This window comes from Jaculus jaculus, unplaced genomic scaffold (genome assembly GCF_020740685.1).
Source record: "Jaculus jaculus isolate mJacJac1 unplaced genomic scaffold, mJacJac1.mat.Y.cur mat_scaffold_46_1_974171_arrow_ctg1, whole genome shotgun sequence".
Classification (NCBI taxonomy): domain Eukaryota; kingdom Metazoa; phylum Chordata; class Mammalia; order Rodentia; family Dipodidae; genus Jaculus; species Jaculus jaculus.
The window spans coordinates 58,226-202,404 of record NW_025423499.1 but is presented as its reverse complement, the minus strand read 5'-3'; the positions used below and the strand labels follow the sequence as shown (position 1 = coordinate 202,404).

Sequence of the window (144,179 nt, the reverse complement as noted above, 5' to 3'; positions counted from 1 at the left end):
TTGGCCTGGCTGTTCACATGCAAGGCTTGCAGTGTCCATTGTTGAATATCTCCACTGGTGATTTCTGAACTCCATGCAATGTAGCTTTTTCAAGCTTTCTGTCAGCAGTTCTACATGGAGGAGGCTTCCAGCTCAGCTCCAGCAGGGTTTCTCCATGACCTTGCAGCCCAATCATGTGGTGTTCAGCAATTGGGTCTTACCATCTATTCCTGGTAGGAAACAAAGAATCTTGGCAATAGCCTGTAACATTTTGGGAGTATTGGTGACCTTCCGTGGCCAACAACTCACTGGAAAGTATCCCATACATGGCACTGAATATTTTCTAGTAACAATCTATGGCTTCTGAGTGTTCCATTGTCCAAAAAATGTAGGTTTCCATATGACTTACATGTATCTTCTTAAATTTTAATTAATCTTCCCTGCAACTTTTTTTTACTCAATCTCTTCCCCTGACCTCACCTAGGCCTTTCACCCGCAATAATATGTTATTATAGTTACATATATTTAGGACCCCTCCCTTCCTTTCTATTCCCTTTCTAGCTTACTGGTCTCTATAATGAGGTCTATTCCTACTCACATAGAAGTCCACTCACTTAGAGCTAAGATCCACATATGTCTGGAGTTCGTTTGCAGTGGCTAGGGGCCCTGGCGTATCCATTCTTTCTTTCTCTCTATCTGCCTGTTTTTCTTTCATAAATAAATAAAAAAAGAAGCAGGCATGGTGTCATATTTCTTTAAATCCAGCACATTGGAGGCAGAGGTAGGAGAATCATGGCTGTGAGTTCAAGGCCACCCTGAACTACCATGCTATTTCCTGGTCAGCCTGGGCTTTAGTGAAAACCTACCTCAAAAACACACACACACACAATGAAGAGCATAGTGTTAATTAAAATTCATTTTCCTTGCTACTCATTCTTTTCTACTCAGTCAATGCAGTTCCAACTTATTGCTTTCAACACCTCGCATGGCTAGGGACATGAGTGTAGGTAGAAATGAGTCTTAAGTAGCTAAATCAAGGGAGGAAAACATGGAGGAGGAGGGTTGGTGCCTCTGGGAAAAAATTATTTGATGTCAAGTCCCCAGATTGTACAAGTACCATCATACCTTGAAATTGGTGCATGCTACACCATTCCCACTTGTCCTCCACTCCCAGCTTCCCTCCATCCTCAACTGTCCTCCATGGCTAACTCTCTTGTGACTCACCTCCATGTCTAACTCTCTTGTGACTCTCCTCTATGTCTAACTCTGTCACTCTCCTCCATGTTTAAGTCTCTCGTCACTCTTCTCCATGTCTTATTCTTTTGTAATCCTCCCCTACCCCTAATCTTCTACATCCCAAGCCCTCCTCCATCCTTAACCCTAATGCATCCCTAACCCTGATCCATCCTTAACTCTTCCTCATCCTTAATCATTCCCCAACCCTAACTCTCCTCCATGCCCACTCCTCTCCTGCCTGTACTTGGTAAGAAATCCTGCAGTTGCAGATAATCCAACATCATCCACCCACTTCAAAATTATTGACATATCCACATGTGCAAAGCCTTTTGGATAGGCAAAGTAATGAAAAAATTCCAAGTTCTGAAGATCCATGCATAGAACAGGGCATTGCAATTTGTCTGCCTTTGAATGCAAGGGTCTTGTGTTTCTGTGTGTTCTAGAAGTGCTTCTCTGAGGACTTAGACCTAACTGGATACTGTCACAAGGATCCTGCTTTCTTTATTTTCCTGCCATTCCCTTCCTCCATCCTTCCATTTAAATATATCATTTATTTGAGAGAGAGAGAGAGAGAATGGGTTCACCATGGCCTCCAGCCACTGCAGGGAAACTCCAGATGCATAAGCCACCTTGTGCAACTTCACATGGGTACTGGGGAATCAAACCTGGTTCCTTTAAATTTTCAGGCAAGTGCCTTAACCACTAAGCCATTTCTCCAGCCCCTCTATTCTTTTAAACAAAAGATGCTTGTGTCACAACTGCCTTTCTTGCTCCCTTGATGCCTGTCTGTCAGTCCTCAGTGAAGCTCATCTGTCCCTGAGCAATTTCAGGAGACTGAGCCAAGATTGTTGTGGCATGTGTGAACCAGGAATGATGTCTTCAATACTGTATCCCTTAAAACTCATATGTGGCCAATTTCCACACACATACTCCAGACAGCATCTTCACCATTTTCAGAACTTCCCATGGCTTTTGGCCAACTTTTCTTCCTGCCCTTGCATTTTTTCTCTCTTTTTTAAAAAAGTATTTATTTAACAGGGAGAAGAGAAAGGGTGCAGCAGGGCCTCCAGCCACTGCAAACAAAATGTGGGTACATATGCCACTTTGTATATCTGGCTTTACATGGGTTCGGGGGAATTGAAGCTGGACTTGTAGTCAAGTGCCTTCATGGCTAAGTCATCTGTCCAGCCTATGCCCTTGCATTCTTGATGAGCAGATACTGAATAAAAATTCAATGCTTTAGTAGTCTTTCATGATTTGATTCTTGCTTGCTGCTTTTTAAAAAAGCTATTTACTTTTTTGGGAGCAGAGAGAGATTGAAGAGGGACACAGAGACAGTGTGTGTGCACCTAGCCTCTAGCTGCTGCAGATAAACTCCATATCCATGCACCACCTTGTGCATCCATGCTTACTTGGGTCCTGGGCAATCAAACTTGGGTTGTTAGGCTTTGTCTTAACCACTGAGCTTCTCTCCACCCCTCTCTAACTCTAATTATCTAAAAGCATGTGTTCATCAGGCTGGTAGCTATCTATCTTCTTAGTACTTTCACACACTACCACAGACAGATGTGATGGATATAAAAAAGGTTTAACTAATCTTCCTTGGAAGTGGATGGTTGAGGATAATGTATGGTGACTGTGTTTTCACTGACAAGAGTTCCAAGTTGACTTAGAAACAGGAAAAGCAAAGAAAGTATATTGACAAAAAAATATATTGATTATGCTTCCTGTTGTAAAGAATGTCTGTGTGTAGGTCTGTCTGTCCCTCCTATAAGTCCACGATAGAGATTTCCAACCTGACAAATTAATCTAAATTAATTAAATTAATCTAAAGGTCCCACCCCATAGATACCCCATAGACAATAACTGCCTTTATTTTATTTTTTTTTAATTTTCTTTTTGTGTTTTTTTTTTTTTTTTGAGGGAATATCTTGCTCTAGCCCAAGCTGACTTGTAATTTACTATGTAGTGTCAGGCTGACCTCAAAACACACCACAATCCTCCTATGTCGGCCACCCAAATTCCAGGATTAAAGGTGTACACCACTGCTCCTGTCCTTTCTTTCCTACTTTTGTTTACAGATATAATATATTTATTTTTTGTGTGAAAGTGAGACAGACAGACTGACAGAATAGGTGTACAATGGCCTCCAGCCACTGCAAATGAACTCAAGACGCATGTGCCACCTTATGCATCTCCCTGTATGTGGGTCATGGGGAATCAAACCTGAGTCCGTAAGCTTTATAACAATCACCTTTAACGACTGAGCAATCTCTCCATTCCTCATGTCAGAGTTGTTGTGTGCAAAGAGATAAATACTTTCCCCTGTGATTTTTTTCAGCAGATTAAACTTTCTGAAGGTCTTGTGTAGTGCATCACTTGTCTACATTGGAGCACAAAGCTGATCTTTTGTTTCTTTAAAGAATTTCCTAAAAATTCAGGCATGGTGGCACATGCCTTTAGTCCTAGAACTTGGGAAGCAGAGCTAGGTTGATCACTGTGAGCTCAAGGCCACCCTGTGATTACGTAGTGAATTCCAGGTCAGCCTGGGGTACAGTGAGACCCTACCTTAACCCCCCCCAAGGAAAGAATTTCATGATAATTAGAACATTATCCTTGGCTTGTGATATTGATGGCTAAGTGTATGCTGACAATAATGTTAATGGTGAATAATTGTATATCATGCATTTGTAAGCATATAACAAAAATTTAAAATCCATTATATGGATAAAAATAATATAATAATTTGGGGGGCTCTGTTATTGAATTGGGATTGAAGATTGAGATAATGTTGTGATTTGATGCTATGGTGGTTTGAATGGATGTCCTCCAATAGATGCAGGAGTTTTATTCACGCTTGTAATTTTGATCTCCAGCCAGAATGCTAGAGGAGCTGTCACTGTGTATGGATTCTGGGGTAGAAGATTTGGGGTAGTTTGGGGCCAGATTTATTTCCAGCTAAAACTATGCAAAGTGGTTGATTTCTGTCACTAGGGAATTCCTGAAGTGTGCTTCTTTGTGATGTTGGTGGCAGTTGCCGTTTTCCCCTCTCTGTGTGGATCTGTGAAGGTGGGCCCAGCTTCTGCCACTATGATGGCACTTCCACTGAGTCTGAAAGCTTCAATGAATTCCCTTCCTCCCATACACTATGCCTGGTCTGGGGACTCATGCCAGCAAATGAAGCTGACCAGGACAGATGCTCACAGATAATTTTTAATTGTTTTCTTGTAATTTGAGGCAACATCTCACTCTAGCCCAGGCTGACCTGGAATTCACTATGTGGTCTTAGACTGGCCTCGTGCTCAGAGTGATCCTCCTACGTCTGCCTCCCGAGTGCTGAGATTAAAGGCATGCACCACCATACCCAGATACTAATTTTTTTTTTATTTTTTGTTTTGAGGCAAGCCCAACAGAATGACCTTTTTATGTGTGAGAGATAGAGATAGATAGATAGATAGATAGAGAGAGAGAGAGAGAGAGAGAGAGAGAGAGATTGAATGGTTGTTTCAGGACCTCTAGCCCTTGTAATTAATCTTCATACATGTGAACATGTACAAGATTCTGTGGCACCTTGTATGTCCGGCTTGCATGGGATTTGAAGAGTTGAACATGGGTCTTTGGGCTTCTCAGACAAGTGCCTTAACCATAAGCCATGGTTAAGGTGCTTACTTGCAAAGCCAAAGGACCCAGGATTCATTCCTCAATACCAACTTAAAGCCAAATGCACAAGGTGATACATGTGCCTAGAGTTTGTTTGTAGTGGCTGGAGGCCCTGGTACCCCATTCTCTTTCTCTCTCTCTCATATTACCAACATACACTACAAACCGGTGCATGTGTTTGATAGGTTTGCTTAATTCACTTTTTTCTTCCATTATTGAAAATATTTATGCATGTATGTAATATTTATCAAAAGTCTTAATATATAGCCCAGGTTGGCCTCTAAGATGTAAAGAATCTCCTGCCTCAGTCTCCTAAATACTGAGACCGTAGCTGTGCACCACCACATCGAACCTGAATAGTAACCTTTAAATTACATTAAATTTATTTTTTTGAGAGAGAAAAAAAGTTTTCATTTGTATTTTTTTTAATTTTATTTATTTATTTATTAGAGCGTGACAGACACAGAGAGAAAGACAGATAGAGGGAGAGAGAGAGAATGGGCGCGCCATGGCTTCCAGCCTCTGCAAACGAACTCCAGACGCGCGTGCCCCCTTGTGCATCTGGCTAATGTGGGACCTGGGGAACTGAGCCTCAAACCGGGGTCCTTAGGCTTCACAGGCAAGCGCTTAACCGCTAAGCCATCTCTCCAGCCCTTCATTTGTATTTTTAAATTTGGTTTTATTATTTGTTTATTTTCTTATTTATTTGGAAGCAGGAAAAGATAGAACAGCATGGGCATATCAGGGCTTCCAGCCACTGGTAACAAACTGTAAACACATGCACCATGTTCTCTACCTGACTTGATGTAGATCCTGGGTAATGGTACATGCACTGTTAGGTTTTGCGGCCAAGCACCTGAGTTGTTGAGCCATCTCTCAAACCTGTTATTTATTTATTTATTTATTTATTTATTTATTTATTTATTTATTTATTTATTTTATTATGTCAGATGTGACTGTGGGTTTGTACAGTTATATCTAATAAGGTGAACTGTTATTTGTGGTTCTTTAAGTAGCAATTGTTAGGTCTAGGATTTCATGCTAGCCCTTCTTTGCAGAATAATTTTTTTCTTTCAAAAATAGATAATGAGAGCATGCTTCCATGGGTTCTATGTGAATATTCTGTTTAAAGCAACCTTTGAAACTTATTGACCTTGTGGATCACTGTGAGAAAGGCCCATGTTTGATTTTTTTCTGAGTAGATCAGTTCATTAATCATTATTCTGACATTTAAAATGATATTGCATTGTGATATTTCTATTCCCCTCCCTCCTTCCCTTTATTCAATCCTTCATTCCTCTCTTCCTTATCACTTTCCTTTCTCCCTTCTTCCCATCTGGCCCTAGCATGATCATTGTCTCTATCTGACTCTCTCTCAAATAAATAAATAAGTAAAAATATTTTTTAAAGGATAAAAGCAAACATGGGATTTAAAGGGACCACATTTAGGTTAAAAGCCAGAAGAAAATGCAAGTGAATGGCTTTTCTTAAATGTAAATGTTAGTCCTGTCCTTTAAAAAAAAAAAAATCAAGTTTAATGCAGAGCATACTGATCAGAAAAATTCTCTAAGTCATTTTTTTCAAAAGTATTAAACATAATACTTATTTGCAGTATACTTTCTTCTAGTATGTGATTGGAATTGGCTTTAGAGGGGGAGGTTGGTTTTCATTTGCATTGGGCTTTACATGGGTACTTTACATGGGCATTGTAACCATGGTGCTGGAAGTCTACCTTCTTGTGACTTTCCTGTGGTCAGGTTCCTCAGGATCACTTGACTTCCATGAGTCACATGGTGGGAAACAATAAAAGACGTGTGTTATCATGCCTCTTCATGCTAACAAATCTACCAGGATTCCTACTTGATGACATATTATCTCCTACAGATCCTATTGTAAAATCTGCCCCCCCCCCCACCGCAGGGCTGAAACAGTTAAAGCACACACCTGCAAAGCCTAAGGACCCAAATTTAATTCCCAAGATCCAGGCAAGCCATATGCATAATTTTGTGCATCCATCTGAAGTTTATTTACAATGGATTAAGCCCCTGCATGCTCATTCTCTCTCTCTCTCCAATATATAAATGGATAAAATATCTTTTATTTTAAAGATGGCCCCTCTTAAACCATCTTTGTTTTGAGATACACAATGTTGATTAATGGTTTAACCAGAGACACCTCAGGGGAGACACAAATCTGGACAATCATTGGATGTTTTCCTACCATTAGGAAAACTACAGTAACATTTGCAACTTTGAAATTCTTGTTATATGTTCCCTTCACATGTGGGATAAAGGGGACAATGTGGGTATGGGTTCAGATGCTGGAGGGTTACCAATGGCTTGCATAAACTTTTGGAAAGTAAATTCCAGTCACATGTGGTAGTGAGTTAATTCACTTTTACACCTGAGCTGGGGGTGAGAGCCCAGCACACATTTAATCCCAGCACTCATGAGATAGAGTTAGGAGGATCATGGCCATGAATTTGTTGCCAACCTGAGACTACATAGTGAAATCCAGGTCATGTGCAATCTTGTACTTGCCTCCCCTTTGTGTGTTTACCTTAGTGGGATCTGGAGAGATGAACATGGGAACTTAGGTTTCATAGGCAAACATGTCAACCACTAGGCCATCTCTCTAGCTTTCTAGATATTTTTTAAAAGAGGTTTTTTTGTTGTTGTTGTTTTTAAATTTATTTTTATTATTTTTCTATTTGGTAAATACAGGCAGTTTGGTACCATTATTAAGCTCATCCATGACCTACCCCTCCCCAATGACCCCTCCTTTTTGATGTATATGGGTCATGCATTGTGGAGTTAGCCCACAGATATTGGTACGATAAATGTCTCTGCATATCATGTTGGTCTCCTAACCCCTTGTGCTGGTATCCGGTTCAGCAGGAAAACAGCAACCTTGCTTGTTTTGGCAATTTTCCTTAGTTTTAGTCGGGGCCCTTTGAGGTATGATGTCGTGGCTCTCTCCTTAGGATCTGCATCTATCTGAAAAAGAGAAGCAGAGTCTCCAATAGAGAGTAACTTAGCACCAGGACAAAGGGGTAACCCTTACTTTTTTTATAGAGAGTTTAATAGATGCCGGCCCTCTTGTACTGCATGATTGATCACAGCTTGATATTGGAGAGTGGGCTTATATTTGGATATGGTTATCACTTATTTCCCAGCTCCAGCTATGGGTCCCGTACCACTGAGGGGATCAGTTAGCCAAATCAAGAGCAGTTGGATCCTCACCATCAAATAGAAGCTATGAGTAATGCAACCCCGAACAACCTATTGCTAGAACTTGCAGGAAAGCAACAAAGGACAAATAATCATGTGGATGCTACCATCACTAAGCTAGAATAATTTGATAAGAGATTGGAAGGAGTTCAAAGAGAGTTAATAGTTTTGAGGGACATTGAAAAAAAAAAGAGGACCTTAAAAATCAGCTGGCCACACTAAATGAAGATATAGAGAAATGCAAGGATGAATTCCAAGAATCATCAAAAAAATCAGAAAATGATGTGAAAAAGGAGCTTGACAGAGTGATGGAAATGATACAAGGGAAGAGTAGTAGAAAATGAAAACTTAAATGAACAAGTCCAAAACTCACTAGAGGCTCTCAAGAATAGAGTCAGCAAAGTGGAGGATAGAAACTCTGATCTGGAAGACAAGAAGGAAGAAACAGATTGAGAGTTCAAAAATCTCAGTAAGTTCAAAAATTCCTGTGAACAGAACATGAGGGAATTGTGGGATACACTTAAATGTCCTAATATCAGAATCATTGGAATACAGGAAAGAGAAGAATTTCAGACCAAAGGCATGGGGAACTTATTTAACAAAATAATTGAAGAAAACTTCCCCCATCTCTTGAAAGAAAGGCCCACCAAGATACAAGAAGTGAACAGAACTCCAAACAGATTGGACCAATGGAGAAACTCTCCAAGACATATTATCATTAAGACTCTAAACATTGACATCAAAGAGAAAATCCTAAAAGCAGCTAGGGAAAAACAGCACACCACTTTCAAAGGAAACCCCATCAGAATTAATTCAGACTTCTCAATGGAAACCCTGAAAGCTAGAAGGGCCTGGAATGAAACCCTCCAAATTCTAAGAACCTATTGCTTCTAACCCAAACTACTCTACCTGGCAAAAGTATCCGTCATAATAGATGGTGAAAGAAAAACTTCCCATGTCAAAACTCAGCTTGACAATTATATGAACACAAAACCAAACCTACAGAGAATATTTCAGAAAATTCTCTACAGAGAAGAAACAAATAATCAAACTCAAATGCCTACAAGAAGCAGATCACAACAACCAAACCCCGAGTAGGCACAGAAAACTTCAAAGCCCATGAAAACACCAACACACATCTACCACCACAACATGGCAGGGGTCAAATCAAATCTCACACTCATTACCATAAATATTAATGGCCTTAATTCACTCATCAAGAGACATAAGGTAACAGGATGGATCAAAATATTAGACCTCTCAATCTGCTGCCTTCAAGAAACCCACCTTACATCTAAAGACAGACACCTCAGGGCGAAAGGGTGGAAAGCAATATCCCAAGCAAATGGGAATAAGAAACAAGCAGGTTAGCTATATTAATATCGGACAAAATAGACTTCAATCCAAAAATAATCAAAAAAGACAAAGAATGCTACTTCCTACTTATCAAGGGAATGACCCATCAAGAGGATATTACAATCATAAATCTGTATGCACCAAACACAGGGGCACCACAGTTCATAAAACAAAAGCTATTTGACAATAAAACAGAAATAACCACCAACATCGTCATAGCTGGGGACTTCAACACACCATTATCAGTAATAGGCAGGTAATCCAAAGAGAAACTCAACAGGGAAGAGAGCTCGATAAAACCATAGATCACTTAGACCTAACGGACAACTACAGAACTTTTCATCCCAAATCGACAAACTACACATTCTTCTCAGCAGTCCATGGAACATTCTCTAAAATAGACCATATACTGGGTCACAAAGACTGCCTCCACATATTTAGGAAAATTGACATAATTCCCTGCATGATATCAGATCACAATGCTATATTGCTAGAGGTTTTGTTTTTATTTCTATGTAAGCAGAAAGGAAAGAGAAAGAGAGACCACACCAGTGCCTCTACCTGCTGCAAACCACGTCCCAATGCATGCTCACCTTGTGCATCGTGCTTTACGTGGGTACTGGGGAATTAAACCCCAGTCATTCAGCTTTGCAGGTAATCACCCTAACCACTGAACAATTTCTCCGGTTCCTCAGATAATTTTATACAAGGCACTTCTTTTGCAGTTTCCTACGTGGAAATAACCTTTATTAATTTCAAAAAGTGCCAAGAGTTCAACTACCTCGGTTAGATGATGTCACACATCTAAGTTCTTAAGAGTCAATGGCTTATTTATTTATTTTTAATTTAGTTTAGACAGACAGAGTAAAATGAGAGAGAGGGAGAGAGAGAGAGAGAGAGAGAGAGAGAGAGAGAGAGAGAGAGAGAGAGAAAGCGAGTATGGGCATGCCAGGGCCTCTATTGCTGAAAACAAACTCCAGAAGCATGTTCCACCTTGTGTATTTGGTATTCTGTGGGTTTTGGGGAATTGAACCTGGTTCCTTTGGCTTTATAGACAAGCACCTTAACTTCTGAGCCATCTATCCACCCCTTTTCTTTTTCCTTATATGTGAGGGTTTATTTTATGGGAACACAAACTCAGATGTCTTTGGATCTGAAATATTTCCTAAGGGTGGTCAAGTCTGCTCACCTGAATCTGAATTTCTAAGAGAAATCACATATACTTTCAAAGATATTTGTGGCATTGACAGGCTTCACAGTCTTGAAGGTGATGTCCAAATGGCAGGACACCCTGTATTTCCAAGAGTAGTTTGTGTTTACTGCTGTGATGATCTATTTCTTCCCACCAGGTCACTTAGAGAGGCACCTGGAAAGATCTCCCTCACCAGAGAAGGTTGGCCAAGAAAAAAGCACCCCAAGTGGAAGTCAGTTTATGGGTTAGACAAAGTCCTATACATGATATAGTATTAAAAGTCACTGGCCAATGGGATGTGGTGTTTCTCATGCCTTGAATCCCAGCATTGGGGAGGCAGAGGTAGAAGGTCATGGCTGTGAGCTCGAGGCCATTTTGAACCTAAAGAATTAATTCTAGGTCAGCCTGGGATAGAGAGAGTCACTACTTCAAAACACACACAAAAACAGTAACTGACATTGGGGCTGCAGATATGGTTTAATGGGGAAATCACTTGCCATGCAAGCAAGAGATGTGAGTTCAAAGCCCCAGTACCCATGTAAATAGCCAGGCAGAGTGTTGCCACCTTGTCATCCCAGTGCAGGGGAAGTGAAGACAGGAGGATCCCTGGTGGTCACTGGCTAGATCATCTAGCTTAATTCATGACCTCCAGGTTCACTGAGAGACACTGTTTCAAAGAATAGGTCAAACATACGTTGAGGCAGAGACCTAACCTTGACCTCTGGTCCCTGATACATGAAGAGATAAGCAGGTGTATGACACATGTATGTGTCCACACACCTGCACATGCATGCACAAGTACACACACACACACAGAGAGAAACAGTGCATGAAATTAAGATACGTGAGCACATATAACCCCAGAACACATCCTGAACTCTTTTCAATTAATATCAAAGTTCACAGTGGCTGAGAACAATTGTAAATGAATGTCTGATTTTCTCACCATTCAATTCTTTTTGATCTTTTTTTTTTTTTTTTTTTTTTTTTTTGGTTTTTCGAGGTAGGGTCTCACTCTGGCTCAGGCTGACCTGGAATTCGCCATGGAGTCTCAGGGTGGCTTCGAACTCTTGGTGATCCTCCTACCTCTGCCTCCTGAGTGCTGGGATTAAAGGCGTGCACCACCATGCCCGGCAGAACTTTTTATTTATTTGAGAGAGAGAGAGAGAGAGAATGGAGAGAGAATGGGAACACCAGAGCTTCTAGCCACTGCAAATGAACTTCAGATGCAAACACCACCTTATGCATCTGGCTATACCTGGGTAATGGAGAATTGAACTCAGGTCCTTGGGCTTTGCAAGCAAGTGTCTTGATCACTATGTCATCCCACCAACCCTACCACACATTTCATATGAAGGAAATATACTAAGGAGGAAAGGAGCTGAAATTTCACCTTGACACTTCCGCCATGGCAGTCTTGCTTCCTAAGGTTCTGCAACTTTTGCTCTGCTATTCAGTTTCCTGACCTTGGCCCCAAGTTCTAGTCATTGACACCTTTTTTTGTTTACAGTTTTTTATTTATTTTTTATTAAATAGTTTTGTATTCAGTAAAAACAGTCAATTTCATACCACCATTAGGCTCATCAGGGAACTACCCCTTCCCCTTGGCCCCTCCTTGTTGAGGTATATGGGTCATGCATTGTGGAGTTAGGCCACAGTTATGGGTAAGATAAATGTCTCTGCATATCATGACCCAACATGTGGCTCTGGCATTCTTTTTGCCCCATCTTCTGCAAAATTTCCCTGAGCCATGTTGGGTTCATTTTTGGTCTGCTTCAGTGATAAGGTGTTGGAGGCCTCTGGGGCTCTGGCTCTCTGATTTGGTAGGAGTTGATTTTTCTCTGTGTTGGTCTCCTTCCCCCTTGTGTTGGTATCTAGTTCATCAGGAAAGCAGCACCCTTGCTTGTTTCACCAATTTTTCTTAGTTTCAGCTGGGGCACTTTTGAGGTGTGATAGGTGGCTCTCTCCTTAGGATCTACATTTATCTGAACAAGAGAAGCAGATTCTCCAACGGGGAGTAGGTTATCACCAGGACAAATGAGATAACCCTTCCTTTTTTTTTTTTTTTTTTACAGAGAATTTAATAGGTTAGGCCCTCTTGTAGCCCTTGATTGATAGTAGCTTGATCCTAGAGAGTGGGCTTATGTTTGGATATGGTTCTGTCTTTTTTCCCAACTCCTGCTATGGGTCCCATACCACTGAGGGAATCAGTTAGCCAAATCAAGAGCACCTTGTTCCCCACCATGGCTGTGTGCCACTACTGCATTTGTGTGGGCATCACAACAGGTTATTTGCTGCTAAGTAGGTTAGACCATGAGTTGCTTGGATGGATATTGGTCATTTTCCCCCAGTTGCCCATGTAGCACCTTCTGGCACTAGACGTGCTGACTGTCTGTGGACTGACTCTCTTCCAAATTCCATCCATGCCATTCCATTTTACATGTCAATCACATAAGGTGTCTTCAGCTACCACTAACCTTTGGTGGGTCATCAAGTACTCTGACAGCCATCTGCCTGTCTTTTAGGAAATGTTGTAGGTTTTTCTGATCAAAACCTCATTGTGGATGATAGCCCCATGCTGGTAGTGGGAGTTACAGGTCAGTGCCCACTAAGAGAAGGAGGGAAAAAATAACTAATATACAAGAGTTAGAGAGAAAAGAGAGAAAGAGGGAGGGAAGGAGAGGGAGAGGGAGGGAGGGAAGATGTAGAAGTTCAAGGTGAGATTTCATCATACACTCTATGGTGTCTTGTGGTTCAGGTGTTCTCTGTAGGGGCCTGGTGAAGGTTGAGACATTTGGTTTCCCTTTTAGGAAGTAGAATTTTATTGTACCATTTCCATTTTGGTCTAGATTTGTGTTTCCTACGTCTTCGATGACCTTCCCTCCCTCCCCATCCATCCTAGTGTCTAGTCCACGAGATGCTTGCTGGGTATGTAAGGTATCTTGGGTAGATTCAGGTTAGGTGCTGTAGATGAGTGAGACTATGTGGCGATATTTTTTGTGGGGGAATTGGCTCAGTTCGCTGAGAATGAACTGTTCCAGGGACACCTTTTGTAATTAATTAGTTTATTTACTTAATGAGAGAGAGAGAGAGAGAGAGAATGGGCCTGCCAGGTCCTACAGTCACTGCAAATGAACTCCAGGCACATGCACCATTGTGTGCACTTGACTACATATGGGTACTCGGGAATTAAATTTGGATCCTTAGTCTTTGCAGGCAAGTGCCTTAACTACTAAGCAATCTCATCCTAGGCTAGAGGAAGACTGCCTCAAAAGAAAGATGAAAAAATAAGTTGAAGAGTACAGCACTGTGTTTGTGTTTATTTGGTGTTGGGGGAAATGAACATGTCACAGTGTGTACATAGCACTCAGTGGACAATCTTGGGATGTCAGGCCTCATCATTCACCATGTTTGAGAGAGAGCAAGTGACATGATTTTTGTGGTACCGACCCTCTAACCATCCATGCATGCTTTGGGTTTCCCCAAACTCTGTCACCCATTGGTATAGGTACTTTTGGATGACAGATGCAGGCCTTATGCCATCGAGTCTTATGTGGGTCCTGGGGGTTCCAAACATCAATGCTCAGGGTCTTACCCTATTTGTAAACTTGAAAACTGTCCCAGTATTTTTGGCTACTAAGGACATAAGACTGTCTCTATCTCTGTCTCTCTCTGTCTCTGTCTGTCTCTCTCTCTCTGTCTCTCTGCCTCTCTCTTTCTCTCTCTCTCTCTCTCTCTCTCTCTCTCTCTCTCTCTATATATATATATATATATATATATATATATATATGTGTGTGTGTGTGTGTGTGTGTGTATATATATATATATATACATATATATATATATATATACATATATATATATACACATATAATCTATCTATCTATATATTCACATACATATGTGTAGGAAAATATGTACATGTGTATATATATATATATATATATATATATATATATATCCACATATACATATATATTCATATAATGATCCAAAAATGTTCCATGTAAAACACTAGAAGTAGATAACTAAAATTGAAGCTAATACCATGTCCTTATATGAACTGTAATATTTCCTCTTTATACATGTGTCAATGTTTAATTAATTTCTTTATTTTATGTATGTATATAACTTATATATATATATTTATTTATTTATTTATTTATTTATTTATTTATTTATTTATTTATTTATTAGTTTTGTACTCAGTGAATACAGTAAAGTTGGTAGATTGTTAGGCTCATCCATGTCCCACTGCCTTCTTTTGGTCCCTCCATGTTGAGGTATATGGGTCATGCATTCTGGAGTTAGCCCACAGTTATAGGTAGGATAAATGTCTCTGCATATCATGACCCAACATGTGCCTCTAACATTCTTTCTGCCCACTCTTCCACAAAATTTTCCTGAGCTGTGTTGGGTTCATTTTTGGTCTGCTTCAGTGATGAGGTGTTGGGGGCCTCTAGGTCTCTGGATCTCTGATTTGGTAGGAGTTGATTTTTCTCTGTGTTGATCTCCTTCCCCCTTGTGCTGATACCTGGTTCACCAAGAGAACAGCACCCTTGCTTGTTTCGCCATTTGTTCTTAGTTTCAGCCAGGGCCCTTTTGAGGTATGATGGGGTGGCTCTCTCCTTAGGATCTACATTTATCTGAAAAAGAGAAGCAGATTCTCCAACAGAGAGTAAGTTACCACCAGACAAATGAGATAACCCTTACTTTTTAATAGAGAATTTAATAGGTGTAGACCCTCTTGTAGCCCATGGTTGGTGGTATCTTGATAATGGAGAGCGGGCTTATGATTGTATATGTTTCTGGCTCGTTTCCCAGGTCCAGCTATGGGTCCTGCACCACTGAGGGGATCAGTTAGCCAAATCAGGAGCAGTTGGTTTCCCACCTTGGCTGTGTGCCACTACAGCACTTGTGTGAGCATCATGACAGGTTATTTGCTGCTAAGTAGGTTAGACCATGAGTTGCTTGGACAGATATTTGTAATTTTCTCCCAGTTGCCCATGTAGCACCTCTGGTACTAGACATGCTGACTGCCTGGGGACTGACTCTCTCCCAGCTACCAGCCATGCCATTCCATTTTACGTGTCACCCACATAAGGTGTCTTCAGCAGTAGGGTCTTACCACTAACCTTTGGTGGGTCATCAAGTATTCTGACAGCAATCTGCCTGCCTTTTAGGAAACCTTGTAGGTCTCTCTGATCAAAAGCTCATTGTGAATGATAGCCACATGCTGGTACTGGGAGGTACAGGTTAGTTCCCACTAAGAAAAGGAAGAAAAACATAAATAATATAAAAGAGTTAGAGATAAGAAAGAAAGAGAAGCTGTAGAAGATTAAGGTCAATCTTCATCTGTATTTTATTTTTTGTTTTATTTTTTGACATACAGTCTCGCTGTAGCCCAGACTTACCTGGTATTCATTACTATGTAGTCACTGACTAACCTCAAACTCATGGCCATCCTCCTACCTCTGCCTCCCCAGTGCTGGGATAAAAGGTGTGCACCACCACACCTGGCCAGTTTTTGACGATAATTCTTTTATTTGCATTTTGGCACTTTCATATGTGGAGATCATGCTTTTGATTTTATTGCCTTCAATGATTCTGTTTGTTTTTTGTTGTTTATTTTTTGTTTGTTTGTTTGTTTTTGAGGTAAGATGTGGCTCTACTCCAGGCTGACCTGGAATTCACTGTGATGTCTCAGGCTGGCTTTGACCTGTCAGCAATCCTCCTATCTCTGCCTCCTGAGTGAGTTCACGTACTGCAGCACCCATAAGTCTGCTCCCCTATCCTCACATATAACATCTTTCTTTTGTCCCTTTAGTACTCATGTGACTTCCATGTTTTACTCATTCATAAAATTTATGGAAGAGGATAGTCTGGTTTATCTCTTTTATAACCACTGGTTAATTTCCCATTCACTTTAAATAGTCTTCCATCCCTAATTTAACTCAAAGCATATGCCCTATTTATCTATATTTCACAACATTTTGTTTATTTGTTTAATAAATTAATAAATTTAATTGAGAGGGAGAGAGAGAGAATGGGGCCACCAGGGCCTCCAGCCACTGCAAACAAACTCCAGTTGCATGCACCACCTTGTGCATCTTGCTTATATGGGTCCTGAGGAATCAAATCTGGGTCCTTTGGCTTCACCAACAAGTGTCTTAATCACAGTGCCTTCTGTCCAGTCCCCATATACCCTATTTTTCTATTTTGATGTCAAACTGTTTTGCATAATGAATGCACACATCTTAAACAGTCTTATGTGGTACTGGAGATTGGAGCCTGGCTGTCACTGAGCCCAGGAATTTAACCCTTATCAAGCATCACTTATGATATCTGCTGGCTCTGTGTCTTGCCTTGCCTTTGTTTGGAATTTTGCTTCATCCCAAACTGCAATTTCATGTGGTTTTTTTTCCCCCAGTAGTTAGTAACAGTGATCCTTGAATTGCATGCTGAGGAGTTCTGTGTACATGAGGAATCAACTCAGTATGGCATCTTGCAGGGAGAGGTTGGCCTGGAAAGGTTTTAATGTTATTGATTTGAGGGAGAGTCACAGATAGAGAGAGAGAGAGAGTGGATTTCTAGCCACTACAAATGAAGTGCAGATGCATGCTTCACCTTGTGCATCTGGTTTACATGCAAACTAGGGAATTGAACCTGGGTCCATTGGCTTTTGGGGCAAGTGCCTTGATTGCAGAACCATCTCTCCATTTGTTCTGGGGAATAGAACCTGGGTCCTTTGGCTCACAAGCAAGCATGTTACCCACCAAACAATCTTTCTAGCCCTAAAAAATATTTTTATTTCTTTATTTGCAAGAAGAGAGAGACAGGGAGAAGAAAGATAGAAGGAATGGGCATGCCAGGACACCAGCCACTATAAATGAATTCAAGACACATGTGCCAACTTGTGCTTCTGGCTTCCATGGGTCCTGTGGAATCAAAGCAGGACCTCTGACTTTGCAGGCAAGAGCCTTAGTGGCTAAGACATCTCTCCACCACCCAAGTCTGTTTTTAAAGACCCAAACATATACCTTGATTGAATATTTTCTGTGCTGTTTCTCCTTTAAGTATGAGTTCTCCCAAAATAGGTAGGATAAGGCGAATGCATTCCCTCTCACCCACAGGACCCACGTGTATGTCAATTAGGTAACCAAGTGGTGGTAAACCTGGAGATGTACTCCTGTAATCCCAGCAATCAGTAGGTTGAGGCAAGAGGACTGCAGATTTAGGCTAGTCTGAGCTGCACAGGGAATCCCGTGTCTCCAATCCACCAGCCACAACAATGTAAAGAACAGTCATCTCTTCCCAGGAGGATGGTTCCAGAAATAGGAGTGAACAGCAGTTGGTTTGAAAGCAGATTTGTGGGGTATGTTTTCAGGAAAACCCAACCTCCACTCTCATCCTGTCACTTCCTCACACTCACCCATGTCTGAGTGATGCACAAATGGAGTCACTCTCTGTGGCCGACAGCCACATGCTGTCTCTGGAAGAATTCAAAAAGACAGAAGCAAAGACATAAATCAGCAATTCGCTGCAATGATGTTTTGTTTTTTCTTCAATTGCAAAGTTACAGTGCAGAGTTTTGGTGCATTTTCATGAGACTTTGATAAAGTATATCCAGGAGGGTCATCCTCCATTTATTTACCCTCAATGTTATGAGTGTCACCTGGTCTATATAGTGATGAGATGTTATTTTTATTTTTCTATGTGTATGTATGTGTATGTTGTGTGTATATATGTGTGTGGTGTGCTATGTGTATATGTGGTATGGTGTGAGTGTAAGTGTAAGCGGTTTGTGTGCATGTGGTATGCTGTGTGATATGAGTGGGGGTGTATGTGACTGTGTGTGTGTGGTGTGTTTGTATGTATATATGTGTGGGAATTGTGTGTGTGTGTGTGATGTGTGGTATGTGTGTGTTGTGTGGTGTACAGTATGAGTGTATGTACATTTCTATGTGTAGGTGTGTTTAATGTGTGTGATATATGTGCATATGTGTGTGTGGTGTTTTTGTATGTGTCTGTTTAGTGGGTGATGTGGGGGGTGTATGTGTCTATGTAGTGACAGGTGTATGGGTTTTGGTTTGTAAGTGTGTAATGTATATGTTATATGTGTGTGGTAAGAGTCTCTCCTCTGTATATGTGTGTGTGGTGTGTGTGTAAGTTTTTGTGTATGTGATGTGTCATGGTGTATAGGGGTGTGGGGGGGGGAGGGTGGTTTGTGTGGAGTTTATGGTTGTGTGTGGGATGTGTGCATATGTATAGGGTGTATGTTTAGTGTGGGGGGGTGTATGTGTGTATGGTGGTTGTGTCTGTGTGTATGTCGTGACATTTGTATGGGCTTTGGTTTGTATTTGTGTGTGTGGGATGTGTGTGTGTATATATGGTGCATGTGTAGTGTGTGGGGTGTGTATGTGTGTGTAGTGGGGTGTGTGTGGTATGTGTGTGAAGGTAGTGTGTGTATGTAGTGTGGTTTGTGTGTTTGTGTATGGTGGGTGTGTATGTGTGGTATGTGTCTTTAGTCCAGAGATTGACATCTGCTGGTTGTTTTTAAGGCTTTACATTGTATGATGTGAGACAGGGGTTCATTCAGCCTAGAGCTACCCAGTTCAGCTAGACCACTTGGCCAGTACATTTCAGGGATGCTCCTGCCTCCGCCTTCCCAGCCCTGGGATAACAAGTGAACGCCATGGTGGGTGTTCTTTAAGTCTACTTTAGTGTGGAGCTCTCAGTAGGTTCTGGATTTATGCTTTGGTGTGTTGTGAGTCTCCTCAGTGCCTGTCTCCATCACCCTGGTGCAGGTTGTCAGGCTCACTGTGGAAGCAGCTCTCTCACTCCTCTTGCCACTTCCTCTGTTTGGTTTCACCTGTGCCTGTTGTTTCTTTCTTTTCGTAGTTGGAATGAGGTTCTCATGACCCCACAATGGGTTCAGATTGTATTTGTTGAGTATCTACTCCATGGTGGAGGGAAGGTTTACTTCCTGTAGTGATTTCTTTCTGACACAATGAAGATGTTCCATTGAGTATTTATTTGGTGTGAATTTACAGTGGTGGAGAGGCTATGTCTGAATCTTTGGTAGAGAAAATGGAGTCAGTGCAGAATAGCACAATTCCCATAGCAACTTCCTAACGTAGTATTGATCCCAGAGTCTAAGTCAGTGTAAAACCATGGCAATGAGGACTATGTTGATTCTTCCTTAAAGGAATGGATATATAAGCTCCTACATTTGAGTACATTGAGATGCTACAACATTTCAAATAAAAGGGATACTTTATTTTTGAATTTTTTTTATCTCTATTGTACTCAGTGAATACAGTTAAGTTGGAGCCATTGTTAGCCACCTGCTGTCTTTCCCCCTCCACCTGGCCCCTCCTTGTTGGGGCATATGGGTCATGCACTGTGGGGTTAGCCATCAGTTATGGGTAGGAGGAAATGTCTTTGTATATCATCACCCAATGTGTGGCTCTGAAATTCTTCCTGTACCCTCTTCCACACATTTCCCTGAGCCATGTTAGGTTCATGGTAGGTCTGCTTCAGGCACGAGGTCTTGGGAGCCTTTGTGTCTATGAATATATGATTTGGTAGGAGTTGATTGTACTCTGTGTCAATCTCCTTCACACTATTGGTTGTACCAGGTTCATCAAGAAAACAATACACTTGCTTGTTTTGCCAGTTATTCCTAGTATCAGCTGAAACCATTTTGAGGAATGATGGAGGGGTTTTCTCTCTAGGACCTCCAACTATCTGAAAAAGGAGAAGCAGATTCACTGATGGGAAGCAAAGTTAGCACAAGATAAAAGGGATAATCATTATTTTTTAGAGGGAATTTAATAGGTGTAGGCCCTCTAGTACCCCACAATTGGTGGTAGCTTAATAGCGGAGAACAAGCTCATTTTGGGATGTGGTTCTGACTTGTTTCCAAGCTCCAGCTATGGGTTCTGTCACTGAGCTGATCAGTTAGCCAAATCAAGAATAGCTAATTACACACCATGGCTGTGTGCCACTATTGCACTTGTGTGAGATTCATGACAGGTTATTTGCTGCTACATAGGTTAGACTATGAGTTGGTTGGGCAGATATTGGTCATTTTCCCCCAGTCTCCCATACCTTATAGAACTGGACACAGTAACTATCTGGTTACTGACTCTCTTCCAGCTTCCAGCCATGTCACTCCATGTTACATGTCAACCGCATATGGTGTCTTCAGCAGTAGGGTCTTACCACTAATTTTTGGTGGGTCATCAAGTACTCTGACAGAAAACTTTCATTCTTTTAGGAAACCTTGTAGGTCTCTCTGATCAAAACGTCATTGTGGATTATATCCACATGTTGATACTGGGAGTTACAGGATAGTGCCCACGATGAGAAGGAAGAAAAAGATAAGTAATATAAAAGAGTTAGAGAGAAGAGGAAGAGAGAGCAAGAGAGAGACAGAGAGAGGGAGAGAGAGAGAGAGAGAGAGAGATGCAGTAGAAGATTAAGGTCGGTCTTTATCATGCACTCTCCAGGGCCTTGTGACTCAGGTATTCCCTCTAAGGGCCTGGTGAAAGTTCAACCATTTGGTCTGTCTTTTGGGATGCAGAATTTTATGGTACCATTGCCATTTGGGTCCAGATTTGTGTTTCCCCTCCCTTACCTCCCCACCTACCCTATTGTCTGGTCCTTGAGATTCGTGATAGGTATGTTGTTATCTTGGATAGATTCAAGTTAGGTGCTATAGATGAGTGAGACTATGTGGCGATTACCTTTCTGTGATTGGATGAGTACACTGGGCATGATCTGTTCCAGGTTCAACCAATTTTCTTCAAATTTCATTGTGTCATTTTTCCTTACTGCTGTGTAGTATTCCATTGTGTAGATATAACACATCTTAGTTATCCATTTGTCTATTGATGGACATCTGATTTGATCCCCACTCCAGCTATTATGAATTGAGCAGCTATTAACATGGTTGAACAAATTTCCCTGGACTGAAGATTGGAGGTTTTATGGTATATGGCCAGTAAGGGAATAACTGGGTCTGTTGGTAACTATGTACTCAGCTTCTATGGGAATCTCCATATTGCTTTCCTAAGGGGTTGTACCATCTTACATTCCCAACAACAGTGGATGAGCATTTCTACCTCTCCACATCCTCATGACCATTTATTTTCATTGGATTTTTAAATATTTACTATCCTTACAGGGGCAAGGTGGAAGTTCATAGTTGTTTTAATTTTCCTTTCCCTCCTGATTATGGATGATGAACATTTTCTTAAGTGACTGTTTGCCAATTGTATTTCTTCCTCTGTTAACTGCCTGAACAGTTCTTTGTCCCTTTTGGTCAGGGGGTTGTTTGACTGTTTATGGCTTAAGTTTTTGAGTTCTTTGTAGATTCTAGAGATTAGGCCTCCTTCAGTTGGATATTTAGTAAACATTTTCTTCCATTCTGAGGGTAATCTTTTGGCTTTGCTTATTGTATATTTGTCTGTGAAGAAACTCTTCAGCTTCATGTGATCCCACTGGGTGAGTGATTCTTTAACATCCTGTGCTACTGTGCTTGTGTTGAGAAAGTCTTTTTCCATTCATATATCATGGAAATTTCCTCTTATGTTTTCTTCTACTAGTAGCTGAGTTTCTGGTCTTATATTATGGTCTTTGATCCATTTGGACTTGAATGCTGTGCATGGAGAGATGTGTGGATCAAGTTTTAAATTCCTGCATATTGTTATCCAGTTTGTACAGCACCATTTGATGAAGATGCTGTCTTTTCTGTAGCCTATATTGTTAGGGCCTTTGTCAAATATCAAGCAGGTCAGTTGCTTGACTCAAAGTCCGGGTCCTCAATTCTATACCATTTATCTATACTCCTGCTTTATGTCAGTACCATGCTGTTATGTTAACCGAAGTATAGTAGTTCCAACAGAGAAATGGGGCAATAGGTAGTAAGTAATTTTTTAGACATTAATTTATGTGTAAAAGAGAGAGACAGCGAGAGCATGTGAGAGAGGAAGAGAGAGAGAAAGAGAGAGAGAGGGAGAGAGAATGGGTGCACTAGGGTCTCTTGTCTCTTCAAACAAATTCCAAACTCATATACCACTTTGTACATCTTGCTGGGGAATTACAGCCTGGCTTGCAGCCTTTGCAAGCAATCACCTTTAACATTAAAGTTTTATAATAACATTAATATCTAAAATAGTTTTGTAATTCATAATTTTGTATTTTTAGTCACAGTACTAAATGAAATATGAAAAATTCACTTGAAGGCCAGTACTCATTTGTATAGCTTAAGTGAATTTACATTTTCATTATGCTATTTGATCTATAACTCACAACAATCTGATAAGGAGTAAGTATTACTTGTTCTGTTTTGAAATTATTGAAACTGATGGCCACATAACAAAGTATATTGGCCTATTTCATTCCTTTACTTCTTTTTTTTTGGGGGGGGGAAGTGTTTATTTTGGCTTCCAGACTCAAGGAGAAGCTCCATGTGGACAGAGAAAAATGATGCCATGAGCAGAAAGTGGACACCACCTCATTGACAACATGAGGTGGACAACAGCAGCATGAGAGTGTGCCAAACACAGGCAGGGGGAAGCTGTCTATTATACCCATATGTCTGCCTGTAAAAATGTACCACCTCCTGGAGGCTGCAATTCCCAAATTGCCATCAGCTGAACACATCAGTTTATGGGAACACCTGAATCAAACCACCACAATTGTCAAATTTATAAATCACTTCAGAAGAATTGGCATAATTTTTTTCATGAAGAAGTCCACAACAAAATTCCTTTCATGTCTTCAATGGGTAATGGGGACTAACCAAAGGTTTTCAGATTTTCAAACCTTAATAATTAATGCTAGCATCATGTCACATGACCTGACTCTCTTCTTTACCCTCCATTTGGATATTCTGAAGCAGGACAAAGGATGTTTTGAAGGTGACTTTGCAAATTCAGATGCCAATATAATGAAAATTAATTCTTCCACAAGGAAGGGCATTGAATTCTACTTTTGAACACAATCTACCAGTCTTAGCCTAATTAATGATTCAGCGAAGACTCAAAATCTTTATCACTGCTTCCCGATCATGAGCTTATGGTCATCTGTATTGTAGCAGACAAAGAAAAGTTTTACAGAGTATGCCAAAACAAACAGGGAATTTCATTAGGACAGTGTCTCTAGTACACATTATTAAAGGTTGAAACTTGATCTACTAGACCAACTTTCTGGGAAGCAAATTGATCTCAAGAATCAAGTAAATTCACACAACATATATAAATTGGGTTTTTGTTTGATTAGTTTTTGTAGTGCTAAGGATCAAATCCATGGCTTCTTGAGAGGTAGGCAAGCATTCTACTACTGGGCTAGATTCCCAGCTCCAAAATAGGTGTTTCTAAAGGCTAAACTTAATGATGCCAACCATGGGATGAGTATGAACTTTGCATTTAATTTTATTTTCTTTTTAATTTAATTTATTAGTTTTCTTTTCAGCAAATACAGGCAGTTTGGTACCATTGTTTAGGCTCATCTATGATCTACCCCCTCCTTTTGGACCCTCCTTGTTGATGTAAATGGGTCATGCATCGTGGAGTTATCCCACAGTTATTGGTATAAAAAATGTCTCTGCAAACCATGACCCAACATGTGACTCTGACATTCTTTCCGGCCCTCTTCTGCAAAATTTCCCTCAGCCATGTTGGGTTCATTTTTGGTCTGCTTCAGTGCGGAGGTGTTGGGGGCTTCTGAGGTTGTGGCTCTCTGATTTGGTAGGAGTTGATTTTTCTCTGCGTTGGTCTCCTTCCCCTTTGTGCTGGTATCCAGTTCACAGGAAAACATCACCCTTGCTTGTTTCGCCAATTGTCCTTAGTTTCAGTTGGGCCCCTTTTGAGGTATGTTGGGTCAGCTCTCTCCTTAGGATCTGCATCTATCTGAAAAAGAGAAGCAGATTCTCCAACGGAGAGTAAGTTAGCACCCAGAAAATTGAGATAACAATTACTTTTTTGATAGACAGTTTGATAGGTGTAGGTCCTCTTGTATCCCATGATTGATGGTAGCTTGATATTGGAGAGTGGGCTTATGTTTGGGTATGGTTCTGACTTGTTTCCCAGCTCCAGCTATGGGTCTAGTACCACTGAGTGGATCAGTTAGCCAAATCAAGAGCAGTTGGTTCCTCACCATGGCTGTGTGCCACTAATGCACGTGTGTGGTCATCACATCAGGTTATTTGTTGTTAATTAGGTTAGACAATGAGTTGCTTGGACAGATATTGGTCATTTCCCCCAGTCACCCATGTAGCACCTTCTGGCACTGGACACGCTCACTGTCTGGGACTGACCTTCTTCTGGCTTCCAGCCATGCCATTCCATTTTACGTGTCAGCTGCATATGGGGTCTTCAGCAATAGGGTCTTACCACTGGCCTTTGGTGGGTCATCAAGTACTCTAACAGAAGTCTGTCATTGTTTTGGGAAACCTTGTAGGTTTCTCAGATCAAAAGCTCATTGTGGATGGTAGCCCCAAGCTGGAAGTGGGTGTTACAGGTCAGTGTCCACTAAGAAATTGAGGAAAAACATAAGTAATATACAAGAGTTAGAGAAGAGAGAGAGAGAGGGGAGAGGGGGAGAGGGAGGGAGGGAAGATGTAGAAGATTTAGGTTAGTCTTGATCCTACCCTCTCCAGAGTATTGTGGTTCAGGTGTTTCCTGTAAGGGTCTAGTGAAGGTTCAGCCATTTGGTCTGTCTTATAGGAAGGAGAATTTTATGGTACCATTGCCGTTTGGGTCCAGATTACTGTTTTCCACCCTTCGATACCCTCCCCACCCTCCCCATCCATCCTATTGTCTAGTTCATGAGGTGCTTGCTGGGTATGTAAGGTATCTTGGGTAGATTCAGGTTAGGTGTTGTAGATGAGTGAGACTATGTGTCGATTTTTTTTTCTGTGATTGGGTAAGTTCACTGAGAATGATCTGTTCCAGGTTCACCCATTTTTCCTCAAATTTATTGTGTCGTTTTTTCTTACTGCTGTATAGAATTCCATTGTGTAGATATACCCCATCTTTGTTATCCATTCTTCTAATGATGGACATCTGGGTTGATTGTAGCTTTTAGCTATTACGAATTGAGCTGCTACAAACATGGTTGAGCAAATCTCTCTGGCCTGAGGTTTGAAGGTTTTAGGGTAGATGCCCAGAAAGGGTATAACTGGGTCTGTTGGTATTTCTGTAGTCAGCATTTCAGGAGTGCTTGGCTAAAAAGCTCAACATTTATTGGGACGGGGAGAGCCAGAGAGATACCTTAGTGGGTAAGATGCTTGAATTTGAAGCCTAAGAACCCTAGTTCGATTCCCCAGTACCCATGTAAGTCAAATGCACAAGGTGGTGCATGCACCCACAGTTCATTTGCAGTGGCTAGAGACACTGGAACGTCTATTCTCTCTGTCTCTGTCTGTCTCTTCCTTTACCTGCCTTTCTCCCTCTCTGTTTCTCTCAAGATAAATAAATAAATTTAACAAAAACTCAAAATGTATATATTTTATTATTGTGGTTTACTTTGGCCTGGAGCACTAAGGAGCCTTTTTTTTTTAGCCATTTTGGATTTTCTGTGGGTATGCCATAGCAAACACACAATGAGAAACTCCTCAGCACTAAAGGCACAAGTTATGTATGTCAAGGGTTTAATTGATTATTTATCTAAGGTGTTTTGTCCTCTATCCATCTTTTATCATGACTAGTATCAGAGATAGTATCATGAGCTATGATATATGGAGAGGAAATTTAGGAAGTTTTGTAGCATGCATAATGTATATTAAAAATAAGAAATAAAAAATAAAATATTCTTTTGGTTAAGTGTATTTGGGTAGTAAATTACATTTGTCAATTTTGTTATTTTGAACAAACCCTGCTGCCCTGAGAATAAACCTACTTGGTCAAAGTGCATGATAATCTTGATGGGTACTTCAAAAGGGCAGAAAGATTGTTACAGCCACAAGTTGGGACATTTTGCACAAAGATATTGCCTCTCCCCCACAAGTGCATGCTGCCCATATAAGGCATGAACCACAATACCTGTGGGATTGACCTGCATCCCCAATGAGGAAGTCCTCCTCAGAAAAGGGGCAGGGAGGATGAAATATGGTACCAATGTGTGATGTTTACATAAAAAATATGTCCATATCTAACAAGTAAAAAAAGAAAGAGAGCATGAGTGTGAGAAAGGAAGACCGAAAAAGACAAAGAATTGGGGAGGAATGGTCTCTAGCCACTGCAGTCGAATTCCACACACATGTTCCACCTTGTGCACATGTGTGAATTACTCATGTGTCTCCTTAGGCATCTGACTTATGAGGGATGTAGTAAGTCAAGCATGGATCTTTCAGCTTTGCAGGTAAGCATCTTAATTGATAAGCCATCTCTTCTGCAGTAGAAATCACAGGAATTACCTCATGTAAGCAATGTTATTATATAAATCTATTACACTACAAAAATATTTTATTCTTTTAAGAAACAAAGGATCAGGCAAATATATAAGGTAAGTTAAGTGAATAAAATACAGCTTTGTTAGGCTGAGGAGATTGCTCAGCAGTTAAGGCACAGGCATGCAAAACCTAACCAACTCAGTTAAATGACACAGGAATGACAGATGGACAAAGTGATACATGTATCTTGTGTTTGCTTTCAGTAGCTAGAGGTTCAGGTGAACTTTTTCTCTGTGTCTCTTATGAATAAATAAATAATCTTTTTAAGAAACTTTGTCTATCTCACCATAATATGATGGTCTTTATTAGTTGCCATCACAACTATAGAGAGAACTAACTTAATTGTCAATAGGAAAATGGAATACAAGTATGGCTCATCTCTGAGACACTTTTTATGCAGCGTGTCATGACAAAGAAGGGAATGCTACCACTAACCTGATACTTTGCATCGTTTTCAAGATATGGATTAATATGTGAAATGCCCGATCAATCAGTATGCCAGCATAGAGAAAAATCACTGTCTCTAAAAATCTATGAAGTTTCTGACTTATGAAGATGCCTTGGGGATGGCTCTACTTGTATAGCCCTGTGCTTCTCTACACTTACTGCTCTTGTACTTGGGACTTTTGTGAAGCACCAAGACACACCAATTGTGAAGGCCAATAATCAAACAAACAACTACATGCTGCTCATCTTCCTCAAGGTCTGCTTTTTTGGTCCATTAGTCTTCATTGGACATCGCAACACGGCCAAGTGCATCCTGAAGCAGATCACATTTGCAGTCCTATTCACTGTGTCTGTGTCCACTCTTTTCAATGAAATCATTACTGTGGTTCTGGCCATCTGGATAAATTTTCCAGGAAAAGATGATGGGGCTGCTGGTATCAAGAGCATCTAACTTCATCATTCCCATCTGTAACTTGACCCAACTTGTACGTTGTGGAATCTGGCTGGGAACATACTCTCCCTTTGTAAAAGTAAACAATGCAGCACATGCTTCTGTACAATAGGTATGCAATATTATATTTATTCTTCTACTATTAGCTAATTACAGACCATAAGTTTTGTCATATTGTCAAGGATTCAATGCATATTTCAGAGCCCTTACTTATATTCATCACTGTCTAGAAATGTTTCATTTTTCACAATTTGGGCTCTTCTAACTAACAGCAATTAAACTGCCTGACCTTTCCTCACAAAACAGGAATATGATTATTTCAAGCCAACAAATCAAGACCGTAATATTATAGTGCAAATCTTTGTGTGTGTGTGACTTTAACATTTTAGACTGTGGTTTGTATTTGATTATGTAACTATGAAAATGATGTACTTTATTGCTGGCAGCAACTGGCAACTTTTAGTGTAAATATTGTAATGGGCCAAAACACTGATCATTTCAGCATTGTGGTCACATGGTCTCTGTGGCTGCTGTGAGACTCCACTGCTAGAGTGTGAAAACAGACCAAGGTGATACAGACAAGAAGGATGTGAAATGTTTGGAACAAATCTTGAGATAGCAGAGTATAACTAAGAATTAAATGGAATTCACATGTTATGTATTTGAATTTGAGAACTTTTTTCACATATGAATATTCATAATCCTATATTAATTATTGAAAGATGGAGTTCAAAACCTGTTATTCATTTTATGAATAACTATAATTAGAACATATAGCCTTCCAAAATACCAAAAATATGAAAAAATTAACTATTCTAAAACATAAATTTATACAAATTTTGAAATATAATACTTCAAAATATGGATTGTAACTGTGAATCTTACGTTTTTTAAAATTATACATATGAAAATTGTGAATTTGTTTGTCAGTTTTTCACTTAAATATGAATAAACTAATCTTACTCATTTGCATTAGTATGTATAAAAATTCACAATTAATAAAACAATCCATAAAAACCAATGCCAGTTTATGAGCTATGCAAAGAAAGGATCCACCATTTCAATTCTACATTTAATGAAATGAAGAAAATTGTATTTGTGTAAAATGAAAGTATTCTCCAGTAAATAGGGTTTTGCCTCATTGATATATTAGTCAGTCTACACAAAGGGTTACAGAAATCAGCCTGTTTCTTAAAACAGAGTTTAGTGACTAATGTAACTATTCAGTAATTCTTATAGGCTGAAAGTTTTGTCTCCAGGACAAGATCCTATTGGAGATTGTCCATTTAAGTGAGGTGATCTGCTGTCATTAGTAAATGATATTTAACTATGTTCTTGCATGGGATACTGTCACACAAACTGCTCCTCTCCCTCTGTACTATGTGACGGCACATTCTGCCTTTCATTCCACTAAGGATGTGCTGCTGTCTCGTCACAGCATAAAAGCACTGGCAACAAACACGTGAACATAGAATAAATGTGCTTAAACTGTGAAACAAACTCACTGCTTTCTCTACATAATTAGGTACTTTCCCACATGCTGCTGAAAAACAATGGGTATTGTATCACATTTGGATGGGATATTCTGTAGAGGTGTAGATCTTACAGATTTTTAAAGCTTTGGAGAGTTATACTTAAGAAATAAAAATGAAGATTTACAACTTGTTTTAGGTATGCAACTGCCATAGCATATATTGTTTTGGTGGCCTATGTGACCTCACTGGGCCACAACTTACTGGCAGGTATCTCATCACTGGCATAGAATGTTTCTAAAGAATTTTATTTTTAAACTTGTAATCAGGGACAGACAGTAAGGAGAAAAACAGCAAGCTAGAGTAAGAAAATGGCTATACCATGCCATCTTGCCACTTCCCACAACGTTAGATACTTGTGCCCATGTGTGTACCTGGCTTTATATGGGTACAGTAAAATCAATGTCATTAGACTCTGAGTGGTTACCCTGTTGTCATACCATTATTTGGTGAAAAGGTTTTTTTTATCATATGGCATATGATTAAATGTTTTAAATTTAGCTTTTCAAAAGAAGCAAACAGATAAATTTTAAAAAATAATAACAGGATATTATAATGGAAATTTATATAGAGAAAAAAACAATGAAAAATAAAACTGAAATGTTTCTGGAAAGAAGAATTCAAATTAAAAACTGTGGAAATCCTCTCCAATTGCATCCTATGAAACACAGAACAACAGCAAGTAAGACAAGAAAACTGAATTAATGTTTCAGTCAAAATTAATAAGGTCGGGTTGGAGAGATGGCTTAGCAGTTAAGCACTTATGGGTGAAGTGTAAGGACCTTGGTTCGAGGCTCAATTCACCAGGACTGATGTAAGCCAGATGCACAAGGGGGCGCACAATCTGGAGTTCATTTGCAGTGGCTGAAGGCCCTGGAGCACCCATTCTCTCCCTCTCTCTCTCCCTACCTCTTTCTCTTTCTGCCTGTAACTCTCAAATAAATAAATAAATAAATAAACCGAAAAAAATTAATATGGTCAAAATATATAAATGAAATAAGGGATATTTGCAACCGTACAGAAGGACCAAGTTTACGAATTGTAGGCTTAGAAAGAAAAGAATGCTTGTCTAAAGGCATGGAATGTTTTAAAAATGTAGAAGTTGTTTTCTATTTCATTGGGGAATACTTTCATCTCAATTATAGATATCAATCTATAACTTTCTATTTTGGGGGTCTCTGGTTTAGGTATGAGACTAATGGTGACTTCATAGAAGGACTTTGGATTATTCTCTCTTTTTCATTTGTGTGAAATCATTTTATAAGAAATAATTTTGTTCTTGAAAAGTTTAGTTCAATTCAGTAGTGGATCTGACTTGATTTTTGTTGTTGTCCTTTTCGTAAGATTCTTAATGACTTTTCCATTTCCTTGGAAGTAATATATTTGTTTAGGATGCCTTCCTTTTCTAAATTTACTTCTGGACTGTGACATGAATCAAGGAATTCATCTTTTTCTTCCAGGTCTTTCACTTTTGTAGAATACAGTTTTTGAAATATGCCCATGATTCTCCAAATTTCATTGGTATCAGTGTGACATCTGCACTTTCACTTTTAAGCATGTTACTTTGAGAATTCTTTTTATTTTTATTTTAATTTAATTTATTAGTTTTCTTTTCAGTAAATACAGGCAGTTTGGTACCATTATTTAGGCTCATCTGTGATCTACCCCTTCCCATTAGACCCTCCTTGTTAATGAAAATGGGTCGTGCATTGTGGAGTTAGCCCCCAGATATTGGTATGATAAATGTCTCTGCAAATCATGACCCAACATGTGACTCTGACATTCTTTCCGCCCCCTCTTCCGGAAAATTTCCCTGAGCCATGTTGGGTTCATTTTTGGTCTGCTTCAGTGCTGAGGTGTTGGGGGCCTCTGAGGCTCTGGCTCTCTGCTTTCGTAGGAGTTGATTTTTCTCTGCGTTGATCTCCTTCCCCTTTGTGCTGGTATCCAGTTCACAGGAAAACATCACCCTTGCTTATTTCGCCAGTTGTCCTTAGTTTCAGTTGGGCCCCTTTTGAGGTATGTTGGGTCAGCTCTCTCCTTAGGATCTGCATCTATCTGGAAAAGAGAAGCACATTATCCAACGGAGAGTAAGTTAGCACCCAAAAAATTGAGATAAGACTTACTTTTTTGATAGACAGTATGGTAGATTTAGGCCCTCTTATACCCTGTGATTGATGGTAGCTTGATATTGAAGAGTGGGCTTGTGTTTGGGTAGGGTTCTGACTAGTTTCCCAGCTCCAGCTATGGGTCTAGTACCACTGAGTGGATCAGTTAGCCAATTCTCGAGCAATTGATTCCTCACCATGGCTGTGTACCACTATTGCACTTGTGTGGGCCTTTGTTTTCCTTGTTGTCTATAGTGCAGCTAGGAGGTCGCCATCTTGACCAGAAGTCCGAGAATTCTTTTTGTTTGGTTGATTGGTTCATTTGACCACAGAAATATCAATCTTGTTCAATTTCTCAAAGAATCAGCTCTTTGTTTCATAAACTTTTTAATTCTTACTTTTATTTCCAATTCATTGTTTCTACTGTGACCTTAATAATTTATTTCTATCTCATTCTTGGACTGTTATTGTATTTTCAGCATCTTTAAATTGTATTTAAATTATTTATTTGAAATCTCTGTTTTTGTAATATGGGCATTTAATTGTATAACTGGAAAGTAATGTTTTACCTGATTAAGACAGAATGATTTAAATTACTTTCAAACTTACAAAGAAATTAAACATTGGACCTAATAAACAAGTTGCAGACATATACAATGTGTTAGTTTATATGTAATCTCCCAAATTCAGACTGAGTCCCCTAGCATGTTATGGGTCAATTGAACTATGTGCTTGCTCCAGTTTGATAAGAGAAGTTTTACAGATCTGATGGGCTCACTTTTAATGATACTGAATGTTTCTAGAATGAGTTCTCAATATACTTCTTACTTCTGTATATTAACAATTCTCCCTATGACATACCCTGAATATTTTCTCTTTTGGCTCATGTGCATTTGCTATTTACTATACCTTTTGTACCTAGATAGTATCTTCTCTCCTTCAAAGAGGAAAATCCCTTCTATATTTTTTTCAATGCATTCAATATCTTTAGTCAAGGGTTCCTTTCTTTCTAAGCCTATATTTTGTACACTTGTTCCTTCTGTTGTGTTGCACATACCCTTGATTTCCTTTATACGTTTTGACCATATTAATTTTGACAGAAGCATTAATTCTTTGTCTTTGTCTTCATCTGCTGATATTCTGTCCTTCATAGGATGCAATCTATTGGAGAGGATTTCCAGTTTTTAATTTGACTTATGTTTTTTCTTTCCAGAAACATTGCAGTTTGATTTTTCATTGGTATATTTCTATTTATAAACTTCCATTAAAATATCCTATTATGATTATTTTAATTCTCTTGGTTGTTTCTTTTGAAAGGGTAAATTTAAATTTTCAAATATTTAATTAGATGTCAGAACCACAGTGAGGAAGAAAATCTTTTTCACTATTAACGGTATGACAACTGTGTAACCATTTACAGCCTAATAACATTAAATCGATTTTACTCTACCCATATAAAGCCAAGTGCACAAATTGGAACATACTACGAAAATTTGTTTGAAGTGGCAGGAGGTACTGGGGCACCCATTTTTTCTCTCTCTGTCTCTCTCTCTCTCTCTCTCTCTCTCTCTCTCTCTCTCTTTCCTGCTGTTTGTCTCCACTTACAAATATATAAATAAAATTCTTTAGAAACATTCTATGCAAGAGATGAGATACCTGCCAGTAAGTTGTGGCTCAGTGAGGCAACATAGGCCGCCAACACAATATATACTATGGCAGTTGTCTTGGTTGCATACCTAAAATAAGTTGTACATCTTCATTTTTATTTCTTCCATATAAATCTCCAAAGCTTTAAAAAATCTGTAAAATCTACACCTCTACAGAATATCCCATCCAAATGTGTCACAATACCCATTTTATCAGCATCATATGGAACGTCCCTAATCATGTAGAGAAGGCACTGAATTTGTTTCACAGTTTAAGCACATTTATTCTATGCTCACATCTTTGTTGCCAGTGATTCTATGCTGTGACGACAGCAGCACATCCTTAGTGGAATGAAAGGCAAAATTTGCTGACACATAGTACAGAGGGAGAGGAGCAGTTTGTGTGACAGTATGCCATGCAAGAACACAGTTAAATATCATTTACTAATGACAGCAGATCACCTCACTTAAATGTACAATCTCCAATAGGATCATGTCCTGGAGACAAAACTTTTAGCCTATAAGAATTACTGAGTAGTTAGTTACTAAACTCTGTTTTAAGAAACAGGCTGATTTCTGTAACCATTTGTGTAGACTGACTAATACATCAATGAGGCAAAACCCTATTTACTGGAGAATATTTTCATATTACACAAATATGTTTTCCTTCATTTCATTAAACATAGTATTGAAAATTCTGGATCTTGTCTTTGCATAGCTCATAAACTAACATTGGTTTGTATGGGTTTTTAAAAATTAATTGTTTATTTTACATACTTATGCAAATGTGAGTAATTAGTTTATTCATGTCTAAATGAAAACAATTCTTGAAATCATCATATCTATAAATTTTTTAAAAAATGAAAGATTAACAGTTACATATAACCCATATTTTGCAGTATTATATTTGTATAAATTTATATTTTAGAATAGTCAATATTTTCACAATGGATAAATGTTTGAATCATTTGTGTAATTTTTTTTACAAGAATGGGATAGAAAACACACAAAAAGCAAACAAAAATAAAGCTGCTGAGGAGGTATTCCCTTGGTCACTATGATTTAAACTTCTCTACATATTACATTCAGAATTCCATGGTCCAGATAGACATTCAGGCCTGATATAATTTCAGGTTTCATGGACACAAAGGCTGATATATTCATTCCGGAAAGACAAGGAATATTCAGCAAAAAGATGATAGGGCAATCATCTTAGTTGTTCCAGGAAGCACATATTGGATTATTCCTATGCCTGACTATCTTTCATATTGATCATGAACAACATTTTCACTGTCACCAACATTTTGCTGACATTCTTTTGTATATTCCCTACCACAGAACATCAAATGGCTAGTGATTTAAACCATAACTATTTTGTTTCAATTTTCCAGGGGATGAACTATCTGCTACTATGCATGGATAAACCTTAATGTATATTGAAAACATCTTTAGGTAAGGCCTCTGCTACTTTCAAAGGGAACTATTCTTTTACTCCTAATCAAACCCTCACTGTATCTCTGAATATTCTTTGAACACTCAAATACAACCTTTTAAGACATTCTCAAAGACATTTGCTCTGTCCAGCTAACTATAGTAGGTTTTTTGAAACAATCTGAAGAAGGTATCAGATACATTTCAGGTTATCCAGAGTAATGGGAGCAAAATACACAGTACATTAGCAATGCTTTGTTCTAAGTGTCTTTATTTACTAATTGGAGAGAGATGTGAGAAAATGATTATTCTTGTTACTGCAAACCATCTCTAGAGGCATATGACAGTTTGTGAAATTGGCTTTTCGTAGGAGCTGGTAAATGGAACCTGGCCTGACAGCTGTGCATGGAAGCTGATAAACAGTGTTAGAATGTAAGAGCCAAAGGGAGGGTAGGACTCCTTACAACGTGCTCCTTCCAAACATAAAATGGCCTGGGTATCCATGACCTCATAGTGCCTGACACTACCTACACAAGACCATCATAAGAGGAGGAAAAGATCATGACATCAAAATAACAGGGATACTGATTGAGATGAAGAGGGGATATGATGGAGAATGGAATTTCAAAGAGAAAAGTTGGGAAGAGAGCATAGAGGGTATTACCATGGGATATTTTTTATAGTCATGGAAAATGTTAATAAAAATTGAGAAAAAAACAATGTTAGAGTCCAAATAAGACTTGTACACATTAACAAATATCTTACCTCTTTTTAATATTTAGTGCTTACAATAGAGCAAGGGTTTCTATAGGATATAATTTAAATTAAGACATATGAGGTAAAATTTAAAAATCAATTGGTTATACAATATGTTTTTTCTTCACCCTCTTTAGACTATTTTTCCTGGGTCTTATCAAAATGATGTAACACTTGGGGAAAAAGATGCAACTTATCAATCCTATACTGGAGGCCAAGATAGAGAAGACTTCCACTATCACCATGGATATCCCCTTGGAGCTGTGATAGACAGGAAGGAAAGTGACCCAGACACTGCAGAACACCAGCATGCTGAAGGTCAGGAATTTGGCTTCATTGAATGCATCAGGCAGGTTTCTGGCCAGGAAAGCCACAGTAAAGCTCCCTATAGCCAGAGATCCCAGGTAGCCCAGGACACAGTAGAAGGCAGTATCTGAGCCTTTGTTGCACACAATGATGATGTGCCCATGTTCTGAGTGTTCATCAGTGTCAACAAAGGGAGGTGATGTTCCCATCCAGATGCCACAGAGAACAAGTTGGATCAAGGTACAGATGGGAATGATGAAGTTAGGTGCTCCTGATACCAGCAGTCCCCTCAACTTTTGTCCTGGAGCAGTGGCCCTGAAGGCCAGAACCACAGTAATTGTTTTGGCCAAAACAGTTGACACAGCCACAGTGAAGAGAAGTGCAAATGTGATCTGCTGCAGGATACACTTGGCTGTGTTGGGGTGTCCAATGAAGAGTAATGGGCAGAGGAAACAGAACTTGAGGGAAATGAGCAGGATGTAGCTGTTTGTTCGATTATTGGCCTTCACAATTGGTGTGTTTTGATGCTTCACAAAAACTCCAAGTATAACAGCAGTGAGTGTAGAGAAGCAAAGCGCTATACAAGCCAGAGCTATCCCCAAGGCATCTTCATAAGCCAGAAACTTCATAGTTTTTTGTAGACAGTGATTTTTCTCTAGGCTAGCATATTGGTTGATTGGGCACTTCACACATTGATCCATATCTGGCAGACAATGTAAAATATCATCAGACTAGTGGCAGTATTTACTCTTTGTTACAACATTCTTGTATTCTAGTTCCTATTTACAATATAACGTAGTTCTCTTTATAGCCATGATGGCAATTAATAAAGACCTTCATATTAGGTGAGATAAACAAAGCTTTTTTTAAAAAAAAAATACTTTATTTGCTCATAGGCAGAGGAAGACAGAGAAATCCAGAGAGAATGGATGCGCATGAACCTCTAGCCACTGAAAACAAGCACCATATACATGTATCACTTTGTACATCTGCCTTTCTCTGTGTAATGGGGAATTGAACTGAGGTGGTTAGGCTTTGCATGTCCTTGCTTTAACTGGTGAGCCATATCCTCAGCCTAACAAAGCTGTATTTTATTCACCTAACTTACCTTATATATTCTCTTGACCCTTTGTTTTTCTTAAAAGAATAAAATAATTTTGCTGCAGTGTACTAGGATTATATAGTGACATTTCTTACATGAGGTATTTCTTATGATTTCTACTACAGGAGAGATGGCTTATCAATTGAGATGCTTGCCTGCAATGCCTAAGGGCCCATGCTTGATTCACCACATCTCTCATAAGTTAGTCACACTTGGTGATACATGAGTAAGTCGCACATTTCCATAAGGTGGCACACGGTTGGAATTCAAGTACAGTGGCTAGGGACCATTGCACCCCAATTATCTCTCTTTCTCTCCTCCCTCACACTTATGCTCTCTTTCATTAAAAGAGCTAGTCTTGTCTCAAAAAGAAAAAAAAAAACACTAGCTCAGAGTTCTGTACACAGTGCAGTATGAGATCAGAGATGTACATGATTCTATGTTCATTTTAACACCTTTGTTAGACAACATCCATAAATTTAGATTAAAAAATGTGATTTTTCCCTACTACAGTTCTCTGTTTTGAAGCCTATCTGTCTGTATCAGCTGATGTTTTATGGCTTTGTACCCAAATGTCAGTAGGTACATATAATTGTTCCAACACATATTTTAGGGAATATGAATGAAATTGAATACACCTAGATATAATTAACTCTAATATGATTATTGCTGAAATCTATCTACTTGGAATATACAAATTTTGAGATGACATACGATTTATCTGTTTCTCCAAATTTACCTCAATAATCCTTGGTCTATGTTTTAGCATAATTTGGTCAAGAGGTTAATTCAAGAAAGGATTATGAACAAGATAATTTGCCAACATTAAAAAAAGAATGAACATGACACACAATAAGGAACGGGGGAGAAATTCTTGCCACCTATATTTTGTATTTTCTATCATGGTGCTTTACAGTTTTGATTGTAATTGTATTGAATCATAAAAGAGGACTTATAAGAAATATATGGTATCTCATATTGAATATTTACATAAAGGAATATTTTCCCAATAATTCTAATATTACTTCTCTTAATCATGTATTGTAAATTTATGCACATATATTTTATGAATCATATATTATAAGGCCATACATCCCACCTAATTTGGTAAATATAACATGGCCAACATGTACAAATTAAGAAAAAAACACATCAATGCTAATACTGAACTTATCCAACACCACTAAAGTTTGTATTTAATTAATTAGTTTGGATTGCTTGTTGAAGTATTACTTGAATGAACACTGTTTTAATATACTTCTAATTATATTATTTTATTCATTTTGTGACATTATCCAATCATACTGAAAATTCATGTCAATCTCATTCTTTTTTTTACATCATGTATAAATTTTCCTCTGTATGCACTTAGACTTCTGGTACACTAAAAAGGTGGTCTGGATGTTAGTGTGTGCTCCAGATTCTAATAGATAAAAAGGTGAGAAATTAATATTTATACCATATTTAAATCCCATTGATAATATTGACCACAGCCTTTAGGTTCTACTTTAACATGCCACTCCCATTGTATTGTGTTCTCACCTGTAAAATAGAGGGCAACTTAAAATAGTACCTATTTTTCCATTCTGTGCTCAGCCCAGTAGGTTTGACATATGAGATATATATTTTATTCTTATTTTTAACTTCAGAATATTTCCCATTATCTCCTTAAATGCTTCAAATTACATCTAAAACAATGCACATGATATTTTAATTGGAATGTTTATGTTTCCTGATAAAGGATTTAAATATCTGTGATATGCTATTACCTAAAGTCTTAAAATCAACTGCTTTCTGAATTATTATTTCATAGACGCTAAGAAGATATTATGCTTATATTGAAAGTGTTTGCAAAATTACATATCGCTAAAGCCAGAAAAGGGTGGAGTAGTGGCATACTGTCTAAAGTACTTTCTTGCAAAGACTAAGGACCCAGGTTTGACTCTCCACATCCCATGTAAACGAGTTCTACATGGTGGCACATGCATCTGATCTTCGTTTGCAGTGAGTAGAGGCTCTGGCATTCACATTCTCACTTTATCTCCCCTTCCCTCTATAACCAATCAATAAATAAATGAATAGAATGAAGATTCCTTCTTATTAACTTCATTTTATATAGATTCACAGAGGATTATATGAATATGTGACATTCTTTGATAGAAATAATATATTCATTAACTATTTGACCTCAAAGAGTATTTTTATTGTGGGAGAACCAGTATGTACAATGGATCTAGGTACTAAAAATGTGGTTCATGGAGTAAAGTGAGTATTATGTTTATGGTCATGAGTATTTCTCATTTCAACCAAGTGATTACATTAAGCACTGAAGAAATATTATCTGTTTGTTCAGATAGGTGGATAAAAGAGACAAACTGGAGAAAGACTCTCTAAACCATCAACTTACCCGTTTTGTTAGAAATCTCGTTTTCTGGGCAGGGGAAACAATCAAAACAGCAGGCTGCGTTTCCCTCGTGTCGGAACTTCCTGAAACCAAGCTTGCAAGACTCACTGCACACAGAGGAGGGAATCTGAGGTAAACCAGAAGTGTAGTTGTAAAAGTTAGTAATGTTATATACTCCATTCATAACGATATGTGAAAATAATCACCCTTACTAAACTCTTTATCCACATCTACAATAAAATTGAGGTGCCACACTCCATTTATTACAATGTATGTTGTCATATCTGTCAAGATTATTTTTGTTTTTGAGGTAGAGTCTCACTCTAGCCTAGGCTGACCTGAAATTTACTATGTGATCTCAGGCTGGCCTTGAACTCACAGCAATCCTCCTGACTCTGCCTCCTGAGTGGTGGAATTAAAGTCATGCACCACAACACCCAGCCTGTCTGTCAAGATTTTGATGAAATATTTTGTCATTTCCAAACATTTTTCAAAAGATATAAAGAAAATCTAGGACACTGGTAAAAGAAACATAAACAACATGTTGCACTTGGCCAAATCGTGAGGGCACACATGGGCCCACATGATTTTATCTATTTATGTTGAGAGTAAAACATCACAGTTAGGTAAACATACCTGCCTACTCCCTGTGGCCCACTCTATGGCCTCATCAGACAGATACAATTGTTGACCAATGGAACCATATGAAGAAAACTGTCCTATTTTCACCTTGATTCCAAGACCTTGTGGAAAATTTGAAATGTGGGAAATATCATAGTCTGCATCACATTTTCTTTTCTCATTAATAGTCACTAGGTCTCCAATGGGGTTAATAAATTGCATATTCTTCATAGTGTGGTAAAACTAAAAGAAATATATCATTTCCAATTAAGTAAATACAATATGTACATAATATGTGATATGAGTAATACCTTTGTTTTTTACAATCCTACCCAGAAAATGAAACTCTATTGCATGGACACAATAATGTGAAATAAATGAATTTCCACAGATAAATTAAACATTACTATATTTTTATAAGATTATTTGTGAAGAAACTGCTAACACTGATCACAAAATATTAGGTAAGGCTATTGAGATAAGCCTTAAAACTCTCTATATTTTTAGTAATCAAAAAAGATTAACAAAAGCATTAAGGTCTTCAGTTATAGCAGTGAAACAGAATTACAATAGCAATTTATGTGACTTCTCAACCACATTGATCAGGATACTTTAGCATGGAAAAAGTAAGCTCACATCTAGATTTCAAGCACTTCATGATTTAAAAAACAAAACAAACAAACAAACAAAAAAACTGGAAGCCAGGCATGGTGGCACATACCTTTAATCCCAGCACTCAGGAGGCAGAGGTAGGAGGATCGCTGTGAGTTTTAAGCCACCCTGAGACTCCATAGTGAATTCCAGGTCAGCCTGGCCTAAAGTGAGACCACACCTTGGAAAACCAAAGTAAATAAATAAACTGGGATCACCTATCAAATACTAAAACCAGCTGGGCATGGTATCAAACTCAGAAAATATGTCACATAATATAAGGATCACTCAAAACTGATGTCATCAATTTCAGTATCTTTTTCATGTATGCACACAGTGATGATTTGTCATGGTTGCCTGCTTGACTGGAGTTAGAATTACCATAGACACAAATCTGTGGACATTTCACTAAAAAAATTTAGTTTGGTAACTAAATGTGGAAAGCTCACACTGAATGCAGGTGGCACTATTTCACGGGAAAAGGGTTTATAATCAGGGACAGCTAGATGACCTATAAATTCATCACCCTTGCTTACAGACTGTAGATGCCATGGACAGTTTGTGTCATGCCCCTGCTTCCATGGTGTCACCATCTTGAAGGACTATAGTCTTGAACTTTGAAGTAGAATGAAGCCAATCTGAACTAAGTGGTTTTGGTCAAGTATTTACGCTGAAAAATGTAACTAATAAACTGTATATATTTACTTCCTAGGAACTGAAACAATTGAGAAACACCCAAAATCAAGAGTACTCCCAGAAACAGGTTTTAAAAATGTATGGAGCTAATTAGAAGGTATTACTGATGACACTACATACCTTTGAGCAGTCATGTATGCATAGACTTGTTATTGGGTGAACATCTACATGTTCATGATGCATTGCATGGTAAGCATATGCCCAGGCATACACAGCGTTGTATAGATTATAATTCTCGTCATTCATGGCTATGTGAAATCCTTGATTTACAAACCATTTTAATGAATTATTGAGTGCACATTTATTCTGTGTTCTACATTTAGATTCAATGTCTGAACAATTAAAGTACATCCATTCTGATCTCATAACAGAAAAGTTTATTGGATATTGAGAAGTGTTTATTGACTGAATAAATTTGTTAATATTGGGAATTTCATGATAGTGATTAGAAAATGTGAAAGACCCATAAAATGAATCAAGAGTGAAGTGTCTTGCTGTATTTGTGATGACATCCCACTGTGAGGTGGTGACCCAGATCCTACGGATGCCTAAATTTGCCCATCTTCTAAAGCTCACTTCCAGTGTGGAATTTAATTCACCATAAATGACCACAACACTTGCCAGAGATGTCACAATTTGTTTATAATATTTCTTGGCCTTTGTATTGTATAAGTCCATGTTTAATGGAATTACATTCACAAAGGCTAAACAGAGATCATTTCCATGCATCTTTTCTCTGAACTCTGAGAGAAATTGAATACCTTGGTCATCATCAGAGATGACCAGCCCCATCCAGGTCCAGTTGAAATGAAGCATTAAGGAGACTATGGCAAAGGGCAGCCTTGTTTCCTTGGGTGCAATCTGATACAGATAAGGATACTGAATATGGTCACTCAGAACAGGATTAAATGGGCCATAATGAACCTAAAGGACACAAAACATAGAAATGAATGTGAGAAAGAACAATGGAAGAAAACTCAAACTAAGATCTGAATTGTGTTAAGCACCATTTTGGAAGAATGTTTGGAAGGGTGATGGCTCACACCATTATTAGTTGTATTTCACTATCCATAAGACTCTGGAAAAGTACAGAACAGTTTAAGGGTTGTGGCAAATCCATTTTTATGTCTCCATAGTTCCTCCTATCAATTTTTAAAAGTTAAGTGCAGAAACTCCACCAAGTAAAGGTTGATGATCTCTATTAACTGTATGTGACAATACATGCATAAACCAAGTATCTACTGGAAATATCCCTAAGCACATGGGATTTGTAATTCTACTCTGTACATCACAAAGTCTCACCTGTCCTGTATTAACGATTAGTGAGAGTAATGCCCCAATTTTGCTACTTCTTTCCCATGATGGTCCTGTAAAAAATAAGCTACATTCCTTTATTTCACAATGATAATTAGGAAGAACAATCCGTTTAGTTTCTGTGGAACGTAGGTGAGAGACCACAATCAATGAATCATCACACTTGGAAGGATGGAAGAAAAAATTAATAGACATGTTGGGTATAAGTTTGGGATTTCTGTTGATCTCTTCAGTGACAAAAATCATTGTCAGAATATATTGATACTTTTTGACTGGCACACTGAAATGAAACACAGTAATCATTATGGATGAGGCTTCAAACAGGATAATCTTCAAAACAATTTGAGTGGACATGTAATACATGTGATAAGTGATGCTTTCTCCTGAAATTCTCATGTAAACATGAACCTTTATGTGAGGATATGATCCAACATAGCATAGGAATCAACTGGGTATTTTTAAATTACTAAATGAAAGACAATTCATAAAGGTCTTTATGTTTTGAATATATCATCTTTGGCTAATGAGAAACTGGTGAAAAGACTATAATATTCTATAGGTCGTACATGGACTTGGAAGTAGACTTACACCAGACAGAATATCTTGATGCTAGAATTCTCAATTTTAAGAAATGAAAAATAAATGCAGCAATGATTGAGTTTATGGTACTTTGGTGTGCATTTGTGTGTAATAGTAACCTTCATGTTTGGAAGATCACATTTTGTGCATATATGTGCATGTGTGTGGGCACGTGTGTGTAAGAGAGCCTATGCTTATTTCACTGTGTAACACTATAAAACAGTGTAGGTTGTTCTTATACATTATATGTAATTATTTGTCTTTGGTTTTTATTGTGACACAGGTTCTGACTCTTGCCCCTTCTGACCTGGAATTCAATATGTAGTCTTAGGGAAGCCTGGAACTCATGGTGATATTCCTACCTTTGCCTCCTAAATGCTGAGATTAAAGGTATGTATCACCATGCCTGATTTACATGCAATTATTCTAATGACTTGGTGAACACCAGTTTGGCTACAGAAACAACCAATCTCTGGGGATTCAGTTTTTCCAAACTCAGAACATGGGATGGTATGTGCACCAAGTCAAAATTTTAGGTGAGGGCCATGGATTTGAACAAAGGACATCATGCTTATGCAGAAATTCCTTTACAAATTCCTATGTTATGGTACTTTTGTTAAATACCATCTGGCTATGAGTCAAGCAATGCCCTGATTAATGTGGAATATACAGTCAGTCCTATCTATTAACAGCAAAACGTGGCTTTTATAATGTCTTTGAAGGTATTGGTATCTCTCCTGGTTGTAATGCGAACTCTATTTCACCAGGAATTGGAAGTGTCCATTCATTTTTGGAGTTCATTTGCTTCTTGTGTTAAGAAATTCCCCTTTGCTGGGACAACATAGCTGACAAAAATCAGGTGAAAGGAAGGCATATTTGTTGCAGATTATCCTTGCAGGTCCTACTAAAGAATATTCAAAATTGATAAGGAAATTATTGGCAGGGAATGCATGGTATCTGAGAGTGGTCTCTTTCAGTCCAGCAAGGAGGCCCACAGAGCTATATTAATATTGCACATTGGCAGTCATGCCTCTTCCTTTTTATAGAGTAGAGGATCTCTATCCTCCTATGGCGCTGCCCACAGTAAATTTGGATATTCCACTTTAATAACCTAGTTAATATTATCTAACAGGAATTCTCTCTGGGTATAACCTAATCCATATAATTCCTATCAGGTGACTGTAAGTTTTCTCAAGTTGAATATAAAAATAAAATATGACAGTTAGAAAATATTTTCCATCTGTTACCTAAAAAAATTATCTCTCTAATAGTAATGTGAATTATTTTAAGATAAAGAAATAGTCCCTTTTCTGATAGAATCTTCTATTGTAAGTCTTTTGATCAGAGAATTAAGACCACAAATATACAGACTTACTGTTGTTGTTTAAGTTTATTCTTACTGAGTTTCAAAGATTGATTTGTTTCATTATTGTGTTTGAAACAAACTTTCATTCCCTTCCTCCTCTTTTCTTTTCTCACACCCCTTTAAGCTCCACCCTGATACTTAGCTTTTCTGCCTTCATCCTACATGTTTCCTTTGGTTTGATGCTATAACACTGCAGTTGTGCCGCTTGTCAATAGTTGTAGGTCATGTTACCAAGCCCTTCTTGTATTTAGAGTTTGTTGAAAAATCACCTATTTTGAAAGCCTTGCTTTTATATGTTAGTGAGTGTTTCTGTCATGAGCTCTCTGTGCCCTTTCTTATTCTTTTATTTATATATTTCACCTTAACATGACCTGGGTAGTTTTTTGGGGATTCCTGCCTGTCTGGTGGTTTCTATGCCTATTGTAACTGGATAGCATCATTTCTCCTACTTCTAGGAAATTTTCTTTGACAATTACTTTCAATAAATTTGATACCTTTGGTCTAGGGTTTATTTTATTCTAAGCACTTAATTTCTAAATATGACCCTCCCATAGTATTGAAAATATCACTTGTTTCCTTCATACATCTGGATCCTATTAATTTTGACTCATCCTTTCATTCTTTTACCTGGTCTGTAAGTCCTAATCTTCTGTCATTCATGTGATGCAGTCTATATGAGAGGAATTCCACAGTGCTTTTAATTTTACTTATTAGCTTTTCATTTCTTTAATCATTTCAGTTAAAATTTTCATTGATGTGCTATCCATTTTTTGAATTCTATTATAATATCCTCTTTAGAAATAGCTCAATTATAATGTTTGTTTCTTTTGTCTTGGAATGCACTCTATACATATGTATGTCCTCTGCTTTGTGTTGTCTTTGATTTCCTTTGGACATTTACTCCTGTGTTCTTGAATTCATTGTTTGTATATATTTCTTATTTGGTGCCAAAACAATATATTTAGGAATGATTTAGGAGGCATCCTTGCATGTGTGGCTTCCCAGCAGGAGGTGGCATAGGCAGTACAAAGGGCAAAGAGATTGCCTCTACACTCGGACTCACATTTGGAATCCTAGAAGTATGTATCTAGGAAGAGGTTCATGGATTTCGGAAGTTGCTCCTATATTCTCATTGGAACCCAGCAATAGGCATTGTGGGTAGAAATAAGGGCATGGATAATGGTTAAGTGTGCCCAAACTGGCATGGGTGCTTCTGTAGACCCGCAAATATGATCCTTGCCACAGGTGATATAGAAGGGAGAAAGTGGTATAGTGACTGGGAAGCTATGCTGAGAGTCATGTGTGACATTCAAGTTCATGTAACAGTGGCAGGAGGATAACATTTGAGATCTGAGGATTTGGATACACTGGAGAGAGGATGAGTTGTGAAAACAGAAATCATTTTTGTCAATGGAAAACAATGATGCTTTTGGTAATCATGGATATAATTCTTCTGACATTGTGCTTTAACTTTACATTCCATTTTTCTGTTTCTATGGATCATTACTGGACTTCTAGTTGACCAAGTAAGCAGAACAAACTCAGGATATGATGATATTTCAGATGTTGATAATTTCATGTTCCCTTAAACTTTGGATCTCTCTGTAAAAGAACCCTTTTAATTTCCTATATAATTCTCTCATTATGCCGGGCGTGGTGGTGCACTCCTTTAATCCCAGCACTCGGGAGGCAGAGGTAGGAGGATTGCCATGAGTTCAAGGCCACCCTGAGACTACAGAGTTAATTCCAGGTCAGCCTGGACCAGAGTGAGACCCTACCTCGAGGAACCAAAAATAATAATAATAATAATAATAATAATAATAATAATTCTCTCATTATTATGTCTTCTTTCTTTATATTTACTGGTATTTAATTACTTAATGTACTTAATGATTTCTAGCTCCTTAGAGGTGTTCTGTAGATGCATTTTGACTTCATATTTAAAATAGTTCTTCATAATCATTTAATCTATGTAGTCTTTTTATGAACATTTAATATTTAATTAGTTCAATTGACCACCGCAATGTAAACTAGAAGAAACATACCATTCTCAACAAATATTGCTAGACATATTAAATAACTACATATAGAAAAAATTAAAATATAGCCATTTCTCTTCCCATGCAAAAACAAAAACAAACAACCAAAAAAAAAAAAAAACCCTCCAAATGGAGGAAATGCTTCAAAATAAAATCCAGAATTCTAAAGCTGCAGGAGGAAACAAAAAGGGAACTTTCTACAAAATAGGACTAGGGCCATACTTCCTGAAAAATACTGCAGTAATCCAGGAACTTAAATAAATCCTTCAACCCATGGCATCTAACCAAGATAAAATGTTTGTCTACAAACGACATACCCTAAACAGAGCCCACAAACTACCTACAGATGGGGAGAAAATCTTTGCCAGTTATACCACTGACAGAGCCCTAACTTCCAGAATCTAAAGGAACTCAAAAAACTAAACAGTAGAAAAAAGAAACAATATACTCGAGTAATGGGGCAGAGAATTCAACAGAATAATTGTCAAAGAAAGAATTAAATGGCTAAACTCATCTCTGAAGATGTTCAACATTCTTAGCCATCAGAAACATTGAGAATAAAACTTCTATGAGATTCCACAACACTCCCAAAAGGATGAGAATCTTTAAAAAAAAATGACAGTATATTTTGAGAACACTCAGGGAATGAGGGCCCCTAATTAACTACTGGTGGGAATACAAACTTATACAATAAATATAGAAATCAATAAGTAGACTCCAGAAAAGGATGAAAATACTGCTACCAACTAACCCTTCCATTCCTGTACTGAGCATCTACCCTAAATGCTGTAACAACTAAATTCACAATGCCTAAGAACTGGAATCAACCCAGATGCCTATCACTTGACAAATGAATAATGAAGACGTGGTACATACACACAATGGAATTCTACTCAGTCCCAAGGAAAAAAAAAATGATATAATGAAATTGGTAGGAAACTTGTAGGATTTGAACAGATCATACTAGTGAACTCACTCTATAGAAATACAAATGCTGCATGCTTTTCCTCACCCATAGTTACTAAACTGGAAAAGCTTGAATTTCTGTCATACCCAACAAGAACCTGAGGGTCAGATGAGAGGGATGGAATTGTTTGGGGAAGGAGAATGGGAAGACACAGGGGAATGGAAATATAAACAAAATGAAATCCAAAAATATATTGGTATTATAAAATACTTTCTCATCAGCAGGATACTAGGAGCATGGAGGGGTTGTCTGGTAAATATTAGGCCTCAAGAGAATGGGAGGAAGACTTTATCTAAAATATTTGCCACTGCCTGGCAAATTCAAGTACCAGAAATTGATTACAACCCACATTGAGCTGTTCACTGAAGAGAATTATGAATATTCCCAAACAAGACAAGTTTCTGTCAAATTATTGATTACCCACCTAGAAATAAAAGTGAGAACCTATTGCTGATGAAACCACATGCAACCAATGCAGAATATCACAGAACATTAAGAAGCAGGGTGAATCTGAAAGGAAGTCTGCACCCAGATGGTTAATACAGACAGTGCAGAAAACAAGGAATAAAATGCTGTTTGAAAGCAGCCAGCAATACAGTGAGAAATCAGGGGACTATGACAAATCCAAGCCACGATCCTAACCAGATGTACACACCTGAGCAAGTGTCAGTCACCCTAGGTAAGTAAACAATGTCTATCTAATTAGCTAATTGATGCACTCACTGGAAAAGAAACCATAGCTAGAACTAAAAGTCAATTCAGAATCCTATGGATACCAAGATAATAGACTCCGATGAGAACCATCCATTAGTCTTCGGCCAAAAGGCTACAGCTATCAAAATCTCTTAAAATTCATAATTCTTGTACACTCTAACATAGTCTGATCTCACTCTACACTGGGGAATCTAGTTTTATTTTTCAGAAAGCAAAGAGAACAAAGGACAACCAAAATATATCAACAGAACAAGAATAACCTACTGTATGTCAGCAGGTGAACACCCCTAGCACAGAAGCTAGGGTCCAGATGAAAACACAGAAGAATTGGTGAGATGAGCAAGAATGCTGCCTCCATGAGGAACTTCTCAGCATGAGCCGAGGTAAGGGATAGAGACACTGATAATACTCCAAATGCAGTAAAGCAAAAATCCAGAATGATGAGACTCACATACTAAGGTAGACATAAAGTACAGTGAAGAAGACTCAGAATTTTGAGGAAGAATGTCTGGAATATACTAGCCACAGGGTGGGCAGAAATATCTAGGAGTCTGGCAATCCCCTACAATGTCAGACTTTTCCACTCACATCTCATTAACCATAATTACATGCTGAATACCAGTAATCACATTTGGAGGGCCTTTAGTGAAATGGGGGCAGGGGTGAGGGGAATGATGGTGACAACAGTTGATATATCCATACCAAATGTCAATTTAATAAAAAGAATATACAAGTAGAAGGGCAAAAAGGAAATTTTGGTTTGTAACATGTCAGTCTTCCTATTAAACTGTAACTGTTACCACTTGTAACACTGTCCTGTTTAGGATCTGAGAAGGGATGTAAGTAACCATAACTTTGAGTGACATCTCTTCTTCTACCAGGAGTAGAAATATTCTCTTGGCCTTTCTTTATTGTGTGTTTCACCATTGTATTAACTAGAATATAGACAAAACACCTGACAGACTATATTTCAAATTCTTGCTATTTTTATGTCCAACTAAACACAGTAACATAGTAAAATAATATATACTTGGCACCTTTCTTTTCCACATACTGTATTACTAAAGGAAGGGAATATCATGGAATGTCATATGCCTATTATCTGAGAGATTACCATCTATGAGAAAAGTCTGTCCATGGTTAAAGAGACAAAGAAAATAGTTCCCATTTCAGAGACTTTACAAGTTATGTGCTTATGGGTGAAAGATGAGCAGATACTTAAAGGGATACTTTGTCTCAGCCACTTAAAGATGAACAAATAGCAGTGGGGTTTATTTTCAGGAAAGGAGGATCTAATATGAAGCAAGGTATAAAGCACTGTGTTCTCCAAATTCTACCTTTCTACAGAAATTGAATACTGAAGAAAACCAGGCTGAAAGTCTAGCTCTGGTTAAAACAGTCAGTCAAATAAACAACTCCAGAAAACCTCACCAGCAGAATGGAAGGAGGGGAGAACAGAATATCTAAACTAGAAAACCAGGAGGCAGAACTAATACAGTCCAACCAAGAGAAAGGCAAACTAATAGGAAGATAAGAATGAGAATTTCAAGATATCTGGGGTACTAAGAAAAGATCAAATGTACGAATTCAGTATATCGTAGAACGAGAAGAAGTTTGATGCAGAGGCTTTTCAACAAAATCGTAGGAGTAAAATTTTCCCAAATTTGGAAAGAAACTCCAATGTAGATACAAGAAGCTTTTAGAACACCAAACAGACAAAATCTGCAAAGAACCTCTCCTCACAGTGTTACAATTAAACTACTAAACACACAAACCAAAGAAAATCTACTGAAAGTAGTTACAGAAAAAGGGCCACCTACAAAGGCAAGCCCATCAGAATAATAGCAAATTATTCAACACAAACTCTAAATGCCAGTAGGACTTGGAATGATATATTCCAAGTTCTACAAGATAACAACTGTCAACCAAAATTACTTATCCTGCAAAGCTATCTATTCAAATGGATGGAGAAACAAGGATATTACACAACAAAAGTAGAATAAATGACAACTAGACAACTAGAAAATACTCAAAGGAATACTTCACAATGGAGAGAATGCAAAGCACACACAGGAGGAAATATTAAAATATTAAATATTAAATATAAAAATATTAAAATACTAAAATCAATCAATACTAAAATAAAAGTTAAAACAAGCAAGGATAGGGGAAACCAGAAGCACTACAAAACACAAAGAATGGAGAAAATCAAACATACATATCCATAGCAACTGTTAATATGAATGGCCACAATTCACCAACCAAAAGACACAGGCTTGCAGACTGGCAGGATCCTGCCATTTGCTGCCTTCACCAGACTCATCTCTCAATAAAAGGCAGACACTGTCGTAGGGTGAAAGGTTGGAAAATGATATTTCAAACAAATGGGCCTAGGAAACAAACAGGAGTTTCTATCCTAATATCTTGTAGGATAGACTTAAAACCAACATTAGTGAGGAAAGATAAAAAGGTCACTTTTTACTGATTAAAAGAACAATCCAACAGGAGTGTCCTAAACATGTATGCACCTAACATGCAGACACCCAATTTTATCAAACAAACACTATGAGAAGTAAGGTCACAGATAACAACAAACACAATTGCAATGGGTGATTTTAATACCCCAATCTCATCATTTGACAGATCATCCCCACCAAAAATAAACAGAGAGACATCTGGATTAAATGATGTCATGGAACAAATGCACCTAACAGATATATACATAAAATTCCATCCAAACACTGCGAAATATATATTTTCCTCAGAGTACATGGAACATTCTCTAAAACAGACCATATATTAGGACACAAAGCAAATTTTTACAACTACAGGAAAACTGAAATAACCCATACTACTCTTCTGACAACAATGGGATTGAACAGCAAATCAGCAATAAGAAAATCTATACAAATCAGATGTATTTAACTATGGCAACTTTCTGATCAGAAAATGTAAAATAAATTTTGATTCATCCCTAAGAGATATGCTTGGGAGGAAAAGCGCAAGGGATCCAAAAACTCTTAGTGTACCCACATAGAAGCTTCTTACACATTATTCATGACTTTCCAACAGAAAGTTAAGTAACAAAACTGACAGTTACCGATAAAGCTGGCTCATTGAATCATAGTCTATCATATGCTTCTTTGATGTATAAATATAAAACATACAATCCTTGCACATATCTCCTTCACTTTCTGTGTTTTGTTTTATTCTCCAAAAGCAGTCTGTTTCTGTAAAACTGCAGAAGAGAAGAGAAAGCATTGGAAGAAATAAGGCAAAAATGAAAATGATCAGCTTCCCCATGTCTCAAAACTCACAGTCTGAGCTCTGATGTAATAGGCAGCATCAGGTAGGTACACACATCACATATGCCTGCTTATGTGTGTGTATCCTTCCTTACTACTATTGCTGACTAGAGGAGATATTTATATCCCTAATTTCTTTCTTTGTTGTCTTTGTTATCCTCCCTTGAGGAGTACAGAACACAGCCCTTGGGCTCTGCATCTGAGGTTTACATCAAGGTCATAAAAAGCAGTTGAAAAACATGTTGTGAGCATCATCTCTTGCCTCAGGTGCTCTAAGTTCATGTATATCCAGGCATGAATGTCACTGGGATAATCTCCTGAGCATACTTGTTTTCAAACTAATTTCAGAACGCCATTTGGATGAACAGCACCTGAAATCATGTAAGTGGACTTCATTGGAGTTTCCAAGTCAAGATGTGATGGGAAAATGTCAGAGAGGTTTCCTGCTGGTCATAGCTCATGAAGACATGGGCAGCATTGTTTCTTCCATTGTCCAAGCAGTGGAGAGATCCTCACATACCTCACTTCCATCAGCATCATAGCATTTAGTGTGTGGCCCATGCACTTCTCATAGAAAATTCAGGCTTGTAATGTCCCACAATGCCATGTTTCCCATTGTCTGAGTACACAACACAAAAAATAATCATGGGAAGTCCAGAATTGCCAATCTCTCTCCCAATAACAATGCAGACATTAAGCTGATCTGCAGCCTTGATCCTCAGTTCCCACAGAGTAATAAGCTGTGATGACTCAGTTTCTCATCTTTAACATTGTTTTTACCTCATTACAGGATTCCACACAGAATTTATGTTTTATGTTTATACAATTCACTTCCACCACCTAAGTAAGGCATTAGTTTTTGTTGTTGCTTTCACATGATGTGTTCCAATTGGACAGTAAATAAAAAAGTGTGAGGGGCTGGACACATGGCTTAGTGGTTAAGGTGCTTGTCTGCACAAAGAACCTCAGTTTGATTCCCCAGGACTCATGTAAGGCAAATGCACAAGGTGGCACATGTAGTTGGAGTTCATTTTCAGTGGCTGGACCCACAGGCCTGCCCATTCTTTCTCTTTCTCTCCCTCTCTTCCTCTGTCTCATTCTCTCTCTCAAATAAACAAAAAACTAAAATAAAATAAGTGTATGATTGTATCATGAGGAGCCTATTTTTTATTAATGTGGACTGTATAGAAAGTTAAACAAATTTAGGTAATTCCTTTCTTGTGAGTTGACATACATCTTGGGACTTAAAAATAAGGCTCACCTGTCCTGATTTATTTCCTTATTTCAACTATAATTAACATTTTAAAATCATTAGCTGGGCTTGGTGACACATGCATTTCTTCCCAGCGCTTGGGACTCAAAGTTAGGAGGATTGTCATGAGTTCAAGTCCATTCTGAAAGTTCATAGTGAATTCCAGTTCTGCTTGGGCTAGAGAAAGACCCTAACTTGAAAATAACAAACAAATAATCATTACTCACTGATTATATATCAGCAAGGAATGAACCTGGAGAATTATGAGAGGCAGGTGCACAAAAAGTAGAGGGAGTCGGCCATGAAGGGGGCAAGGACTCATCCTTGAGGACAGAAAATAAATTTTTGGTGAAGAGTGTTGAGCATATTGTAATTAGTATTTACTGTCATTATTTCATTTTTTTAAAATTTTTTTTATTTATTTATTTGAGAGTGACAGACACAGAGAGAAAGACAGATAGAGGGAGAGAGAGAGAATGGGAGCGCCAGGGCTTCCAGCCTCTGCAAACGAACTCCAGACGCGTGCGCCCCTTTGTGCATCTGGCTAACGTGGGACCTGGGGAACCGAGCCTTGAACCGGGGTCCTTAGGCTTCACAGGCAAGCATTTAACCGCTAAGCCATCTCTCCAGCCCATTATTTCATTTTTATTGTTTTAAATATAAATCTTCTTTATTAACAACATATTTTACATGTATACACCATATATTTGTTCCTTCTTATCTCTCATTCTTGCCCCAATTTCTCTGGAGGCCTTCTTACATGGGGTTGTAGGTATTCCCCATGGGGTTGTGGGATATGCATTGTGGGAGCAGCAGTCAGGGATTTCTGTGGGGTGGGAGTGCCTCTCATGATGTTCTAACATGTGGATCTTACAATCTTTGTGCCCCGCCTTCCACAAAATTCCCTGAGTCATTTTGGCTGGGTGTTAAATCTACTTCAGTGAAAAGTTCTTAGGAGCCTCTAGATCTCTGCTTTGGTAGGTGTTGAGTATCCTCAGGTTCTGTCTCCTTCACCCTGATGCTGGTTATCAGGTTCACTATGGAAGTAGCATTCTTGCTCATCTCAGTTCCTCTGGGTTTTCATCTGTGGCTTGGCTGACACCCAAGGGGTAGCTAATCTCCTCATGTCTCCCTACATTCTGAAAAAGAAGAGATTCTCCAATTGAGAATGAGTCAGTGTAGTTTAATGTGATAAGCATTATTAATTTAAGGAGAATTTCATGTATGTAACCACTCTTTTTTTTAATATTTTTTTGTTCATTTTTATTTATTTATTTGAGAGCGACAGACACAGAGAGAAAGACAGATAGAGGGAGAGAGAGAGAATGGGCCTGCTAGGGCTTCCAGCCTCTGCAAATGAACTCCAGACGCGTGTGCCCCCTTGTGCATCTGGCTAACGTGGGACCTGGGGAACCGAGCCTCGAACCAGGGTCCTTAGGCTTCACAGGCAAGCGCTTAATCACTAAGCCATCTCTCCAGCCCTGTAACCGCTCTTTTAACCAAAGAATCATGAGATCTTGACACTGGAAAGCATAATCTTTCTCTCCATAGGAGTAAGGTCTGGTTCTCAATTCCGGATATGGAAATTGAGTTAAGTATTATTAAGTATTATTTGGGCCTTAAGCTTTGTAAATTGCCTTTATTATGTTAAGATATGAACCAGCCATGCCAATTCTCTCCAATGTTTTGATCATGAAGTGATTTTGTATCTTGTCAAAGGCGTTTTCTGCATCTATCAATCAATAAATAAATAATTTAAAAAAATTCATTTCATACTCAACATTTCATCACATTTGAGTGCAGTTTTCTTTTGAAAATCTCTTAGACATAAAAATATTCTACAGTTAAAAAAGGATAATAAAGAACATCTTAACCAGGTATGGTGCAATACACCTTTAGTACTAGCACTCAGGAGACTGAGGTAGGAGAACAGTGGGGAGTTTAATGCCATGCTGTGCTTCACCTGTGTGTTCAGGTCATCCTGGACTTGAATGAAACCCTTCCTTAAAAGGGAACAAAAATCCCACTGGGTGTAGTACAGCTTGCCTTTAATCTCAGTGCTCAGAATACTGAGGTAGGAGGATCTTAATGAGTTCAAGGCCAGTCTGAGACTACATAGTGAATTTCAGGTCTGCCTGGGCTAGGACATATCCCAAAAGAATTGATTCATGAGATTGCATGAAATTAGAAAATATCTACACCACACCCCCCGACACACACACACACACACACACACATATAATCACCAGAGTGACAGGCAGCACAATGAATGAGAAGATATGTTGAAGCCATACTTCAGATTATGGTTTGATTGCAAAATAACCCCATAGCTTATGCTTAACACTTGGTGTTCAGGCGGTGTGGCTGTTTGGGAAGGTTTTGGTACCTCTAAGAGGTAAAACTTTACTGAAATAGATCATTGGAGGTGAGCTTTCAGGGTTGATAGTCCCAGCCCACTTTCTATTGTTCATCTCTATTTCTGAATGTGGATGTAATATGGACATTTCTCCACCCACTCCTGTCATATCTTCTCTGTCTAGTTGGACTGTATGCTCTGGAATTGTTAGCCAAAATAAATATTTCCTTCTTTAAGATACTTCAAATATTCAGTCCCCGAAATGAGTGTACTAATGAGTGACTAATGAATGTCAGTAAGTGATTAATATCTAGTATACACAAAATTTATCTAAATGAGTGATGTCTAGAATCAGAAACTTAAACACCAGGGTTGGGGATATGGCTCAGCAGTGAAGAACACTTCCTGTTTAAATATGAGGGTATCAGGTGGTCTGAGACCATTCTAGTACAATTTTCATACAACACCTGGAAGTGGCCAATGCACGTCTATTACACATGTATATGGGTATCAGGGGAGATCTGTGAATTTCTAGGGCACATTGCCTGCAAAATGGCAGCCCCAGTTGGAGTGAGAGACCACGTGTGAAGGAAGAAAGAAAGAGAGGGGGCACCCAAGGCCCTCCTCTGGTCTCTACATAAACACACACATCAGTACATACATGTGCATTCACCCCACATAAACACACACTACACACCACCTCATAGGTACTGTACACAGAGAATGCAAAAATTAAATAAGTAAACAAGAATAACCAAAACTTTCAATCAATAAATGGATCCATAAACTGGACTGTTCTCAAAAGAAAAAAATACAAATGCCCCATAAATATTTTAAAGCTTTCAACATCCTCAGGCATCAGAAATGCAAATTAAAATGCCTTGAGATTCCACCTTAAACCAGTCAGGCTAGCTATCATCAAGACAATATGTTAACAACAACTACTGTGAGGATGTGGCGTAAGAAGTGCTCTTGATCACTGCTGGTGAAAGTATAAAGTGTTGCAGCCACTATGCAAATCTGAGGGTGTTTTCAGAAAACTAAAAACTAGAACTTCATGTAAAACTATTCAGCTATATCACTCCAGGGAAAATAAACAAAGGACTCTCTATCCTACTACAAGGATGTACCTTCATGTTCAGTGCTGCTCTGTTCACAATAGCTAGGAATGCAACCATCCTAGACAGCTATCAACAGATGGTTGAATAATAAAAATTTAAATGGTTGAATAATGAAAATGTAGTGCATATAGACCATTGAATGCTATTCAACTATTTTAAAAGGTGGGATTATAAGCCAGGTGTGGTAATGCAAGACTTTAAATTAACCACTATGGAGGCAGAGATAGGAAGGTTACTGTGGATTTGAGGCCAACCTGAGTCTTTAGGATAAGCCTGGACTAGAGTGAAACCCTATCTTGAAAATAAATAAACACTAAAATTATAATTTTCAGGAAGACAAATGAAACTAGCCAGTACTATATTAATTTTAAGTAAATACACAAAGACAAATAGCACATGTTCTCTCTCATATGCAGATCCTAGCTTCTAATTTTTATATACATGTGTTATCAGAATGCATACATGTAGAGGCCATGGACCTAGAAAGTAGCCTATGAGAGGGAAAAGAGGTTTTAAGGTAGGGACACGGGTAGAGTAATAGAACATATAAAGTGTGAATTTGTGAGGAGGAAGAGTGGATGTCGAAATGGATAAGTGCTGACGAGGAACAGAGAGATGCAGGGAGGTTCAGAGAGAGAGAAATAGTAACCAAAATTAAATATGCCTGAAAATGCCTTATAAAAGCGTTACTATGTAAGGTAATTTATAAATAAAAAAGTGTAGCATAAGCATGAAACTAATAAGACTTGTATATTTAAGTGCTATAGATAGAAATAAAACACTCAAGGAGCTAAGTACAGTTTGCAAGTAGGGAGACTACAAGATGATAGTAGGAAACTGAAACCTCAGTCACAGGAAGTCAGACCCAAGAGATGAGAAAGTTTTCCTGGGTCTGGAAGTAGACACATCTTCACCAGTCAAGCTTTAGATGAGAGTTCAGTTCCCATCAGCACCTTAGATGCAGCCCAGCGATACAAGAGGAACAGAGAATTCTGGTAAGTCATGCCTAGATTCTAGCCACATAGAAACTGAGGGAATAAGTTTGTGTGGTTTTAGGTTACTAGCTTGGGGATAACTTGTAATACATCCATGACACAGGTACATATTAACATGGCCTCAATAAAAAGAACACACAACTAATAAATTGTAAGCACAGATACACAAACAGTCGCTCACTAGTAAAACAGTTCAAAGATGGAACTTATCCACTGGGAAAGGAAACTGACAAATAAAAAATTAGTTGAGTAGAACTGAGCCTTTTCTGAGAAAAATCTGTACATACGTAGATTTTTCTTAGTCTTAGAAGGTTACAAATGTTATTATGTAATGTACTTTGCTCACCCATCTCATAACTTGAAGAAATGTGTGTGGATAGAATATGACTTCCATGTCAAGTAAGCTGAGGTAAAACTCCACAGCATAGAGTCTTCACCATTGATCTGATTTTTCATCACAACTTACAGAACAACTAAAATACCACTTAATGTCCTCTCATTTCCACAGTGACTTTTCTACAAACTTTTAGCAATTTCCACTAACAATCTCAGAAGGTCATTGACAATACCCGGATGCATTACATCTCCTCCCACTAAAAACACAAAGTTCATTATCTGGATAAACCATGTGTGGTCAGGAGCATATGTGTGTCCACATTGTTAAGAACACATACTCTTTTAATGCTGCTTATTCAAATAAAGCTTTCTGCAGCATCCTTTTAGAAAATAGATCCAATCCTTCTTAGCATGACACTTTTACTTTACTATGAAATGATCTCTAACTTCCACCATAAAATGATCCATAGCTTAGTTTTATGCAAAACAGGTCCTAAATAAATACTTCTTCAATTACCCAAGTTTACATCACTTTAGCACCAGGCTTATGTATTATAGGTACTAGATGGTAGATAGATAAATAGATAGATAGATAGATAGATAGATAGATAGATAGATAGATAGATAGATAGATAGATAGATGATAGATGGATAGAGAGATAGGAACCATCTATCTAATGGTGGGAAATTTATATGTAATCCAGGGAGGCTAATATCATGGTGTATCTATTTAGGCAATATTTTGAAGGTAGGGTCTCATTCTAGCTAAGGGTGATATGGAATTTAATGTGGTCGTTTCAGAGTATTTTCAAACTCAAGGCGATCCTCCTACTTCTGCTTTCGGAGTGTTGGAATTAAACACATGCACCACCACACCTGGCTACCTAGGCAAATTTTAAACATCACTTTAGGCACTATTAAGCTATAGTATTGTTTAGGACAAACGGAAAATAAAAATCATTCATTCTTTCTTATAATTAAACATATATTTTTAATTTTTAAAATAAGAAAAATGAAGAAAATTAAACTCTAAGTGGACTTCTCAATTATTTACTTGTGAAACTTTCCAATAAAAGTCCTATCATAAGAAGTGCACCTTTGGATCCTGAAATTCTTTTGTATCCATCCTTTCGTGTACAAAGCACAATCTGTTACTTGGGAAAGAAACACAGCAGGAATGTTCTTATGTTAAAGTTCCCTATATATGTTTTAAGTAGAAATGTTGTATTATCAGCTTTAAAACAGGAACATAGAAACTGACTATATGATCCAGGTGCTGATAAGTAGAGTTATGTTTAGCTTGCATAAATTCCTAGGTTTAATATGCAGCACCAAAAACAAAAGAGAAGAAAAAAGCAATCTGATAGACATTCCTGCAATTACTTTGCAAAAATACCAAATGAATAAAAGATATGAGAAAAAAACTAGCTGTTCCTGAAGAAATCTACAAAAAAACCCTATTTTCCAAAAGCTTAAAAATCAAGAATGCATGGTATTTCTGTGTCCCTGAACTTAATTCACAAGTGACCATGTCTTTACCAAATATTCTAAAGTTAGCACAGAAAGATAATTTGTGACCCAAGTTGAAGCAAATGATATTTCTCTGCAACTCTGCTATTTTGCCAACTAGATTGACAGTGATGAACTCTTCTGTGCTATGTTGTAAATATTCAAGCATTTTATGGACAATAACTGTTATGTTCTGTGCATGTAATTCTGTAAGGAAATTCTGGAGTCTACTTGATAAAGAGAAATAAAAACAGTATGATAAAAATCTGCTTGACATCAATGAATTTCTTTATTATAATTTCATATTACTTTTTTGTAAATCTTTTTACATGATCTAATCCACATCATGTAAAAGTGATCAAGAAATGCAAATATTGCTGGAGATGTAGTTCAGTGGTAGAGACATGTGTGGGATATATCCGTAACAGCACACACACACACATACACACACACACACACACAAACACACACACACACACATTTCAAAAATAGTTTATTTTGTTTTTCATGTTTTTAATTTATTTATTAGGGTGTGTATGTGATTGTGTGCTCACACATGCATATATGTGTATGTGTGAACATACTTATACTTCTGGGCATTACTCGGCATCTTGTCACTCATGTCAGATATGTGTTCCACTTTTTGCAAACTGGCTTAAGCTTGTGCTTTGGAATGGTGCCTTCGGTTTGCAAGAAAGTATTTTTAATGCTGGCTTATTTCCCAGCCCCTTAAAAATAGATTTTTAAAGCCGGGCATTTTGGCACTTGCCTTTAATTACAGTATAGAGACCTCTTCCACCAGTTCTGAATTTATGGAGCTGTTTCAGACATGTTGTTCGTAAACTCAAAGATACATGTTATACAACCTTATGAGATAATCTATACCAAATTTAGTTATCACTCAAATACCTTGAATTTTCCATTTTTAGAACTGTCATTTGTGCTGAAAATTATATGGCCAGGGGACCTTTTTGTTTAGCTTTCACTTCTCCTTGCCTTCGCTCTCACTGCATGTAGTAAGAATGCCTTATAAAAAAGACACCCACCTCAAGCAATACGACAAAATTCTTGCTATGCCATTACACTGAGGTATCAAGGTGGCTTAGAGAGATGGCTTAGCCTAAGATACAGGTCTGATTCCCCAGTAGCTACATAAGCTAGTTACAGGGGGGCAGGGACATGTGTCTGGAGTTTGTTTGCAGGGGTTAGAGGCCCTGGAATGCCCATTCCCTTTTTATTTGTTTCTTTCTTTCTTTTCTTCTTTCTTCCTTTCTTCCTATCTATCTATGTATCTATCTATGTATCTATCTATGTATCTATCTATCTATCTTTCATTCTTTCTTTCTTTCTTCCACCATTCCTTCCTCTCTCTCTCTCTTTCTTTTTCTTCCTTCATTCATTCTTTCCTTTCTCACTCTTTCTTCTTTCCTTTCTTTCTTCCTTTCTTTCCTTTGTTCCTTCCTTCCTTCCAACTTTCTTTCTTTCTATCTGCCATTTTGTTCTCTTTTGCTCTCTGTCTCTCTCAAATAATTAAATCCATATTTTAAAGAAGCAGTGGCCTTGAGGATACCATACTGAAGTATCTTCTGTGGGGATTATTGAAACTTGTCACCACTCCCAAAACTTCAAGTACTTTTCTCAATGCACAACCAGATGAGTCTTGCAAAATTTTGAAGACAATGATTCTCAGACTCTCATTTACAAATTAGAGACTAATAAGTTCAAATAGTTACAGGAAAAATATCTAAGTCAACTTTGTACAACTAACTCTGTTAATAGTTAAACACACAAACACATAACTTATATCTGATAAAGAAGCAGGGCAGTGTAATTATTTGTTACTGTCTCTTGGACCTTCTCATTTTTCTATGATGTCTACATAGACAAAGTTTTGTACATGCAAACTCATGGAGGATAAAAAATTTTCAACTCATTAAAATATGAATAAATGAATATGCCTAAATATATATGAAGTTAAACTTAAATATATATATTTAGGTAGGGCTTCACTCAAGCCCAGGCTGACCTGGAATTCACTATGTAGTCTCAGAATGGTCTCAAACTCAAGATAATCTTCTTACTTCTGACTCCTCAGTGCTGGGATTAAAGGAATGTGTCATCATGCCTGACTCAATATTTGTATTTGAAATGTATTTATATTAAAAAATTTATAATCTTTTAAAAACTACAATTCTTTCTGTTTAATACCTCTAATTTGTCTTAACACCAATGAGGGAAAAAATCATGATAGATAGACTTGGTGGTGCATACCTTCAATATCAGCATACAATCATAAGATGCAGGAGGATAGCTGTGAGGTGATGGCTACTGGATCAGCACGAGATACTGGCATCCCTAATGGACATCTGGAGGCCTGGGCAATAGGGAGAGTAGGGCCTGGGTGGAGGGTAAGTGGGGAGAGACACAAAACTGAACACAAGTGGAACTGGAACCATAGAATCCTATAATTTAGAAGATATACTAAAAGGTTGAGCCCTCAACAGGTCCATAAAGGCAGCAACAGAATCAAAGGACCCTGAAGACTGTGAGAGGAAGCTTAGTTTTTTTGTTGTTTGTTTATTTTTTAAAAGATTCAATTTAAAATAATGCATTACAAGCTGGAGATATGGCTTAGTGGTTAAGGCATTATCCTGAAAGCCTAGGGACCCAGGTGTGATTCCCCCAGAACACCCACATAACCCAGATGAAGAATGTGGTTTTTAAGGTCAGTGTCTGACATAGAGTCATCATTAACCTGATGAAATGTGGAACCATGTATGATCACAATTGAGCTAAATATTAATAATGTAAGAAATACAACACTATAAAATGTAAGAAAATGTTCAAGCAGCAAAAGATATAAAAGAATTTTCTAAACATTTTTCAGTTAATTCTTTAGAATCCAGATAACAGATAGTATTTTACTTGGTTTCATTAAGCTGATCTTAATGTGTGAATTAAAATATATGTTAACATAAATTACACTAAAGTTGGGACCCCAAAGGAGAAACCATTCTAATTGCTTACAGTATTACAAAAGAAATTTTATTAAATTCATTTAGAGAAGCCTAATTACTATTCAACTGAGTTAATGTATGAATTTATATACACACACATCACAATTTCATCCATGAAGAAAGATAATGGCTTAATGGATTTATTACATAAATCACTTCCTGACAACATATGAAGATATTAAAGGGTATTTTATACCAATAATACATTAACAGTAAGTAGAGGTTTTCAAACAGAACTCTAGTACTCTCTATCTAAAGCTCCATATGAGAACAGAGTGAAGAAGGATAAAGTAAAATATATCAAGGAGAAACATTAAGAATGTGTGTTTGCTCTATCACTCCATGTTGGCACTGCAGGTTTCCATCAGAGATGAGATTCATGAGTACAGAATATGTAATGGTAAACAGAGATCTAGCAGAGGTAGCACTGATGAGGAACTGACAGGGGGAGGGATGCTGACAGCCAGCTGAGGAGGCACTGCTAGGACCAATAGCCTGAAGGATAGGCCTCTACAGAGCCAGGCTAGCGAATTGAATAAAATGCACCCACTGCATGCCACCAATGAACATGAACTAGCTCATATTTTCCTAGGTTAGAAAGGTTCTTGCACTCTCAGAAACTGAAATGTAGTTGGAATTGCTCTCAAACAGTTCAATAAAATAGTATGTAAGCAAGGCTTGGTGGCACACATATGCAAGCCCAACATTCAGGAGGTAGAGATGGGAAGATTAGAAGTTGAAGAACATCCTTGCATATATAATAAGTTCCACACCAGTGTACCTTTACAGGAGGAGAGAGGAGAGAAGGGACAGAAAAGGGAGACAGGGGAGAAAGGGGAAAGGGAAGAGGAAAAGAGAGAAGAGAGGTGAGAGGCAGGATAGAAAAGAGAAGAGAAAGGGCAGAAAAGGGATATTATGAAGAGGGAGATAGAAAGGAAGGGAGAGAGAGAGGGATATAGGGAAGGATGGAGAGAGATGAAGGAAGGAGAAAGGAAAAGAAAAACTATGTATATAAACATAGAAAGCATTAGAGTGATAAACAAGTATGAATAATTGGTCATGTAGCAAGGTGATTCCCACACTATTTTGGGAAAATTTAGGTTTATGCATTTTAAAGTGTGACAAAATTTATAGTTACCAAATCTGCAGATGATATGTAATATATGGTAGACAGATACATTGATAGGTAAATAGAAGATTGATTGATACTGCACATCTCCAATTGGAGCAAGAGTTGAAAATTATAGCCACAAGCCTAACGTGGCTAGACATGTGTTTCTTTATGTCTGTAGGCTATGAACTTTTTCAACATGCTTGGGTAAAAGAATACTATTTCATGAATGTGGATATTAGATAAAATTCAGATTTTGATGTTTAAAGAAGCTTCTTTGGAAAACAGCCAGAGTATTCGTTTACACACTCACTATGTATGGTTGCTTTCAATCCACAACAGCAGAGGTCATAGCAGCAACAGACAACACTTGGCCCACACAGCCTGAAGGGTGGATCTGAGCCTACCCAGACTCTATTGTAATGATTAATAAAACTTCATTGAGGAGTCTGCACTTCAGATACCTTTCATATGGAAAGTATTTGGACTAGCTGAGTCAATATGGGCCCATCAGCCACAAAGCATGTATGACCCTTAAATAGATTCATTTCTCACTGTTGAGTCAATTTAGCATTGGCAGAATAAGCGTTTTCATGAATCCTCTATGTAACTACATACTAAAGCTATTTTATATTACAGAGGTATTAAGTCATTTACTTAGCATAGTTTACATTTGACCATGTTTTTATAGAAGTCCAAGTATTTTCAGGAGCTGAACTTGTAACCATGGTGCTGGAAATCTGTGATAGTTGAATTCTACAGGGAGATTTCCTCAACTACTGGCTTCCAAGTTATTACAAAACTCCCAGCCAAGTGGCAGAATTTATATCCAGATGAATTCCCCCACATTAACAAAGAAACGTTATGCTAACAAGGAAGACTTTTGTTTTTGGCTTTTGTTCTTCAGCATAGAGTCTCATATAGCCCTTGAACTCATATAACTCCTGTATACCTTCACCTCCCAAGCACTGTAAACACAGGCATACACCACCACACTGGGATAATAATACTTTATCAAGACTGGAGAGATGCTCTTCTGATAAGAGCACTTCCCAGACAGGCATGAAGATCTGAATGTGACTGAAACCATCTGAGCACAATTCCCTAGAGCCCACATAAACATCTGGGCATTGCCACACATGCCTGTGACTCATCCTAGTCCTGTTGTGCCAAGACCCCTGACCAGGAGCCAAGAACCCCAGTCACCCAGGAGTCACCCAGAGAACAGACACAGAAGCCGAGACACTCAAATGTAAAAGCAGCATGTTTCTTTAATGCAAGCCTATGCCTGGGCTCTGTCCACACAGTCTGCCACAGTGGTAGTGAGTGAGAGAGCCCTGACCCTCAGGGGGAAGGGGTCTATATAGAAAAAAAGATCACCATGTTTATATCATATTGCGACTTTTTAAATGATTGGTTCTAATTGGGCACACACAGGAATTTCAGAGAGGGCATGCGTGGGAACTCCAGCCTACTTATCTTAGGTCAGTAACTTGTTTGCAGAACCTGTTTTCCAAGAGCTGTTTGCAGAAGTTTTCTTTTGCAAGAGGCCGCTAGGTATCTCTGGAATGTTGTTGGGTGGAGGATCTCCAGGAATCGGGGTGTGGGGGCTATAGCTAAGCAAGCACTGATATAGAAGCAAAAATAGCACATTAGTCAGATAGTTCCTCGTCTGAGCCGGGCCTTGGCTCTTTATTTACTCAAAATGGCTGTCTGATTGAAATTGGCAGCACCACGGTCCAGCCACTAAGTGAGGTCACAGAAGCCAGTAGCAGCAAATGACTTCTTGCTCTCTGAGTTCTATGGGGAATAGGAACTTGAGAATTTGGGGTTCATAAAAATGGTATGGTAGTGTAGCAGACAGCTTCAGGTTCACTGAGATAAACTCCCAGATGAGGCACAGTTATGGGGGAAGGGAAATTTTTTGAAGCTTACATATCCAGGAGGAAGTTCCATAAATGGCTGACAAGCTGCCCTGCTTTCACAGGTCCAATGAAAGGGTGAGGGGGGGCAAGCCTAAAAGCCAAAAACACAGTGCACTTCAGGAACTCCAGCTAGGCACAGTTGGCATATCTTTAGATTGAAATCTGAAACCCACAATCACACCTTAAGATCCACCCAGTGACACTGCTAGGTGGCTGCAGATGCAAACTACAAACAAATAAAAAACACAATATATTGGGGGACATCTATTGAAACCACCACATTCTGCCCCTGGCCCCCAATAGGGTTATAAGCATCATACATTATAAATTGTACTCAGTTCACCTACAAGGGTCCCCACAGTCTTGACCAATTTAAGATACTAAGACCTGTAAAATCAAACAAGTTAAACACTTCTAACACCTTAACTCACATAGTAAACATTTTCAACTAGTATAATGCATAGCATGGAGACACTAAAACAATGCAAATTCAACCACCATGAAACAAATATCAAACTTCTGCAGTTTAAGTTCAATATAACAAGAAACTGACAGTCTCCAGATATTCAAATTTGCCCCTATAGCTGGGTAGAGTAGCCAGGGAACACTTCCATCCTAAACCAGTGGTGCCCTCCAAGGTAGCCCTTGCACAGTCCTGGTATATCCACTATATTTTCAGGTCTCCATGCAAACCATGGTCCATCTTTCAAAGGCTCTTTTTTGCCTATCAGTGTATCAGGCCCTACCTCATGCCACATCTCAGCAGCAGCTCCTGGAACTACGTGCAATTCACAACCACTCCTCACAACTTTCATGCTGCTGAAATCAATACCAGTTGTACAGGATACAGCCATATTCTTAATTCAGGGACAAAACAAATCATAGCCTTGAAAAGCAGGTTCCTTCTGCAGTCAACTCTTTCCAAGACTTTGCATTTCTATGACAGTCTCTTCTCAGGCATCCTTTCCATTGTTTTAATGTAAAGCAATTGGATCACCTTAAGATTGATAAGTGTTAACGAGAAGCTTGAGTAACCTAAAGTCAGTCTCTGTACCAGAAAATTTAACTTGCTTGAAGGTTTCCAGCTTAAAAGTCTTAAATCTCTCAGTCCAATATCTCTAGCCCTCAAACGTCCCAACATTTATATCATGGGAATACCAGAAGGGGAAGAAATTCAGATCAAAGGAATGGAGAACTTATTCAACAGAATAATTGAAGAACACATTCCAACTTGTTCAAAAGAAAAACCCATAAAGATTCATGAAGCTAAAGAAACTCCAAACACATTGGACCAAAGGAGAAATTCTCCAAGACTCCAAGACATATTGTCATTAAGACTTTAAACATGGACATGAAAGAGGAAGTCCTAAAAGCTGCTAGGGAAAAACAACACATCACATTTAAAGGTAACCCCATCAGAATCAGATATCTCAGTGTAAACCCTGAATGCCAGAAGGGCCTGGAATGCAGCACTGCAAACTCTAAGAACCTATTGCTTCCAAGCCAAACTACTCTACCAAGCAAAAATATCCCTCATAATAGATGGTTAAAGAAAAACCTTCCATGACAAAACTCAACTTTACAAATATGAACACAAAACCAAACCTACAGAGTACTTCAGGAAATTTTCCACAGAGAAGAATCAAATAATCACACTCAAATGCCCATAAGAAGGAGATGACAATAACCAAACTGAGAGAAGGTTCAAAAAACATCAACGTCCATGTAAACACCCAACCACATATACCAACACAATATGGCATGGATCAAATCTATCTCAAAGTCATTACCCTAGATATTAATGGCCTTAATTCACCCATCAAAAGACACAAGCTAACAAGATGGATCAGAAAATTAGTCCCCTCTATCTGTTGTCTTACAGAAACCCATCTCACCATTAAAGACAGAACCACCTCAGGGTGAAAGGGTGGAAAACAATATTCCAAGCAAACAAGAAGAAACAAGCAGGCACAGCTATATTAATATCAGATAAAATAGACTTCAAACCAAAAATAATCAAAACAGACAAACAAGGCCATATCCTATTTATCAAGGGAATGCTCTATGAAGAAGATATCACAACCATTAATCTTTATGTACCAAACACTGGGCCACCACAATTAATAAAACAAACCCTACTTGAGAATAAAACAGAAATAACCACCAGAGTCATCATAGTTGGGAATTTCAATACAAGCAATAGACAGATCATCCAAACAGAAACTGAACAGGGAAGTAGGAGAGCTGAAAAAAACCACAGATTACTAAGACCTAACAGACATATATAGAACATTCCATCCAAAATCTACAAACTAAACATTCTTCTCAGCATCCGATAGAACATACGCTAAAACAGATCATATACTAGTTCACAAAGCCTTCCTCCATATATTTAGGAAGATTGACATAATTCCTTGCATGATATCAGATTACAATACTATATTGCCAGAAATTAACAACAAAAGGTCCACCAAGCATCCCACTGGCTCCTGGAAACTGAACAGCACAATTTTTAAAAATAAATGGATAGAGGAAAAAATAAAAAAAAAGAAATGTGAAATTTCTAGAAATGAATGACAATGAGAATACAATATGGAAATTCTGATAGGATACAATGAAGGCAGTCCTCAAGAGAAAATCCATAGTACTAAATGCCTTCATAACAAAGACAGACAGATCCCAACTCAATAACCTAACCATACACATAAAGTCACTGGAAAAGCAAGAAGATTCCAACCCAAAAAGCTCCAGAAGGAAACAAATAATTAAGAACCGATAAGAAATTAATGAATTGGATACTAAGAAAACAATTAAGAAAATTGACAAAACATAGAGCTGTATCTTTGAGAAAATGAACAAGATTGACAAACACCTGGCCAGTATTATTAAGCAAAACAAGACAAGCTTCAACATAACAAAATTCAAAATAAAAAAGGGGGGATCACAACAGACATAACTGAATTTGGGAGAATCATCAGGACTTATTTCAAAAACCTCTCCTCCACAAAACTGGATAATATGGAGGAAATGGATAAATTCCTGGACACATACCATCTATTAAAGCTAAACTCGGACCAAATTCATCTCCGAAACAAACCTATCACACTCATCGAGATTGAAAAAGTTATCATAATTAAAAAAAAACCTCCCCCAAAAGAAGAGTTCAGGACCAGATGGCTTCTCATCTGAATCCTATCATTCCATCATGGAATAACTCAAACCAATCATTCTCAAAGTGTACTACACAATTGGAGAACAGGGAAAGCTCCCCAACACCTTCGATAACTCTAGTATCACTCTAAATGCAAAACTAGGCAGAGATGCCACAGGAAAACTACGGGCCTATTTCCCTGATGAACGTTCACTTAAAGATCCTGAACAAGACCATCATAAGTGGAGGGAAAGGTCATGACATCAAAATAAAAGAGAGACTTATTGAGATTGAGAGTGGATATGATGAAGAATGGAATTTCAAAGGGGAAAAGGTGGAGAGGGAGGGTATTACCATGTGATATTTTTCATAATCATGGAAGATATTTTACAAATTGAGAAAAAATTAAATAAGATTAAAAAAAATAAAAAACCCTGTACAATATCCTTGCAAACTGAATCCTGCAACACATCAAAGGCATTATCCACCTTGATCAAGTAGGATTCATCCCAGGAACACATGGGTGGTTCAACATACAGAAATCTGTCAATCTAATACACCACATAAACAAGGTTAAACACAAAAACCACATTTCTGAATGCTAGGTCACCAGCTAATGGCAACTTGGAAACTAAAGCCGTTTGTAGGCAGTGCTGTTATGGGCTGGCTCATGGTTGTTATAACCAGTTTACTCTTGCCAGTGTTTGATACATTCTCTTGTTGCTTTCGTCCACCTGAAGTTGGAGAGGAGGAGATGTCCACCTTCTGCCCATGCCATTGTTTTCCACTGCATTCATGGATTTTCCTCTCAAATATATAAGATAAAATAAATATTTTTTTCCCCACTAGCTGCTTTTGTCAGGTATATTTTGTGAGTAATGCAAACCTGACTGCAACTGTAAAATTGGGACCAGAACTGGGGCTATTGCTGCCAGAAACCTGATTCTGTGGCTTTGCCTTTTGGAACTGCTTTACAGGAAGAATGTAGACAAATTTGAAATCTTGGCCCAAAAGACACCTTGTTAGTGCTGTAAGTGCAACTTGATGGACTATTCTGATGAGCGTTGAAACCCTGCATGCAATAAGAACTATACACTATGAGGTTTGGGCTATAAGGGTGAGAAAGAAATTTGTAGGTACTGGGCTGCAGTCAGTTTGTGTGAGAGGGCTGCTGTTATGCCTGTGTCCTGAGAAATCATGGAGGTTTGTATTTCATAGATATGGACTGGTGGGAGCAGAGGGATATAGCTCAGAAATGAATGAAATACTTGTCCTAAAACTTCTTCCTGTTCATCTGCAATTCTTTGAGAGATTAAAATAATTGAGAATGGGCAACTTTACCTGCATTGGGACAACAGAAAGAATATAGACTCTCTTGAAGGGGCTTGAATGCCAACAGAGTGTCTTGTTCTTCAACATCTGCTTTATCACCCCCTCCCCAAGATTAACAAACTGGCAGTCCACCTGTTATTGTTGAGTATAAAAATACAAGAAAGAAAGGGTCAATGAATTTGCAACATTTTTAATGGTCATAGGCAGTGTGAACCAGGCTTGTTGGATTACCTGTGTGGCAACCCAGTGGAGCCATGAGGATGAACTGTGGGTTACAGTGGAGACCCAATGGAGATGCTGGGAATTTGGGATGGCTACCAAAGAGAACTGCCAGCACCAGATGAAGTTTTCCCAAATTGTTAGTAGCCTAGCTGGAGGGGCAGAATTGGAGCTCCAGAGAATCATTATTGGTTAGAAATGACTAGGAGATTCATCTCTGTCTAGAGTTGTTGGACTTGGAGCAACAGAGTATAATGTTTGCTCTGTTTAAATGTAAATCTTTTATTTGATATCCCCAATGTCATCTTTTGCAGTGTGAATGTTTGTTCTGTACCGGTAGGGGCTTGGGGGCTTTTTTTGGTATTGCAACTCAGTTAAAAGACCTTGGACTATGGGGATCTTTGAACAGCATTAGGATTCATAAACTCTATGAGGACCTTTAAAATTGGATGAACACATTGCATTTTACATCATGTATGGCTATCAGTTCATGTGGGCCAGGGGAAGAATGTGGTGGTTTGATTCAGAAGACACCATAAACATAGATGTTCTGAATGCGAGGCCCCATTAAGTTAAGTTAAAGACTCATGGATACAGGGTATACTTGGGGGCGGTCTTATGGGTACTATAGCCAGTTATCCCTTTCCAGTGTTTGGCACACTATTGTCCATCTAATGTTGGGCAAGAGGTGATGGCCACACTCTATTAATGTTCTTTTCCCCTGCCATCATGGAGCTTCCTCACCTCCATTCTGTAAGCCAAAATAATCCTTCCCCCCCCCACACACACACAAGCTGCTCTTGGTTGGGTGATTTATGCCAGCAATGTGAACCTGACTGCAACAGCTTCCTTTTGCTTCTTTAAAAAATGCTCTAGGAGGCCTGTTTGGATGGCTTAGCAGTTAAAGTGTTTGCCTGAAAAGCCAGAGGACCTCCATTCTATTCCCCAGGACGCATGTTAGCCAGATGCACGGGGGGTGGGGGGGTGCATGCATCTAGAATTCCTTTGCAGTGGCTGGAGGACATGGCATGCCCATTTTCTCACTCTCTCTCCCTCTTTCTCTGTCAAATAAAAAAATAAAAATAAAATATTTAAAAATTACTACTGTAGGAAAGATCTCTTAGTGATTAATGTGCTTGCTTTCAAAGCCAAAGGACCCAGATTTGATTTCTCAGGAAATGCATAAGCCAGATATACAAGGTGGTGCACACAGGTCTATAGTTAGTTTTCTGTGGCTGGATGCCTTGGAACACTATTCCCTCTCTCTCTCTCTCATTCTCAACCCACCTGTTTTCCTTTCAGATAAATAATTAAAAATAAAATAAAAAGCCTTAAATTGATTACCCTTTGCCTATTTTTTACTTCCAACCAAATTTTTTAGCTGAGTCTCCTTCTGCAGCCCATCATACCTTTATAGAAGAAGCTCTTCTGTATTCCCTGTTTCTGGAATGTATCCTTTTATCGTTCCTGGGATGCTTGTCATATCCTGTGCTCACTTGTTGAAAGCAAGTATGTTTAAAACTTACATCAGATGTCTTTCCCTGTACTGATAATTGCTCAGCCCCAGTTGATGTTGCCCTGTGGCCAGACATTTGCTCCCTCTCACACTGGATAGAAAAGTGAGGGATATATTGTGTCCTGGAAATCTCTTGATTTCATATTCCCATGTTTTTTTTTAAATTTTTATTCTAGTGTGTGTCTGTAGTTTCTTGTGATCCAAATTTCTCTGACATCTGAGTTCCGCTTTAGATTTGTGTTTCCAGTTGTACAGACTCTATTCATGGCCTGTGCTGCTCTTGATGCCTGGAGTCCTTCCTGAACCTCCCTGGTGGGATCCAATCCCTTGCCTGATATAGCAGAAATTCCACCAAGTTGTGTTTCCATTTTCTATAGATATTTCTCATATTTTTCTTTTGGGTTTTTTTTTTTGGTCTTCGATTTCTTCTCCTTAAACTGTTTCAAGGTTTCACTGGTACTTACTATGTATTTATGTATGTATGTTTTCAAGATAGGATCATACTTTAGCCCAGGTTGGCCTCAAAATCACAGCAATCCTCGTACCTCTGCCTCCAATGGTCTGGGATTCAAGATATGCACCAACACACTCCCAACTCTGGGGCTAGTTTTGATCTATCATCTTCACAGAATCCCTCAGGAGTATGGGAACCTGAAAGCAGCAGCATCACTTCAGTGTCTTATCCCACAGTGTATAATGACCAATTGGAATGGAGGTCACATTATAGCATTCTCAATTGCTTCCTTTGATTCAAATCACTTGAAATGTATTACATTTTAATTTTGGTTTGCTAAATACTAGAAATTTTATGTTATTACATATAACTAATAAATAATTATGTTAAAATATTAAATATATAATGATTATAAAGCATACAAGTTTAGAGTCATCTCTTTCCAAGTATTAATCCTGCATAACTCAGATCAGAAAAGATAAGGTATGTTCAGGGTAGTATGGTTACAGATTGTATCCTATCATTTGGTTAAATTCATAGATCAGGAGTATATCTTTAATATTCCTTGAGAGATGATAAAATTTATGCATTTATTAATGTCATGTATGAGGCCTATATCTTTACATTGTATCTGAATTTTGCTTTTTTCTATCTTTATTTTTTTAAATTTATTTGACAGAGTGAAACAGGGGTGTTAGGGAGAATGGGCATGCTGGGGCTTCTAACTACTACAAACAAATTCTAGACACATAGGCTATCTTGTGTATCTGGTTTACAGGGCTACTGGGGAATTAAACCTAGGTCCTTAGGGTTCATAGGCTATCATCTTTCCTGCTAATCCATCTCTCCAGTACTATGCTTTTGATATCAAGTTAATACAGATTTCCTAAAATGAGTTGTAAGCTAGATAGTAAAGTGCTTGTCTACTCTGCTTGAAGCCTAGGGTTTTATCCCCAGTACTACAAGAGATAAGAAATGTTGGGATTGTTTTCTTTCATATTTACTGGAAGAAATTGAACAAAACTTCTCCTAATTCCACCTTAATAATTTGCAAGAGTTATGTAGTGAAACCATGTAGACCTGGAGATTTCCTTCTTGGGACTTTTTGTATTATGAATGACATGGTAGGTTTTTATTTTGTTTTGTGTTTTTGTTTATTTGTTTTTTTAGTCAATAGCCTCATTTGCTATTGATGTGACTGTATTCACCAGGGTCCTGAGGAAGGCATCATGTCCGGCTCCACATGCAGCTTGTCTCTGGGTGAGTGAGCAGTGTCAGTGGCAAATTGCCCCATCATTGGGCTGGTGACAAACTGCGGAGCATGTGTACAAACACATGGACATGTAGGGGAAATTTTATTTGCTGAGCAAAGACCAGATAGTAGGCAGAGTGTGCAGCCCTCAGTGGCCCCGAGTTCATCCTGCTTTGATGTAACTGCTCTGCCATCCCGTGGTGATTTCTATTTGAGACCCCACTCCAATTTATATCCATGTATGAGACTAAGAGTCATGACCTGTGTCATATAACATGAGCCAAAGCAAGAATGAGTTTCCATTTCTAGCCTTAAACATAAATAATTGAATGTGGGAATATTTGTTTGGACAGGAATGAGATGTGATGACTGCAGGCCTGTGAAGGTGAAGCAGGGTGTTTCAGGAGAACTCGGGCATACTGGGAGCAGTTTACCATCACAGTGATCTTGGAACCAAGGCCTGGGGAAGGTCTAGGAGGAGAAATGTGGGCGGAGGACTGGGAAGAGGAGTCTCAGACTACAGTGAAACTAGCATAATAAGGACTGTGGTAGGTGTCAGCCCATTCCAACAATGAAAGATCAGTGTGTCTACCATGCAAATACTGTAGGCAATAATGGGAAAATATGAGAGTTAGTAGTCTTATTTTCTCAGGGATTGGTCTGCTAGTGAGTGTCTTGCTGGAGATTACTGAAAGATTAAAGTAAATCCTTCTAGAAGTTTTCAGTCCAAATTGAAGGTGCTTGCAAGCCTGGTCTTCCCAAAGTTTCCAGGGAAGAGTTTTTTCTGCCTCTTCTAGGCTTCTCTAGCTCCTGGCTCCTCTGGGGTCTGGGATTATAGATTATCATTCCAGTTTTTGTTCCCTCTTTCCTGTCAGTGGGTCTTTATTTATAGAAAAGATCTCTTTGTGCATTCCAGGCTGGTTTCAAACTTGAATTCTCTTTCTGCCATGTATCAAATGGGATTACAAGTGTGAATAATCAGGGCTGGAGAGATTGCTCAGTGGTGAAGGTGCTTGACTGCAAAACCTAAGGGCTCATGTTCAACTATCCAGGTCTCAAGTAAACCAGACACACAGTAACTCAAGTGTCAGTGATGCATATGTGAACAAGGGGATATGCGTATCTGGAGTTTGTGTGCAGTGGCTGAAGTCCCTTGTGTGTCAATTCTGTCTCTTCATTCCTCTCTCCTCCCAGTTACATAAAAATATAAAATAAAATATATGTATGATCAGAACCATCTTCAGGTGTCTTTTGTTGTTGTTTGTTGGTAGGTTACTGCTCTAGCACAGCCTGACCTGTAATTCACTTTGTGGTCTCAGGGTGGCTTTGAACTCAAGGAGATCTTCCTATGTCTGCCTCCCAAGTGATAGGATTAAAAATATATGTAACCATACCTGCCTTCTGATATCTTTATGTCATAATTTCCTCTTATAATGATACCAATCATATGGGATTTGGACCCATTTTAATTCTTCCCGTTAATTCAGCCATCATTCTGAAGAATCTCACTGCAGTAGTCAGTTCCATATGCTGAGTTTTAATAATGAATTTGGAAATCAGAAACACAGTTTGGCCCAAAACAAAAGTTCTGGCTATGAGACAGAGAGGTGTGAGGGAGAGAGAGGAGGGATATATCTGTCCTTCACATTCTCTCTTACCACCTGTAGTTGTGTACAGGCAGGTGACAGCCATACATGCCTCCTGAGAGGCACATTGATCTACTTGTCTTCACTTAGTGTCCTGTGATGACCTGGATGTCGTCTTTCTGCTGAGGTTATATCCGTTATGAGCTCCACATTAGGATCTGAAAAGTGTCCATGTTACATACAGCTGTGAACTCAGAGTCCTCTTGAGGAACTGGTCTTGGGCAGTAGGTTAGCTCACTGATATGAACCCCCTTTTACTACCCTAGATGTCCTCTCTCCTCTCTCTTCTACATGGCCTTCATATTCCACCTTTTCTCAATGTTCTGAAAGATTCTGGGTACTTCATATTTTCAGTCTCCATTAGTACCCTTCTCCTTGCACAATTTGTCCAAAGCCCAAGAAACCCAGCAGCTCAGACATCTCTGAGAAGGTGGGGTGGGTAATGAGTGACCTGCAGGCAAGCATTCTACTGGGCAAGTGATGGCATAAGATTGAGACAGTGACATTATGGTACATATATTCCTGGCATCCTGCCAGTGCCATTCAGAGGCTTCAGAATGGCCTAGAATTTCCCATGCACCACCATTTGCAGGACTAATTTTGCACATCTTGTACTGTCAACGCTTTTTGATGTGGGCACATTCTTGGACAATTCAGTTGGTCAGCCCGCTGGAGACAAAGCAGCTTCTGGTTTGAAAAGAGTTGCTGCATTTTAATGGAATTCCATGGCAGATGAGGGAGAAAAGAAAATAGATGAGGTGGGATATAGTTTCCTGGTAAGTTAGAATTCAAGGGAGAGCCTCGTTCTGGTAGCAGTGAGTTCCCCAATATTATGGCAGAAGGTAAGGGGATAACTTAGTTAGATGAGGGATTGGAGGGGAAAGGAGAAAAACACTTGGGCACTGGGGTTGAAGTTTAACATTGTGGTAGGTTTGCTGAGAGGGGAGAAGACAAAGTGCATGAATCCTTAGTCACCAAAGCTATGGAAGCCACAGGGACCAGAAGAAGTATGGACATCTTCAGAGGCATGAGAGCATAGAACCTGACCTTTGCACTTTCACTATTACAGATACAATAGAAAGTATATGAGCATAGCACTTGCTAGAAGTGCTGTCACATTGTGTTCATTGACACATCTCTTCCTGTAACTATACCTCACTTGTCAAGAACAGGCGGCCCTGGGTCTATGGGATGCACAGTGTGTGAAAAGTGGGCTTGGATAAAAGAGGTAGAAGAATTGCCTTTGAATAGTAGAGCAGGCTTTACAGGCAGGGACCTACCTTTAAAAGTTTCCTTCCTTCATCAGCTATGTCCTGTCCCTGTAAAAAGAAAGGATAAAATAAATAGGTGGAGTTACTCATATTGTCTCAAGGATGTGTAGATTTTTATTTATCTGGAATGCAGCATGCATTAAATTAACAATATCTGTTCCTTCATTTTATTAAATTTCAGAGGTGATTGAAGAAATTCTGATTGCTCTATTGTAACTATAGAGAATCTTCTTTCTTAAGTCCACACTTAGTGTTTTTAAACAGATGTCTTGTGCTGCGCCTTGGTCAGTAGTCATGGCACTGCTCCCTCTGAGGACCCTGGGTCCTGGGGACAAAGCTCAGGCTCCAGGCTCTGATGGGGGCCTTAGTGATCAGCACTGCTCTGCTATCAGCAGGAAGGTACAAATGTGCATGTTCTCAGGTGTCAAGAATTGCTGTTCCCCCTCAGAAGACCTACCTTCTTTAACAAAGGCAATAAAACTAGGAATCAGTGTTGTTGGCTACATTATCCTGGCCTTTTCATTGACACCAGTAGAAGTAGATTGTAGGTCCAGATGAAAAGCTTAGGTCACCAGTTGCTTCTCACACACATGCATACTTCTAGGCCTCGTGGCCCAGGTATATTTACTCCCTCTTCTCAGTGACCCTTCTTCAAGGACAGAAAAATGCATACAGTAACACAAGAACAGAAATGAGAAGCATAAACATAAATAAATAAACCAGTCAGAGGATCATCATACTTCCTTACCTTTCTGATGTCCTTACTTTTCCAGGGTGGTGGTAAGAATGGTGTGGCTCTCAGGTACTACAGGTAATCAAGAAGCAACCCACTATTTTAGGAAAGGTTCAGTTGGGGATCTGTTTCCCAGAAAGTTGAGACAAAGCTCAACCATGGTTCAGTATGGCTATTCAGAAGAGAGAGAAACTTCTCTATATTCTGAATCTCAAGGCTTCCCGAGACAACTGAATTCTGAGGTTGCCTGGGTAGCAGCAGGTCTGCATCATAGTGCAGGGAAGAGTCACAGAGGGTTTCTCAGAGTGGGAAGGGGAGACATCAGCCCCTCCTCCACCCCCATAAGCCCTGCCAAGCCTTCTCCCCAAGGCTCTTGCTCCATTATGTATGTATGTATGTTTGTATGTATGTATGTATGTATGTATGTATGTATGTATGTATGTGTGTATGTATATGTATATGTATATGTACATGTATATGCAAAACTAAAATAAATACAGAATTGATGTAACTAATTAAAACTTCAAGCATGCTTGTGTGTCAAGTTATATATTTTTTCTTGGTTCAGCCAAACTTAAGGCATTGTTCAACACACACACACACACACACACACACACACACACACACGTCCTTTGACAGGCTAGTAGAGTATTTTCATACCTAATAATTCCTCCTGTACTTACATTGCTTCACTTTTTTGACCACAACACTACCTAAACTAAAGAGTTCTGGAACAGTTCACCTCAGCAATTTCTTAGGAGGTAGATCATTCTTTTAAGGTGCTATTAACTGACAATAAGCTAAGGATTACGTTCCACAGTTCTTGGTGTCAGAGTTGGGCACAGAAGGGTCACAGACCAAGGGGAGACCCATGGGATTGAGAAACATTCCTGGATAAACCATGTGGACCATGTAACTGATCTTTTCAGAAATGTGTGTCACCATGAGAAAATGTTTAAGAAGATTATGTCTGCATAATCAGCCTGTTGATGTCTGAATGTGAATATCCTACCAATGACAATTCTTTAAGCAGAACACCTCTGACCTACAAAAACTCCAAACCCTATACCCAACACTATCAGGCAGGGGCTTGGGAAGGTGTGTTGTGTGCACTTTGCACATTATAGTGAGGAGAAAAGGATGCTACATTGTTTCAAATTCAAATTCAGTTTTTCAGCTATCCAAATTCCTATTTCCATTCAAATTCATCTGGATAGCTCTAGCCTTAGCCTCCTACAGAAATGTTATGGGACACAAGAGGGTGGGCCCCAGAAGGCAAATCACTGAAACCAATCTCTCTATAGAAAAGAGAAGAGGAGGGCAGGTTCCTCCTAGCCTCCTAAAACTAATTTGTTTTTTCCATTCTATTCCCCTTCAGGGAATTGGTTATTTGACGATTATTATGTAGAAGTTAGAACCTACACTGCAATAAAAGTTCTTTGTTTGGTTACAAGGTGGGATTGGAATGGGTTGCATTCTACAATAACATCTTGTCTTGTAAAATGCAAAAATGTTTGATCCCACCCCAAGCCCTCCAAGCACATGGTTTATGACCCTTGCTACATGAGTGCATGTAAATGGATAAGTAAATGGCCTAAGGAACTAACTACTCAGTCTGTCCATAATGTCCATGAGCTCATTAATGAACTGTGATGGAAAATGCTTGCTCAAGTCTGATTCACTGGATGAATTCCAGAACTGTTTTGTGAAGAAGGCACTGAAGTGAAATGTATGCCCCAACATTCTTCCCACTTTTTCATCTCCAGCCATAAATTCCTATTTCAAATTTATTTATTTATTTATTTTAAATGTTTTAATTTGATTTTTTCATTTGAGAGTGAGGGAAAAAGTGGGGAGAGAGAGAGAGAGAGAGAGAGCAAGAGTAAGTGAGCATGGGTGCCTCAGAGATTCCAGCCCCTGCAGACAAACTCTAGGCACATGTGCCACCTTGTGCATATGGTTTACATGGGTCTTGGGGAATCAAACCTTGGTCTTTTGACTTTTCAGAACAATGCCTTCACTGGAAAGACATCTTTCCATACCCCCATTTCAAATTAACAAGAACTGAATAATATGAGCCCTTGGACTTAAGGGTATGATATGTTCTTTGCACAAAAACAATAGCTCGCCATGCAATTATCTTTGACATGTTTTTGATCTCTACAATCTTCAAAATAAAATGTATGACTTCTCCCTCTCTTCATATGAAGATATTTTTTCCTAGGTCTCCCATGTAGTAAGTTTATGTTAGATTTAAGCCCATATTAACCCAGCATTCCTCCATTTGAGCTGAACCACTACTCAACTGCTAAATACAGGAATTACCTGAACTTAGCAGTGAATCATACATACCAACACACAGCTGAATGGATGGTAGCAATTTTCAAGGGTGTGTCCTCACCAGTAGCTCCAGGGTCGCCCAGCAACAGAGGCCACAGGTCTCTCTGTGAGGAAATAAGAATAGCAGCTAAATCTTGGGAAGAAACTTCTTGGATGTGACTAGAAGAACACTCTAAAAGTTAGCATATTCACTTTCCCCTTTGAAATTCCATTCTCCATCATATCCCCTCCCCATCTCAATCAGTCCCTCTTTTATTTTGATGTCATGATCTTTTCCTCCTCTTATGATGGTCTTATGTAGGTAATGTCAGGCACTGTGAGCTTATGGATATCCAGGCCATTTTGTGTTTGGAGGAGCATGTTGTAAGGAATCCTACCCTTCCTTTGGCTCTTACATTCTTTCTGCCACCTCTTTCACATTAGACCCTGAGCCTTGGAAGGTGTTAACAAGATGTTACTCATTACTCCAGTCACTTCTTTCCAGCACTATTACCATGGGATATTTTTTATATTATGGAAAATGTTAATAAAACCTGAGAAAGAAAAAAAAAAGAGAATGGAATTTCAAAGGGGAAAGTGGGGGGAGTATTACCATGGGATATTTTTGTAATCATGGGAAATGTTAATAAAAATTGTGAAAAAAAAGTGAATAGGAGGGGAAAAAAAAAAAAGGCTGGCCCAGGCAAATTTGCCTGAAATCTTGTCCTACTAATTCAAACACATCACTCACACGTGCTGCCTGTCATAGAGGCTTCCTGTGAGCACCAGAAGTATGACTTTACAAAAAAGACAATTGTTTTAATCGTGCTAAATTGCTACAAATGGTCCCGCAATATATCGAAGCACATGAGGAGTTTTTCTTGAAGCAGCTTATAGCAGATGTAGAATTTACTTTATTTGCAATTTTCTGAGGGAAAAGCAGATGACACCATTTGTAAAGAAAACAAGGTGTTTAAGAGAAAAAGAAAATGTTTTCTATTATTCATTCTCAGATACAACCATTTTGTTTCCAGGTGGTTGTTATTTGAACATAGTGTCCCCCATAGTCACAGGTATTTGTGACCAAGCCTAACACGTCTCCAGCCACACTATTACTCAACAGGGGGAAAAGGATGTAGAAACCTTTTCCATAAGGCAAGTCAGGCAGTCCTGGTGAGCAAGCTGACCCTTGTGCACTCAGGAAAAGCCCAAAGTTTCCACAAGCCTCAAGTCTGATTGTGGGTTATGTTAACGCTGTGTCCCTCAAGTGAGGGGAGAAGTTGCATGTTGTCATTATATAGGACTCAAAAGGCAGTGGTCAGGCTATATTGAGAGGCGACTTATGAGTTAAAGTTGAGCTACCCTAGAGATCTGAGAATAGGACATTCTAAAGTCACAAAGCCTAAATTTAACCTGCCACAGATCCAGCAAAAGACAGCTCTGGAGAGTGGAAAAACTGGATGCTGGCAAGAAGAAAAGTTCAGGCTGCAAGAGGCTCAGCTGGGGAGACACAGGTAGGAGAATCACTTTGAGTTTGAGGGTAGCCTGGGATGATAGTATGTGTTCCAGGTCAGCCCAGGATTGAGAGAGACCATAGTTCATAAAATCTGTACCCTCAAAATAAAGTAAATAAATTAATAGTAGAAAATAAATCCAGATGTGCTGTATGATGTCTGTTATCCTTCACTTGAGAGGCATAGACAGAAGAATCAGAGTTCAAGGCCAGCCTTGCCTACATAACAAGTTCAAGGCCTTCCATGGCTACATGACACACTGTCTCAAAACAAAATGAGAGGAGGAAGGGCTGGAAATTTGATAGTTATATCTATTCCTGCACAAACATAAGGGCCTGAGGGACCCTGAGAATGCTGAAGTTCAAATTTCTAGATTCCATGTACAACAGCTGAGAGTGGCCATATATGTTTGTCACTCCAGTCCAGCAGAGGAACAGAGACCCAAGAATCAGCAGGGACCTGAAAGCTCAAGAACCAGTGAATAGGCAACTCTAACTCCAAACACAAGACCTTGCAGAAGAATGATGGAGCAGGATATTTGGTGTTCCACTGAGCACTGCAAATGAGCAACCTCTGCTCCAGGTGAAAAAAGGGCACATACATGCACATATACACATCACAACACATTGCAAACACGTACCCAGAAATAAATGGAAAAATAATTACTACAAATGGCTGGGGATGTAACTCAGAGTGTCGAGTGCTTGACTCAATTATACAAACCCTTTGGTTCAATCCTCAGCACTGCACAAACCAGACATAGTGGTTCAGGTCTGTCATCCAATACTGAGGAGATGGAGGCAGTAGTTCAAGGTTATCCTCAGCTACATACCAAATGCTTGGAGCCAGAGTTACATGAAACACTATCTCAAAAATAAAATAAAATGAAAGTAAGGGACTGGGGTCAGGGTGGAGCAGTTAAAGGCACTTGCTTGTAAAGCCTGCTGATCTAGGTTTAATTCCCCATTACCCATGTAAACCCCCATGCACAAAGTAGTGGTTATGCCTGCAGTTTGTTTATGGAGGCAAGAGGCTCTATCCTCCCTATATTCTTTGTTTTTTCTCTCTCCTAAATAAATCAACAAAGTTTAAAAAGAATAGAAAGGGAGACACAGAGTCTGACCTGATGGGATGAAAACAGAAAACATGTTTATTCATCTTTCTTTTATCTTCTCTTTTCCTAGGCTTATATCTCATTCAACAGCAGCCCAAGTCACATCTCTTTCCTTTAGTTTACTGATTTTTTCTTTGTTTCTCTTTGAAACAGGTGTAACACTAAAGCTCAGTCTGGGTTCTGACTCACAATACTCCTCCATCCACAGCCTCCCTAGTGCTGGGCTTCAGCCTCCCTCATATGGAATTATAGGAGCAAGACACCCCTCCCAGCTATTACATATCTTTAGTTTTTTTAATGTTTACTTATGTATTTATTTTCCAAGGGAGAGACAGAAAAGAGAAAAAAAGCGAACATTCCAGGCCTCTTGATACTGTAAACAAACTGCTCATGCTTGTGCCACTTTTACTTTAGGTGAATAATTGGGAGTTGAACCCAGGAGATCAAGCACCTTTAACCACAGAGCCATCTTTCTAGCCCTTGTGTATTCATTCCACACGCTGTAACTAATAATTAGGGTGCATAAATCATAGCCATGCTGCTATGACATGACTTGACAACACAGACCTCAGCTGGGCCTTGACTCAGTCTGAGCAAGGTGCCAGGTGAAATACGAGCTGATTAGTCAGGAGATCCAGATGTTCCATCACACTCATCTCTACATGTAAGGAAGTTCTGACTAGGGGATTAAAGTGCTTCCTTGCAAAGCCTGGTGTCCCAGGTTCAATTCCACAGTATCTGCATAAAGTCAGAGGCCCAAAGTAGCACATGCATGTGGTGTTCGTGTGCAGTGTTAAAGCAGGCCTGACTTGTGTTCTCTCTCTCCCCCCTCAATCTCTCACCCTCCTCACTAATTAACAAATAAATAATAAATATACCATAAGTATAATGAAGTTGTCTAACATTGTTGGCTAAAATTAGAGCAGGTCACTCAGTTTATAAGCATTGCAATAAGTCATGTTGTGTACACCTATATTTCTGTGTATATGTATTATGTGACCTACGTAGATCAAGATATATAATCTTTCTATTACTATTCAGAAAAATCCCTCATGCCCTTTTCAGTCCACACCTCCACCAAAACCTCAGTGTTGTTCTGATTGATGATTGTCTATATTGATGATCAACTTTATCGGACCAAGAATCACCTGTAGGGATGAGCTGGACTTGGGTGAGGTGGGAATGCTCACCTTAACTGTGGGCAGCACCTCACTATGGCCAGACATCCTGGACTGTATGAAAAGGAGAGACAGGGCTGCGCAGCAGCATTCATTGTTCTCTGCTTCCTCCCTGTGGTCATTTGAACTTATGTCCCCCAATAGACTCAAATGTTTTATTAAAACTTGTACCTTGGATTTCCAGCCACCTAGCTTAAAGAGGTGTCACTGTGCACACATCCTCGAGTCCAGCTCTGAGGTAGTACTGGGCCAGATCAGTTTCCAGTTTAACCTATGCAGAGTGCTTGAGTGCTGCCTGGGTTCCCAGAGTGTGCTTGCCTGTGGTGCTACTGGTCTTTTTTCTCTCTGGGTACATTTGGTAAAAGGGGCCAGCTTCTTCTGCCAATACGGAACTTCCCCTGGGCCTGCAAGTCTGAAACAAACCCCGTCCTACCGTATGTGTGCCTGAATAGACTCATTTAGGTAAACCTTTATGAATACAGTATAATAGGGCAATAATGCAAAAATCTATTTATTGGAGGATTCATTCATTTTATACAAATATTATTTTCTGAGTTTGGAATTTTATTAAATGCAGAACATAAAATTGTGGACCATTTTCTTTACATAGCTAAAATTGGTTTTAAGGTTTTTATTAATTGTGAATTTTTATTTTACATTTTCATGCAAAACATCATGTTTAATTTATTCAAGTCTATATAAAAAAACATATTCATGAAATTATCACATATATCTTTTGAAAAAAGTTAAAGATTAACAGTTAAAAATTATCCATATTTTGCAGTATGATATCTCAAAATTTGTGTACATGTAATATTTCAGATTTCAATATTTTAATGTTTTTTAAATATGTTGGAAGGCTATGTGTTCTAATTTCAGTTATATATAAAATAAATAACATGTTACTTAACTCCATCCTCCAATTAGTATTGAAGGATTATAAAAATTCATGTGTCGGGCTGGAGAGATGGCTTAGTGGTTAAGCGCTTGCCTATGAAGCCTAAGGACCCCGGTTCGAGACTCAGTTCCCCAGGTTCCACGTTAGCCAGATGCACAAGGGGGCGCACGCGTCTGGAGTTCGTTTGCAGAGGCTGGAAGCCCTGGCGCGCCCATTCTCTCTCTCTCCCTCTATCTGTCTTTCTCTCTGTGTCTGTTGCTCTCAAATAAATAAATTAAAATTAAAAAAAATTATAAAAAATTCATCTGTGAAAAATATCTGAAATTCAAATAATTCATTATATGAATACTATTTAAAGCCAAACAATAGTGTTTCCACTAGCTATTTGCTCAAAATGAGTCACATCTACCCATTACACATCAACTATGTCTGTTTTAACACTATAGCAGTGGAGTGTCACAGCAGCCACAGAGACCATGTGACCATAAAGCTGAAATGATCCACCCTCTGGCCCATTACAAATAAGTATACTATAGCTAATTTACAGTAAAAGTTGCAAGTTCTTGCTTGCAATAAAGTAAGCCATTTTCACAGATACCTAATCAAATAAGAACCAAAGTTCAAAAATTGTAATAACAAAAAAAATTGATGCTCTAATATTATTCTATTATTTTGTTGGCCTAGAATAATCACATGTGTTTTTGGTGGAAGGATCCGGCAGTTTAATTGCTTTGACTCAGCAGAGACTAATTTGTGAAAGATAAACATGAATGGAGTTAAGGCCTCTGAAATGTGCCCCCACTCACTGAAAGTTGAGAATTGTATTGTGTGTAGTTTAACTAGTTTTAGAAGAATAAATATATTATTGCATACCTATTATAGAGATGCATGTGGTACATTGTTTACTTTTACATATAGTCTATCAATTTCTTCTTCCTACAATTTTATCGTAGTTTGGTTGATATAGATCCTTATCTTACTCATAAAGGAGAAGCATCCTACCAAAAATATATTCACAGTTTTATAAACCAGCAGTGGATAAACTATTTAATCTTTTTTACTATTTTTGCAAGAATGGGATATAACTATGGGAGTCACACAAGCTAAAAATTGCAAAAATAAAATGATACTGGTTTATTCCTTTGGCCACTATTATTTACACCTCTCTAAATATCACATTCAAGATTGTATTGCCTGAAAAATATTCAGGCTTGCTCTGAGTTTGTGTTTCCTAGGACCAAAATCTTCTATATTCCTTCAGGAAAGACAATGCAGAATATTCAGGAGAAAATCAAGAGGATATAGTAAATCATTATCTTAGTTTTATCAGGAAGCTAACATTAATGGCAAGGTTTATCTTATCCTCTTGGATTATTCCTCATGCCTGGCTCTCATACACATGGACCAAGGACAACTCTGTCACTGTCACATAAGTTTTGCAGGCACTCTGTATATTTTCTCCTCAACAGCACAATGCAGGAAAGGTGATTTAAACAATTTACATTCTGATTCAAGGTGCAAGGCATTGAACTCTTTTCTCCTGTGCATGTATAAATCTCTAACCCTCACATCTGAGTTTTAGTTTATGTAACTTTGGATATTAAGCTAAGAGTTTTAGATGAAAGTATCCAAATGTAAATTCAAAGGTTTTTGTATGGTGCCTTGTTTTTGATGTCTCTTGTTGAATGCCATAAAAAATGCAGATAGCATGTGTAAGGGCAGAAAATAAGGATAAAAGTAATCTATCTTCAAGAAAGTACAAGCAATGAAGTTAAACTAGAACCAAATTCTTAATCACAGTTCTTCAAAACTACAACATTGAGATGTAAGTTCCCAGTAGTTGAATCCTTGAGAGACAACTGGCATCTGTATAACAAATAATACTCGGGAGAAGTTACATTAGTTACAGTGATGCACCAATAACTTTAGTAATTACTATTTTACAAATTTTTAAACAGGAACCACAAAGAGTTTATTTAAGAGATATTTTGTAAATATCCAACTTTCAATGATCTGCAATCCACTAAACTACAAATGTATTTACAAATATCATTGTGACAACAAATTTATTTACAACTTTGTCAGATTCTCAATGATATCCTTTTCTTCTTAAATAATAGACTAGGGCCTTTCATGGTCCTCACAACCTTACCTCTAGTTATCACTCTTTAAGTTATCCAGTAGATTCCACACACTTTGATAACATTAATGCATATTGAAAACATGTTAATGTAAAGCCTTTGCTTCTTAAGTGTAATATTCTTATATCACTTAATCATACCCTCAGTGTATCTCTGAATGTTCTTTGAGCACTCAACTAAAAATTCTTAGACTCTCAAAGATATTTGCTCTATTCAGCAATTTATGGTAGGTTTCTATTAAACAATTTGAAGAATGGAACAGATATATTTCATTTTATTAAGACTTTAGGAGCAAAATGCATGGTGCATTAGCAGTGATTTTTCTAAATGTTTTATTTACTAATTTTAGAGAGATTGAGAAAATAATTATTCTTGATTCTACAAATGAAGCCCAGAGGCATTTGCCACTTTGTGAAACTGGATTTTGGTGGGTGAGGTACAATGGAACCTGGCCTGAAAGCTTTTTAAGGAAGCTGCTAAACATTTTTATAGGACAAATATACACTAAAGGTATATTAAAGTAATACATACGGGAACTTCCGGCCAAGGTGGTGACTGCCTAGCTGCATTGCAAACACCGGGGAAATTAAGGCAGGAAATTCAGGATTATCAGGGCCTTCTTGCCAGTGGGAGGGTACAGAGTGGGGAAAAACAGGGAATTGCAGACCCTTCTCAGGTTGGTAGCCTATCCCCCCCATACAGCGGCCATGCCCTGTTCCCCAAGCAGTTGTGCTCCAAATGCATGCCTGCTGGCCTGCTGTGCTGTGCTAGAGCAATATGGTAAGACATTGGAAGAAATTCAAAGACAGTTAAGAGAGTTGAGGGAGAGTGAATAAAAAACAAGATCTTAAAAATCAGCTGGCCACACTAAATGAAAACTTAAAGAAATGCAAGAATGAATTACAAGAATCATCAAGAAACTCAGAATATGAGGTGAAAGGGGAGCTGGACAGAGCAATGGAAGTGATAAATAGTAATGTAGTAGAAAATGCAAACTCAATTGAACAAGTACAAAACTCTCTAGAGGCTCTCAAGAATAGAGTCAGTGAAGTGGAGGATAGAAACTTTGATCTGGAAGACAGGATGGAAGAAATAGTTCGAGAGTTCAAAAATTTCAGTAAGTTCAAAAGTTCCTATGAAAAGAACACAAGGGAATTGTGGGATACACTTAAATGTCCTAATATCAGAATCATTGGAATACCAGAAGGAGAAGAATTTCAGACCAAAGGCATGGAGAACATATTTAACAAAATAATTGAAGAAATCTTCCCCAGTCTCTTAAAAGAAAGACCCATCAAGATACAAGATGTGAACAGAACTCCAAACAGACTGGACCAAAGGAGAAACTCCCCAAGACATATTATCATTAAGACTCTAAACATTGACACCAAAGAAAAAATCCTAAAAGCAGCTAGGGAAAAACAGCACACCACTTTCACAGGAAACCCCATCAGAATACTTCAGACTTCTCAATGGAAACCCTGAAAGTTAGAAGTGCCTGGAATGAAACTCTCCAAACACTAAGAAACTATGGCTTCCAAACCAAACTACTCTACCCAGTAAAAGTCTCCCTCATAATAAATTGTGAAAGAAAAATTTTCCATGACAATACTCAGCTTTACAATTATATGAGCACAAAACCAAACCTACAGAAAGTATATGAGGAAATTCTCCACAGAGAAGAAACAAATAACCAAACACAAATGCCTACAAGAAGCAGGTCACAACAACCAAACCCAATGTAGACACAAAAAATTTCAAATTCCATGAAATCACCAACACAAACCAACCACCACAACATGGCAGGATCAAATCAAATCTCAGTCATTACCCTAAATATTAATGGCCTTAATACACCCATCAAGAGACACAAGAAAACAGGGTGGATCAAAAAATTAGACCCCTCAATCTGCTGCCTTCAAGAAACCCACCGTACCACTAAAGACAGAAACCTCTTCAGGGTGAAAGGGTGGAAAACAATATTCCCAGCAACTGGGAATAAGAAACAAGCAGGTGTAGCTATATTAATATTGGGTAAAATAAACTTCAAACCAAAAAGTAATCAAAAAAGACAAAGAAGGCTACTTCCTACTTATCAAGGGAACACTCCACCAAGAGGATATTACAAACCTAAATCTGTATGCACCAAACACAGCGGCACCACAGTTCATAAAACAAAACCTACTTGACAATAAAACAGAAATAACCACCAACACCATCATAGCTGGGGATTTCAACACACCTTTATCAGTAACAGACAGATCATCCAAACAAAAACTCAACAGAGAAATAAGAGAGCTCAAAAACACCATAGAACACTTAGACCTACCAGACATCTACAGAACTTTCCATCCCAAATCCACAGACTACACATTCTTCTCAGCAGCCCATAGAACATTCTCTAAAATAGACCATATACTGGGTCAGAAAGACTGCCTCCACATATTTAGGAAAATCGACATAATTCCCTGCCTGATATCAGATCACAATGCTATATTGCTAGAAATCAACAACAAAAGACTCACCAAGAATTCCAACAGCACCTGGAAACTCAACAGCACACTCTTAAACAATAAATGGATAGTGGGTGAAATAAAAAATTAAATTTCAAAATTCCTGGAATTGAATGACAGTGAGAACACATCATGCCAAAACTTATGGGACACAATGAAGGCAGTCCTCAAGAGAAAATTCATAGCACTCAATGCCTTCATAAAAAAGACAGAAAGATTCCAAATAAATAACCTAAACATTCACCTAAAGGTACTGGACAAACAAGAAAAATCCAACCCAAAGTCCTCCAGAAGTAAAGAAATAATTAAAATCAGAGCAGAAATTAATGAATTGGAAACCAAGGAAACAATAAAGGCAATTGACAAAATAAAGAGCTGGTTCTTTGAAAAAATAAACAAGATTGCCAAACCTCTGCCCAATTTGATCAAGCAAAAAAGGAGAGGCTCCAAATTAACAAACTTCAAATCAAAAAGGAGAAATCACAACAGACATAAGTGAAATTGGGAGAATCATCAGGACTTATTACCAAAACCTCTACTCCACAAAATTGGAAAATGTGGAGGAGATGGATAAATTCCTGGACGCATACCTTCAACCAAAGCTAAACTCAGAGCAGATTACTCACCTCAATAAACCCACCACACTCATGGAGATTGAAAAAGCAATAAAAAACCTCCCCAAAAAGAAGAGTCCAGGACCAGATGGGTTCTCAGCCAAATTTTATCAAACCATCATGGAAGAACTCAAACCAATCTTCCTAAAACTGTGCCACACAATTGAAGAACAAGAAAAGCTCCCCAACTCCTTCTATGAAGCTGGTATCACCCTAATCCCAAAATGAGGCAGAGATGCCACAAGGAAAGAAAACTACCTGCCTATTTCCCTAATGAACATAGATGCAATGATCCTGAACAAAACACTTGAAAACTGAATCCAAAACACATCCAAAGCATTCTCCACCTTGACCAAGTGGGATTTATCCCAGGAACACAAGGGTGGTTCAACGTATGTAAATCTGTCAATGTAATACATCACATAAATAAGCTTAAACATAAAAACCACATGATCCTTTCGATAGATGCAGAAAAGGCCTTTGACAAGATACAACATCACTTCATGATCAAAACATTGAAGAGAATCGGCATGGCCAGTTCACATCTTACCATAATAAAGGCAATATACAAAACTCCAAGGCTCAAATAATACTTAATGGAGAGAGACTGGAGGAATTCCCATTAAGATCATGAACAAGACAGGGATGTCCTCTCTTACCTCTGCTTTTCAATATAGTTCTGGAAGTCCTAGCTCAAGCAATAAGACAGGAGAAGGAATAAAAGGGATACAATTTGGAAAGGAAGAAGTTAAGTTAGCTCTATTGGCTGATGACATGATTGTATACGTAAGAGACCCAAGAGACTCTGTCCCAAAACTCCTGAAGGTGATTAACTCCTATAGCAAAGTAGTAGGATACAAAATCAATGCACAAAAATTGGAAGCATTTCTGTATGCAAATGGCAAGGATACAGAAAAAGAAATAAGGGATATAGTCACATTTTTAATAGCAACAAAAAAACAAAATACCTTGGAATAACATTAACCAAGGAAGTAAAAGATCTATACAACAAAAATATAAAAACACTCAAGAAAGAAATTGAGGAGGACTTGAGAAGATGGAAAGACCTCTCATGCTCCTGGATAGGCAGAATTAATATTGTGAAGATGACAATCCTAACAAAAGTAATATATATTTATCTAATGCAATTTCAATTAAAATCCCTACTGTGTTCTTCACAGAGATAGAAAAAATGATCTCAAGGAATGCCTTTCATATCCAAAAATATCCTCAGTAAAATAAATACCTCTGGTGGTATCACCATACCTGATTTATAGCTATACTACAAAGCCTTGGTAATAAAAACACCATGGTACTGGCATAAAAACAGGAGTATAGACCAATGTAATAGAAATGAGGACCCGGATTTTGGGTCAAGCAACTATAGCTACTTGATATTCGACAAAGGCCCAAACAATATAGGCTGGTAAAAAGATAGCATCTTCAACAAATGGTACTGAACAAACTGGATAACCACATGCAGGAAACTGAAACATGATGCACACCTTTCACCATGCACAACACTCAAATCCAAATGGAACAAAGACCTCAACATAAGAGCGGAAACTCAAATACGACTGGAAGAAAATTTAGGAAGTACTTTCTATGATATAGCAATGGAAAAAAAAAAAACTTTCTGAACAAAACTGCAGTGGCTCACAATCATAAACAGGCACTCAACCAATGGGATCATATGAAGCTGAAGGGTTTCTTTCTGACAGACATATAATAAGCAAAGCCAATAGATTACCCACAGAATGGGAGAAAATATTCCCAGGTTTATCCAACTGATAGAGGCTTAATATCTAGAATTTACAAAGAACTCAAAAATCTAAACAATAAGAAGACAAACACCCCACTCACAAAATGGGGCAAAGAGATGAACAGGCAGTTCGCAGAGGAAGAAATACAAATGGCAAACACACTCTTAAGAAAATGTTCACCATCCCTAATCATCAGAGAAATACAAATTAAAACAACTATGAGATTCTACCTTACCCCAGTATGGATAAAATACATCAAAAAATCAAATGAAAATAAGTACTGGTGAGAATGTGGTGAAGCAGGAAAACTCATTCATGATTGGTGGGAATGGATGATGGTACAACCACTTTGGAAAGCAATATGGAGACTCCTGATAAAGCTGACTATAGAGATACCAACAGACCCAGTTATGCACTTAATGGTCATCAACCCTAAAACCTGCAAACCACAGGTCAGAGAGATTTGCTCAACCATGTTTTTAGCAGCTCATTTCATAATAGCTAAAAGCTAGGATCAACCCAGATGACCATCACCAGAAGAATGGATAACTAAGATGTGGTATATCTACACAATGCAATTCTATACAGCAGTAAGAAAGAGTAACACAAAGAAATTTGAGGAAAAATGGTTGAACCTGGAACAGATAATTCTCAGTGAACTTACCCAATCACAGAAAAAATATCGCCACATGCTCTCACTCATCTGCTAAACCTAATCAGAATCTACCCAAGATACCTTACATCACCAGGAAGCATTTTATGGACTAGACACTAGGAGGGATGGGGAGGAAGACGAGGGCATTGAAGGGATGGGAACACTAATCTAGATCCAAGCCATAAAATTCTACTTACTAAAAGGTAGACCAAATGGCTGAAGATTCACCAGGCCCTTACAGAAAACACCTGAACCACAAGATACTGGAGAGTGTAGGACCAAGTCTAACCTAAATCCTCTACATCTTCCCTCCCTCCCTCTCCCTCACCCTCTCTCGCCTCTCTAACTCCTATATATTAGTTACCTTTTACCCTCATTTTCTTAGGTGGCACCGACTTGTAACTCCCAGTACCAGCATGGGGCTATCACCCACAATTAGCTTTTTTTTTTTTTAATTTATTTTTATTTTTATTTTTTTTTAATTTTTATTAACATTTTCCATGATTTTAAATATATCCCATGGTAATTCCCTCCATCCCCACCCCCACACTTTCCCATTTGAAATTCCATTCTCAATCATATTACCTCCCCATTACAATCATTGTAATTACATATATACAATATCAACCTATGAAGTATCCTCCTGCCTTCCTTTCTCTACCCTTTATGTCTCCTTTTTAACTTACAGGCCTCTGTTACTAAGTATTTTCATTCTCACGCAGAAGCCCAGTCATCTGTAACTAGGATCCACATATGAGAGAGAACATGTGGTGCTTGGCTTTCTGGGTCTGGGTTACCTCACTTAGTATAATACTTTCCAGGTCCATCCATTTACTGCAAATTTCATAACTTCATTTTTCTTTACCACTGAGTAGAACTCCATTGTATAAATGTGCCACATCTTCATTATCCACTCATCTGTTGAGGGACATCTAGGCTGGTTCCATTTCCCAGCTATTATAAATTGAGCAGCAATAAACATGATTGAGCATGTACTTCTAAGGAAATGAGATGAGTCCTTTGGATATATGCCTAGGAGTGCTATAGCGGGGTCATATGGTAGATAAATCTCTAGTTATTTTAGGAACCTCCACACTGTTTTCCACAATGGCTGGGCCAGATTGCATTCCCACCAGCAGTGCAGAAGGGTTCCTTTTTTTCCACATCCCCGCCAACAATTATGATCATTTGTTTTCATGATGGTGGCCAATCTGACAGGAGTGAGATGGAATCTCAATGTAGTTTTAATCTGCATTTCCCTGATGACCAGTGACGTAGAACATTTTTTTAGGCGCTTATATGCCATTCATATTTCTTCCTTTGAGAATACTCTATTTAGCTCCATAGCCCATTTTTTGATTGGCTTGTTTGATTCCTTATTAGTTAACTTTTTGAGTTCTTTGCATATCCTAGATATTAATCCTTTATCAGATATATAGCTAGCGAAGATTTGTTCCCATTCTGTAGGTTGCCGCTTTGCTTTTTTCACAGTGTCCTTTGCGGTGCAAAATCTTTGTAATTTCATTAGGTCCCAGTGGTTAATCTGTGGTTTTATTGCCTGAGCAATTGGGGTTGTATTCAGAAAGTCTTTGCCAAGACCAATATGTTGAAGGGTTTCCCCTACTTTTTCCTCTAGCAGTTTCAGATTTTCTGGTCTGATGTTAAGGTCTTTAATCCATTTGGACTTAATTCTTGTGCATGGCGAGAGAGAAGAATCTATTTTCATCCTTCTGCAGATATTTATCCAGTTTTCAAAACACCATTTGCTGAAGAGGCTGTCTCTTCTCCAATGAGTACTTTTGGCATTTTTATCGAATATCAGGTGGCTATAGCTACTTGGGCTTACATCTGGGTCCTCTATTCTGTTCCACTGATCTACATGTCTGTTTTTGTGCCAGTACCATGCTGTTTTTGTTACAATGGCTCTGTAGTATAGGTTAAAATCAGGTATGGTGATACCACCAGCCTCTGTTTTGTTGCTCAGTATTATTTTAGATATTCGAGGATTTTTGTGATTCCAAATGAATTTTTGGATTGTTTTTTCTATTTCCATGAAGAAAGCCTTTGGAATTTTGATAGGGATTGCATTAAATGTGTAGATTGCTTTAGGTAAGATTGCCATTTTCACAATATTGATTCTTCCAATCCAGGAACAAGGGACGTTTCTCCACTTCCTAGTGTCTTCTGCAATTTCTCGCTAGAGTGTTTTAAAGTTCTCATTGTAGAGATTCTTTTCTTCCTTGGTTAGGTTTATTCCAAGGTACTTTATTTTTTTTTGATGCAATTGTGAATGGAAGTGATTCTCTAATTTCATCCTCTGTGTGTTTGTTGTTAGTATATATGAAGGCTACTGATTTCCGTGTATTTATTTTGTATCCTGCTACATTGCTGTAGGTTTTGATCAGCTCTAACAGCTTGCTAGTAGAGTCTTTAGGGTCCTTTATGTATAGAATCATGTCATCTGCAAATAATGATAACTTGATTTCTTCCTTTCCAATTTGTATCCCTTTTTTGTGTGTCTCTTGCCTTATTGCTATGGCTAAGTCTTCCAAAACTATATTAAATAGAAGTGGAGACAGTAGACACCCTTGTCTTGTTCCTGATTTTAGTGGAAAAGCTTCCAGTTTTTCCCCATTTAGTAATATGTTGGCTGTAGGCTTGTCATAAATAGCCTTTATTATATTGAGATATGTTCCTTCTATTCCCAGTCTCTATAGGACTTTTATCATGAAGGGATGTTGGATTTTGTCAAATGCTTTCTCTGCGTCTAATGAGATGATCATGTGATTTTTGTCCTTCAACCTGTTTATGAAATGTATTACATTTATAGATTTGCGTATGTTGAACCATCCCTGCATCTCTGGGATAAAGCCTACTTGGGCAGGGTGAATGATCTTTTTGATATACTCTTGTATTCTGTTTGCCAATATTTTGTTGAGAATTTTTGCATCTATGTTCATGAGGGAGAATGGTCTGTAATTTTCTTTTTTTGTTCTATCTTTGCCTGGTTTTCGTATCAGGGTGATGCTGGCCTCATAGAAGGAGTTTGGTAGTATTCCTTCTTTTTCTATTTCCAGGAAAAGCTTAAGAAGCAATGGTGTTAGCTCTTCCTTAAAAGTCTGGTAAAATTCAGCAGTGAATCCATCTGGGCCTGGGCTTTTTTTATTTGGGAGATTATTGATAACTCTTCGGATCTCCATGTTTGTTATAGGTCTATTTAAGTGATTAATCTCATTTTGATTTAATTTAGGTAGGTCATATAGATCAAGGAAATCATCCACTTCTTTCAGATTTTCATACTTTGTGGAGTATATGCTTTTATAGTATGTCCCTATGGTTTTTTGAATTTCTCTGGAATCTCTTGTGATGTTACCGTGTTCATCTCTGATTTTATTAACTTGTGTCTCTTCTCTCTTTCTTTTGGTCACATTTGCTAAGGGTTTATCAATCTTGTTTATCCTTTCAAAGAACCAACTCTTTGTTTCATTAATTCTTTGGATTGTTCTTTTTGTTTCTATTTCATTAATTTCTGCCCTAATCTTTATTATTTTTCCCGTCTACTGATTTTTGGTTTGCCTTGTTCTTCTTTTTCCAAGGCTTTAAGGCGAAGCATTAGGTCGTTTACTTGCGACCTTTCTAATTTCTTAATATAGGTACTCAAGGCTATAAATTTACCTCTTAGAACTGCCTTCATTGTGTCCCAGAGATTTTGGTATGTTGTGTTCTCATTATCATTTGACTCGATAAATTTTTTGATTTCCTTTTTGATTTCTTCATTGACCCATTCATCATTTAGTAGTGTATTGTTTAGTTCCCATGATTTTGTGTATGCTTTATAGCCTTTCTTGCTACTGATTAGTAAATTCCTTGTGGTCAGAGAGTATGCAAGGAATTATTTCAATTTTCCTGAATTTGTGAAGATTTGCTTTGTGTCCTAATATATGGTCTATTTTAGAGAATGTTCCATGTGCTGCTGTAAAGAATGTATATTCTGCAGCCTTTGGATGAAATGTCCTGTATATATCTGTTAAGTCCAATTCTTCTATGACCTCATTTAGTCCTGATGCCTCTCTGTTTATTTTTTCCCGGGATGACCTGTCAATTGATGAGAGTGGGGTGTTAAAAGTCACCCACCACCACTGTGTTTGGTGTTTTCTGTGACCTTAGTTCTAATAGTGTTTGTCTGACGAATTTGGGAGCCCCCATGTTAGGTGCATATATGTTTAGGATTGTAATGTCCTCCTGTTGGAGTGTGCCCTTAATCAATATAAAGTGACCTTCCTTATCTTTCTTGACTAACATTGGACTGAAGTCTACCCTGTCCGATATTAGGATAGCAACCCCTGCTTGTTTTCTAGGCCCATTTGCTTGAAACACCATCTTCCAACCTTTCACCCTAAGGTAATGTCTATCCTTTGTAGAAAGGTGAGTTTCTTGGAGACAACTAATTGTAGGATCCTGCTTTTTAACCCAGTCAGCGAATCTATGTCTATTCATTGGGGCATTGAGGCCATTGATATTAAGAGATATTATTGAAAGGTGTGTATTTATGTTTGCCTTTTTTTTTTTTTTGTGGTTCTGGTTCTACCTGTGCTCTCTTCTGTTAACTAGTATTTGAGTATTGTTTGTTTTTTCTAGGTTCCTTATATGTGTGCTTTTCCTTTTCTTCAGCATGGAGGGTTCTATCAAGTATTTTCTGTAGAGCTGGTTTTGTCTTCAAATACTCCTTTAACCTGCTTTTGTCATGGAATGTCCTTATTTCTCCGTCTATTGAATGGATAACTTTGCAGGATAAAGTAACCTTGGTTGACAGTTGTTATCTTTCAGAACTTGGAATGTATCACCCCAAGCCCTTCATGCTTTTAATGTTTGTGTTGAATAATCCGCTGTAATCCTGATGGGTTTACTTTTGTAGGTAACTTGATTTTTCTCTCTAACTGCTTTAAATATTTTTTCTTTGGTGTGTGTGTTTGCAAGTTTGATTATAATGTGGCGAGGAGAGGTTCTTTCCAGGTTTTGTCTGGCTGGGGTACTAAAGGCTTCCTGTATCTGTATTGGCACCTCTTTCCCAATTTGGGGAAATTTTCTTCTATGAGTTTGTTGAAGACACCTACGATGCCTTTTGAGTAATTCTTCTCCTTCTACTATTCCCTGAATTCTAATATTTGATCTTTTCATAGTGTCCCGAATATCTTGAAATTCCCAATTATACTTTTTTATAAGTTTGTCTTTCTCTTTGTTGGCCTGTATTAGACCTGCCACCTTGTCTTCTAGCTTAGATATTCTGTCCTCTCCTTCATCCATTCTACTGGTGAGATTTTCTACAGAGTTTTTTATTTCATTAACTGTGTTCTTCATTTCTAGTAATTCTGACTGGTTTTTCTTTATTATTTCTATTTCCTTATTTATGTCTTCTATTGCCTTCTTTATTTCAAGAAATTGGTGTCCTGCATCTTCTTTGATTCCTTTGATTTCCTCTTTAAATTCCTCTTTGACTCCTTTGATTTGTTCTCTGACTTCTTTGAACATATTTACAATCATTCTTTTGAAATCTTTCTCAGGCATATCCTCTAACTTGTTCTCACTGGAGGTCATTTCTGATGCATTAATACTTTTAGGTGGATTTATATCGTATTGCTTTTTAGTGTTTCTTGTGTTATAATGTATATATTTTTGCATCTTGGATTAAGTTAATGCTTGGATTTTCTAGCTAGCTGGGTATTCTTAGCTGTATCAATTGATTTGATGTTATATATTTTCAGGGTAGAAGCTTAAGGTGTTAGATGTGGCTCTTAAGACTCTGAGAGTATCTACAAAGGTGCTCCTAGGGGTTGAGTTTCTCTGCTATGGGAGTATTCAAATAGGCTGAGGGGAATAAAACACCGGTAGATTCTAAAAGATAACTAAACACTGTATCCATTCAGTCAAAAACAGCCCCAAGTATGTAAGCCAGAGTAGTTATTATAACAACCAGATCCTCTGTCAACACAGAGGTTAAGATTTCTGGTCTGTTGAGGGATCCCAGTCAGCTTGTGACCAAGTGAGACGCTTCCCTGATGCAAACCCAGTTATCTTGGATGATTTTGGTCTCAGTCAAGTTGCTGCCTAGGTTGTCAGGCTGCTGTTCTGATTTCTGGAGCTGGGCACTGGCTTTTCCTGCGGGGCAAACCAAGCCTGGCAACTGTGGCCCTGCAGATCAGAACCCCCGCTGCTGTAACTGCTGCTGCTTCTGGGTCTGCTGTTGTTGCCGTTCCTGGGTCTGCCGCTGCTGACGCTCCTGGTTCTGCTGCTGCTGGGGCCACTGGTACCTGTTCCGGAGCTGCCGATGTTGATGCCAATCTGCTCCTGCTTGGGTCCCACTGTCGGCTCAAGTTGGCGTGACCGAGTCCCGGGACGCTGCTCTGTTTGCTGGAGCTGGGCTCAGGTGGTGGGAGAGGGGAGGGAGCTGCAGCTGCTCTGGTTCTCTAGCTGCTCCACGTGTGCTTCTACCTCGCGGTCTGCTCCTCCGCTGCTCACTGCCGCTCTCCCTTCACATTTCCTGAGTTGCAGAGAGCACGGTGTGAGTGGAAGCTCCCGCACCTGGCTTTTCCTGCGGCTGGAGCCGAATCTGGCGGCTTTCTGGTGCGCCCCACCACTGTGGCGGTTGGCGGAGCTGCTGGGGCCACTTTTGCTGGCCAGTGTGAGCTCTGGATGCTCTGGATCTCTCCTACTTCTCCGCTGCCACTTCAGTTTCCTATACACCTCACTTTTTAATAAAAGTGTGTATTTTGCTGAGGTTTTTTGGTCTTTTTTCCCCCCAGGCTGCTTTGGCGTGGTACCTACAAAGCCATCTTAACCGGAAGTCTTAACACATTTTAATTACTTTCTTGTGCCTACTTTTTGGTTTTGAGGAAAATCAATTTCTGACACTAATTAGACTATCTACTCTTTTGTGTCAGGAGCCATAGAGCAAAAGCCTCTCCATTTTGCCTGGGCCTCTTCTTAGGTTGACTCATTTATTAGAAAGCTGGTCCATCCAGCTTGCAATTAGGAATGTTGGTCAGCAGACTGTTTGCTGAATCTTATCTTTTGCAAACGGCCAGTTAAGGTCAGGCTGTTTTCCATTGAGGTCAGGCTGTTAAGCCATTGAGGCAAAGTTAGACAAACACTTGGTTTCATCTCCTCTATGTTCCCTAGCAATCCCTCGGCCCTAAATCATGTCACCCAGCTTAACTCCCCGCTTTCTTGCCCTGTATAACCATGTGTAAAAAATAAAAATCTGAAGACCTTGATCATAACATAAACATGGTATCCTTCTTTGTGTCTCTTGTCTCTCATCCAGGTTAACTTCCCCTCGGGTCCTTGTTTGACTCCCCACTGGACAGGATACTTTTGATATGGAAAATTTGTTGTTGTTGCTGTTGATATTATTATTTTCTTTGAAGGTATGGTCTCCCTAATCAGACTAACTTAGAATTGATTATTTAATCTCAGGTTGGTCTCAAGCTCAAGGCAATCCTCATACCTCTGCTTCCCAAGTGCTGAGACTAAAGGTATGCTCCACCGCACCTGGTTAACTGTGCTCATCTTTTAAAATATTTTATTTTATTTGACAGAGAAAGAGGGAGAGAACATGAGACAATGGGTGCGCCAGGGTCTCCACCCACTGCAAAGGAATTCCAGATGCATGTGCCCACCCCCTTGTGCATCTTGCACATGGGTCTAGGGAACCAAGGTCCTCTGGCTTTGCAAGCAAACACTAAGCCATCTCTCCAGCCCAAGTTTGTTAATTTTTAAGACAAATTTTCTCATCAATAAAAGAGGAAGTTAGGGGTCGGGCTATGGTTGAGAAGTTGAAGTACTTGTTTACAAAGCATGAAAGCCTGGGTTCAATTCCCCAGTACACATGTAAAGCCAGATACACAAAGTGGTATATGCACCTAGAGTTCAATTACATAGGCAAGAGACGCTGAAGACTGTTCTCATTGTCTTTCCCTTTCTCTCTGCTCACAAATTTTTGGGGGCAGGGGTTCGAGGTAGCATTTTCTTGTAGCCCAGGCTAACCTGGAATTCAGTGTGTAGTCTCAGGGTGATCACAAACTTATGACAATCCCTTTACTTCTGCCTCCTGAGTGCTGGTATTAAAGGTATGCACCACACACCTTGCTACAAATATATATCATTAAATCTTCAGCTTATTATCAACCTCTTATCTTTAATTGACAATTCTACAACAACGGGCATCTGATGAGTTAATGTTTTCCCAGGGAGACATGAGCAAACATCTATTCAGCCCAGATAGAGCAAAGAAATGATTCCACCCAGGTCTAGCTTAGTGAACCAGTAAGCTAATTAGGGTTATTTACAGCAGGAACATGCAATTAGTTGCATCAAAAAATCTAATCCAGCCTAGTGATACAGGAACTCGGATGCCTTGGCATTGTGCCAACGGGATACATAAACTGGGGTGTCTTTGAAAGTGATAAGGCCTGGTGCTTGACTGGGGTTTAAACCATGAGTTAGGGTTCTGGACTGTCACAGTCACACCAAACTCAGTGGACTAAGGTTAGAGAAGTCTCTCTTTTCAGTTGGTGATGACCACTGGGTTGACTCAACTCGCCAAAGTGTTGAGAAGTGACAGTGGAGTGTTCATCACTAAGACATGTGTATCAATCACATCTTTCAAGACTCAGGGACCATTGTGAAGATCTGACAAAATAATCGAAGACTCAAAAGAAGGGAGGCGTGGATACAATAGTGTCTTCCAGGCACAAAGTAGCCTTGATATTGATGGCCTCACATTGACTGATGCTACCTACATAATGCCTGCATAAGAGGAGGGGAAAATAATGGCATCAAAACAGGAGACAAGGTGGAAACAAGGGACTCAATGGTATTTGGGAGGGGTTAAGGAGAGGGTGGTGGTAGGGGATTATGATCATGGTACATTGTTTACCTTCATGGATGTTGTTAACAGAAAAGGTTTTTATAGAGTATAACCTCAATCAGACTATGAGCAACATGCCATATGTTCATACATCAAGTTAAAAATTAATAAAATTATAAGAACTTAAAATAATGACAAAAGCTAATGCTGGCCTGGCTCATATCACATGCACAGGCATTGGGGACAGCACCCACTTGGATGGAAAGCAGGTATCAAATAGAAATTGCATAAGGAAGGGGCAACAGTTTCATAAGACAACAGGAAGTCATGGGTAGGAGCTCTGCATGAACTTCCTCACCTTTCCAGGGCTAATGAACAATGTCACCCAAAAGTTCATCTGTTTTACAGTTAGTCCAAAGCAGGACACCAGGTCCAGTGATGGGGTCAGTTTGCAGTGTTTCTGACCTGCACAGCCAGGGATGAGGGGCCTCAGGCCTTATGCAACTAGGACCTTGGGGATAATGCTGGTGTAGAAAATTCCAATACACCTGGCCTTGTGCAGAACCTGTTCAGGGCCCAGCCTAAGACCTCTGATGTGTATACTCATATATGCCATCAGAAAATGAGGATACTATTCATCTTGCCCTATTTGAAGGCCTTTTCTTTCTCTTATCTTATTGCTGAAGCTAAGACTTCAAGTACATCATTGATTAAGTGTGGGAAGAGTGACATCTTTGTATTGTCGCTCTTAGTGGGAAGGAGCCAGCACCCAGCTCTGCACAAGTGGCAGGAGCTGTGGCACTTTGCCTTGTCCCCACCTCCTCCCAGTCAGCACATTAAAACCAAGGCGGTCCTCAGACAAGACTTCTTCTCTGGGCACTTGTTCCCAACACTATGGACCATATAAATATTTAAACTTATATGCTAAAGAAAAAGAAAAGATAGATGTTGTATAACTGCCTGTAGCCCCAGAACTCCAGAGGCTTGGGCAGGAGGATCAATGCCACCCTAGTGTCAAGAAGGAGACAAGAGTTAGAGAGAAAAGCAGGTGGAGGAATTATCTTCCAAGAACATAAGAGGGCCAAATACTGGCAGCAATGAGAAAATACAATTTTAAGTATTAAATACAAATTATTTATTCATTTTGTCCTATTAATGTAATTTTATATATTGAATGTGGTATGTAAACATTTCAAACAAAACAGATGACATCCCAACAAACGTAGCTCATTGGACATTTACAAACAAGACCCACATAAACATGATGCAGTGAATAATAGATGAGAAGATCCAATATTAAAGAAATGTAGAATTTTGATTTTTCTTAACTGTTCAACTTGACAAACACCTCAAACTAACATGTTGTATGTTGTAATGAAGCCTGCTTTCATAGAAAGTCCCTGAGACAGAAACTGTCAGACAGTTTTAGTAGAAATATGTTTTTTAACAAATAATTTTAGAGAACATTATATGTATATTTATCAAAGCCTAAAAAAAGGCTGGTGATATGGCTTAGCATTTAAGGCATTTGCCTGCAAAGCCTAAGGACCCTGTTTCTATTCTTAGGACCCATATAAGCCGGATGCAGAAGGGGGCAGATGCGTCTGGAGTTCGTTTGCAGTGGCTAAATGTCCTAGCACACCCATTCTCTCACTCTCTATCTGCCTCTCTCTCTCTCTCTACCTCTCTCTTTTACTCTTAAATAAATGAGTAAGTAAAAAGAAATTTAAAGTCTGAAAAATATAATTTCTGGCTGGCGATGTGGCTCAGGAGTTAAGTGTATACAAGCAGTTATGGGCTTCAGGGAGTCTGACACTGCCCAAGCTCAAGTCTCAAGATCTCACATGCACCACTAAGCATGGCCACAAGCACCTGCAACCCCAGTCAGGCAGGGGACCCAAAAGCTAGGCACATCAGAGCCCAAGAATCAGTAAAAGGAGACGCTGGCTCAAAACAAGACAAAGCAGCCGGGCTTTGCAGCACACATCTTGAATCCCAGCACTCAGGAGGCAGAGGTAGGAAGATTGCCGTGAGTTAGAGGCCACCCTGAGAATCCATCGTGAATTCCAGGTCAGCCAGTTCTAGAGTGAGGGCCTAGCTTGAAAAAAATAAAAATAAAAAATAAAAAAACAGCAAGAGCAGGCAGAACAGTGATGGTGCAGGGCACTGAGTTCAACTAAGACCACTGTCAGCAAGTGACCCTTCCTCAGGAGCATATGGGCAATCATTAGAGGAATACACATGTACACACCATACACTCAGAAACACAAGCAAAAACTTTTTTAATAAGAAGTTTTTGTACAGAGCGATTCACTTCTAAACTATTAAGGAAATTAAGAAACAGTATTAAAGGCACAGCCATGTGAATTATTAAAAGTTGTTACGTTCTGTCTTTGAGGTAAGCACGTAGATTAATGGTAGAGCTGTTTTCTTATCATACAGAAGAATCTGGTTTGAGTCTCAGCAGTGATATATACATGCTAGCTATGAGAAAGAAAAGTGAGGGCAAAAGAGATAGTTCAGCAGTAACGTACTTGTCTTGAAAACATGAGGATCTGAGTTACATCTCCAGCATTCACATAAAAGGCCACAGTATGACCATTCAAAACCATAGGACTAGTGCTGGGGCAAGCCAAGGCAGGAGGAATGCAGAGGCTACCTGGATAGCCAGCATAACCTAAAAACAGCAAGCTGCCAGCTCAATAATAGACTCTGACATGGGAATAATAGAGAAGAGCAGCAGAGGAGGACATTGGACCTTCTCCCCTGGCATCTGCAGGCATGGGCACTACATGCACAAATATGTACATGCATGTTTACAACACACACAAAACAGAAAACAAATACTAGGTATGGAAACAGGATATCATGTTGACAATATTTTTATTCTTAGTTTATAAAATGAATATAAACATAGATTGGGGAAAAAATCTAAATCTAAAAGATGCTGATTATATCTAGCTAGTGAAACCATGATTCACTTTCATGTGTTTATATTTGATATGTAAATTTTGAAGAAATTACTTATTTTAAGAAAAAAGTTAAGTGGGCCAAAGATATGGCTTAGTGGCTAAGGCACTTGTCTGTGAAGTCTAAGGACTCAGGTTTGGTTTCCCAGCCCCCACATATGCCAAATGCACAAGGAGGCACCTGTGTCTGGAGTTAGTTTGAAGTTGCTGGAGGTCCTGGCATGCCCATTCTCTGTCTTTCTATCCAAATAAATATTTTTTAAAAGATCAACAAATTTAAAATATACGGAGACCAAAACACACTGGCAGAATGAAGTACAGAGCAGGCCCATGTCTCTCTGAAGTCAGGTCATACAATCTATATTCCTGATGATTCTGTTTCATCTTAGTGTGAAGGGATGGTACCAGTGAATATTCAGAAACCTCTACATGGGAGATAAAATAAGCTTTTCTTTCCTTGATTTGTTCCTCTGGTACATTGTCAATGCAAGTTACAGTGACTAAGACAGTAGCCTTCGTAGATAGGTTATGGCATGAAAGAATTTCAACATATTAAAGATGAAGGCAGTCAAGATTTTGTGTGCAATAGGACACACATATAGTCCACTTCTATGCAATTAAGTAATATTTTTATGTAAAATATTTTGCTTGACTTGGGGTTATAGGTATACATGACCCTGGTTCAATCTTTACACCTCAAATTACTGTTTAATTGTCCAGTTGACCAGCTTGACTTTTGATTTTTTAGAACAGAAATCTAGACATGGTTACTATTATTAGTGCTTTGTGGAGAGCTGAAATTCCTTTCTTATTGTTGGGACAAAGCACCTGACCAGAACCAGCTTAATGGAGGAAAGGGTTCACTTCATCTTACAGTCTCCAAGGGAGGGTTTATCATAGAAGGTTGGCATCACATCTTGCCAGAAGCAGGAAGTAGAAATCAGCAAGAAAATGAGCTGTCACATATCTGGGTAGAAGTAATCTAAATACTGAGCTTGGTGCTTGGCTACTTAACCTCAAGGTCCACCCCAGTGACTCAAGGCTCCTCCTCCTCATTTGCCACAACCAGACACTGAGAAGGAGGATGAGGCTCTGGGCTATTTTACATTCAAAGTGTCACTGGGAGGCAACTTAAAAATGAAATATTTGTAAGTACGTAAGTTTATAAGTATGAATCATAAAAAGTAATGTACAGGGTGGAGAGATGGCTTAGGGGTTAAGGTGCTTGCCTGCAAGCCAAAAGATCCTGGATCAACTCCCCAGGGCCCATGTAAGCCAGATGCACAAGGGGGAGCATGCATCTGGAGATTGTTTGAAGTGCTGGAGGCCCTGGTGCACCCATTCTCACTTTCTCTACCTGCCTATTTCTGTATCTTTCTCTTTCTCAAATAAATAAACAAAAAAACAAATAAATAAATAAAGTTTAAAAAGCAATATACAGTCCACAAATACACTGTTGGTTGAACACAAAAGAGTTATTCCATAAAACAAAAGGAAAAGCCACATTTATATTTTGTTCTTAAGGAAAGGATATACATAGCCAATTTAGATTATCTAATTAAAAGTATTTATATATTTAATGGTTTATTGACTACTTTCTCAAAGAAACCAAAACATGTATGTGGATCTGACTTTCCTGAACCCATATTCCCAGTGCAACAACTATAATGTCTTATTTTATTCTAACTCCCCTGTCTACTTACTTTTCTTCTCCATTTTCCCTTACCGCACACATTAGCCTGACAGAAATGCTAGAGGTACAAATTCCACAGGGACAGCAGCAAGAGGAGGAAGCTACAACTGCCACATAAAGTTCACTATGTGAGAATACAGAGAGCAACTGTGGTCAGTAGATCATAGCTAGGAAGCTAGCATTTGGGAAGCTGAGGCAGGAAGACTGCCCATGAGCTCAAAGCCAGCTATGGCTACAAAGACAGTTCAATGTCATCAAGAGCTATAGAGTGAGAAGCTACTATGAAAGTCTCAGCAAGATAAAGAAAACATAGAGCAGGAAGGTGAGGAAGAAAAAGAGGAAGAAGATGAGAAAAAGAACTTATTGCACATATAACGAAGGATAGGTAGAAAAATCACATACACAGTGTGATAAAGGAAACATTGCCATCAGCTGATCTTCTAGAAGTCTGTTATTGGTTGTGATGCTCAGAATTCATTGCTGAAAATAAATTTGGGCAGTAGATTAAAAAATACTGTTTCTGGAAGTTCATAGAAAATGACATTTATGAGTATAGAAATGCAAATTCAAGGCCTATGCAAACACAATTATCTTGGTTAAGGGCTAACAGAGGAGAGATGTGAATCTACATGGGCCCATGACAGCCCAAGGAGGTGAGAAGTGGAGGATACTAAAAGAGTCAAGACTTGGACCACATAATCATGGAAGACGCTCACAATGAACTTCACTGTCCTCTTCAAACCAGTAAGGAGAAGTGCTCATTAATCCCTCTTTTGTCTTCAAGGCTGCTGTCACTGCTTCAATCAGGTCAAGTATAATGGTTTCAGAATAACATTGTTACCTCAACCTAGAGTCTCTTTCCTTCCTGCCCAAGGATTGCAACTATACTTTTAACATACACTAACAGTGATGATCTACAGGAATGTGAAATGTCCTGTGTAAGATATAGACAACTTTTCCCACGAACACTCGTCAGAACCTCTAAGATAGGAGACAGCTTTAAGAAGGATTATCAAGTCTGTCTTGCAGGCTTTCCCCTGCCAAGGTCTCAGCCACTTAGGGCTGCTATTAACTCTCCTGCCAGTTTCTCTATCCAATCCTGTGTTTCTGTTGGGAAGCTGACCTTCCTATTGGCTACTACCTGCTTATGACATCATTCTTCCTCTAAACTAACCATCACCTGGTAGCATTTTTGGGTTTCCATGGAGCTGTCTCTAAACAAATTTTTCAAGTGGACAGTGACAAGTTAACATTATCCCTCGTATTAGGTATACAATGGTGATTTCAGACATGAAAAACAACCAAGTACTGTGTTGAAATGTCTTGTATGCCTTAGTGTGATATAACTGCTTCTCTATGACAGGTGAGGAAATAAAAATATCAATTCATCTTTATTAGATGGCCTCCCACCCCCACAAAGTTATGTACAGTCAAAACTGTCTGGAAGCTTAAAGCTGGGTGTTGTGGTACACACCTTCAATCCCAGGACTGAGTTTGAGTCCAACCTGAGACTACATAGTGAATTCCAGGTCTTCCTGGGCTAGAATGAAACTCTACCTCAAAACACAAAAACAAAAAATACCTCACCTGTTTGGAATAATGAAGGAAAGGGGAAAGTATTGAACCAGGGATTTGGAGTCCTGACTTCAGTTTTGGCTTTTATAATCACTAACTTTGTGACTTTGAACATATCATTTACTCTTTTCACTGTGTTTCTTTACCTGCCACAAGAAGATAACACTGTGGAAGCTCTGGCTCTTTGTAGTATGGAGGCTTGAAAGGCATGCGTACACAGAGTGACATCAGACTTCTTCAGACTGTCTGTTAAACAGAAACAGAATAAGAGTGTGGGTGTAGAAAACTACCAATATGAACCCAGATGTTTCATCCATAAGAGCTTGCTGCCACTGATCTTTCTACTTTGATGTTTTAAATTTCATTCTATTAAAAAACAAGTAATCACAGCAGGTTGGTGGCAAACTGGAACAAATCCAAGCACTGTAAGATGGAGTCAGGAAAAGCAGGTGTCCAAGCCCAGCACTGGCTATATGGTGAAGTTCAAACCCACCTAAGTTTACATAGGAATCACTTTCTTAAAAAGAAAAGAAAGAGAGATTGACTCCTCCAATCACTAGGCATCTTGGTTTCACAAGATGGCGGCGCGCTGGCAGCGTAACACCTGCGTTTCTAGGAGCTTCGTGCAATGCGTGGTTTAAAGTTTCAAACACGCTATCAAATGGGAACGTGGGCCTTAGAGATAGCTCTGAGTAAATCAATGCATGCAAGAAATAGGTACAAAGACAAACCTCCTCATTTTGCATATCTGGCATTGAAATATCCAGATTTTAAGCAGCATGTTCAGATCAATCTGAATGGAAGAGTAAGTGGTTAAGGTGCCACAGAAGATACTCCTGATGGATGCTCTTAAGGAAGAATCTGAGATAGTCTATGACTTTTGCATGTGCAACCCTCCATTTTTTGCCAACCAGTTGGAAGCTAAGGGGATAAATTCTCAGAATCCTCGAAGACCTCCACTTAGTTCTGTAAATACAGGAGGCATCACAGGAATAATGGCAGAAGGAGGTGAACTAGAGTTTGTGAAAAGAATTATCCATGACAGTTTACAACTTAAAAAAAGATTAAGGTGTTACAGCTGTATGCTGGGAAAAAAATGCAGTCTGGCTCCACTGAAAGAAGAGCTTCGCATATAAGGGGTTCCTAAAGTCACCTTCACTGAATTCTGTCAAGGTCGGACCATGAGATGGGCCTTAGCTTGGAGTTTTTATGATGATATCACAGTTCCATCACCTCCAAGTAAACGCAGAAAACTAGAGAAGCCAAGGAAACCCATTACATTTGTAGTGTTGGAATCTGTGATGAAGGAATTATCCCTCAAAGCATCGGCTTTAGGTTCCGAAACACTGGAAGGCATAGTAGTTGTGACAACATGGATAGAAAAAATTCTCACTGATCTGAAGGTCCAACATAAACGAGTTCCCTGTGGAAAAGAGGAAGTTAGTCTTTTCCTGACAGCCATCGAAAATTCTTGGATTCATCTAAGGCGAATGAAAAGAGAGCAAGTAAGACAACTGAGGGAGGTTCCTCGAGCTCCTGAGGATGTCATCCAAGCCTTGGAGGAGAAAAAGGCCACTCCCAAAGAGTTGAGTGGTAGCCAAGGTGTGGCCCAGAGTCCCCAGGAGAGCACCTTGTGTGGGCCTACTGTGCTTGAAGGCGAATCTGTCACTGTAGGCAGCCAGTGCCCAAGCCAGGAATTACTGTCCCAAGAAGAAACCCCGGAAGCTATGGAGGATGAAAGGAATGAGGAAACAGGAGGGGTGGACAGCATGGAAAATTGTAAAGGTTCTAGCAATGGAGCCCAGGATGGAGAAGCTTCTGAGCAGTTCAGCCACTCAGTGGCTGAGAAGGGGAAGCACCTGCAAGGAATGGCTGGACAGTACCTGTTCAAGTGTTTGATCAATGTCAAGAAGGAAGTGGATGACGCCTTGGTTGAAATGCATTGGGTTGAGGGCCAGAACAGGGATCTGATGAACCAACTTTGTACCTACATACGTAACCAAATTTTCAGGCTTGTTGCTAGTTAACCCTGAACTTTGTTCACAGTCAGAAAAATGTCTATACAGGGCTGGCAGTGTAGCTCAGTGGCAGTGTGTGTGCTTGGCATACAGGAGGCCCTGGGTTCAATTCCTAGTATCAGAAAAAAAAAATCTCTAAATCTGTTTGTTTTGGAAGCTTCTGTGAGGCAGCAACAGGAATTCAACATTGTTCCAGTAATAACATGTGGAATCATCTTAAAAAGCAAAAACTCAGTTGGCCGTGGTGGCTGTTTGTACTACCGGTGCTCAAGGTCAAGGCTGGAAGATTGCTGTAAGTTCCAGGCCAGCCTGAGCTACATAGTGAGATGCTGTCTCAAAATGAAAGAGAAGAAAAGAGAAAAAAAGAAACAGAAGCAGAAGTGAATCCAAACTAATAAATAAGCCCCAAACTCCACCCCCTTTTAAAGTTGCTTGAAGTTGTAGTATAGCAGGAGGAATTCAGGAGAAGGAGTTAAGGTTATCAGCAACAACAAAAAGCCATTGGTAAACTCAGGAGGAAATTAAAGCTAACTGAAGGTCGTCACCTAGCTTAAGGGTGATGCTCTGAGACCAGAGGTTGTGGCATCTATCTGGGTCAATGTTGCCTAGGGCATCATGGGTCTCTTAACCAGTGTTGCATGGTGAGGAGGTTAGGCTTAGGACTCGTCCTCCATCAGAGGCAGTACAGCTGAGCAGAGGCCTGGAGTTCTTTTTTAGACTCCTTTAAGACTTAACCTGTCTGTATTGGGTATCGTTTATCAACCCAGTCCCCAGAAAGGAACTGGCCTCACGGTATGTGGCTGGATAGTCAGAGAGAACTCTTAGAGCCATGGACAAGGGCCAGTGTGGGGAAGAGCACACTCCTGACTCAAGGCTGTTCTGATGTCCATCTCAGAAGCAGAATTACGTAAGCGAAACTTTGAGATATGGGTGAGACACAGCAAAATGGACCCATACCTCTTCCCCATTGAAAGTACTATTTTGTGGCAATTGTACTGCTGTAAGATTGTTTTTTCCAACTTGTGAAGTGGAATATGTTTTGTTTTTAATATAAAAATACTCAATTTAAAAAAAAAAGAAAAGAAAGTTTTAAAAAGTAGTAGTATTCATATGTTGTGGCACATTTTCTTTCATTTAGACGAATAGAGAAAGAAGGACAGCAGAGGAAAGGACTGGGCTCTAGGCAGGCAAAGATGGTAAGAGGAAGCTGTGATGTTTTCCATTAAGCACAGGGCAGAAAAACAGAGGGAAACACAATCCAAGAATGAGGGAGAAGTGAGTAATAAGCATGAAAGGACTGGAGAGAATCAAGATGCTCTCAGGAAAAAAAAAGGGAGTTGGAGCCAAAAGCTGATGAAGGTAACCTAAGATTTCAAGCCTGCACATTAAGGCCTAAGCATGAAATAGATTCACAGTAGGACAACCAACAGGGAATGTGAACTGTTTACATTAATGGAGTAGGAAGGCAGCAGGCAAGGCCGAGACAGGGTATGACTCCGGCAGCTTGTCCAAGTTTTTGTCCAGGGTTTTCTCTATTGAATATGATGACAAAAGATGCCTGACTCTTTTAAATGAGAACATTTTTTTTTTCTTTTTTTGGTTTTTCAAAGTAGGGTCTCACTCTAGCCCAGGCTGACCTGGAATTCATTATGGATTCTCAGGGTGGCCTCAAACTCATGGCAATCCTCCTACCTCTGCCTCCCGAGTGCTGGGATTAAAGGCATGCGCCACCACACCCAGCTAAATGAGAACATTTTTTAATATTTATTTATTTATTAGAGACAGAATGAGAGAGATAGAGACTGAGCAAGAATGGGTGCACTAGGGCCTCTAGCATTGCAAACAAACTCCAGACTCATGCCCCACCATGGGCATCTGGCTTAACGTGGGACCTGGAGAATCAAACCTGGGTCCTTTAGGCTTCGCAGGCAAATGCCTTAACTGCTAAGCCATCTCTCCAGCCCTGAATGAGATCATTTTTGAAATAACTTAGAAATCATCATTAGGGCAATGTACTGGTTCACATCTGTAATTGTACTCCAAGAAAGGTATGTACAGGAGGTCCCCCAGTAGTTCAGAGCCAAGCTACACTACACAGTGTAGGCCAGGTTGGGCTGCAAAATGAGACCCTGTTTGATGTTTTCTTTAAAAAAAAAAAAAAGTGTTCTTGGTATAACCATGCTAATAAAAAAGTCATTCTAGACAGTGCTGGAAACAAGACTGTGAGTGCATTATTGCGTTCAGGGTTTGAGAGTACATGGATTTGGATCTAAAGAATGAGTCTTTAGGGGCGGGAGTCATGGATCCACTATTAAGGGTGCTTCCCTGCAAAGCTTTACAGTGCCCAAGTAAAACAGATGCCCACAGTGCCACATGCAGTTGCAGTGGCAAGAGGCTTCGGCTTGCTGGTTCTTTTATTCTCCCTCTCCCGCTTGAAAATCATATTTTCTAAAAAGTTGATACATCCTATTTTGTATCAGAAGTAGGTTTTAAATTAAAGCTGCTTTGGGGGCTTTGAAATAATATCCCAAGACAGAGCATGTAATTTCAGAGTGCATACTCAGTCAGACCATTAATGCTTTTCAGACCTGAGATTAAAAGAAAACTTTCCTGCCAATGAAAAAAATGTCAATGGTCACATTTCTAAGTTCAGGTGTATCTAGAAGAACTTTGTATACTCCTTTCCTTTTTCATAGAATTATTTGACTTTGAGCTTTGAGTTCAGCAGTAAGGACCTGGATTGAATCCCCAAACCAAAATAAATAAATAAATAATACAAACACTTTTAAATCTTTTAACTTTGTGACTATGTTCTACCTGCAATAATTTTAGGACCTTTGGCATGACAGTTTCCCTCAATGTTGACACTGATTGACAAACTTGATGTTGAGAATGAATGTTTCACACCCTCCCTAAGTGACCTGACAGCTTGTGATGTGCCTATCTGTATTCCCAGACCACATGCATATCTCTGAAACTCAAGGAGGCTTGAAGCTAACTGCCTGAGGATTCACAAGGAGGAAGTGTTGAGAGGTAAGCACTAGGAGTCCACAGTATCACAAGGCCCCGGTATCTCCTTAGCTTTATAAGTAGTAGCTATGGAGCTAGGCTACAGGAAATCAGGCACCTCAGTATTAACAAACAAGGAAACAGAAGAATGTTTCCAACACTGCTCTGTAAACTGAAATTAGTACCAAAGACAACAGCAACAAGTTATATACTTGTTCATAATACAGTATATAAAAAGATAAGCTGAATGAAGTATAATTGTTATGCAATCCTCCATGAATATAATGATGTAATAAATACATATAGTACATGATAGTTTCTATATTTACTACAGAGCAATTACATGGCTATTTGAGCCCAGAGGACAAAATATTTAATTTTCAACCCACAGGCCATTCTTCGAAAAAAGAACACACCACATAAAATTTTGCAAACCACAATTACCAGGGTAGTGCCACTGTGAACTCAGAATAGGCAAAACAGGGCTGGCTGACAGTGCACAAAGCACTAGGATCAAAGGCAATGTGGACCCAAGAGGAAGTCCTGAAGGAGGGGCAGGCTGAGAGAAGGGACAAAGGACAGGGTGATGATGCACTTCCCAGGAGATACTGAGAAGAGCTATGGGTGTGGCAGTGTTGGGGATGGAATGGCTGTTGAAAATGGGACAGGTGGACACAGGACTGTAGCATCAGCAGAGTGGGAAGGAAGAAGGATGGAGGAAGAAAAGGAAGTGAAGGAGGAAGAAAATAAGGAGTATCAGAAGAAACAGAAAGAAGAAGGCCAGGAGAAGAAACAGGAGGAGGAGGAACAGGTGCCACAGGAGGGACAAGAGAAAGGGGAATGTGTTCATGTGAGGTGTTTGTGTGTGCATGTGTGCGTGTGTGTACATGGGTGCATATTTGCAGTAGTATGTGCATTTCTGTGTAAGGGCACAGGGAGGCTAAAGAAAATGTTTTGTGTGACCTTCAGGTACAAGAAGACAGGAGGATCTCTGGAGCTCACTGGCTAGCCAACCAACTACTTGGTGAGGTGGTGAACTCTAGTACTAATGAAGACCTACTCTTAAACAGAGGTAGATGATAGATGAGTTATATAGTACTCCTAAAGCAAACTTGTGAATAAGCATAGGGCCAGTTCTTGAGTTAAATAATCACATGATTCCATTTGATTGACTTCGGTTAAGTCATGACTTTCTGAAGAAAAAAATCATAAGATATTTCATAATGAGATTCAGGTTAACATTTTTGTTTTCTTACATAAAAACTTTTTCTAAAAAAAAAAAAACACTATTTTTTACAACAACCAAGAATAATCCCAGAAATGAAATATCATTCACCTATGAAGAAATATTAAACTGGACTGGATACATGGCTTAGCAGTTAAGCCAAAGGATCCATTTTCAATTGCCCAGGACCAACGTAAGGCAAATGCACAAGGGGTACATGTGTCTAGTTTGTTCACAATGGCTAGAGTCCCTTACGTTCCCATTCTCTCTGTCTCTCTGCTTGCAAATACATGTATGTATGTATGTATGTATGTATGTATGTATGTATTAGGAAAGGAAATACTAAGTAGCCAGACAGATGAAAGAGTGGATACTCAAAAACACATGTAGCAAACAGACTTTGAAAAAGAAAAACATTGTAGGAATGTGTTTCATGTCAGAAAACAAAAAGTAGATGCTTTGATACCCATCACTCTTTGGAACTTCACTCTTCTGGCTATAGATACTTAAAGGGAATACAAAAAAGGGGAAAATTTGAAAAAGCTAATTGTTCAAAAGGAAAAGTAATAAAACACAGAATAAATGCAATAAATATAGAATTAAAAAGTAAATTAGGTTCAATAAAATGGTATAATGGCAAAATGTTACTCTAAGTCTTTTACTACATGCAATTAACATGTTTAAAATGTGCAAATATTTAGATATTCATCCAAATTTCTACCAAATTTCCAAGTTTGTTTTTTTTTTTCTCCAATCCACACAAACTGCTATTCAATTTTCTGTTGTCTCTTCTTGGTCTCATTAGTGATGGTATTTAGGTCTCCATAATACTGTGTTCTTGACTGCACTGCACAGAATAGGGTAGAATTGGTAGCATCCTGACTTCCTACCAGGCACCACCCAGAGACTCCCCAGTAAATTATCACAACCACAAATGATGATGGGCATTGTAACATGCCTCGAATAGACAGACAAGATACCAAAATAACTTTTTAAAAATATTTATTTATTTTTTTTTAGTTATTTATTTGAGAGAGTCAAACACACAGAGAGAGAGGCAAAGAGAGAGAGAGAGAGAGAGAGAGAGAGAGAGAATGGGTGTGCCAGGGCCTCCAGCCACTGCAAACGAACTCCAAAAGCGTGTGCCCCCTTGTGTATTTGGCTAACGTGGGTCCTGGGGAATCGACCCTCGAACCGGGGTCCTTAGGCTTCACAGGCAAGCGCTTAACCGCTAAGCCATCTCTTCAGCCCCCAAAATAATTTTTACATCAGGTGACAATGTCAAGTTTATCTTTGTACACACAAAGGACCAAAAGAAGTAGAGTTGAATGGGTCATGTTAGATCAAGCTTGTAAACCCATGACACAATAGCCTGGGATGTAAATATTCCTGCAGCTGTGAGGCTAGTCTAGCCTACACCATTAGTTACATGTCAGTTTGTCCTACAGATTAAAACCCTCTAAAAACAAACAGAAGCTGGGCACTTATTGTAAAATCTGCTGCTTAAGTTCAAATCTCTAGCACATATGAATATGCGAATGGAATCTGAATCTCAGCTTCAGTAGAAAGATAAGGAAGGCTAAGGCAAAATGCATACACTAGTGTAACACTGGCACACAGGCTATGGGGGTAATCAATTGCTCTCTAATTAGATATAGGCAAGATGACTGGAAGGGAATTCATGCTTAAATTGAGGGTCATGTCAGAGCCTACAGCTTGGAAAGTCAGGGACCCTAGAGGTAATCTCCCACTGTACTTTGGCTAAAAGGAGAGGTGACACCCATCAAAAATCTCCATAAGGGCTGGAGAGATGGCTTAGTGGTTAAGCGCTTGCCTGTGAAGCCTAAGGACCCCGGTTCGAGGCTCGGTTCCCCAGGTCCCACGTTAGCCAGATGCACAAGGGGGCGCATGCGTCTGGAGTTTGTTTGCAGAGGCTGGAAGCCCTGGCGCGCCCATTCTCTCTCTCTCCCTCTATCTGTCTTTCTCTCTGTGTCTGTCGCTCTCAAATAAATAAATAAATAAATAATTAAAAAAAATCTCCATAATACCTAAATGTATACCCTATGATCCATACTGCTCTCAAACTCAACATTTTACAAATGGCAGCAAATGAAGGGGAGACTTATTAGTGTCACAAGAAAAGAACGCACAAGATGAGTCATCTCTATCACATCTGACAGGGCCCAGGAAACATTACAGAGGAAGTGTTGGATGAAGTATGAGTGCTGTTCTCACTGCTACCTCAAGAACCTCCTACGGAGACATGGGAGTAGATGGTGAGGATTCTCAAAACTCATCAATGCAGAAAATCAGGGTCTGCTGAGATTTTAACAGTAAAGGAGATTGTATCAAGCCCTTCAAGGCTCAGGTAACATTGCAGAAGTGGGGGCAGAAGGAATGTAAGAGCCACAATGTGGGAAAGTGTTTTTTGAGGCATTGTACCCCTTTCTACAGAGACTGAATGGTGCATTAATGACCCAACAATGATGTCTGATAACATCACTGAGGAGGGCTCTCAGTGAAATGGGATTGAGGAAGGAACTGAACTAAATAATCCAATGGGAAATGACCACTTTGCAATATGTTTGTATTTTAAAGAGCTCAATTAAAAATATGAAAAGAAAAGGTCAGGAAATGGGATGGAAGAGAGGAGTGGTGGGAGAAGGCTTAATCAAAAATTTTAAGATGTTTTGAGGGCTGGAGAGATGGCTTAGTGGTTAAAGAATTTGCCTGTAAGCCAAACAATTCATGTTTGACTCTCCATGGGCCACATGCCAGAGGCAGTGCCTCAACTGTGCAATGTTGCGCACACAAGAGAGTGCACATGTCTGGAGTCTGTTCACAGTGGCCGAAGGCCCTGACACACCCATTCTTGTTGTCTCTCTTTTTCTCTCAACTTTATGTCTGTCCCTCTTTCTCAATAAATTTAAAAAAAGTTTTTGCATAAGCCATATAGAAACCTACTTCTTCAGTAGCATATATACATGAGAGAATGTGAGTGCTGTGGGACAGAAGTTTTTTGTAAAGGTAGACAATGCTGTGCTTAAAAGCCAAAGATTATTCTTAGAAAAGTTTCAGTAACTGAGGTTGTAAAATATCTAGTGACTTTTGGCCAGTGAGGTGCCTGATGATTCCCTCCCCCCAAAAAAACACTGCAGCAATGGCCAAGGTCTGTGGTTGCCCACGAGAATTATATGGCAAGACCGTACTGCTGATGACTCCATAAGCCCGTGATGCAGGTAACTGAGAAACGCAGCTGCACCTAACCTGGAGCCTTTTCTCTTTGACTAGCTGTCAGGATCCTGGAAAGAACTATGCACCTTATTTGGAGAGAGGTCATGGATGGTCTTATCCAACAGTGGACTCTGCAAACTTGATGTCTGGCCAGCCAGACCAAATGTACAACTCATAAAATGGTGTTATGTCTGTTATGAGTGAAACCAACTGCTCTCTGCTTGGCCTTGATGATTGTTTCCAAGGGAAAGAATTCATGGCTAGTACTGAAAACTTAATAAAGATCTATTTCTGGGCAGTTAACAAGCCCTTGAGAGGAAATTACTACTGTCATCAGGTTAAATGGATATATTTTACCCACCAATATGCCCTCTAGATATGTACCTTTATGACCACATATTAGTGCTACTATCATTTTCAGTTAGAGACAACTTTTCAGAGGGTAGTGAACACTGGGATGACTCGATTCTTACCAACATGATGTGAAGAAGTGACAGTGCGGAGTTCAGAACTACGTGAAGTATCTCTACCACACCTTCGCAGGCTCAGGGACCAATTTAGAAATTATGGAAGAAAGAATTTAAGAGCCAAATGCCTACTATGCTGCCTTCCAGAATGAAAGTGGTCATAATATTCATGGCCTCACACAGGTTGATGTTGCCTACATAAGACCTGCATAATAAGATGAAGAAACTATTAAATTACAGTATTAGAGAGACCTGTTTGAAAAGAGATTCAGTGGAAGAGATATTTGGAAAGGTGAAAAGAAAGGGTTGTGAGAGGAAAGTGTGACAATATTGTGTACTTGTGTGGAAACTGTCCATAAAAATTTAAAAATATGCTGACAGAAAACTGGAAGAAGCCATTCTACATGTAGTTCAATGCGAGAAAGAGATACCACTAGTGAAGATACTCAGCAGTGGACACTGAAGCCTTATAATAGGCCAACCAGGCCAAATGAGCCAACGGGTGCAATAGTGGCACCTCTGTCATGGTGGAATCCAACTGCCCTCCAATGGGACTGGAGGCCCACTCCATGGGAGGGAATACATCCCTGATACTGAAAACTTAAAACAGGGGTAGTCATCAGCTCTAGAGGTGTAACATCCGCTGATGTCTGGATAAATGTATATACTATGCTTATCAAACTGCCCAGTAAGCACTTCTCATAATATCCATACCCTTATATTAATGCTACTCTCACTTTGGATGGAGAATCTATTTTCAGATGGCAGTGACCTTGGGACAACTCAGAAGGTATCATGGTGTTGGATAGAAATGACTAGAATACCGAGTAACATCTCAATCACAACTTCCAAGGGTCAGGGTCTAATGTGGAAGAGGTGGTGGAAAGAATGTAAGAGCCAAAGGAAGGGTAGGACTCCTTACAATGTGCTCCCTCCAGACATAAAATGGCCTGGATATCCATGACCGCATAGTGCCTGACACTATCTGCAAAAGACCATCATACGAGGAGGAAAAGATGATGACATTAAAATAAAAGAGACTGATTGAGAAGTGGTGAGGGGATATAATGGAGAATGGAATTTCAAAGGGGAAAATGGGGGGAGGGAGGGAATTACCATGAGATATTTTTTATAATCCTGGAAAATGTTAATAAAAATTAAGGAAAAAATTTATTAAATATAAAATATAGGCAACAAACATAATGGAAGAAAATGTCCACCTATTAAAATTTGACTATGAATTTAAGAGGATATAAATAAATCATATGGAATCCTACATTTTGGACAATGGAACACTCAGGTAACATACAAGGTTGCTAGAAAATTTTCAGTGCCAGGGATGGGATACCTTCCAGTGAGTTGCTGGCCAGGGAGGTGCCCGATGCCCCCAAAATATTAGAAGCCATTGCTGAGGCCCTTGGATTCCCACTAGGAATAGATGGTAAGACCCTATTGCTGAAGATTCCATATACCTGGGCTGCAAGGCCACTGAGAAATCCTGCTAGAACTGAGATGAAAGCTTCCTCTATGTAGACCAGCTGACAGAAAGCTGGAAGAAGCCATTCAGCACGTAGTTCAATGGGAGAAAGAGAAATCACCAATGAAGATAATCAACAGTGGACACTGCAAGCCTTATAATTGGCCAGCCAGGCCAAATGAGCCAACAGGTGCAATAGTGGCACATCTGTCATGGTGGAAACCAACTGCCCTCCAATGGGACTGGAGGCCCACTGCATGGGAGGGAATACATCCCTGATACTGAAAACTTAAAACAGGGGTGGTCATGAGCACTAGGGGTGTAACATCTGCTGATGTCTGGATAAATGTATATACTATGCTTATCAAACATCCCAGTAAGCACTTCTCTTAATATTCATACCCTGATATTAATGCTACTCTCACTTTGGATAGAGAATCTTCTCTTTTCAGATGGCAGTGACCTTGGGACAACTCAGAAGGTATCATGATGATGGAAAGAAATGACTAGAGTACCAAGTAACATCTCAATGACACCTTGGAAGGTGTGATTGGGTCTAATGCAGAAGAGGTGGTGGAAAGAATGTAAGAGCCAAAGGAAGGGTAGGACTCCTTACAATGTGCTCCCTCCAGACACAAAATGGCCTGCATATCCATGGCCTCACAGTGCCTGACACTACCTGCACAACACCATCATAAGAGGAGGAAAAGATCATGACATCAAAATTCAAAGAGAGACTGATTGAGAAGAAGGGGGCATGATGGAGAATGGAGTTTCAAAGGGGAAAGTGGGGGGAGGGGGGTAGTACCCTGGGGCAATTTTTATAATCATGGAAGTTGTTAATAAAAATTTGGAAGAAAAAAATTGACTAGGATATGTAACGAACTCAAAATAAAGAAATCCAAACTCAAACAATGAATATAAATGGGATATGGAACTGAACAGAAAGTTCTCAAAAGACAAAATATGAATGGGCAAAAATATTTCAAAAAGTATTGCACATTTTAGCCATCAAGAAAATGCAAATTTGAATGACTTTGTGGTTTGGAGAGAGTTGTAACTGATTGCTGTCTGATTCCAAATGAGGTTTACTACATGAGAGGGAATGTATCTGATAATAAACACCTATTCAAAAAAGCTATGATTTGGGGCTGGAGAGATGGCTTAGCAGTTAACACACTTGCATGTGAAGCCTAGGGATTCAGGTTTGATTCCTCGTTATGCATGTAAGCCATATGCTCATGCATCTGGAGTTTGTTTTGAGTGGATAGAGGCCCTGGCATGCCAGTTCTCTCCCTTCCTCTCCCCCTCTCCTCTGCCTTATTCTTTTTCAAATAAATCAATTAAATATTTTTTTTAATTTTTATTTATTTATTTGAGAGCGACAGACACAGAGAGAAAGACAGATAGAGGGAGAGAGAGAGAATGGGCACGCCAGGGCTTCCAGCCTCTGCAAACGAACTCCAGACGCGTGCGCCCCCTTGTGCATCTGGCTAACGTGGGACCTGGGGAACCGAGCCTCGAACCGGGGTCCTTAGGCTTCACAGGCAAGCGCTTAACCGCTAAGCCATCTCTCCAGCCCTCAATTAAATATTTTAAAAAATTATGATTTGGAAAGATACAGTCCCTGAGGGAAGCTATTAGCATGATTTGGCTAAATGAAAACATTGTACCTATCAAATTTCTCTCTAAAGATTTATCTTTGCCCATAGATTTGTGGTGCTCTAACTTAGCTTCAGATAAATTCTTTTGCATATGGTGGTGACTATTAAGAAGGCCCAAAAGTCATCAAAGTTCAAAGAAAAAATGACTGTTGGAATGGAGAGATGACTTTGATTTAAGGTCTTTGCTTATAACGCCAAATACCCAGGTTCAAGACCATGGAACCTATATATGCCAGATGTACAAGGTAGCATTTGCATCTGGAATGTGTTTGCAAGCAGCTGGAATCCCAGGGGTGCCAATTCTCTCCTCTCTCTTCCTCTCTTTCTCTCCCTCCCTCTCTCTCTTGTTCTCTCTCCCTTAAATAAATAAATAAAAATAAAAATATCTTAAAAAGAAAAGGTGACTGCTGAGTTCTTAACACTAAAGTAGACATCGATGCCACCTAATGCAAGGCTCAGTAACAACACTGAAGAGGGTGCTAAAAGGCCTTTGGAAAGCTATCTCCTAGACACCTTGCGTCCTTTTTATTCATAAGCATCCTGTGTATTCATGACTTCACAGCAGGTGTCATCACTCGCACAGGACTTACACAATACTGGACACATCAACTTTTCAAGGTGGATGACGAGGGAGGTAAAAAAAATATCAAAATGGAAGAGGAAAAAGCAAGATAAAAAAGTGGTTCAGTAGAAGGACATTACAGAAGAGAGGATTGAAGATGAAAAGAGAAGAGAATAATGATCAAACTAAATTACGGATCTGTGTGAAGATTGTCAATAAAACTCTTTTGTAAAAGTACAAAAAGTGTATTGAGGAGATGGCTCAGCTATTAAAGGTAGTTGGCTATAAACTATGTTCAATTCTCAAGAACACATAGATAAGCAGATGTAAACACTGGAAAAATAAAATCTCACATTTGTTTACAGCAGTAAGAGACCTTCTGCACCCATACTTCTCCTACATATATAAATAATAAATAAATAACACACATAGTCCTTAAAGTACAAGAAAATTAGTGAGGTTAAGAATCTAGTTATGGATGCTGGGCGTGGTGGCACACCCTTTAATCCCAGCACTTGGGAGGCAGAGGTAGGAGGATTTCCATGAGTTCGAGGCCACCCTGAGACTCCATAATGAATTCCAGGTCAGCCTGGGCTAGAGTGAGACCCTACCTCGAAAAACCAAAAAAAAAAAAAAAAAAAAGAATCTAGTTATGGGCTGGAGAGACGGCTTAGTGGTTAAGGCTCTTGCTTGCAAAGCCAAAGGACTCAGATTCAATTACCCAGAACCCATGTAAGCCAAATGCAACGGGGGCACATTCATCTGGAGTTCATGTGCAGTGGCTAGAGGCCCTGGTGTGCCCATTATCTCCCTCTCCCTCTCTCTGTCTTTCTCTCTCTCTCTCTCTCTTTCTCTCTCCCTCTCTCTCTCTCTCTCTCTCTCTCTCTCTCTCTCTGGCTGTCTCTCTTCTACCCCTCAGCTTGCAAATAAATATTTTTTTCAAAAGAATCTAGTTACAACGTAACCTATTTGCACATAAATGCTTAGTTGATTAGATTCAAAACCCATCTCCTGTGCACATAACTCTCAATTATATCAGAAGCATGTCCCCTACAACTATGTTACCTAATTGCCACAGAAAATAATCTCTCATACAAAACATATACCAGGAGTTGGAGATACGGCTCCAATGTAAAGATGCTTGCTTGCCAAGCCTGGCACCCCAAGTTCAAATCAAAAGTACTGATGGAAACCACATACACAAACTGGCACATGCATCTGGAATTCATTTGCAGTGTCAGTAGTCCCTGTCATGTCCATTTATGGTCTTTCTCACCCTCCTGCCCTCCGTCTCTCTCTCTCCTCTGCTTTCAAATTAACATATAAAATATATTTTAAATATGTTTATGGCCTTCTATCATCCTAAGAAAAAGGCACAAAGACCATATAGGTCAGAAATATTTCTTGACTATGATTAAAGCTTCATTTAGAGAATAAACACTAAGCATTTAACTTTATGAGTTGGCTCATACATAAAAGGAATATTTGGTCTACATTCATAGTGATTTTATAGCTTTAATGTTGAAATATCCAGGAATTAACTACTGCTGGGTATCTTTAATAAATTCACACACTACAGCTAGTCACACTGGCACACACCTTTAATTCAAGAACTAGGAAGGCAAAAGTAGAAGGATCCCTGTGATTTCAACGTCAGCCCAGGTCGAGAAAATAAGTTCCAGGTTAGCTTCTGTTAGAATGAGTCCCCATCTAGAAAACATATTGAGAAACGTACACAAATAGTAATCTCTGCTTCAATGGACCTTCATCTGAATGAACGTCTAGTAAATGAACAAAAGTAATTAATAAACATGTGCCCAATGATTTGGGAATCAAACCACTAAAAACTTACTCATGCCAAATAATTATTCATCTTTAAGACCAATGCCTGTGTTCTTGTCATATTAATTACATCATCTACTTTAAAGTATGTGCACACATATGCAATACAGTGACATTAAACCCCACCCAAAACTATCAATTTCAAAGAACTGTAGCTCTGTGGTTAACAACATACACAATGAAGAGACTTATAATGTTGTTATGAGACTATATACTTTTATTGCAACTTTACAAAACAGGAAATCAAATCAAATTTTACATTGGATAAAATGGTAGACTTAGCTTTTGGCATCTATGTTTAAATATTTCTGTAGCAGTTGTTTTCTTGTTCCTGGGACAAACACCTGATCCAAACACTGTCCAGACCCAAAACTTTCCGGAACAAAGAGTACACTCCATGACCATGTATTTTCTGCATCTGTAATACTTCAAAACACCAATTCCAAGTGGGTAATGCTGAAAAATTCATTATCCAGGCTGAAATGAAGCCAGACTTCCAAGGACCAAGAAACTCCTTCAGCATTCTTCCTTCAGGTCCCCCTTTTAAGCATACATTCTACTTTGAGCCTACACTGGCTTGAGTCTCACCTGCAGTGAATATTAGCTATTTCCCCCATTCAGAGGAACTGGACCACCCTTCAACAGGGTAATCCTTTAACAATTGCAACAAAGGTGGCTACATACTCTGGGTCCTAAAACTTATCTGTACATACTTCCTTCTTGCCAATCTTTATATCCTTCATATATTCTGCTCTATATTTTCTCCACCAAACAGATCAGTACATTACTTCTAAATTCATCATTACTCAAGGTCAAAAGACAAGAGGACAACAGTGAGAATATCAAAAAATTACATTTAGCCCAGATCCTAACAAAGACATCTTTCCCCTCTAAAAACTCTGCGCCTACATAATTCATTTTCTTTCTGCATTTTAGTCCTTCATACTCTCATGTGAATGGCAAATTAAGTTCTGCTTACAATCCTACACTTTTTTAGTCCAAAGTGCCAGATTCCTTGCATATTCCTCCTTAAGTCTACTTCCAAAAGACTAAAAATCACATGGTTGGGGGATGGAGAGATAGCTTAGTATTAGAGCACTTGCCTGCAAATGCTAAGGGCACAGGTTCAATACACCACCACCCACATATGCCAGATTCATAAGGTGGTGCATATATCTGGAGTTCATTTGTGGTAGATAAAGGCCCTTGCATGGCCATATTTATCTGCCCTCCCTCCCTCCCTCCCTCCATCTCTCTCTCTCTCTGAAACTAAAACTTTACAAAGTCACATGTTTGTGCTTTTTGTAGCATCAGCATCTTGGTAACAACTTTCTGTACTATTTACCTTATTACTTCAAAACAGCTTATGGAAAGACAAGGTTTATTTCCAGCTGGCAGTTTTTCTTTGTTTAGTTGTTTGTTGTTTCTCTTCATTGCTCTCTTATTTAAAAAAAAATATATATATATATATATAATTTATTTATTTAATATATATTAAATACAAACAAACAAATATATATATTTATATATTTTTCTTTCTTATACTTAACAACTTCCATGATTGTGAACAATATGCCATGCTAATTCCCTCCTTCTGGATGTTTTGAAAAGAAACTTCATCATGGTGGGGAAAACATGTCAACATCATCACACATAATAGAAGTACAGAGTGAGCTTTGAATACCCAATGTGGCTGAAGCAATTAACATCGAGATCAGCACTTAGTAACACACCTCCTCTACTTCACATAAAGGCTCCAATCTGGAGATTACATTCTTAAGTAAAAGGAAGCTTGACCATATTATAGCTAGGAAACAAACTGGGATTAGACAACCCACTATCCCTAGCCCCAAACAAACATAATTACCTAAGAAAACTAAGAAAATTAGGCTCCATTTTTCCACCACGGACACTGCTGACAACCTCTTGTGCAAGCTTACCCTGCTCCCTCTGCCCATTTGCTCACTTACTGCTCCAGCTGCTGCCCATTCATGTGAAAGCCCAGGTCCATTCCACCCACCCAGCCTACTGGAGCTCAGGCGCAAACACCTCCCTGACCAAACTCAGAGAAGGCACCAAAAACTTCAAAGTCTATGAAAACCAAACCACATACACCAACACGATATTGCAGGGATCAAATCAAACCTCATAGTTATTACCCTAAATATCAATGGCCTTAATTCACCCATCAAGACATAAGCTAACTGGATGGATAAGAAAATTAGACACCTCAATCTGTTTTCTTCAAGAAACCCACCTCACCGCTAAAGACAGACACCTCCTCAGGGTGAAAGGGTGGAAAACAACATTCCAAGCAAATGAAAATAAGAAACAAGCAGGCAAGGCTATATTAATATTGGATAAAATAGACTTCAAATGAAAAATAATCAAAAAGACAAACAGGCCACTTATTACTTAACAAGGGAATGACCACCAAGAGGAAATTATGATCGTAAATCTGTAGACACCAAACACAAGGGCACCACAGTTCATAAGGCAGAACCTACTTGACAATAAAACAGAAATAACCACCAACATCACCATTTTGTGGACTTCAATACACCATTATCAGAATAGACAAATAATACAAACAGAAACTCAACAAGGAAGTAAGAGAGGTCAACAAAACCATAGAGCATTTAGGCCTAATGGACATCTACAGAACATTCCATCCCAAATCCACAGACTTCACACTCTTCTCAGCAGCCCATGGAACATTCTCTAAAATAGACCATATACTGGGCCACAAAGCCTGCCTCCACAGACTCAGGAAGATTGACATAATTCCCTGCATGATCTCAGATCATAATGCTATATTGCTAGAAATTAACAACAAAAGACCCACCAAGAATCCCATCAGCACCTTGAAACTGAACAGCACATGTTTAAACAATAAATGGATACTGGACAAAATAAAAAATGAAATTGCAAAATTTTTAGAAATAAATGACAATGAGAACACATCGTACCAAAACTTATGAGACACAATGAAGGTGGTCTTCAGGGGAGAATTCATAGCACTAAATGTCTTCATAACAAAGACAGAGAAATCCCAAATCAATAACCTAACCATTCACATAAAGGCACTAAAACACAAGAAAATTCAAACCCAAAAATCTCCACAAGGTAAGAAATAATAAAGATCAGAACAGAAATTAAAGAACTGGAAACTAAGAAAACAATTAAGAAAATTTAAAAAAGAGTGGGTTCTTTGAAAAAGAAAACAAGATTGACAAACCCATGAACAATTTGATCAAGCAAAAAAAAAAAAGAGATGCTTCAAATGAAAAAAATTCTAAATGAAAAAGGAGCTATCACAACAGACATAAGTGAAATTGGGAGAATCATCAGGACTTATTTCAAAAACCTCTACTCCACAAAACTGGGTAATGTGGAGGAGATGGATAAATTCCTGGACACATACCATCTGTCAAAGCTAAACTCAGAGCAGACTAATCTCCAAAACAGACCTATCACACACATTGCGATTGAAAAAGTAATTTTAAAAAGCCTCCACAAAAAGAAGAGTACAAGAACAGATGGCTTCTCAGCTGAATTCCATCAAACATTCATGGAAGAAGTCAAACCAAGCTTCCTCAAACTATGCCACACAATTGGAGAACAGGAAAAGCTACCCAACTCTTTTTATGAAGCTAGTATCGCCCTAATTCCAAAACCAGGCAGAGATGCTACAAGAAAAGAAAACTACCAGCCTATATCCCTGATGAACTTAGACGCAATGATCCTGAACAAAATCCTCGCAAACCGAATCCAACAACACATCAAAAGCATTATCATCCTTGATCAAGTGGGATTTAACCCAGGAATGCAGGGGTGGTTCAACATATGGAAATCTGTCAATTTAATATACCACATAAACAAGGCTACACACAAAAACCACATTATCATTTTCATAGATGTAGAAAAGGCCTTTGACAAAATAGAACATCACTTCATGATCAAAATATTGGAAAGAATTGGCATGGTTGGCTCATATCTCAACATAATAAAGGCAATATACAAAGCTCCTAAGGCCCAAATAATACTTAATGTAGCCAGACTGGAGGATTTCCCATTGAGATCAGGAACAAGACAGGATTGTCCACTCTCACCTTTGCTCTTCAATATAGTTCTGGAAGTCCAAGCTCAAGCAATAAGACAGGAGAAAGAAATAAAAGGGATTCAATTTGGAAAGGAAGAAATTAAGTTAGCTCTATTCACTGATGGCAAGATTGTATATGTAAGAGACACCACTCCAAAACTCCTGAAGATGAATAACTCCTATAGCAAAGTAGCAGGATACAAAATCAAAGCAGAAAAATCAATAGCCTTGGGATGGAGAGATGGCTTAGCGGTTAAGCGCTTGCCTGTGAAGCCTAAGGACCCGGTTCAAGGTTCCACTCCCCACAACCCACGTTAGACAGAAGCACAAGGGGGCGCACACTTCTGGAGTTTGTTTGCAGTGGCTAGAAGCCCTGGTACATCCATTCTTTCTCTCTCTCTCTCTACCTCTTTCTCTCTCTGTCTGTCGCTCTCAAATAAATAAATAAATAAAAATAAACCAAAATTAAAAAAAATCAGTAGCCTTTCTATATACAAATAATAAAGATACAGAGAAAGAAATAAAGGACATGGTCCCATTTTCAATATCAACAACAACAAAAAAATACCTTGGAATAACGTTAACCAAGGAAATGAAAGGTCTACACAACGAAAACATAAAGATATCCAAAAAATAAATTGAGGAGAACTTAAGAAAATGGAATGACCTCTCTTGACCTGGGTAGGAAGAATTAACATTGTGAAGATGGCAATCCTAACAAAGTAAATTTACAGATTTAATGCAATTCCAGTTAAAATCCCAATATTTTTCTTCACAGAGACAGAGAAAATGCTGTCATATATCATATGGAAAGGCAGAAGGCCTCAGATATCCAAACATATCCTCAGCAAAAGAAATATCTCTGGAGGCATCACCATACCTGATCTAGAGCTATATTAAAGAGCCACAGTAATAAAAACAGCATGGTACAGGCATAAAAACAGGAGTATAGACCAATAGAATAGACTGGAGGACCTGGATTTTGGGTCAAGCAACTACAGCTACATGATGTTTGATAAAGGTCCTAACAATATAGGCTGGAAAAAAGCTAGCATCTTTAACAAATGGTGCTGGTTCGCATCCCTTCGTGGTTACCAAAAAAAAAAAAAAAAAAATGTTGCTGGACAAACTGGATAACCATATGCAGGAAATTGAAACATGATCCACACATCTCGCCATGTCCTACACTCAAGTCCAAGTGGATCAAAGACCTCAATACTCAATATAAGAACAGAAACTCTTCTACTACTGGAAGAAAATATAGGAAGAACTTTCCATGATATAGAAATGGAAAAAGACTTCCTGAACAAAACCCTAGTAGCTCACAATCTTAAACAGTCACTTAACCAATGAGATTCACATGAAGCCAAAGAAGTTATTTACAGGCAATCATATGGTAAGCAAAGCCAACAGATTACCCACAGAATGGGAGAAAATTTTTGATGATTATCCAGCTGAGAGAGACCTAATCTCTAGAATGTACAAAGAACTAAAAAACCTAACAAATAAAAAGTCAAACAGCCCACTCCCCAAATGGGGCAAGGAGCAGGACAGGCAATGCACAGAGGAAGAAATACAAATGGCAAACACACACTTAAGAAAATGTTCATCATCCCTAATAATCAGGGAAATGCAAATGAAAACAACTATGAGATTACACCTTACCCCAGTAAGGATAGCAAACATCCAAAAAATCAAATGAAAATAAATCCTGGTGAGGATGTGGAGAATTAGGAACCCTCATCCAGTGTTGGTGGGAATGTAAGATGGTACAACTTCTTTGGAAAGCAATATGGAGACTCCTGAAAAAGCTGACTATAGAATTACCAACAGACCCAGTTATTTCCTTACTAGGCATGTACACTAAAACCTTTAAACCACGGTCCAGAGAGGTTTGCTCAACCATATTTTTGCAGCTCAATTCGTAATAGCTAAGAGCTGGAATCAACCCAGGTGCCCATCACTAGAAGAATGGATAACTAGGATGTAGTATGTCTACACAATGGAATTCTACACAGCAGTAAGAAAGAATGACACAATGAAATTTGAGGAAAAATGGTTGAACCTGGAACAGATCATTCTCAGTGAACTTACCAAATCGCAGAAAGAAAATCGCCACATAGTCGCACTCATCTACAGCACCTAACCTGATTCTACCCAAAATGCTGACATATCCATCAAACATCTCAAGGACTAGACAATAGGGTGGGTGGGGAGAGAGGGGACCGCAAGGGAGAGGGTGGGAGACACAAATCTGGACCCAAATGGCAGTAGTACCATAAAATTCTACATCTTAAAAGGCAGATCAATGGTTGAACCTTCACCAGACCCTTAGAGACAACACCTGAGCCACAAGACACTGGAGAGGGTATAATGAAGACTGACCTTAATCTTCTACAGCTTCTCGCCCTCTCGCTTTCAGTCTCTCTTTTCTCTAACCCTTTTATACTAGTTATCTTTTTCTGCATTTTCTTCCTGGGCACTTCAGCTGTAGCCTTGTCAATTTCATGTGAAGTATCACTAGAAATCACCCTACTCCCAGTTCTTTTGTTGAATGGGTCATTTACTCTGTCCTCACTAACTCATACACAAAAATGAACATGACTAATTTTACCCAACCCACCCTTAGCTATAATGTCATTGACAGAAACCATCAGGCCTTATCTGATCTGCGGAATGTCTGAAGTAGTGTCTGGTTTTGATGTAGAATGAACTTCAGGCCCACTAAGAGTATTTTTATATATAAAATTATATATATATATATTTATATTATTTATTATTTATAAATATTATTTATATATAATATTATTTATATATAAATGTCTTCTTATAAAGGTCCTAACAACTACTACTGTCTTTGTAGGTACTTTTATACTTCCCTTATTCAAGAATGATTAATCTTAGATTTCATAATTAAATATTAACCTTTCATTTCTATTTTTATGAATTTGACCATCATACCCAAGATTTAAATATGGTCAATTAAGGAATTAATTATTTAAAAAATTCCACACCTAGCATTGACTCTTTGAATATGATATGTATTGTTACTTATTATAACATTGTATAATACCTCTTATATACAGAAATATGAAAAAGAAGAGTCATTTTGGTCAGGCCATTGTGGCACATGACTTGAGCCCCAGCACTATGGAGGTTTAGCCTGGTTGGTCACCATGAGTTTGAGGCCACCCTGAGCTACAGTGAGACTCTGCCTCAGTAACAAAAACAGTTACTTTCATAGAAGAAAACACAGAGGATTAAGACTTTTTATTTCTAGTATGTTAAGATTTGAACCTATTCTTAAATATATCTATACAACAGTCTGATATAAGTGAAATTGGATAATTAAGCTGGAAGGCCCATCCACTGAAAATGTTGGTCTATATCCTTCCTGTACAGAGAAAAATTCTGAGTAATTTCTAATATTATAACAGTATATATATATATATATATATATATATACACATATATATTATAATAGTATAATATTATATTATATATAAATATATAACATTATATATTACATTATACTATTATATTATCTAAGCATCCCTAATCACCATCTTTAGGTCTCATGCTTAGGTTATATGATCAGAACTTAATGCACAACTTAATAATTATCACAATTCTAATTAAAATAGCAAATTCCATGCCAACATAAGTAGCAGGGGAATATTTCCTGACACAAGCAACCATCTCAATCCTTCTCTTACAAGCCACTCAAAGCAACTTTATACATTCAAGGCCAGAGACATAAATCAGACAATGACATTATACCCATGAACATAACATTCCCACTATTGAGGAAAGAAGGACTGTCACCATTCCACTTCTGAAAAGCAGAAGTACTCAAGAGGTAGCATTAACAGATGGTAAAACTATTACCAGCATCACAGAAACTAATACACTCTAAGTCCTGCAATTTATCTAAACTGATTGATGGCTGAGGAAGACTAAATAAAACACAATCATGAAAAATCCCATTTGTTTATTTTTTAGGTAGGTTTCATCTAACCCAGGCTGAGCTAAAATTCACTATATATTCTCAGGGTGGTCTCCATCTCATGGTGTTCCTCCTAGCCCTCATCCCAAGTGCTTAAGCCAGCTTGAAAAATCCTAGTTTTTGCATCTAACATTCATATATAATAAATAATAGTCATCATTATTTATGACACAGCAATTAATCAATTATACTCTTCGACTTATTAATATTAACACCAGTAATATTTATACTTACCACTAATTTCTCCTTGACAATTTTATCTCCACCCCATATATACAATAGATCAGAAATTATAGTAATCTCTTCATTAATTTTATCAGTAAATTAATACAACCATTGACAGGATGACAGATTAATCTCATAATAGCACTATTAACTAATCTTATATTAATAATTATCCTTGTATCTGCTGCATTCCGACTTCTCCAAGGCACTGACTGCATATTCATCAGCAAGTGGCACAGTTACATGCAGCTCCACTAAGGTCCACAGGGCACAGCACAAACACCAGCTCTAATAATGTCCCCACATGACATTCTCCACTTTGCCTGAGTCTCTGCTTCTAGAAGCCTCGGCCTGGCCCGCACTTCCCAGGGCGCTGACTGGACACAGAAACATGCAGACCTGTGCTCGGCCCCTCGGGGTCTGCGGAGAACCGGGGTCTTCGCCCAACGCTGGCCATGCAGGGGCTGGACGCCCGCGGAACGGACGGGGCGGCCCGAGTTGGCCCAGCCCTGCGTAGCTGAGCGCACCTGTGAGGAGACGAAGGTCCGCCGCGTCCAGCCTCTGTCCATCCGTCCGTCTGGTGTCTCCTGGGCGGACATCGCCGGGCTCCACTGCTCAGCCTCCATCTCCTGCATCCTGCGGATCCGCCTCAGCTCCTGAGTCCGCGGGCGCCGTCCTGCCCTGGGCGGGGCTCTGTCTCCACAGCGACAGAGACGCGGAGCCGCGGAGCCTCCAGGCACCTACCTCATAATGCACGCTGCAAGCGGTGCGCATGCGCGGCCCTTCGAATAGCCCCGCCCCCATATCTTGCCTCACAAACGTTTTGATAGAAACATGCAGATAGAGAAAAAATCAGCACCCCAGAGACTTCACCGAGCTGCAAAAGAACTCCAGATGCATGAGGCATCTTGTGCATCTGGTTTTCATGGGTCCTGGGAAACTGAACCTAGGTCTTTTAGCTTTGTAGGCAAGTTCCTAAAGTGACAAACCATTTCACCAGCCCATAATTCCTTTTAAAATGGAAATTTCACATGTGTTTTTAATACCATTGAAGTACATTATATAACTCATTTTTATATAAAATTTTGTAGGTAGTCTCTGAGAGTGTTTCCTCTGAGGGCTCCAGATGAAGCAGATAAAATTGAAGTTAAAGCAGTGGAAGGTAAGAATTATGGTGTATAGATGTATGTTATAGAAGACATGTTTAAGGGCTGTAGATATGACTTAGCAGCCAAGGCATTCCCTACAAAGCCAAAGGACCCAGGTTTGAATCATCAGGACACAATTAAGCCAAATGCACAAGGTGCTACATGTACCTGGAGTTTGTTTCCGGCAGCTAAAGACCCTGGCATACCCATTTTTCTCTTTATCTGCCTTTTCTCTGTTTCAAGTAGGTAAAATAAATTTTAAAAGCAGTTGTATATAAATTAAAGGACAATATTTAACATTCACACTATTTGAAAACCAACATTACTGATAGTCTCTAGTTCAAGCCAATATGTTCCCCTTTTCTGGCTACTAACTCTGCAAAGTTAGCACATAAACCTGGAGCATGAATATCCTCAGGCAAGATACTTACTCATATGCATATTTCATAAGATGACCTAACACCTGTATTTCACACCTAATAGATGAGATGATGTTCATATAGTAAGAATACACAGAATCTCATAATGACACTATAAGCTGTCAGACACTTAAAGTTCTTCTCATAGGTACCATAGTTTTAGTGCTTAAATAAAGCATGGATTGGAAATGAAATTTCTGGGTATAATTTACTGAAAGCAAACAAAACATTTAAAAACATGCTTCACTCCGGCCAACAAAGGATTACTTAAAAATTTTATTTCTGTAAACCACATGTGGTCGGGCTGGAGAGAGAGAGCCCAGTACATTGTTTGAGGACCTAAGCTTGACCTCCTGGACCTCTGTAAAATGTCCAGCATGGATGCACACCTGTACTTTATTCTGGCCAGCCAGTCCAGGCTAATTTGTGGGTTTAAGCCAATGGGATATCCTGTTGCAAAAGAGAAGGAACTCATTCCCAAGTATGCAGGAGGTTGTTCTCAGGTCTCCACATGCACAACCACATATGCATGCATACAATGTGAAATCAAGAGTGCTTTATGTGCTGAGATGCCTCAATTAATACAGAGCTTGTGCTCCAACTGGTGTACCCTATTTCAACACCAAGGACTTCTGGAAAAAGCCAGCAGCCATAGCAACCTTTTATAATCACTGCATACTGATGCTAGTGGGAGATGGGAGGCTGAGAGAAGTCTTCTCCCTGCAAGTCGCTGGCAAGCAAGCAAAAGCAAACAAACAAACAGCAACAATAACAGAAAAAAAAAAAAAAACAGCATGTGAAATCTAAAGTGAGCAACTAGGGTTGGAGGGAAGGCTTAGCGGTTAAGGTGCGTGCCTGTGATGCCTAAGAACCAAGTTTGATTCTCCAGGTCACACATAAGCCAGATACACATGGTGGCACATGCATCTGGAGTTCATTTTCAGTGGTTAGAGGCCCTGATGTGCCCATTCTAACTCTCTCTCTCTCTCTTTCTCTCTCTCTCTCTCTCCATCTCTAATAAATAAGTAAAAATAAATCTTAAAAAAATCTACTTAAAGTGAGCAACTATACCACAAATGAGATGGACAGATGAAGACCAGTTAATCTCTGACCTCCACACAGAGGCCGCACACATGCATCTTCACACAAACAAACAAGAACACATACAGACTCTGCATCAAAATAAATGATGACAAATCCATGACCTCATAGTGCCTGACACTACCTACACAAGACCATAATGGAAAGGAGGAAAAGATCATGACATCAAAATACAAGAGAGACTGATTGAGATAGGGAGGGGATATGATGGAGAATGAAATTTCAAAGGGGATAGTGGGGCGAGGGAGGGTATTACCATGGGATATTTTTCATAATCATGGAAAATGTTATAAAAATTGAGAAAAAAAATTAAAAATTAAAATCAGTTCTACATACTTGTGTGTGATTATGTTTTACAAGAGTTTTTTTTACGGAGAACTTTATTGCATGAACTTAGTGCATATTGGTCATAATCTCATTGGGTTACATTCCCTCTCAATAAGACACATTCCACAGTGCGCCCTTCTCCTTTGGGATTTCGGTCTTCACTCTGGGGTCATCAGGTCACTAGTCTGTTTCTGGTGGAAGGACAATGCATGAAAGTACACATTCCCACCCTGTGAATATTAGATTCTTTCCATCCTCTCTTGTGCCATATTTTTCTGTATTAAACTATATATAAACCCTCATCTAGTAAAAGCCACACTTACACAGCATAAGAAAAGAAATATATATAAGTTCAAAGCATTTAATATCACATCATAAAGGCCTGAGTCATCAAATCATTATATTCCTACACATTTTTTTTCATGAATTGATTACAGAAATTTGTCATGCTCCAACTTAGGAATCCATGTGCACTTGTAATTTGTTTCATTTATTTATTTATTTATTTTGGATTTCAAGGTAGGTCTGCTCAAGCTCAGGATGACCTGGAACTCACTATATAGTCTCAGGGTGACTTTGAACTCAAAGCAACCCTCCTACCACTGCCTCATGAATGCTGGGAATAAAATTGTGAACTACCATTCTCTGGCCCAGAAAATGTTATTCATTTATTTAATAATGTGGGAAAGTATTTAACTAGAAATCGGGAGTCCTGACTTACGTTTTGCTTTTATTTTCAATAGGTTTGTAACTTTGGACATATAATTCACTCTCTCACACTGTGTAACTTTATCTGCCACAAGAACATGACAGATGAAGAAAGCTCTGGGCTCTTCTTAGTATTGAGGCTTGAAGGGCATGTGTGTACAGAATGAAATCAGACTTCTTGAGAGTGCTAAACAGAAATAGAAAACCATTATTACTTACCTAGGTGTTTCCTGCCACTGATCTTTCTACTTTGGTGTTTGAAATTTCATTCTATTAAAATAATAATAATAATAATTTCACAGGGGTCATGGCAAACTGGACTAAATCCAAGCATTGGAAGGTGGAGTCAGGAGAAGCAAGCTTTCAAGGCCAGCACTGGCTATATTGTGTTTCAGGCTAGCCTAGGTTTACATGGGAAACTCTTTCTCAAAAACATATCAAAGTAAAGTATAAAAAAGTAGTAGTTTTCTTATATTTTGGCACTTTTTCTTTCATCTAGATGAAAAGAGAAACATGGTAAAGAGAGGAAAGGACTAGGCTCTAGAAAGTCAAAGATTGTAAGAGGAATTGGGGACTGATTTCTTGAAGCACAGACCACAGAAACAGGGGGAAGAAACCTAAAATGAGGGAGAAGTGAGTTTAAACATGAAAGAAATGGAGAGCATCAAGATGTTCTAGGAACTAAACAGAGAGATGGAGCACAATGGGGAAGGGAGCCTGAGATTTCAAGCCCACACATAAAGGCCCAAGTGTGAAATTTGCTCACAGTAAGACAAACAAGACAGAATTCGGTGACTGTCTACATTACATTAATGGAGTAGGAAGGTAGCTAAGGCAGGGTATGACTCAAAGGTAGCTTCTCTGAGAAGTCTTTTGTGGCCAGTGTTTTCTCTATTGAATGTGAAAACCAATGATTCCTAACAGTTTTAATGGATACATTTTAGAAATAGAGTTTAGAAATCATACTTAGGGCAGTGTACTGGTTCACATCTGTTATTGCACTCCAAGAGAGGCCTGGTCAGGAGACTTCTCATGAGTTCAAGCCCAAGTTAGGGTGCATAGTGATGTTAAGGCCAGCCTGGGCTGCAAAATGAGACCCTTTTATTTTTAAAGAAATGTATTCTTGTTATAACCATGCTATTAAAAGTTGATACAGCCGGGCGTGGTGGTGCACGCCTTTAATCCCAGCACTTGGGAGGCAGAGGTAGGAGGATCGCCAAGAGTTCTACGCCACCCTGAGACTACATAGTGAACTCCAGGTCAGCCTGAGCCAGATTGAGACCCTACCTCGAAAAACGAAAAAAAAAAAAAAATAATAAGTCGTTACAGACAGTGCTGGGCACATAATTTTGAGTCTATTAGTTCATTCTGATTTTTAAAATAAATGGATTTTGATATAAATATCAAAGAGTCAGAGACATGGCTCAATGTTAAGGATGCTTCCTTGCAAAGCTTGACAGTACCCACATAAAACATATGCACAAAGTGGCATGTGCATTTGCCTCAGCAGGAGGTTTAAGCTCAATGGCTCTTTTATTCTCTCTCCTTTTTTTCTCTCTGCTTGAAAATAAAAGGTTTTCAACAAAAATGATATGTCCTATTTTGCATCAGAAGTAGGTTTTAAGTAAAAGTGGCTTTTGGGCTTTGCAATCTTATCCTTCCTAAGACTAATCATATGCTTTCAGAGTACATACTCAGTCAGAACCATTAATGCATTTCAGACCTGAGATGAAAAGAAAAAAACCTTCCTAGGAATGGAAAAATGGCAAAGATCACATTCTAATTCCACATATCTAAAACAACTTTATATATTTCATTGTTTTTTTTTTTTTCACAGAATTATTTAGCCTCAGGGAATAGCTCAGGAGAAAGTTCCTGGCTTAAACCCCAGATCAAAATAAATAAATACATGATAACAAAACATTTTAAACTTCTAAACTTTTCAATCATGTTCTGCCTATAATGACTTTTAGGACTTTGGTGTGAGAGTCCCTCAATGTCAACATTCACTCATGAATTTGATGTTGAGAATAAGTGTTTAAAAATCCTCTCTAAATGCCCTCTCTGCTTGGGATGTGCCTATGTGATCTGAACTGTCTTCCTAGTAGGACTGCTAACTGCCACACAGTGGTATTGTTCAGAAGATGTAAAGGACCACAGCAGACCATGTGACACGCTTCACTCCTCACTGTGCACCACGTTGTTGTGTGGTTGTTTTGTCTCACGAGCCCAGGCTGTCGCCAACACCTGGACCCCCACAGTCATCTCTCACCTGAGTATTCCCAGTGTTGCCTGTACAGGTGTTATGTCTCATCCCAGTTTCCTTGAAATACCTCTCTGTACAAATCACACATTCACGTTTAGTGCTTTCTGTTGAATGCTTCATTAATATGGTCACTCTGGCTGTATTTGCTGACAGGCAATTACTCATATTCAAGCCAGGTGGGGTAACTGTGCCTTCAATCACAGCCAATTAGGAGGCTTGCAAGTTTGAGGTAAGCATGGGCAACACATCAGAAGTCTCTCCCCCAAAATACTTTATTTTGGACCTTTAAAAACATATATAGTTAAGAAATTTCATTTACTTATTTATCATATAGAGGGAAAGGAAGTAGTAAGAGAATGGATGTGCAAGACTGTCTGGCCACTGCAAACTTCCAGACACATGTGCCATCTTGTACATCTATCTTACTTTGGTACTGGGGAATAGAAATTGAGCCTTTAGGCTTTGCAGTCAAGTTCCTTAACTGTAAAGCCATCTCTGTAGCATTAGTGTGTGTGTGTGTGTGTGTGTGTGTGTGTGTGTGTGTGTGTGTCTTTTTTATCTCACTTTTACCTCGGGTTAGAGTGGAACTCACTAACCACCCCAGGCTGGCCTCTAACTCATGGCAATCTTCATCTATCAGCCTATAGAGGACTAGTAATGCACACATTTACCTCTGTGCTTCACTAGAAAAGTATTTTATTCAAAAGACACTTCTTGAACTGGAGAGATAGCTTAGCAGTTAAGGCACTTGCTTGCAAAGCTTAAGGTCCCAATATCCACATAAATCACATGCAGAAAATGGCACATGCATCTCGATTTTGTTTGCCGTGGCTATATGCTCAGATGCATCCTCCCTCCCTCCTTCTCTCTCTCTCTCTCACTCTAATTGCAATAAATAAATGAAACTTTAAATACATTCAAAAAGCACTTTATTTGTAGGCTGTGTTTGGTTTTCTCATTAAAACTGACAAGGTTCCTACCAAACTATTGCATGTATAATAACTAAACTCCTACCATTAGTAAAGTGACTATACTTTACCAGTTGACCTTTATAGGGAGCACATGATATGAATTCAGCTAAGTCCTCTAAACTAAAAAGAAGTCACAGAAGATATTTATGTGTAAAATTGTGACATAGAAACTGGGGATATGGCTCACCAATGACAGGTTCGCAGGAATTAAAGGGTTCAATTCCCAGGCTACCCACATAAAACATGGACCAAAAACGTGATACAAGTGTCCACTGTTGCATTTTTAGTGGCAAGAGACTCTTGCATACCTATACACATCTAAATACACATATTTTTTTCTTTTTTTTCTTTCTTTTTTTTTTATACTTAAAGAGAGAGACAGAGAAAGAACGGGCATGCCTTGGCCTTCAGATGCTTGTACCACTGTGCATCTGGCTTTATGTATGTACTAGAGAATCAAGCTCATGTCATTAGGTTTTTTTTTTTTAATTTTTTTTTGTTGTTGTTCATTTTTTATTTATTTATTTGAGAGCGACAGACATAGAGAGAAAGACAGATAGAGGAAGAGAGAGAGAATGGGCGCGCCAGGGCTTCCAGCCACTGTAAACGAACTCCAGACGCGTGCGCCCCCTTGTGCATCTGGCTAACTTGGGACCTGGTGAACCGAGCCTCGAACCGGGGTCCTTAGGCTTCACAGGCGAGCGCTTAACCGCTAAGCCATCTCTCCAGCCCATTTTTTTCTTTTTTCAAAGAAAAAGACATTCTGTCAGATGTTGTGGCATACACCTTTAATCCTAGCACTCTGGAGGGAGAGGTAGGCAGATACCTATGAATTCAAGGTTGTTTGAGACTACGCAGTGAATTCTCAGTAAGCCTGTGATAGAGCAAGACTCTACTAAAAAAAAAAAAAAAAAAAAAAAAAAAAAAAAAAAAAAAAACTCACTAAAAAGGGCAATCTACCATAATCCAACTGAATTTAACAGACATTTACAGAACATTCTACCAGAGAGATGGAGTATAAACCTTCTTGGTAGACCATGGAATTTCTCTGAGAATGACCACATCACAGAACACACAGCAAGCCTTCCAAATGTAAAAGCAATACATGTCATGTTACATCATATTAGACCACATAAGAATAAAGCTAAAACTCAAAAGCAAGAAAATCTTCAGAAAACACACAAATACGTGGACATTTTAAAATACACCTTTGAGTAGCTGAGAGGTTGATTCAGCAGTTCTGACCCAGATTCAATTCCCAACCATCCTGACACAAGCATCTCACATTGGTTTGCAGCAACAAGAAACCCTGTCATAGGGCTGGAGAGATGGCTTAGTGGTTAAGTGCTTTCCTGCGAAGCCTGAGTACCCTGGTTCGAGGCTCAATTCCCCAGGACCCATGTTAGCCAGATGCACAAGGGGGCGCATGCATCTGGAGTTCATTTACAGTGGCTGGAGGCCCTGGTGCACCCATATTCTCCCCCCCCCCCCAGCATCGTTCTCTCTATGTCACTCTCTAATAAAAAATAAAAAAACAAAAAAATAAAAATAAAAAGAAGCCCTGTCATGCACACAAAAATATGCATATATATACAAGTAAATAAATATTTTAAAAATATACATCTGATCCTTCAGAGATGATTGAGTGGTTAAAGGTGCTTGCATGTAAAGCATTCTAGCTCAGATTCAATTTCTTAGCCACTCACTTCATGTACAGCAGAGGTATTTGAATGGACAAGCAAAAGAGCTACACACACACACACACACACACACACACACACACACAGAGTGAGAGAGAGAGAGAGAGAAAATATATAATTTTTATAATGTTTATTATTAGAGATGAGAAAGAGAGAGAGAGAGAAAGAGAGAGGGGGAGAGAGAGAGAAATATAACGGGCATGCCAGGACCTCTGCCCACTGCAGATGAACTCCCGACACCTGTGCCACCTGGTGCATCTGTGTGGAGGTCCAGCCCAGGGTTGAAGGAGGGCCCTGAAGGGAGGTGTAAAGGGAACGGCACAATAACCACTCAAAGTCAAGTTCTGGTGCAAGCTGACAGGCTAGTGCTGAAGGCAGCTGAGTTTCTCCATCTCTCTCTCTCTGCTTCTCTGCTCTGCTGCCACAGCTCTTAGACTCAGTCTTTTACTTTCTTATCATATCATACAAGAACAAACTTCAAGAAAGGTACAGTTCCACAAAATTCATAGAAATTTTTTGCTATTTCTTTACATCAAACAATCTGATAATTATTTACCTCAAGTATAGTCATCAGGCATTTATAATGATTAACTATTGTCAAAATTTCCCCATGTGCATTCAAGCACTTGCAGTTTCCTGAGCTACTTTCAATAATTATGTTAAAGACAAGAGACAAAACAACCACAAAATGGGGGCTTCCACCATTAATCACTGATCCAATAAACTCATTTGTCCCCCAACCATTTATTTTGTATTTTCCTTTCCCATGTCTCTCTAATACTAAGACTTTGGTCCTGTCCCCACCCCACTTGAACTCTTTCTGACCTCAGTTGCTTTTCCTGTAGGATTCTTGGTAAAGAGTCATAGTTTGCTGCAATTGCCACCATTCAGAAAAATTAGTCATAGAACAAGTTTTACATTGTTCCAGGAGGTTCATTGTTTTCTCCTAAGTGTACTGTATTCCATGCCTGACTTTCTTTAAGGCCTTTAAAGAAAACAATTATTTTTGACCCATTTTCTTGTTTTTCCAGTTCTATGCCAGAGCTTCTTTCAGATACATTGACCAACACTTCACCAACACCAATTTTTGCTGGAAAATTCAACATAGAGATTGGTGTACCAAGTGAAAGACAGAAAAAGACAAATGTAATACAGAAAGCCATAGATATTTGTAGCGCAGAGAGCCAAAGATGTTTCTATAGAAGGGCCACATTGGACTCCAAGGAAGAGATAGCTGGGCTGGAACTGTGTCATGCAACTCTTTGGCACTCGATTCCTCATGATCCTGAAATGGCATGCTTGCCATGTCCAGCACATCTAGCTTAATTGGGACCTGAAGAATTGAACCTGGGTCCTTAGGATATGCAGGTAAGTGCCTTAACCACTAAGCTACCTCTCTACCCAAATAAATATTTTTAAAACACGCCTTTGAATTAATGGCAAATAATAGAAGGCATAAGGAAGGAAATTTAAAATGTTCCTAGAAATGAATGAAAATGATCTTATCAGACCTTTGGGATTTACACAAGTCATCCTAACACGAAAGTGTATACTCATAAGAATGCACACTGATCCTTCAGACTGACTTGAGTAGCAATAAAATAAGGCAAATTAAATGATTATGAAATCAACACCAAACCAGGCAGCAAGGAGTAATAAAAATTATGTCAGAGATTAACAAAACAGAGACAATACCAATACATATAATGGAGAAAACAGAACAATACACAGATTCAGTCAAAATGTGGGTTCTCCAAAAAAATTAACAACATTGACAAATCCCTATGCAAACTAATATGGAAGAAAGAGAGACAAAGAGGTGCAGGTAGACAGACAGAGAGGGCCCAAAAAAAGAAAATTAGAGACAGGAAAAGGAGTTGCTAAAATAGATCCCTATAAAATTTAAGAGACCATTAGGAAATACTCAGAAAACTTACATGACAAAACCCCTGGAATACCTAGATTAAATGGCAAGTGTCTAAATGCATATGACCTACCAAAATTAAGCATGAAGATAAACAACATAAACAGAACCCTACTGAACAGATATGGAAAAAGTAACCAATGTCTCCCAGAAAGGCAAGTCCAAGACATAATGAATCACTGCTGAAATCTATCAAAGTTTTTGATGTGCTTGTATTTGCATAATGTGCATTTGTGTGCATGGGTGTTGGTGTGTGGGAGTGTGGGCATGGGCATGCCGCTGCATACGTGTTTAGGTCTAAGGAAAACATTCAGGTGCTCACCTTCAATTTCTACTTCTTCTTGAGGCACTCAGTCTTGTACACATTGTTGTTCACTACTAAATCTGCCCAAAGAACTTCCAGGAAATTCTCCTGTGTGGTCTCTGGTCTCCTCAAATGAACACTGTGATTATGGAAACCAGTCATGACTTCTGGTTTGTATGTGGAGCCTGTGAACCCCAACTTGGTTACTCCTGTTTATGTGGCAGACAATTTATTCACAGAACCATGTCCCCAGCTTCCGCTATGAAACTTTTGAGAAAAGTCTAATGCCAACATTTCTCAATCTCTTCTACAAATGAAAAAAGAAGGAACACCTCCTAATGTATTTTATGAAGATAGCCAATATCAAAAGTATCTATGAAAAAGCCTCATAAATGATATAAAAGTTATTTATACAGAAAACTTCAAGGCACTGAAAAAAATGGACAAAACACCGGATTATAAGGAAACACTCTAAGCTTCTTGATTGCTAAAAATATTTTTAAATGGATATATTACAAAAAAATGTTGCAATCAGGTTTACATTTCTGGCAGAAAACACCCTACCAAAAGCAACTCATGGGGAAAAAAGAGCTTGTTTTGGTTTATAGAGTCAAGGGGAAACTCCTTGATCGCAGGCAAAAATAATGACATGAGCAGAGGGTGCAGATTACCCCCTGACCAACATCAGATGGACAACAGCAACAGGAGAGTATGACAAACATTGGCCAGAGGAAGTTTCTAGACCCTTCCCCAATAATACACTGCTTCCATGAGTCTTTCATTCCCAAATTACCATCACCTGTGAACCTACCATTCAGAATTCCTAAGTTTATCGGAGACCCCCGAATCAAACCACCACAAAAAGTATTACAAAAATTCAATGCAACTCCAATGAAAGTTCCAAAGACAAAATTTAAGCAATACATATAAAGTCACAAAAGACCTCCTATAGGCAAACCAAGCTTATGCCAAAAGAATACTCCTAGAAGTATCATAATTTGTGACTTAAAATTATACTATAGACATTTGGACACTGATAGCATGGTATTGGCAAAAAGCATATAGTTATATGGAACAGAATAGAGAAGCCAGAAATAAAAGTACACATGCATAGTCACTTGATAACTACAAAGGGACAAAAACATTCACTGGACTCTTGACCTTCCTACCAATGTTCTCTATCTGACCCTTATGTGTGTATAACTCCTGTCACTCCCCTTCCTCTGTCTTTCTCACAACTCATATTTATCAAATTGTCAGTGATTACTGGGAGGCTAAGGCTGAGTGGGAGTAAAGGAAATTATCTCTATACCATCAAACCAATTCTACACCTCTTTTCCTGTGATTTTTTTTAAACATGGAGAATGTGTCGTAGACTCTTTCAAACATTAAAATAAATCAATGAATGGCCAAAAAGGACAAGTAAGCAAGTGTTTTCAACAACACCCATGCTCTGCAGGAATTCTGATGAAGGCTGAGGTCGAGAAGAAGGGCAATAGAACTGACCAGAACAGGTCCGGGCATTCTCAAAGTTGTCCTCTGTGCTAGACACAGTGCACACCCATTGACCAACTCTTCAAAATTTCTGAAGATCAAAATCCCTCATCTCCTACCAATATTTGACATGGCTTGGCAGTTCCCAAGACTTGAAGAGGAGACTTTTGTCCACAAACCTGCCTCAATCAAGTACCACCCTATGTATGTCATAGGATTTCCTCCTTCCAACAATAGACACAAAATTCCTTAGTTAAGTATAGGAACACGCTAGCTAGGAAAGGCCATGTTACAGATGAAGAGGCCACACTGTCATCAACTCTTTCACAGAATCAGCCAGAATCAGCACTGCTCTAGCTGCCCCTAAGAGCACACAGAAACGTGGAGCCTGGCAGCTGAGCAGCCAGTAATGGATCCTCCTGAAACTCTTCCTCAGCATTGCGAGCACCCTTACTTGCAAATGAAATTCCTCTTGCAGGACTCCCACGAAGTCAAGCAGTTGTGTTTCTTACACTCTTCACAGCAGCACACAGGCACAATGGACTGTGGCTGCTGCTCCATGCAGTCAGTGTTCTGGCAGGAGCAGAAGAGCGTTTCACACCTGAGCATGGCTGCGTCCTGGTCACAGAACTGCCTCAGGGCCTTGTAGCATTTGTGGTGGTTGCAGATGTCCTGAGACATACTGATGATGCACATGCTGACATAGGCCATGTTGTTCTTCCTGCAGGGGTCATCCAGGGTGAAGGCATTGGCCACACTCAAGCAATTGTTCCTTTGGAATGTGCTCAAGGCAAAGCAGATAATACAGGCATGATCACAGTGTGTAGCTCCTGACTGCCTCCACCTACGCATATGCACTGAGAACTTGCCATTCCCCAGACCATGCTCATAGCTCTAGAACTCAGGGAGTCCTGGAGCTAATTAACTGATGATTCAAAAGGAGAAAGTGTTGGAATGTAAACACTGGGAGTCCCCAGTAACACAGGGCCCTGGTATCCCCTTAGCTACGTAAGTACTAGCTTGGAGCTAGGATATGGAAAATCAGGCCCCTGCCCAATACTAACAAACAAAGTAACAGAAGAATATTTCTAACACTACTCTGTAAACTTAAATTAGTATTTAAAAATAACAAATTATATATTTGTTCATGATACAGTATATAAAAAGATATAATGAATGGAGTGTAATTTCCATGCAATCCTCCATGAATATAATGGTTTAATAATTACATATAGTACATGATAATCACCGTATTGATTGCAGAGAATGCATGGCTATTTCACCATGCACAGAAATCAAATCCAAATGGATCAAAGGCCTCAATATAAGACTGGAAACTCTGCTACTACTGTAAGAAAAAATAGGAGGAACTTTTCATGATATAGAAATGGCAAAAAGGCTTCCTGAATAAGACCCCAGTAGCTCAGGAAG

At 38.9% G+C, this 144,179-nt stretch overlaps 1 protein-coding gene and 1 pseudogene across 1 annotated transcript; one reads left to right on the top strand and one right to left on the bottom strand.

The window, feature by feature from the left end:
- Nucleotides 1-35,587: 35,587 nt before the first annotated feature.
- On the bottom strand, nucleotides 35,588-106,765 carry LOC123457419 (vomeronasal type-2 receptor 116-like). Its single transcript, XM_045141337.1, has 7 exons — nucleotides 106,702-106,765; nucleotides 102,853-102,995; nucleotides 42,566-42,907; nucleotides 41,384-42,187; nucleotides 39,932-40,159; nucleotides 39,299-39,422; nucleotides 35,588-36,492 (listed from the first exon to the last, which is right to left on the bottom strand). Exons 1-7 carry the CDS (start codon nucleotides 106,763-106,765, stop codon nucleotides 35,588-35,590), a joined length of 2,610 nt encoding a protein of 869 aa, XP_044997272.1.
- A 368-nt stretch (nucleotides 106,766-107,133) lies between these two features.
- Nucleotides 107,134-108,648, top strand: LOC123457418 (annotated as a pseudogene).
- Nucleotides 108,649-144,179: the final 35,531 nt, after the last annotated feature.

Excerpts from the sequence above, each read along its gene's own strand:
- LOC123457419 (XM_045141337.1), bottom strand. The coding sequence starts at position 106,765 with ATGCCTTTCAAGCCTCCATACTACAAAGAGCCAGAGCTTCCACAGTGT. Across the intron at positions 42,908-102,852 it reads TCCTCATGTTTTCAAGACAA|ATTATCCTGTTTGAAGCCTC; the intron begins GTACGTTACTGC and ends ATTGTTTTGAAG. Across the intron at positions 42,188-42,565 it reads TAATCGTTAATACAGGACAG|GTTCATTATGGCCCATTTAA; the intron begins GTGAGACTTTGT and ends TGTGTCCTTTAG.